Source organism: Chelmon rostratus, chromosome 1 (genome assembly GCF_017976325.1).
Source record: "Chelmon rostratus isolate fCheRos1 chromosome 1, fCheRos1.pri, whole genome shotgun sequence".
NCBI lineage: Eukaryota > Metazoa > Chordata > Actinopteri > Chaetodontiformes > Chaetodontidae > Chelmon > Chelmon rostratus.
In genome coordinates this window covers 31515058-31656726 of record NC_055658.1, presented here as the reverse complement: position 1 = coordinate 31656726, position 141669 = coordinate 31515058, and the positions used below count along the sequence as shown (strand labels likewise).

The following is a 141669-nucleotide window of genomic DNA, read 5'->3' as shown; positions in this document are numbered from 1 at the left end:
CTGCCGCCTCCCCCGCCGGGCCCTTCAGCCTCACTGATGGTGGGCATCACCTCGCACATCATCTACAACCGTCGTTTGGACAGAGCAGGGCCAAAGGAGGCAGCAGGACAAGAAACAGTTTGGAGTTAGAGACGAGAATCATGAGGGCAGCTGTCACAGACGTGGTGAACTGCAACATGTCTCTAATCAGACATCTGAACTGCATAGTCCTTTTTCACTGCAGACGTGTTAACTTATCATAGCCAGAAAGGCAGAGGTGGAATTAATGACATTAACAATGGCTCAATTCCATGAGGTGTGCCAGTGAGCTACTCAAGTGAACTAGCATGCACAATATGCAGGGCCTTAGAACTGGAAATCTAAATGGAAAGCAGTTGTTAATAAGGTCATTGGTCATTGATACGCCTGCATTTTTATTGTAAACCCAAAGACTTTTTGTCATTGACAGCTGGAATTTTGTGCTCAATAAACCGGAACATTTCCGACAAATCCCTTCTTTTGTAAGAGTCATTGCACAAATTAATTTGACTCTAAAATATAAGTCCTGTCCAAGGAGAGTTCAGTTTGTGTAATGTGGGATTCCCTAATGTCCACAACAGCCAGAAATTGGACATAGGTTTTCATTCATTATCCACCCCAAAAGCTATGCCAATGAAAATGTGCTTAACAATGGAGAACAAGTCATTACTATAACAAAATAATTTTTAGGACAAACCTGCATGAGAACAACGTTAATCATTCATGTCTCAAAAATTATAAATAAATGCTTATGTCTCAAAAATTATACATAAAATAAAGGCTTTGAATTATTTTATCATGCATTGTACTCTGTAAAGCAGAAACCCTTCAGACAGATTTGAAATTTAACAGAAAAAAGTGGGCAAATTTAAAAGTGCATCTCCGAAGGGACATAATTAGTGTACTTGGCAGACACCAAAGCACCGGCCATTGCAACAGCTTATTGACTGAGCATAAGGGAAAATCAGATAAACCTGCTTACTGATTGTTACTAATGGTTAAATAAAGGTGGAATAAACTTGCCCACAGAAAACATTCAAGTATACCTAGACTGGTGCAGAAAAGAACAGATCTTAAATCAATCACTGGCAACAAAAAAGCAGTGCTGTCTGGAGCATTTTGAGTAAATGTTGTATCTAACAACAGCTGGGCAGGAAGGTCGGGGGAATTAGAACCACTCTCCACACCAAGGAGCTTAGGTCCTGTAGACAGACTGTTAGACAAAAATCCAAGAATCATGTGAGCTGGATTTAACATACCTACAAGGAACAACAATTTACAAATTGGAAAAAGTCCAGTAGGAACTTCGTGGCAGTCAGAGTTGCCCCTTCATCTTATTCTTTGCATCGCCTGAGATGCCAAAAGCCATTTGCTTTCAGAAACCACCGTGTTCGGTTCAGTGCACCAACACTCAACTGTATCCTTCCAACAACCGTGTTCAAGAACTGGATGATACCTGTTATATGCAAATTAACCAGACAAAAAATGCTTAATTAACTCTACTAATTACAAATTTAATATTTCAGATTATAAGTACTATTTCTGGTGGAAGGAGCCAAACTTAACCTAATTTACCGGAAGAAAAATACAAAACCAACGCTTCATATTGAGGTCAAGCCACTCAGGCTCAACAATGTTTATGGGGGGGAGGGTCACTCAGCATCCATGAGAGGGAGTGACAGATGGTGGGTCCAGCGTAACTAAGCACAGACATCCCATACGTCAAAAAGTAAAGATGACAAACCACGGTGTGGAGGCAGGGCAAAGAGCAGTTCTGAACAGGCAGACTTAAAACCTCTTCAACCACGTTTTACATAGGAGCAATTTTCGAGTCCTTCACAGGAAACAAAGATCCAGAGGAGAAATCTGACATGCCAGAAGACTGAGGGCACCAGCACGTGACAGTTAAAATGTCACCTGTTTTGTGCAATTATAACTGCATTTGTTAGTACCAACCTACTCAAATTTTGACTTTACATATATTTGATCTTGTAATATTCAATACTTGTGGTGAGAACAGAGTACAAGTACTTGAACCTAAGCCAAAAACTCAAGTACAGTACAATCAGTGTTATCCACTACATGCAGTCACACACATCTGACACAAAACGTTAACTTATGCATAAAGTTGTCTTCACGTGCGTCTGTATCTCACCTTTGAAGCACACCGTTATTCCAAACACCGTTGTAATCCACGTTAGTTTACGATTTCCAAGTAAACGTCAACAAAGGCCAAGTAAGTTACTCCAATTTATGTGTCAAGCTTCACAAATATCCAGAGTCATCCAGAGGATCGAAATTCCATTCAGAGGCTGGGATGCATTAAGGCTGTGAAAAGTCTTATCGGTGAAAAAAAGGGATAATATCCTAAAGGCCTCAAAGCGAAACCCACATAAAGTGAGCAGGGGGCAGTATTCCAAGTTTGGCCGGCTAACTCAACGTTAGCAAGCTAGCATTAAGTAAGCTGGCGATTCGATGATTGCATATCTGGATTTGGAAGTAAAGTGTCTATCTTTGCTTATCAAAACAAACGGCCATCCTCGAAAATATAGTTCAACGCCTCGAACATAACATTACCTAACAGGTACATATGCGATGATATAGTTAGGTGACGTGGAAACAGTTGTAGCCTGGCTAGCATTAGCTAATTTGAAGCAGAGTTCTTTGGCTTGAAATCAGTTACGAGTCGACCGCTAGCCAACGTTAGCTTCTAGCCAGCTAGGCAGCTAACACTTGCTAGTTTCATATACTTAGCTAAGATAACGCCAAACAGTTATCTAAAGATAAGCTCTATTTCGTATAAAAGTAGACAACACGATACAACATGTCAAAACTGTTGAACTATCGAAAACACTTTAAAAAGTTTTTAAAATCCTGAAATAGGTCTGCAAAGCTCTGCTGAAATGATTAATCTATCAAGTAACGTTAGCGCATCGGCTAACATTAGCTTCCCGTCGATTCGGTGGAGTCGCGTCACCACATCCCTGCTCGACTCGAAAACTTCCAGCTAACATTGAACGTTAGCGAGATTTTAGTCCGTTTGGAAAATCCAAACCTCAAACAGAAATTTATATTCCCTTCGTTTTCGTCCGAGTTTATAGTGTTCTCTCGGTATTTCCAACAAAAGGTCCGTCGCTCCGGTCCTTCCCTGTCGCCACTGCCTGCCAGCCTCGGCAGTCGGGACAGCCAATGATGGGCTCTGAGTCGCTAGCACTTTTCATTAGCCTGGTAGTTGACGGGAAGAGAGCGCTTCACAGGTCGGCAACAGGAGGAAAAGGAACATCAGCAGCACTTTCAGTTCCTGTGAGGCTCCGCACAGGTACATCCACACAGCTAAAATTACCAACGGATATTTTATTCATTATGTATTTATTTTACATCCATTGTCTCAATACAGGCAATCAGTTATGTTGGTATATAATGTAGTCAATTACATATCGATAATTACAACGTATAAGAATGTCGTAAAGCATTGTACTCTGCATTCTAGACATCCTCCAACAAAACGTTTCTAACAAAACACAATAAAAATGAAGAAATGTAAATGTGTAATGTGACTGAAACAAAAGTAAACGTTTTAACGCTTTGGATGAATGTTGAAATAGCTGGAAATCCTTCTGAAATCGGCCTCATTAATCTAGAAATGACACGAAGCGAACTGTGTGTTATAACAAATAATATGTTGAGTTTATTAGCATTGTAAACATCTGACCTACATTCAGCTGTTGCAGTTGAAACTGCTGATAAAACAAAACGTTCTGACTCACGACAAAGAGAACAGTCGCGCCATCTTGTGGTGAATGAGCGCAACGCGTGACGTATTTATATCCTAATGCAGAATGTGAAATAACCTATCGTCTAAAAATAAAATGAAATTACACTTTTCACAGCTGAAATGACACAGTATCATCACAACATTTGATAGTTTTTATTCCAAAGCTTGGAATAAAGGTAGTCTAAATATAATTCAATGTCCTTCGATTTCACAGAAAATAATGAAATTATCAATTATAACGTTTGTTATTCGTGGGCTTTATTTTCCATCGTATGTAATGCATTCTGGGTTTTTTTTCATACTTATTGTCTCTTATTTTTTACTTTTATCTTTGAGTTGGTTTTATTCTCCATCTTATCTTGTATTATTTTTCTAGCCCCCTTTTCTATGTTCAGTCCATCTTTCTTTATTTGGGCATTTGGTACATGTAATTTCTTTGCTGTAAGACACTTTGCACTGCATTTATTATTATTATTATAAATGGCCTAAATCACTCCATCAACAGACTCTCCTCCGTGCTGCAGTCAGGGAGGCGTTAGCACTGTTTGAAGGCCAGAACAGAGAGGGTTTTTTTCCTCGGGCCACTCGGGTCCTGAAGCAGTGACTTTACACACCAGGCACAGGCACCGAAACACTTCACAGTACTTTGTACTGCATATTGATTTGATTTGATGTGATTTTTACATGTATGGATAATAAAAAATATAGAGAAAATGTGTTGTTTGTCTTTTTTTGAGAATTTTACAACTAAAACTTCTTTTATTTGCTCATTTCAGGATTTTTGGATATATAAATATCACATTTCAACCAAAAATAAATCAATAAATACAACAGAAATAAAGGATTCAGTATCTCTACGCTAAATGTTACTTCTGGACAGCGTGGAGACGACTTTGAAACATCTAGACCCCTCAAGTGGAAAATATAATTTAGTGAAAATTACACAGAATATAAGTGAACAGTTAACACGATGGAACCAATAAGAATAAATAAAAAGAAATAATAATCCAACTGTTTCTTAAATCCTGCCACAGACCTCAGTGATGGTTGTAGAATCAGAAGGCTACATGCTCGCAGCTTGACAGTTAACGAACCACTTTTAATAGTTTGAGTCTCAAGTTTACAAACTCACAAAGGCGACAGTGTTGTTGCATGCTTTTACATGCCTTGATAGGAAAAGGGTCATGCACGCCACGAGGAGGCACATGTGCACATATACACATTCGGGTACCGTGTAGCAGCACTTCTAATGGCATCACACTGTTCCACTCATCTACAGGTGGCAGTAATGCACCAAGACAGGGAGAAAGAAGACTGCTAGCCTGCAAACATGGATGTAAACAACACTGGATTTAAAATCCTTTAAAAATCTGCTTTACAAATGTTTTATGAGGAAGAAAACGCACTCGACACGTTTGTTCGACCTCAAGGATTCACACACTGTGTTGGTGAGAAACACTGGATGTGAACATGACCAGTGGTGGAACATGTGTTCAGATGCTTCAAGTCAAAGTGAAGAAGGTGTTGCTGGAGTGTGATCTTCAGGACGGAACCAGCGAATATTTCATCCAATCACCAGGCAGCATTAGGCGAAGTTTTGTCTGTAAATAACCAACCTCGCCTGCTGTTTGATGTGGGACTGACTGAGATCCTGTTTAGTGATGCTGTTACACTGTATGACTGTTCACCAGCAGCCTCCCCCTCGACATCAGCAGTAACTGCCACCAGCATCACTGAGTATTTACTACACTGTATTTAACGTGCCTCAGATCTCACAGTGAAAGCTTTGGTTATTCATATGTAGGTATTAAAAAAGAAGATACAGGTTTACAAACTTTACTCAGCTGTGGGGAGATTATCGGCCGTTTTAAAACACAAAGGTCAGGCATTTCAACGACGGAGCTCAGACAGACATTTCCCCTGAAGCATGACAATCCTGTGTGACGTTAACGACGCCAGCTACTTAAATCTTTTGTGTTCAGTTCACAGAACTTATAAAGGTTGAACTCAAATAAAGGGGATTTGCTTTTATCTAGTTTAAGATTTGGAAAATGCTACAGATGTTTGTCAAAAAATGATTGAATTAAATCATTGAGCAGAAAACGGTGTTATTTGTGGTTGTGCTGCGCTTTCTGATGATGTGAAACAGACACTATTGAAAAGCTTTTTTTTCCAATTTTCCAGAGAAAATCAGCTAATCTTGAAACATTCACTCATCAGAATATGTTTTTTTTCCATAATTTTTATTGGGATTTTTGTTTCCATTCAACAAAACAAAACAAACACGAGACAGGCGACAAAACAAATACGACAGCTCTCACATGAGAGACGAACATGTAGCATAATACACGATACAAGAGGTGGTGGATCAGTCTTTCAATGGATCAGTCTTTCAGAGCACAAATGTAGCTCATAGTAGTCCTTTTAATAGGATGGATGAAAGGTCTGGTCCGATGTAGTCCAAGAACGGACGCCACATTCTGTAGAACTGGTCCACACGATGATGTGTGACGTTGGTAAGATATTCTAAAGGGATCAGTTCAAAGTTATTTTGCGCCAGCCACAGACAGAAGGAAGCTTGTCACTGACACGGTGCAAAAGAACATTTTTCCTGGCTGCAAACGTAAGAATATTGTACAAAACTGCTGTTTTCAAATTGTCACTTGGAAGACCAAGAATCGAGGACAAGGGGTCCATTTCTATCTTAGTATGAAAAATTCTCTCCATTTCAACCCAATATCTCTGAAGTTTATGACAGGACCAGAAGCAATGTGTTAAAGTTCCCACATCAGTTTTACACCTGAGACCCAAAGAGGAGAGCAAGCGGTTGAAGAGATGTCTGCGCTGAGGGGATATGTGTAATCTGTGTGAAATCTTTAGTTGTATTGCTCTTGTTCGAGTGCAAATTGAAATCTTTTTTGCATGAGACCAAATGGTGTCCCATTTTATTCTTTATTCCATGGTCGCAGACAGCTCCTTCTCCCACACACATCTGACCCCCCGTGTATCAGTGGTAGAAAAACCATTAAGTACACGGTACAATGAGCCTAATTGCTGTTGAAACAGAATTTTCTCAACAGCCGATGTTTCAGGGTGATCAATAAGAGTTGTACTATGAATAACTAGTTTGTAACTGCTCGTAAACTGTCAGAATGACATTAGCTTGTCCTCTGAGAAAAGGTCACTGAGAGATTTAATATTCCTTTTAGACCATTGTCGAAAACCAGGGTCTGAAGAGCCTGGGGTAAAAATCAGAATATGTTTTTTATGTAAGAGGTCATACTGGGGGAGGGGGGGCTGTTGGGTTGGGACTGCTCGGTGTGCTTCTTCATGGGATGAATGCAATGATCACGAGGGCGGCGAGCAAACCGACAGTGAAACCCACAACCTTGAGCGCCTCCTTCTTCTGAAAATAACATTACCTCTCTTCAACCACAGGAGGGCGACATTCACCACATCAGCTCAACCTTTTTACCCCCTCGTTGCTCTTCCTAACATCTCCAGACTCATTCAAATGTTTGTTTCTGTCCTGTTTGTGGTAGAAGTCCATGTTTCCATTGTTGTTCCTGCACCCTGACGTTGTTTTCCTTCACCACATGTTGCACAGAGTCCATCCTTCACCTCAGCAGCTGAACGTATCGTCTTCGCTTTAGTTTCCATGTAATTAAAAAGAAGTATGTGTGTATGTGAAATATGTGAAATATGTGTCACATATTTGTGCGCTTCGCTGTCATCCTGTCGGGTTTATTTCTCCATAGGAACCTGCTCACTGGACATTATCCCTTACACATTATCTGCAACCTAGAGCGCATATATTTTGAATTTAATTATGAGCAACAGGAGACCATCTTACAGCCAGTAGAGGGTGTTCATGCTGTTGAAAGTCACCCATAATACACTGCATAAATCAAAGTCTTTCAAAATTAAATTAAATTAAATACAAACAAAGGTAGAGGAAGAGAACTATGGCTGACAGTCCCAAGTTTAACAGATTAAACCACTGAAAATAGGTCCAAGACAAGACAGATCTAACTGAGTTCACCTCGATTCACAGTCATTACGAGGTTGTGTTTGTGGAATTAACACCACCTTTTTGTTTGATCATTTTGACGTCTGTCTCACTCCCATGGAGGCTGTCCTTGTAATGACTCACGCCATGCACGTCGGTTTTTTGTTAAGTTTCCCATAGGGTGTTGTCTTTGCCTGGTTTTTGTCACATCCTGTTTTATTTTGAAGGTTCATGTCATGTGTCTTTGTGTTGCTTTACTTCCTGTGTTTTCCGTCCTTGTGATTGTCTGATTGTTTCCACCTGTGTGTCATTAGTCCCTCCTTGTGTATTGAAGTCTGTGTCTTCCCCCCTGTCCTTGTCGGGTTGTTGTCTGCGCTAGCTTGTTGTCTTGTCCCCTTGCCGTCTGCCACAGTCACAGTCATAGCCACACCCACAGTCACAGTCATAGCCATAGCCATAGCCCCCTTAGTAAGTGTTTTCCTTGTGTTGTCTTGTTCATGTCCATGCAATGTTCCCGGTGAGTGTTTCCTTGTATTGTCGCTAGTCCTGCCACATTTTGTGTTAGAGAGAGTTTCTTGTGTTGTCTTAGTCTTGTCCCCAGCTCCGTTCATGTGTGTTCATTCCCTGTGTTGTGTCATTGTTGTGTGACTCCTTTTCCCATAGTGTGTTGGTTGTTGGTAGTTGGTTTTTGTTGTATTAACTTTGTGTTTAATACATTTTTGAATCTACGTCCCCGTTGTGTCTGCATCTGGGTTCCCTCATAGTTTCCCTAAGTCTCCACTTCCTGGCCATCTTCACCATGCAGGTTGTTGACGTGGGATGGTGGTCGGCTCACCTGCATCAAAGCGGGCCCTTGCTTGGACTCCCCTCTTGTCACATCCTCTGAGAACGTTTCTGTCATTATTTATAAGGATTTGCAATCCACTGCTTATTCTTTAAATTTCCAATAGAAGGTTTCAGGTAACAAACCTGTACAAAATGCTCATTCAGTCTAAAGTTTCTCAAGCTAACTCTACAAGGAAGTAAATGCACACCACAGCGATTAGGCAAACCTTTTGCACGAATTGAAAGCTTTAAAACTTGAATGTGTGCAGGTATCTGGATACAAGTAGGGTGCGGTTAGGACGCGGTCCAGTTCACCTGAATGTCTTCTTTCACATCCTGACACTGAGAGTTCATTCTCATCTAACCATCAACGTCAAACCTCCTTTGAGAATCTTTTCCAAGAAGCAATGAAGCAGTCCTGGAGGCTGGTCGGGGTGGGGCGCCTCACTCTGACTGTTTATGTGGTTTGTCCTCGTATTTATCACCATCTCCAAATTCATCTGTTATCCAGGCCGGCTGGACTGTAACCGCAGAGCTGAATGTTTGGAATAATTCATTTTTATGAAAAGCCTTCGTTTGATCCAATCAGTTGCTTTCAGCTGCAGCATCCCTTCGTGGTGAAGGTTGAGTCACATGCTGAATGGAAAGTGAAACAGAAAGCTGCATCTGCCTTTACTGAGCACTCCGACCACTCTCTCCCATGACACCAGGGCCTCACAAATGAAATCCTGTTTGCATTAGAAAGGCGTCTTGGAATCTGTCTCGTTTCAGCTGATTTGGCTCTTCACAACCAAGATCCTCCTCAGGTGGGGCGGTTGGTGATGTTGGAGGCTCCCGCCCACATGTTGCGCTGCTGCTGTTCGTGCTGAGGAATACAGCTGTGCAGTGGGAGGAGATATTTCAGGCGCTTCTGGTTCCAGAAATAACAGTCCCATTCATTTTTCACCACAGACACATTACATGACTCACGGTTGGAGCTCTTCTACTGCTTCAGTCAGCATGAAAGTCTGCCGCTAACGCTAATGGTGCTAACTGCGTTAGAAAAGATCTGGTTCTTCTTTGATTAGAAGGTGCACGACTGTGTACATCAACACTTCAGAGGAGAACTAAACTACGACTCCCAAGGTGCATTTCAAGGTCTGGTGGTTACATTATCCAGGAGAGTCCTGTGTTTCTATAGGTCAGAAATAAATGGAAAATACTGAACACCTGCTCCCACTTCATAACAATAAACTGTCTATGTAAATGACTCAAAGCAGACATAAAAATATTCACAATCATGTTTTTAATTGTGCTGTGGGCTGCATTAACTGTGACATAACATATCTGTATCTATAAGGTGATTAACTGATGCTGATTGGTGCCTGACTCACTGACTGTAGATCACATGAGATCAAACAAATGATTTGAACTTCATGACTGCAACACATTTTTTAAACAGTCTGATTGACAAAAACACACAGAGCAAAAATGGGATCGTAGCGGCGGGTGTCTCCCAGTGATCCAACTGGTCAACAAACGGCTGCCTGGCCTCAGTCTGTCTCAGCACCTGGCAGCAGTTGGTATTTAGCTCTGGACCTGCTGGAGCGATAAACCAGCGCTACACATGCCAGCAGGCAGGTCGTAGTCAGCGTTAGGTTCACAGCCAGATTCAGACTTGGGCCGGACGCTGAAATGGAAATGCAAATAAAAATAGGTAAAAATAAAATGTGTCAGATCAGACAGGAGCTCAAATACAGACCAGACGTTCTCACAACGTGAAGTTATCTTCATTCATTTCTCTCATCTCAGGAGAAAATCACCTCGTTATCCTGAGGTTATCTTCAGATGATGACACCGCTGATGACGTGGATTTGCTTAATGTTTTGAGTTAATAAGGTGGGATCTGTCTTACTGATCAGTGCATCCATTAATCACCCAGGCAGAACCTGGATTGTGTGTTTTTGTTGGACATACTAATCAAAACACTTGCATCGGTGATAATTAAAGGCCTGTGGAGTTTTTGACCCCCTGTAGTCCGATGGAGCTGAGTTTCTAAGGGCGGGTACGGGTTTTATTTGTGACCCTGCAGGTCCACGAGGACACACATGCACATGTGGTGTCAGTTTTGTGGCATTCTGCTGATCACCAACAAAGGCTGAGAAGAAGAAGACTGCAAACAAACGTGGGCGTAAACTATGTAGGACTTAAAACATCAGCTTTAAGAAGGTTTAATGAGGAAGGACATGATTTCAACATGTTTGTTAGACCTTCAGGATACATGCAGTTTGGTTTGTGCAGCTGAAAATACACAGCAAACGTGTACATACAGGTACACACTGTGTGTGAACGCACACTCACCTTGGCTGTCAGAAGCTTCAACCAGGTGCAAAGGCCCCTGGGAGATGGAGCGACTGGAAGTCTGGGTCACAGCTCCTCTTCTGCTGCGATGGTTCCCTGAGCCGGACCTCATGCATCCCTGAGAGCACCTGGTTCCAGGAACGCCAGTCTGACACAGGATGACTGAGCAGGTGATGTACACCTGCAGACACACGGAGGTGGAGTCACTCTGCCTTTGATTAGCAGGCCACAGCTGAGTCATGTGATGACTCTGGTGACTCAGTTAAAACTGGACAGGCAGTGTGGACGGTGGCAGGATTGTTAATTTTTCTATTTTTGAGAGTGAGTGTGTGAATATCTCTGAATTATTTGTTAATGATTATGTAATATTTAAAACCAGTATTTGTTTTGTTCCACATTACCTCAGCGTAAGCACCAATGAATTCAAAAGCCTCCAATCCAAACCTGAACTGGGCCTTTGAGCCGGGGTAAGTTTGCACTGTGCTGTCCTTCACACACCTGTGACAATATGATGATGTCATAGTACTGCTGTCGATGTGATGCGTGACCAACTGGATGTGTTTTCACTGCGTACACCCACCCGTGTTCGATGATGGTGTAGGCGATGCGAGAGTTTGGGTTGTCATAGGGAGTGGCTCTGCAGGACTCCACAAACAGCTCTGTGTTGGGGATGGAGGTGGTGGCCTCGATCTGCATGAACATCATCTGTTTGAGGTTGACCTCCACCGGGTACGAGCCGGCATCCTTCTGCTTCCTGAAGCGCCGGCTCTCGTAGAACTCAAACTGGAAGGTGAAAGCGCCGAAGCCCTGCTCTGTGAAGGCATACGGGTTTTTGTGCGTGAACCCCAGGCTCAGGTTGGTCCGCTTGGGATAAACGCACGAGAAGACGATCTCGACGTCATGTCGCCTGGAAATGATTTCGTTTGGGTCAGCAGATGTGATCTCGTTCTTGAAGACGAGGTTATCTCCATCCTCCTGGATGTGAAAAATCAGAAAATGGACCATGATGCAAAGAACAAAGGTACGTTTAAAAGCTCTGCACAGTTTGCACCGGACACCTCAGATTCACTTTGAGCTGTAAGGATGACAGCTGAACCTCTTCTCGTTTGGGAAACATCTTTGTTGGTAAAAAGTAAACACAGATCCACGTTTGAATGCTGTAATGTGCTGTAACCAGTTAAAAGAGAATGACTGCACAGTGCACTTTATATTCTTTATATGTGTTTGCTTCTCTTTAATTTTGAAATTCCAGTTTTCCATATTGTAAGTTTATCATGTTGGTCTATTCTGTACAGATTACATCTACAACCCTGATTCAAAGAGAGTTGGGACGCCGAGTAAAACATAAATCAAACAGAATGTGATCACCTGCTGATCCTTTCTGACAAACTCAACTGAAAACAGCACGAAGACAATATGTTTATCCAACTAAAGACTGGGAAAGATGTGGAACGCTCCAAAAACACCTGTTTGGATCATTCCACAGGTAAACAGGTTGATTGGTAACAGGTGAGAGTATCATGATTGAAAGGCTCAGTGGTTCACAGCGAGGATGGAGCGAGGTTCAACACTTTGTCAACACGTGATTGGATGAAGCAGATTAATACCTGGACTCAGGAACACTTCAGGAAACATTCATTTCACTTAACATTTACCATTTTGCCTGTTTTCTCAAAACATTGTGACCTTTTCTAAGATTTTTTTTTTTTGAGAAATCTGATAATAATAATATTACAAATTAATTCTCCAGATGATTTCTTTCATAACGTTGCCTCCAGAACTCAGTGTGATGCACCAGATGAGATTTTTCCTCGTTCTTGGTTTTCTTACATTCTCACTTATTTTTTGAGCTGAATACACCAGAAATGACCATTTATACTGGAGCATAGATTATTAATGATTTTAACCTGTTAAAAATATTGATAATTATTTATTAATGGCTCAATGAACAACAATATAACATACACATGAACTGAAAGGCCCCAAACCTTTAGCTAACTGAGGCTGTCAGGACAATAGAACAGCTGACCAGAGGTATGTGTATCTTGTGTTACAGGTCAGCAGGTTGTACCTCCAGTGTGGTCCCACAGGTGTTCAGCGACGTGATGGCGACCAGGTGAGTGCTGTTGGAGTATTTTTTGAGGCTGCAGGCAGCATCGCTGAAGCCCTTCAGATGTAAGTTCTTCTCATTGCGTCTGATGAGGTAGGACTTCTCCACTTCCACTTTCATTGTGGTTGCACTGCAGTGAACGACGGTATCTAAACAGACACAAACACGCTGTAGCCTGATTTGATTTTAGCTTTCGTGTATGAAACAAATTAAAGGTGAACGGACCGTGGTGTCCGACATCAGCAACCACGCAGCGCAGCTCAGACTGATAGACTCTGTAGTGTCTGAAACAGAGCAAGAAGATGGTCAGTCAGCTAATTTACCCTCATCAGCATCAAATATGTGGAAATAAACATTATTTCTGAAGACATAACCAAAAAATGATAATAAAACATGAATATCAGACAAAGCTGAAGCCTAAGAGGAAGCTGAAATCAACGTCTGGTTTAACGTGTTGGAAAGAACTGGAGAGCCGATGCTCACCTGTCTCGTGCTTCAAAATAAAAGCAGAAGGGGAAATGGTCATTCACTTCATTTTCAGTGGGAGTCCATTTTATGGTATATTCATCTCTGGAGGTTTGGTGCTTTGTAGTACCTGCAGGTCCGCTAACAATGAGGCCATAGATGCTAAAAGTGGAATTAGAGTGTTTTCAGGAGCTTAAATCAAGACAGCAGCAATATTAAGCAAATCAAAGGTTCTAATCATAAACAATTATAACATTTTCTACATGGAAACATCAAAATTGCATCAGCATTTCAATATAAGCTTCCTTACGTGGTGTACTTTGCAGTGGCTCTGACTCCGATTTCAAGTGTGTGGTTGACAAACGCAGGTAGATTTACTCCGTTTCGTGGAGTCGGAGACAGAAAAATGGGGAAATAATCACCATCAAGGCAGGAACTGGCGTGATGTGTGTCAACTGGAGGTGAAGTGAGAAGGGAGGACATCGTGAATGAAACATTGATTCCATTAATAAGTCATCAATTATGGAAACAAGAAAGAAAGCAATCAAACCGTAAACTGAAAACTGTAGAGGGAGTTTGCTTAGTGGAGCAATTGATGGATGGTAGTGCCCAGAGGTGGGCTTCAGGACAGATGTTGTGGGCTGGGCTGTTGTTGTAGTTGCTGCAGCTGTCGTTGTTGTTGGTGGTGCAGCTGTGGCAACGGGTGCAGCTGCAGTTGTTGCAGCAGTTCCAGTGGATGCAGCTGTGGTGGATGCAGTTGTAGTTGTGGGTCCAGCTGTGGTTGCAGCTGTTGCAGTGGATGCAGCTGTGGTTGATGCAGCTGTTGTACTTGTGGTTGTTGTAGTTGTGTGTGGTGTAGCTGTGGATGTTGTTGGAGCTGTAGTTTGTTCCGTTGTGGTGGTTGTTGGTGCAGCTGTAATTGTTGTTGGTGCAGCTGTAGTTGTTGTTGGTGCAGCTGTAGTTGTTGTGGTGGTTGTTGGTGCAGCTGCAGTTGTTGTTGGTGCAGCTGCAGTTGTTGTGGTGGTTGTTGGTGCAGCTGTAGCTGTTGTTGGTGCAGCTGCAGTTGTTGTTGTTGGTGCAGCTGCAGTTGTGGTGGTTGTTGGTGCAGCTGTAGTTGTTGTTGGTGCAGCTGCAGTTGTTGTTGTTGGTGCAGCTGCAGTTGTCGTGGTGGTTGTTGGTGCAGCTGTAGCTGTTGTTGGTGCAGCTGCAGTTGTTGTTGTTGGTGCAGCTGCAGTTGTGGTGGTTGTTGGTGCAGCTGTAGTTGTTGTTGGTGCAGCTGCAGTTGTCGTGGTGGTTGTTGGTGCAGCTGCAGTTGTTGTTGTTGGTGCAGCTGCAGTTGTTGTTGTTGGTGCAGCTGTAGTTGGTGCAGCTGTAGTTGTCGTGGTGGTTGTTGGTGCAGCTGTAGCTGTTGTTTCGGTTGTGGTTGTTGCATCAGTAGGTGTTGGTGCAGCTCTGGTTGTTTTAGTCATACTTGTTGCTGCTGTGCTTGTTGTTGCGAGTGCAGTTGCGTTCAAGGACACCGTTGGAAGAGTCGTATTGGTAGCTACGTCACGTCTGTGCCTTCCACCTGCGAGGGGGCTTTTGAATGTGTAGGATCCATCTGAGTAGGAGACAGTAATGGGTTTTGTGGGAAAGTCCTCCACTATGAGCTCAAACGCACTGGTTCCAGTTCTACGAGTGTACGTGTATGACAACGTGCAGGAATCCTGGCAGAAAGAATACAGACCATTATTAGATCATCTATATTTTTCAAATGGCAGTAATGTCTCCGACGCTGTCTCTGCAACCTGAGTCTTTTCTTGACAGCAATAGTTTTTCAAAATAAGAGTTTTGCAAACAAAGCATATGAAGATCTTATAAAATATGGTGTTTTGAATTAATTGAATTACAGTAAAACAGTATATACAAGTACAGCTGAGATGATTAATCGATTAATTAAATCACTTTAGTCATTTTTCCTGAAAAAAACATTTGATGTTTCAGCTTTTCAGATGTTTGATTTTCTGTTTTTCCTTTGATTGATCTGAATGTGTTTGTAATAATGTGGAGCTTTGGACTGTTGGTCGGACTAAACAAACACTGTGAAGGCGTCACTTTGGCCTCGTCGTCACCACATTTCTCACTATCTTCACAATGTTTCCAAACCAAATGATCGATCGATTAATGGAGAAAATAATCAGCAGATTCTTCCAGAATGGAACAGAATCCTGCTTTTACATGAATGCATGAGTCATAATACTCTAATTATATGATATATGATAGTTTAGGGGACAGTTTTTTGCTTTCAGTACTTTTAACACTTCCCTGATTTTACTATTATACTGACATTCCTTCCTTCCTTCCTTAAGCAAAGTAAGCTTCACCTTTTTCAGATCATCAAACACTTTCACACTTATATTAATGTACATTACATGACAATAGGCATCATTAAACAGGTATTTAATTGCTATTACAGTGGGCCTGTAAAATGTCTCACCTGGTCTAAGGAGAAACCCTCAGGCTGGTAGCACAAACTACACTCTGACGCGGTGGATGTTCCAAACCTGCACCTGACGTGGTCTCCATCATGATCAAACACCGTCAAACTGTATCTCCTCGGACAGTTCTGGGTTATTCTATGAGTGAAGAACAAGCTGAGTCACTCATAACTCCTGTATTCTTGAACGCACCTCTGACCAGTAGGGCTGGGCCCTCGCTTTTTGTGGTTTAAGTGTCAATCAAAAAATGGCAAAAACACGTGTAAACATGACCTAATTAACATTATAAACCTTTAGGTTCTTATAAATTATACTAAAAAGCACCACAAAGGTAGATTGTGAGAGTCAAAATTCAGATTTAAGGTGTCGACTTCAGCTCAGAACACAAATGCATCGTATCGGTCATTACCGCAGAGGAGGCGTACTGGTAGTGGTGGGAGATCTGTTCGATTCACCGGTGTCGGATCGTGTTCCCAGGTCAATATGAACCGCCATAGTCCAACCAGCTCGTGCAGACTTCGTGTTCGAGATCCAGTATCCCTGTCCATACTGCCAGCCAACACTGGTGGGATATCTGTCAGGAAACACGTGTTTAAGGTGATGTTAGTGCTGCACAAAACTAATCATAACGTGTGCTCGTTGCATTTCTGTCTCACCTAATCTCAAAGGGCTGGTTGCCGGAGATTTTCCGCCGCATCGCGACCTCACGATGGCACCAGTTGTAACCGTAGGAATTCTGGGAAACCGTAGTGATGGTGCTTTTGGTTTGGGTGCCACAGTTCCCTCGATCACACCTGAAGTAATTCTGGGTGCAGTAATAAGTAGTCTGCTTGTTGCGAAGCTCCACCTGGAAGCAAACAGAATCAGAATATTTCAATATAATATTTTCAAATTTCATGTTCTTGTCGGCGAACAAGTTTCCAGTTTGACGGAGCCACACGAGTCATTTCATGTTACTTCCTTGAGGTGACATCGATACAGATCTTGTCATGAGCAATTTAAGATACGATTCCTTGACAAGCCTTCAGGCGCAGAGGTTCAGGACTCAAGAATGCAGACTCCATACACAAAAGGTCTTTACAAGGAAGTGGTTTATTAACAAAAGGCGCTCAGGATATCACAAGACAAACCTAGAAATGCAAGGCAAACAAAGTGACAAACAAAAGGCGCGAGGATGATGGCAAAAAGGAAACAAAACTCTCAAAAAGGGTCTCTTGGACTACTCACTTATCTTAATAATGCAAAAAAAAAAAAGGAATCAAGGCTCTTTCAGAGCTAGGCAGGTCAAGGCTGGTTCACAACAAGGCACAAGACCATCTGGCACAGGACAAAGGGGACTATATATATACACGAGGTAACAAGGAACAGGTGGAACCAATCAGGGTGGGGCAGACAATCAGACAGGTGGGAAGGACACCAGGAAGTCAAGGGTCTGAAACGAGAGGAGAGTTAGGGTTTCACAATAAAACAGGAAGTGCAAGACGAGACATTAAGCTAGTGAACAAAACATGACGAGACGTGACATTCCTTTGAGAAAACAGGCCATCCTTCTAAAGGCAACTTTCTTTTTATACACTTTTTGTATTCATACGTGTGTGTGTGTGTGTGTGTGTGTGTGTGTGTACTGTATATCGCTGATTTTATTTTGTATTCCTTTTTATGTTGTTCTTTTTTTACATCTCATTCTTCATTCTTGCTATTATTGCTGTCTGTACGCTGGTATGTAGTATGGTATCACTAAAGTTTTATCTTATCTTATCTCTCTTATCTTATCTTATACTCTGTAACAAAATGAATATGAATATTCAAATCTTATACAAATCTCACAGTACAGTAGAACATCTACAAGGTGTTCAAGGATTATTCCGACCTACAGTTTCAGTTTTATTCCATCACATACACTTTCTCATCAATATGTAATATAATCACTTATTCCCCAATATGTAGACGATTAATAAACTGACCTTAAATTTGCTCTGTCAGCAGGCAGCTAACCCCACAGCAGACGTCTTCGTCAGCCACATCTATTCTATAACATAATCTGCATGCTATCGTCGACAAAGCGAGGCAGGAATCAGAGGATTTGCATCCAGGGATAACTTGTCCTCACTTATATATGTATTCCCCCCGTCTTCAGAGTGCAGCTGAGCCCAAACAAAGATGAAGAACTGAACAAGTCTCAGCAGTTCTGGAGTCTCTGCACCGACTTGTGGTGTGTCAGAAAACAGAAAACTGCTGCTCGTGCACAAATGGTTTGGGACCAAGATGCACCGATAACTGTTTTTCACTAGATAAACCTCATCGAGGACTTTGACACATTTAAATCCATGTTGAATGTTCTCCATCACCTTTGACTGAGGGTTAATTCCTCTTCATTTTCCACTTTGCATCTATCTGCTTCCTGTTTGATTTTATGTCATTACGGAAACTTTGCACGCTCACACTTTTTGCCTCCTGGAAAACATGAAAACACCACATCTGTCCTCTCAGAGTCACATGACCTGCCACCTCAGTTAAACTTACCGCATATGTCCCGTCTGAATCCTGGCCTTTTGGGGTGAAGGTCACTGATCCACCATAATAATCATAATAGTGATACCATGCAGACACACTTGAGACCAGCAGCAGCAGTTGCAGCGGCAGCACGGGAGAGGCCATCGTCCTTTACGTCCTCCTGTCTGCTCCACATCGATAAGCAGTGGCTCTTATATACTTTATGACAAGGAAATAAGGTTTGGTGGGTAAAGTTACTGCAAGGCTATCACGAGCCAAGGAGGAGACAGACGTTTGCTTATTAAATTACATTACTTCCCAACAAGTCATGAAGAAATACAGAAATGCTGCACATCGTTGGTTCATTCGTTCATTGTGAGCAGGTAAAACTGATCAGATTGGCGACTGGTGAAAAGGATCTCTTAGTTATGTTGGCTTCTCACAATCCAGTATTACATTTCTAGACTGTGGTGGAAACAAGGTCATCATGTGTGGTGGACGTATCATCATCATTCATCACATGTAAAACTGGAAAAGTGACTCTGTCCCAAGAAAAGTACTGGAGGGAAATGAACTAAATTCATCTTACACGAAGCTTCTGAGTGCACACTTACTACAATATATTATACAACCTACAATAAACTTTTATAAGATCATGTAAGATGTAATGTCATCATTCCTACTTTGCGATATATCCTTCAAATCAAAGTAAAATGTGATATTCAACTCGCTCCCAGCAGCTAAATAAATAAACCAGCTGAAATCCTACCATAAAAACTTTAATCATGGTACAGTGGATGCTGGAGTGTGCATGTGAAACCTGTTGTCACTGAATGTTTTGCAGATTTGTTCTCTGTGAACATTTTGCAACTTCTTGCAGCATTTACAAGAAGTCTGCAGCCGAGCTAGCAGCTCTGAGCCTGTATGTAGGCACAGCAATGCTTCAATGCTGTGATCAGCATGCTAACATGCCTGCCAATGCATTTTCTGCACATCCATGGAGGCAGGAAGTCTATCCAAAATTAAATAAAATGTAACTCACTGAATTTTCAAGTGACTTTCAAGCAGTTCAATTTGCTACGAGTGCCACAAATGTTCTGTATTTATGATGCTGTCACGAAGAGAGCGGATCAGGCAGACGGGCTCAAAAAGACTGAACCGAAAACCAGACTTAAACACAAACTAAACTGACGAGGGGATGACGTGCAGGTGGAGAGATGGCTGCAGAAGCCAAGGAGGACAGGAGAAGACAAAAGGAGCTGATTGGCTGGGGGAAACAGAGCAGGGCTAACGAGGCTGATGCAAGGCAGGTGTTCAGGAGGAAATGTGGAGGGAAAAGCTGAGGACGAGCACAAGTGCGGCATCTACTGCATGACCTGCTCTCAATGACAATGCTAATGTACCCGCTAAACATGCTGATATAAACAGGTATAAGCTAAGATTTGCTAATTAGCACTAAACCCAGAGTGCAGCTGATGGGAACATCATTAGTTTTGCAGGTATTTGGTCATAAAGCAAAGAATTGGACAAATAAAAGACTTTAACTGATGATGATGAAAAATGAAGGGTTTCTCATTACAGTTCAACATAAAACAGGGCGAGACCGTCTGATCCAGCCTCATTCAGGACAAAGAAAAGCATAATCCGCTGATCCACACCCACATAGATCTTTTGTTCTCCCAGTGCTCGTTTTTTTATTTAGCATATTTGTGAGTGACACACCCAATATACCAACGAGACCACGGCGGTGAAACTTGCAAGCAGTTTACTGAAACACCAGCCGATGATCTCCAGTGCTTTTGCTGTCAAGTTCAGAGGCAAGTTATTAAAAAGAGCTGCAATATCACTTTACTGACAGCAATGAGCAGCACTTTAACAACCTTGTTTTTCCAGTCACGCAAATTGGTATGAATGACGGCTCCTACACTCGTCCTCCTCTTACTCTGTGATTATCAGTACCCTATGTGACATTCCTACCTGTAGCATTCTTGACACCTTGACTGACGTCTGCACAGTCTGGCACTGACGGATGCTCCCTAACCCTAACCTCGACACTATGGGTGAGTCACCCTTTCAGCCGCCATCAGCAGGCTGCAAATGACATGCAGACCGTATATGATGTGGCCCAAAACATGCTCATGCAGTCACATTGCTGTTCAAGTAGAGTCAAAGCAATATATCAATATATCCTGTTAATAAATGACCTTCTGCCAGTTCTGTTAAATATTCAGATCAGATCACAGATAATGGAGTATGTATTTTAGGTAAAACTATAGAAGGGGGGGTGAGAACAACTTGCTCCATTGTTGTTCATAGTTGTTTATTTTTGTAATTTAAGGTTTTGTAGCTGAATCAGTCTTTAAGTGTGCATGTGACTGAATTAAAATCAGCTTTCAGAAAAAAGCATTCGCAGGAAGAAAGAACAATTCATCATAAATAATTAATTTCAGATAATGTGCCGCTGTTAAATGATGCTAAATCACATCAGCAAATGCCAAAGTTCTCTGAGAAAAATCCTGATTGACTGATATTTTGCATATTAGGTAAGACAAAATAAAGGGTTTTCGTTTTGTGAAATGTATAATTATATTGTCTGTTGCAAGGACAGAGGTTAAAACTAACAGCTAATTAAATTGCTTGGCTCGCTCAACAGCCAAGATTCGTGCTGTCTGCTTCCCATCCAGTCTGTCAAACCCCGGAAAGATCATTCTAGTGCAAACTGAAAGCATGCAGAAGAGCAAGACGCTCATGTCGCTGTTAGACAAAGAAACGTTGTTCAGCCTCTTTCAAAAGCAAACTGTTGGCATGTAAAAAAAACATCACCACAGTAGTTGTTGTGCAGGAGAATCTGCACAGAGCATTCAGAAAAGTGATGCTTTGTTCCTGTACAAGCATGTGGAAGGAAAACCCGACAGCTGTGAGCTGAAACTGACATTTAAGCAATTCTTTATTAGCATTTATTCTGTTCTCCTTAAATATCTCAGAAACGAACTCAGTGCATTCATGTTCCCAGAGAATGAATCCATTTTATTTAAACTGAAATTTCTTAACAGGCATTGAATGGGTTTCCATGAAATATGATCAGATGTTCATGCTCCCCTGAGGATGAATTATCGTCTCTTTGAGGAGCTCTCAGCTGTTCATCGGGTCCAATTTTTATTCTGCCAAAATGTTGCTTTATGACCAAACACCTGCAAAACTAATGACTTTCCCGTCAGTCTCAGCTGCACTTTGGGTCTAGTGCTAATTAGTGTTACCAGCATGTTTAGCAGGTGCATTAGCTGTGGCTGCAGCCTGGCTGTGAGCACCACAAACCACATCTGATCTTTTCCATTCTGATTTGGGACACAGATATGTGGTCCTACAGCAGGTCTGACTTTTTTTTTGTTTGGATGTGAACGCAGCATCTTTCCACATCAGTGAAACAAGACAAGCAACTACAATGCCTCAGTACACTGCAGGACTCATAAACAGCTGTGGACAACCTGAGCTGTTTTTCATGATTCTGCACTCATAATGTAAAGCTATCCAACAATATGAGACAACCGAGGTGACACCAAATATGTTTTCCATGATATTGAACAACACAATGTGTTTTCACAATAAACTGGTTCATCACGTTTAAGATATTTTTTCAAGCATTGGTTTCAATTAACTCCAGATGTCCAAATCCATATTCTGGGTTGCACAGGCAGCCACGCAGAGAAGCTAACATGGGACAAATACTGATCTGCAATCATGATGACTGGGACGCAGTTTCCAAGAAGTGGAAAACTTTTAAATTATGTGTATAGATGGATGGATGGATAGTGTGAAGTGAACAAAATTTCGAGTGATTCCTGACTGAGATATGGCTTTCTAAACTTGTGTCGCTGTAGCACCACCTTCAAGCAAGCACCTTCTCCTGAGCTGAACCTGATTTTTCCAGCTGTATGTGATCCCTGCGCTGTTTGTCCCTTTTCCTCTCCTGTACTCTCTCGCTGTGCTGCAGCTGCTGAATGAGGGGAACCAGGCCTGGACCTGAAGTGCTCAAAGGCTCCTGTGCCAGGCTTCTGACATGGGGACTGCTGGTCCGGCTGCCCTCAGTCTGGGACTTAGTGCTGTTGGGCTGTTTGGATGTCTGCATATTGATAAATCTCTTGGATACTGGTGGTTTGAGGGTGGCAGATTTGGGTTGTGGTGGACTGTCGTTCACCTCATACAGCCACCTTAATGTGGGGCGCAACATCCATCTGTGCAGGTCACCAGTCCAAAACTGAGCTGGATCCCCTTCTCATTGCACATCCAAACAATCCTAATAATCAGCCCCAAATAACAATAACTGACTGCACGAGACAAACCATGCACACACACGTTTATTATGCGACTAAGACTAAAATAGAAAGTTACTATGATATACATTTTCCCTGTTGTTGTAAATAAAATTCCCACAAATGAATATACCGATATTACTCACCAGAACTGCCCGTCTTACTGCAATATGCTTGTAAGCTACAAATATTTAATATTTAATATTTATTTAAGGTTTTTTATTTTTAAAGGTAACTTGTCTCCACCGGCACATTTCAAAACGCAGGACTCTCACATTGTTTGACGCTGTTCAATGAATGGACTCAAGACAACAGCAGAATCTAAACTCAGAGGTTTAACAGGCCTTTCTGTATTTATGACTGGTGGACAAACAGACACACACACACATGGATACACCTGTGTTTTACATATGGTCTAAAATGACTGATTACATTCAAGTATCACTATACGTGTGACTAAGCAGACAAACGTTGAACACCTGCAGGTAATTGCTGGGAACCTGTTTACAAAAGTTTGACACAATGAGGACTGGCTGCACAAAAATCCTGCGAAACCAGACGGAGTGGATTGCTGTTTCCGTGCAACCGACAGTTACTGGCCTGACACTGAACTGAGCTTTGAGCTGCAGGGCCGTGGCTGGAACCACAACCAGGAATAGAGATCAAAACCAATGTCAGCGTGGTGTAATGCTTTAACGACGCACTTCATCTTAAGATTGCTTTCTAAGATTATTCTCGTGGCATGTGCTTTTATTTTACAGTTGACTGATAGTCAGACAGGAAACAAGTGCGGAAGATTACAGATGACGTGCGACTCCTGCCAAAATTAATCCACAAACGCATCAAGAGAAAGTCTTTAAACGACAGGTTCATAACTTTTCTCGTCTGTCTTAGTTCAGTAGTCAGATGTTGATCTGAATACAGAGACGGGTGCAATCATCCCTCCTGTTCATTCTGGCTATTAAGATCCTTTCTAACACCGACAAAGTCCTTCCAAAGTTTATCTGAGCTAATGGGAGGCTTCAGTTTGAGTTCATCAGGGCAAGTGACTAACTCTCAACCTCTTTTTATTCTCTTTATTAAACTTTGGAGTATATTTGTGCAAGAAAAAAAAAAGCAAAAAATAATTTCAATGCTCAAACAGTAGGACAGACTTTTAAAAGACGTGAAGCTTTTCCTTTCACAAAATAAACAAATATGTCGTACACACAGATTCCCGAGGTTGAATTCTCCCAGTCAGAAACTATAAGAGACTTGAGGTCTTCTGCTTTTCTCTTCCTGGTTAAGTAACCGACAACCACAGCCAGCGACGCCACCGGTGAAAGAATCACTGGACAGACAACAGTGCAGCAGTTTTTCCTTTTTTTACAGATAGATAGATAGATAGATAGATAGATGGATAGATAGATGGATAGATAGACGGGTGACATATTATCCTACAATAGACGTGTCACTGTCCAACACGACATAGTTGAAGGTATTTTCCACAGAAGCAAGGTGAACATCCTGTTTGGGAAACTGGAAAGGACCCTGGATGATCTGGCGGCTGGTCGTCTCCCGGCTCAACGATCGCTTGCGTCTGCGGGCCGCATCTGTCAGACATCCCTGAGCACATCTGGAAAAGGGACTCTCGGGCTCACACAGGATGACGGAGCAGGTGATGTACACCTGTTGGGCGGGAGGCAGGTAAGAGGTTTTAGTTGAGAGAAAATCAAGTAATCCATTCGTAGAAGGAAAACGTTCATGTCTGTTTGTGCAATTTGTGACTTGAGGCTGAGCTTTTGCTCCGATATCATCTGGTGATATCAGGAATGTCTCATCTGCACATTTATACTGTTTCGACCTGTTATACAGCACCATGGCTGCCAGATGTGCATTAAGCTTTCAGCAGCTGTAGAGTATAGACCTCCAGTGGGTGACACAGGGGTCTAATGTTCTAAACTAACAAGCCAGTAATAAAGCGTAGGTAAACAACAGTGAGACGACAGTTAAAGCCAAATAACTAAATAAATAATTACTCATTGAAAACGACCCAAATTGCATTTCAAACACTTTTTGAGTGAAACTTAATACCTGACAAGCAGACGAAGCAAGTTCTGCTTGTTTAAAGAGATTTAACACAAGTAAAAGCAAAGTGACTGTAAAAAAAAACAGATAAAGTAGGTCCCTTAAAATCGAAACAAGGAAATTTGTGCATTACTTTTTCAAAACGGGGGGAGCAGGTGGAGAAAAATGTTGCATGATGATGTTGTACGAACACCTTCAGGGTGTGCATTAAAAAGTCCTGCGAGGAATCGGATCTATCAGTCATCTATCGGTTATTTATTCCTGTGTGTGAACAGGTGTGGTTCACGGGAACATTTTCAAACCCACTACAAACTGCATGTTTCTAATGCACAGAAACATGCTTCCCCAAAGGAAAAGTTACGCACTGCTCTGCACAGGTGTGTGTGCCGCTTCACAGTCTAGCAGCTCGTATTACAACAGCAGATCACTGCAGAAAGGAATTAAAGCGACAGGAAAATGTCATGAAAGAATGAAGCTTCTCCGGATCTTGTTCAGCTTCTGGAACGATTATATGACATTTGCAACCTGAGCACCGCAAAGTGTGTTTCCTCCATCTTTCACACAGAGCTGTGTGAATAATATATAAATGATTTAATATTCAATATTACCTGATCATAGTCTCCACTAAATTTGAAGGATTGAACCTCAAAGTTGAACGAAGCGTCATCAGTTGTGTGGACTTTAAGTGTCTCGTCCTGCAGGCACCTGGGAGGAAAACGAATTACAACACGTCACACACACATATGATGAAGGGACTGTGTGTGAGAGATGACTGTTATCATCATCCCAGAGATCAACTCAAACATTTCAAGTTAAAAGAGAAAAGTGTTTTTGTGATGCGTTCGTGATCCCGGGAATCGTCGGCACTCACCCGTTCTTGATGAGGTCGTAGAAGATGCTGTTGTCGGGGTTGTCATCGGGGGTGGCTATGCACGACTCAACAAACAGCTTTACATTTGGGAGCTCTGATTCAGCTTCGATGCCCATATAAATCGTATCCAGCATCTTGATCTCCACCGGATAGGCGCTGGGCTCCACCTTACTCGTAAAGTTGCCATCGGTGAATATGTCAAAAGAGTAGCCGAAGCTGCCGAAGCTGGACTCGGTGAAAATGTAGTCAGAATCTTTAACCTTGTAGGTACTGGAGATGCTGATGGACTTTGGAAACTGGCAAGAGACGTCGATGTTCACGGTCCTCCTGCGGTTTATAACCTCAGCGGGCAGGTTAAAGGAGGAGATCACATTCTTGAAAGTAATAAATCCTCCTTTGTCCTGTATTCAAGACAAAAAAGAGTGGGATTAAACACATTAGTTGGACAGTTGCCATGTAAGCACCCAGTTTCCACTATAATCAACGATAATTTGATCAGTTAGACAGCACGCTGATGTCGACCACACCTCCAGTTTCGTGCCACAGGTGCTGAACGGTATCTTGCCGATGATGTGGGTGCTGTTGGAGGTGAGCGGGCACGATCGGTCCTTCAGCCTGAGGAAGTTCTCGTCGACGTCGGGAATGGACGCTTTCTCGATTGCCACCACCATCTTGCTGGCTAAGCAACGAATCCTGACCTTGCCTGTAAATCACGCTCCAGATTAAATGACTGTAATTCACACACACATTCTGCCTGTTTATGCTTTATATCCTCCGATATGAATGTTAGACCGTGCAGAGAGCGAAGCAAGTTTGGCTGAAATCAGGTTCAGAGGATCTGTGTCTCTCATTATTTAGATAAGACATCCACATACAGCTCACATGCTAATACCAGCTTTAAATGAGGTCATGCATACATCAGGGCTTTTGTCATTACCGTCCAAAATTTGTTTTTCAAGGTGCTTTTCAAATTCAGTTCTAGCTAACTGCTGGGGAGTCCCAGGTATTACATTGGAAAAACAAAAGACACCACTTCCTTGTGCACTTTAAGCTGAGGCAGAAGCTTGTCGACCCCAGGGACAAAATACCCAGACACAAGCAGAGCAATGTCATGTACACCGTCCGATGCAGAGAGGAATGCACAGGCTGCACACTGAGGAAGCAGAACAACCACTTCACAGCATGACACAACACAGGAGGGCCAACGCCTCAGGTCAGGACTCAGCGGTCCACCTTCATCTGAAGGACGAGGGACGCTCATTGGAGAACAATAACATATTTTGGACAAAGAAGACTGATGGTTCGAAGGAGGAGTGGAAGAAGCCATCCATGTCAAACTGGGACGACCATCACTGAACAAAAGAGGCGGTCTACGTCCTGTCAGCCCTGAGATCCCTCCCCAGGTGACCCAAACGACTCCCGAGGTTTGACTGATGAGCAGGAGGAGAAACACCTGGGACTCCCCGCCACTCAGTCAGAACTGAAGCCTCTTTGAGGGGAGGCGTAACGTGTGCTAAAACGTCAAGCAAGTCCAAATGCCTTTGTAAGCACGTAGAGGAACCATGACCTGGACAAATGACAATCCTCCAGAATGATTCACACGCTCGCCATCCTGATCTGAACCACGCCAGAGAGTGATTCATCCACATGTTACAATAGGTGGCGCAAGGCCTGGAAGCACACTGCTGATGTGAATCACTTTGCTCAGGTCAGATCTGAGGTGGACTGTAGTTTGTCCACTTTTTTCCAAAGCTACGCTGTGGCATCGCCACTCAGATGCACTACAGCAAGTGAACGCATCAAGCCCAGACAAGCAGCGCACATGAGGTTAATAGCTCACCAGCGTATTATTGATGACTGAGTTATGAGATAATGATGTTTTATGTGGTAGTTTAAAAGGCTTTTAACGAGGAAGTAACGTTGTGTGAATCGCAGCCGGCAGTGAGGAACTCCAGTGATTAAAGCCGCTGATTATCACGATGAGTTTTCACAGAGATCTGATTTACAACCTGGATGTCTCAGATAGACGTGTTACTACAACAGTCTTAACTGTAGCCAGTTTTTTTAAGAGATATGTGAATAACAAACCTTGGAGGATCGATGCTTCGGACACTGTGACAACAACACACCTCATATCTGATTGGCTGAATGACAAAACAAAGAAAATGGGTTTTAGTGCATATCGCAAAACGAAGAAGGACAACAACCAGTAATAATAATCATAATATCTGATGAGGCTACAAAAAACAGGCTAAAAGCTGGTTTTCACACATTACTTTTTTGAATATCTAGATTTAATGGAGAAGACATTTTAATGTTCACGAGACAAATAGACACACATTTCCTGAACATAAAACTACTCACGTTTCATTTGTGTCTGCAGTGAAGCACACCGGCACAGCTCTGTGCAGGTCGCTGTCCTCTGGAGTCCAGCTCAGAGTGACTTTAGCTTTTCCGTGCTCTTCATCAACGAACTCTTTGGTCATGCTCTTGGGGCCGCTGATCTGGAAGTCATTTATGCTTCAGGGAAACAGATAAACGGAAGAAACGTGAGATAATTATCCTTATTTGGCACACATGGTGTTATTTTTGGAGAGCAGAAATGATATTTCTTCGGCCAACATGGTTAACATCTTTAACAAGTGAACACCTGGCATGGTGAGCCTGTGCTTCAGCGCTGAGATGGAACGTCTGACCCACAAATGCTGATAGGACACTGCCATGCAAAGGGGTCGCAGGCAAGAACATGGGCAGCACATGACCGGGGTCACAGTCCGGTACTGGAGAGAGGACTGAAACACAGACACAGCACATTATCAGCACAGGAGGACAGCTCGTCAGTGGTCTGTCATCATCGCATATCTCTTCCTATTTTCAAGGCAGTTGTATTTAGGATAACAGGACAAAGGACTTTGTCTTAATATCCATCCAGTTAACCTAGCCTGTTTGTGTCTGCACACAGGCAGCAGGGAGGACAAACTGTGACTTGAGTGTGACTGAGAAATAAGTTCCTGGTAATTAACGGAAATAAAAAATGTCAAAGCAACAATAAATGAATAAATAAAAAGAGATACTGACAATAATGTCGCCATACTTTGACCAAGAATACAAGTCAGGAGTTTAAGAAAAACGTAATTTTGAGAGGAAAAAGTGATCATTGTGAGAAAAAAGTCATGATATAATGACAATGAAGGTGCAGCTTTGAGGAGGAAAAGTCGAGATGTGATGAACATAAAGTATTTGAGAGGAAGGTTGTTGCTTTACAGTGTCCTCGTGTCGTTATATCATTTCAGAAACATTTGACATAAGAATGACATATTTTTATCTTAAATTACAGCTTTATTTTCATTATGTTATGATGCTTTTCCTCATGAAATTACAGCTTGATTATTAAATGATATATCTTGTAAGACTGTGTGTGAAGAGGAGCCAGATAACGTTTGGGGAACTCTCTAACTTCTGTTTTATGGTCAGAGGGTCGAACGATTGGTCCACTTGTGTCATTCCATCAAATGCATGTTGTCTTTGAATCACTTACTGTCCAATGAAAACTGCAGGGTTAATTTGCAGAGAGATGCTGCCGCGCTGTCGGAGGCATCCCAAATCTCAGATGTTCCGTTTCTGTAGGTCAGATTGATGGTTTCGGTGGGATAGTCCTCCAGCATGATCTCAAACACGTGGACACCGACGGCGACTTCGCCCGTGCTTGTCAGCGTGCACGTGGTCTATGAGGAGTTAAAAGAAGGTGGTTTGTCTCTTTTCTCAACATCATTAGTCATCAACATGAGGGAGCAGCTGAGTTCTTGACTTTTGCTAACATGAGGAACAGTGACAACAGACATTGTGCATTTAGCATCTGCTAAATGCTAAGACACACATCTTATATCCTGGGAAATAATATAAGAAGCACAGGAACAAACCTGCATGAGTTAAAGAATCGGCTTTTAGCCACATTCTAAAAAAGATCTGTATGCTAAATGTAAATATATCCAACTCAGATTAAACGTGAGTTTCTGTTTCGCTGCGTCGTGTGGCTTGAAGTTTGATCGTGACAGCTTCTGTTAATGCTCTGTCATAATGTGTGTGTGCCAGCAGGAATGGATTACCTCATTCAGAGTAAAGTTTGAGGAAACGCTTGCTTCTGATGTGAAGTGGCATTTCACATGATCTCCCTCTGGATCGTGTGCAAGAAGCTGAAAACCCGAAAAACAGTTCTGAGGCGCCCTGCAAGAAAACAAAGTTTGATATTTGGGTTAAATATAGACTTAATTTATTAGTTCATGCATATATTTTTTTTACAGAAATCATGGCAGTTTTGTACGAATCTGGACCACTCAGCATCTTGATTTATTTTGTCTTTCCTTTGGCAAACATGAGATTTACCAAAGGAGACTTGCAGATCCTCCACATGCTGTTTCTCTCACGCTGTTTTTACAGTTTTATATTCAAAGAAAATGAAGAAAAGAAAAACCTCCTCCATCCAACCTCCCATCACAGTTCCCATCACATTCTGCTGTTACAAGACAGCACATGTGATCTGCTAGAATTGTAGTAATAGTGCTGTGGCACACATTTAAAGCACATTTTGATAAATGACATGGAGAAACAAACACATACACAGATAAACTGTCTGAATTGTTAACTTGAATAGGAGGTTATGTCACCTAACCGATAAGATGGAAAGAAAAAAAAATGTAGAAAATAAAATGACAGATTCTCTCACAGTTTAACATGAGAGAGAATCTGAATATAAAAAGGAAACAAGCATATAGCTTAAAACTGTGCTTCATGTGAGGTCTTGTATTGGGGGTGCTGTGTACTGACTACATGTCTCCATCCAGTCATCAGTCAGTGGAGCCTCCTGTACTTGTCATGACCCGTGCTGTGCACGCCTGATTTTTGTTGAAGATTCCCCTTGTGTGTTGTCGTTGTCTGGTTTTTGTCACATCCTGTTTTATTTTGAAGGCTCAAGTTATGTTTCTTTGTGTGCTTTACTTCCTGTGTTTTGTGATTGTCTGATTGTTTTCACCTGTGTGTCATTAGTGGTCCTGCCCTGTGTATATAAGTCCGTGTCTTCATTGTCTGCGTTACCTTGTTGTGTAAGATCCTTTGCCTTTTGCCTTTGTAAGTGTTCGTCCATCGTCTTTTAATGTCATCTGTGCCATGTTTCACGTCAAGCGTTTATCCTCCGTGTTCTGTGTTGACCATGTTCCCTAACCTAGCCACAGTCCCTGTAAGTTTGTTCTAGTCTTGTTTTTGTCTGTACCCACACCACAGCCTAAGTGCGTTTCTAGAGTTGTCTTTGTCTCAGTCGTGCCACGTTTTCTGTGAGTTTCTTGTGTTGTCTTACTCTTAACCCCTGCTCCGTTGTGTTTGTGTGTTGTCTTCGTTCTCTGTGTAAACCCATATTACCCTACTGTGTGTTTATTCATAGTTCCCTGAGTTTTGGATTTCTTTGTGTTGAATTAATTTGTATCTGCGCTCCCTGGTGTCTGCATTTAGGTTCAGCCTTAGCTCCCTTCAAACCCCGTTCCTGAGAGTACTCGCTGAACAGTTAAAGCATTTGATCAGTGAGATTGAAATGATTTCACAGACGTCGTGTCTACGTGTGCATCAGAAGTGAGATTTAGGATGTTTCCAGGTTTGTTTGTATGTTACCAATCTCTCCATTATCTCTACACTGCTGTTGTATGGTGGAAATGTTTTTGTCAAAACTGCACTGACTCTCTGCTAATATAGGATGGCTGCTCCTGGTGCGCAGACTGACTGAATAATATTTCTCACTGTTTGGAGTCCGCTTCACCTGCAGAACTCTGTCATGTGCTTTTAATATGTTAATCCCAGTTTGAAAGAGAAGGTTCGTACCGTAAAGAAGACACTGTCGTGGTTACGGGACAGTTGTTCAGGGCATGTGTGTCAGATCGAGTTCCCACGTCCAACTCTGCATGGGTCGTCCAGTTTGTTTTTCCGTTGACATTAGACACCCAGCAGCAGCCCGAGTCGCTGAAAGGAAGAAATGTAATGTGTTACCACTCATAAATACACTGATATACCCCGTCCACAGCCCACAGCCACGTCCCCCCACCATCTGAGGAGCCATAAAGATGGAGGACACACACACACAGTGATGGTCTGCACACACAGTCATGTTTCCATCATTTTTGGGGACATTACATAGACTTCCATTCATTTTCCTGGAGACTTACCTAAACCTAACCTTACCCTCACTTGAACCCAAGTCTTCACCTTAAAATTGAATGACTCAGTGCATTCACAGCACTTCACTTTTCCACATTTGATTACACATTATTATTCCAAAATGGATTTCCTCAAAATTCTACACACAACACCCCATAATGGCAACATGAACAAAGTTTATTTGAGATTTTTGTAAATGTATTAAATGTAAAAAGCTAAGAAATCACATGCACAAATGTATTTACAGCCTTTGGCATGAAGCTGAAAACTGAGCTCAGGTGCATCCTGTTTCCACTGATCATCCTTTGAGATGGAGTCCACCTGTGGTGAATTCAGTTGATTGGACGTGATTTGGGAAGGCACACACCTGTCACACCTGACAGCGCATGTCAGAGCACAAACCAAGCATGAAGTCAAAGGAATTGTTTGTAGAGCTCCGAGAAAGGATTGTCTGGAGACACAAATCTGGGGAAGGGTACAGAAAAATTTCTGCTGCTTTGAAGGTTCCAGTGAGCAACGTGGCCCCCATCATCCGTGATGGAGGAAGTTCAGAACCACCAGGACTCTTCCTCGAGCTGGTCGGCCGTCTAAACTGAGCAAATGGGGGAGAAGGGGCCAAGAAAGCCAAAATGCACCTGAAGGACTCTCAGACCATGAGAAACAAAATTCTCTGGTCCGATGAGACAAAGATTGAACTCTTTGGTGTGAACGCCAGGCGTCATGTTTGGAGGAAACCAGACGCCGCTAATCACCAGGCCAACACCATCCCTACAGTGAAGCCTGGCGGTGGCAGCGTCAGGCTGTGTGTACAGAGACATCCTGGATGAAAACCTGCTCCAGAGCGCTCTTGACCTGGGACTGGGGCGACGGTTTATGTTTCAGCAGGACAACGACCAACGACACAGCCAAGACATCAAAGGAGCGGCTTCGGCACAACTCTGTGAATGCCCTCGAGTGGCCCAGCCAGAGCCCAGACTTGAATCCAATCTGTGAAGAGATCTGAGAATGGCTGCACACCAAACGCTTCCCGTCCAACCTGATGGAGCCTGAGAGGCGCTGCAAAGAGGAGAAACTGCCCGAAGATTGGTGAGCCAAGCTCGTGGCTTCAAAAAGACGTGAGGCTGTAACTGCTGCCAACAAAGTGTTGAGCAAAGGCTGTGAACAATCATGTACATGTGATGAGTTTCTTTTTTAAAATAAATTTGCTAACGTTCAAAAACACTTTTTCCACGTTGTGAATGGGGGGTTGTGTGTTGAATTTTGAGGGGAAAAAAATAAATTTAGTCCATTTTGGAATTAGGCTGTAATTTAACAAAATGTGGAAAAAGTGAAGCGCTGTGAATACTTCACGGAGGCACTGTGTGAGTCCCCACACTGTGACTGTGTGAACAGATTTGAGTCCCCACAACATGAGCATGGCCAACACACACACACACACTCACAAACTCACAGAGTGTACCTATTCTAACCTTCTCTTAGTCATTGCCCCATATTGCACCTACATGTGTAATATACGTGGTGAAATGTAGAACATTTAATCAAGTATTGTACTGAATTTGATGTACTTATACTTTACTTGAGTATTTCCATCTTATGCAATTTTATTGTCGACTACATCTCAGAGGTAAATGTACTTTTTACTCCACTACATTTGTCTGAGAATTTAGTTACAATACAGGACTCGTCCCTGGAAAACACATCACTGCAGAATGTAAACTTCTCTTTATGTCACTAAAGCCCCAAAATTCCCCAAAATATTACTGAGCGTCCTCGACGTTACCTTCAGTCCTGACTGCATAAAATGTTCAGAGTTCCTTCAAATCTCCGTAAGTGTCTATTGTTTTGTTTTGTTCCTCGTCTCTTTTAAATTATTTTGGCCCATCTTCATGAATCATCTTTTCTCTCTATTATCTGCACTATTTCTGATGTTTTTGTATGTTTTTTTCTGACTGTGAAGCACTTTGTAAAGTGTTAACAAAAAAAGGTTATTGTTGTTATTATTATCAGATGTTATTAGCAGAGTTTTACTTGTTCTATGTTTTCATAAGTGGATCCCATTATGATTTTAAATCATGTTTTAAAAAAAAAAGCCCTCATGATCTTCTTTAAGTGTGTTTACAGCAACATGATCCTCCATGTTTCATGTTTTAATAACTGAGGGTTGGTTTGTTCAACATCGCTCTTCAAACACTGAAAGCAGCATGAGTATCAGCAGGGCTGGTTCCTTATTAGAGGAAAATAAAACGGAGGAGCTGGTTTCCTGTGAGCGGGCCTCACCTCACACTAAAGCTGGTTTCGTTAATTAAGCCGGTCGCTGTTGTGTGTCCTTCGGTCTGGCACCACCTGCCTTGGCCTGTGTCGTCCTCGTCCGTTTGAATTCCAATCGTCGTGATAAAGCTTGTGTGCATCCCGTCCTTCCATATGTAGGGTTCTTGATTCTCACAATCACTTCTGCCGTTCTGTCTGTGATGAAAGGTCACCTGCAGGGTTTGAGAAGAAAACAGCGTTTATACTGTGCAGAAATGTAAGTTTAAAGATGCCTGTTAATAAGAAAATGAGGTGAGAAAGAACATCCGTCAGGTTTTGTAAAGACGAGTCAGTAAATCCTCTGTGGATAACAGCCGGAGATGTGAATGACTATAGATGCAGGTGTTTGTGTGTACAAGCTGAGGAGCACTTCTTTAATGCCTCCTCTGTGGCTCAGTGGTTCCTTAAATCAGTGAAATTACTGATGCTGGACTCCATCCTTATGAAGGATGCATAGCTCCCAACGTTAAGATGAATTTTGCTGTTCTCTTTAGCAAAATATGAAAGATATGAAAACTAAAGAAGGTAATGATAAAAAAAACAGTGTACCTCAAATGTTCCATCCGTTTCCACATGTGGAGGCATGAAACTGATGCTGTCTCCATAAAAGTCTTCAGTTGAACCAAAAGCCAACAGTGCAGACAGCAGCAGGAGAGCTGCACCTGCCTCCATGATTTCTGACTGAATCTGTCCTCGCTAAAGCTTGTTCTGTCAGTTTCAATCTCAGTGATGTGAGAGGCGGCTCCCCTGGAATTCACTCAACAGGACAAACCAGATCTGTGCTGAGCGGTAGCGATGCATGCTGTAGAGAAAGAGGCATCCAACTGATCATATGTTAGGGGATATTTCACGTCACTTGTTTTCTACAGACTTCCAACCACTGGTTTTTATCAGGCCGAGACACGGCATCCAACAGGGCCTAAAGATCACTCTCAACACTTTGCACGCTTTTCTTTTGGAGGATTCTTCCCTCCCTCATTGAATGGATGGACACTGTGTGAAGTGATGATAGTCATGGTCAGTCTAGAATCAGATCAGTTTAGGACTCAGACTCAAAAAGGAGGTGACTCCTATTTGAGTAGATTAAATTATTAATTGGACATTGGTGACAGTTTTCCTGGTTGATTCTGTTATTTCTCATGAGGCCTCTCTGATCCTGTCCTTAAGGTGGACGATGAGAACTAGACAGTTTCATGCCAACCAGAACAAAATGGGTGAGATGAAAATGATCAACAGCAAATGTGGAACATTTATTTGTTCCAATATTCACATTAACAGACGTGGAAGGAAATGACAAAGACGCTGCACAAAAAAAGAAGACCCAACTGACTAATGAACAAAAAAAAAAGGGTTTTGAAGCCCATTAGAGCAATGAGTCCTTTACAAAAAGCACAGAAATATTATCAGTGAAGTGCACGTAAAATATTAGATATTTAAATACTTATTGTGCCAGCAAAGAGAGCCAATTCATTATAATAATTTAAGGGAAAAAACATTTTGATTATTTCCACATGACACATTTCTATTTTTGTGTTTTACTCTACTCTCAGTTCATTGCTCGATGTGGGCAGGGTTCATTTTGAAAACAATGGCGTCACAAATTTCTGTGAGCCAATCAGAATTCAGCACTATTTTAATAAAATGTGATGACAGGCTGAGTGCTCACGCCTGGGGGGAATATTAGTGTCACATCAACATACCACACCCACATACTCATGATGACGCAGATTCTCAAACCTGCAGACTCTGATTGATGCATTTACAGTCAGCGGCTCCGATACAACTTCACTCAGGAAATAGTCTGAAGAGTTCGGTCTTACAAGGATCTTATTCACTAACAAAAGATGTACCACAATGTCATCATCTAGGATGCCAAATAGTATATGCTGTAGTACCAGAATAGTATCAAATGTTCTGCACAAAATGTACTGCAAAAACGTCTCACAGACGGGACAGTACTGAAATTACAATTTAAGGAGATCTAACATAGAGAGCACAATTTATGTCAATATCTGTAGAAGATATATTAGCTGAGTAAAAAGTTTAAAAAGTATAAGTTAAAGTATATTTATAAAAAGTATATTTACTAAAGTAAAGTATAAGGAACTGTGCTAGTTAGTAGATGATGATTAGGTAAGAGCCAGTCCACAAAGCAAGTTGACATTATACATAACGATATAATGACATTTTTAATGGATTTAACAGGAATGCAGTCAAATAATAAATCCCCCCTGGAGTGTACACTGGGATAAAAAAAAAAAAAACCAAAACAAACCTAATTTTGCCTCATCTGCAGGCGTTACATGTAAATAAATCTCCATTAAACTACTAATCCACCAGTGTAATGTTGTTTTGGGGGATTGGTAGATTTGTGTTTATATAATCTCCTTATTTACTAGTTATTACTACACATAAAATATGTCAGAAATACTGCTTGGTGATGAAATACTGTAGCGGGATTTTGTTAATATTCTAATTGCACATAAGGACAAAATATACAAAGCCCAGCCATTTGGATACCTGAGACATGGACTTAACTAATCTTGCTCTTTGATCCTATTATGGGTTTAATGCTGCGATTTTGCGGTAGAACAGTCGCAGTGTTTTCTATTGCATTTATATTAGATATTATTGTATAAAAGTGCAAGTTGACAAAACTGTTTTAATAGAAAGACAAAGTATTGGCACCAATCATTTGATTTTAAGTCAGCTTTGTCAATTAGAGTTGTTACGTTTGCTTGCGTGAACAGCGAAGGTCAAAAACAGCTTTCGCTTTTACTGATTTGGGGCACATGAGGACCCGTACTGACGTCAGCTGATGGAAATTATCACAGTGGCAAGATGGCTACGGAACCAAATAAGACTGAAATCCTTACCATTTTCAAAAGATTAAGGTCTATTCCTACAAACAAGGTAACTTAATAAGCCGCCGCCGCTCAACGTGTATCGTGTTGTTACTGTGTCTTGTGTTAGAAGTTTGTCACTTAGCTTCACCTGCTCGGTCAGAATCCGTTAGCTGGTTGGCTAACTGTTTTCTAGCACGTAGCTAGGCCCAGCTACACGGTCAGACAGCAAAGAGGAGCTAGCGTCTGCTAGCATACCGGTAAAGCAGTCAAACATAAAGGCCACGTATACGATTTGTGTATGAAGCTAGCCTTTAGGCTACGCTACGTGTGGAAATGAGGGGAGGATGTGTTAACTGGTTAGACTAGACAGTAGATATATTCAAAATAAGGTACGCAGTTTCGTAAACATATTTACGATATCCATTTGAACCCGAAATGTTTGACAGTATTGGACCATATGACGGGAACAGTAACTGCATTACATTTGGCACGGTTTCTCCTGGCCTGTCAGCTCCATATGTTCAGTTCAATGTTCATTTACAGTGTCTCGCGTTTGATTTTACACTGTAAAACAAGATGGCTTCATTGAAAGCGTATGTTAAATGTCTTTCCACCGCTCCGGCACTGAACCCGTGCTAGGCCTGAGTTTCTAACGATTCTTTGGCTCAGTGTGAATCACACCGGCAGCTTTTGTTTTCTCATTGAAGCATTCATTTGGGACTCTGACTCTGAGAAATCTAGGCTTCACTTGTCCAGTTTTCAGTATCTTTTTGTTTTATAAATGGTTGACAAGGGCTGCAAGTAATAATTATTTGTTATTATCCATTTTTATGTAGATTAGTTTGTGTTCATCTTAACGAGTGTTTAGTCTATGAAATGTCCAAATATTGAAAAATGTCCAATGTGACGACTTGTCAGTGTGTAGTTTTGCCTGACCAACAGTCCAACACACAAAGATATCAAGTTTACAGCTATATCCAAAAGAGAAAAGCAGCAAATACTCACATTTGAGAAGGTGAAAAAGAAAATCGGACATTTTTGCTTGACAAATGACTGAAATGATTAATTAGTTATCAAAAGAGTTGATAATAGTTGGAGTTAATATATTTTTCACCTCTAGGCAAACCAATGTTAAAACATAGCTGAAAATCCAGTATGTCGCAACACCTCTCCATTTGTTGCTGTGAAATTAAGGTTGTTTAGCCTTTGGTCTGTCCCAGAAATATGAATACCAATTATGTTTGCCCTATTTCTTGTTGTCACATTTAGTACTTTCCACTGGTCTCGTTGCCAGATTTTTGTGTCTGCCCACAACTTGTTCTACCAGCTTATAGTTGCAATTGTAACGGACATTACTTTATCATCACAGTAATTATCTCTATTATCTGTTTTACTAATTGAAGGTCTCTGCGGTGCTCTACTCTGACACTTTGTGTTTTTTTTCCATTCACCATAATTGTCCTTTTGTGATTCACCTTTGCTTTAATGCTCACATATATTATATTTCTAAGATTTGCAGCAGGTGCCCTGAACAACCAAACTGGAGGGTGCGGGGTCATTCATAGTTGACATATGACCGGGCGAAAATGTTAAATGAACTACTAACTTTACCAAACCGTCCCCATAGCAGACATTCTGGCTTGTCAACTAATAAGATGATTAATTGCTGCATTGTGTTACATCGCTAAAGTAATGAGTTTCACACATGTGTGTCCTGCTTTGACAGGTCAGAATGTATGCTAGGAAAGGTGCATGAGAATGACTTGTATGCATGGTTAAGAAGCACATGTTTGGAAAGGCAACTGAAGTGATGCTGATTAAGTAAACATGTCAGTTAAATCCAAATTATGTCGAGGTCAATCTTGCTCTTGAGCTCACTGTCGATAGCAGGAGAGCTTTTTGTCTTTTGTGTGTAAAAACCTTTGAAGCCCTTTGAAGAAGGCACGACATAAAAAGTTTGAATATATTAAAAAAATGCTCTAGCCTCTAAAAAGTAAATATCTTTGTCTTTTGGACTGTGACCTCGGGCTTTAGAAGTTCATGATTGGCGTTTTATCAGTTTCTGAAAATGTCAGGTTAGACGGTGACTGTGTTGCTGCCAAACACTTTAATTACCATTCCGATGTTAATGATGTGTGCATGCTGTTTGTGTTCAGGTTTGTTTTGACTGTGCCGCCAAAAACCCCAGCTGGGCCAGTATCCCATATGGTGTGTTCTTGTGCATCGACTGCTCTGGCATCCACCGCTCTCTGGGAGTTCACCTCAGCTTCATCAGGTAAGCTTCAGAATACCACAGCAGCAATCACAGCCGTCACCAGTCATCACGGTGCATTCCTCTTTGACAGTTTTAGTGAGCTCTCGAACTCTCAGAGAGAGAAAAGCACGAGTGTCGGCACCACTTCAATTAACAGGTGCTGTTCATTCATTTAACCTTTATTTAAATGACGAACACTCATTGAGGGCACGCCGTCATTTCCAATGATGTCAAGAGAGGACAGTTAAGACAGAGTAAATACACGTAAAAATAATTAATGAGAAAAAACAACAGAACACAATTGAAAACAGTTACATGTAAGTGTGGGTGGTTTTAATTGACCTATTGGTTTGTGTTGAGTAGTAATGTGTGGTGTAAAATGTTCCAAATATGTGCGCCACGTTACTAAAAGCAGTTTTCCCAAATTCATTGTTCCCACGCTGGACTTCCAGCATTAGCCAATCAGAGAAACAGGTGAAATAATGACCAGTTCAATAAGGAAGTGATGTATGATGGCAGGTTACCGTTGAGGACTTAAACAGAAACCTGTCGTGTCTTCCTGTTAGAGACACTCACCTAATTACTTCATACAAGATGCAGTATTGAGCTGAATAACTGGCAGCAGTAATGCATCTCAGGGTGGAGTGATAAACTGAACCTAGAGGTTTAAGATGGAGGCAAGTCCAAGAAGTAAGCAATCATCCAGTTATTGTTCAGAAATAGCATATACAGTATTTAGCGAATGTGTAGCAAAGAATTTTGCCTTTTGATCGCAGATTGTGAGTGAATGAGAATGTTCACTGATACTTGGTGACCTGCAGTGCCATGATCAGGTGTACCTGACGTTCTGGAGGGCTGACTTCCCATAATCTTCCCTTTTTCCCCGCAGATCCACTGAGTTAGACTCCAACTGGAACTGGTTCCAGCTTAGATGTATGCAAGTTGGAGGCAATGCCAATGCGGTAAGTCAGACTGACCGCTCAAACAGAGGTTGGGCCTTAATTGAAACTAATTAAAAACAAGATGTTTAATAAGCTAGTGTTGTTAGCGCAGATTTCTGTGATGTGATTCAATAACTCGCTCTCTCCTTCTGCCTGAAGACGGCGTTCTTCCGCCAGCATGGCTGCTCCACAAATGACACCAACGCCAAGTATAACAGCCGTGCCGCCCAGATGTACAGAGAGAAGATCCGGCAGCAGGCCAATGCTGCGTTGTCCAAGTATGGCACAGATGTGAGTATCAAGTCATGTCTTGTAACCTGAATCATGACTGATTTTAACTTTAGTGCTGCCCAGCAGTACGCTGTCAGGCTGTATCCTTCACTTTGTTGATAAAGCTACGGTGCTGCTGCCTTTATTGATAACAATATGCACCAAACAGCACCAATCTGCACTTTCAGCTTTCGGTCTATGGCAGGGAAAGACCTCTCATTCCTCAGATGATTTTAATTCAGGCTGGAGGACACATCCCATCTGACAGAACAAGCTCGACTTTATTAATGCTAGCTCGTTAGTTTAGTGAAAACGATTTCAGGCAGAGCTCAAACTCACACTCGGCTGTGCCTGAATATTCAGTACAATCTGTGTGCAAACTGAGGTGCCTTTGTGTTTCATACACACACACATATCCCCTCTCAGCCTCGTGAAATATGAAACACACTGTGAACACATGTAATCATCAGAAGTGAGCAGCAAGTTGTCTGATCGAAGATGTTTAGTTAAATATTAATATTAATACGTATTTAGTTAATATGTGATTATCACATGACGTCTACCACAGGTACAACATTCACAGTCAAAAAACAGAAATTTGTCAGTGTCCTGTGGATCACCGACATATTACTGTGCACAGGAGTGGTCGTCTTAAGTAATTATCAGTGTCTGAGCTGTGGAAGCAGATCCAGTTCAGAGTCCACAGGGAGTCCACTGGTCACAGAATATGAAGATCACATCACAAGCAGTAAACCTCCTGCGGGAACATAATTACTGGAGCTGTCTGAGTTGTCGTCCTCTGCTCGTTGCAGCTGTGGATCGACTCTTCTGCTGGAGGCTCTCCTGCAGCTCCTGAGAAGAAAGAGACAGACTTCTTTGCGGAACATACGCTGGTTTGTTTTTTCAAAATCACGGTTCAATAAATAAGTTCTATGTGATTGAAAAAATGTTAGCCACACATCTGGGAATGTTTTATTTCTGTTCATAAATATATATTTGAGAGATATGAGAGTGTGATAAGATCAAATAAACCGGTCTGCCTACAGAGACCACTGACGTTTTGGTCAGTATGAATAAATGCTGTTGGCCTAAATATAAAATGATTAAAAAAGGAGCTGGTATATGAATTCACATGCGTTTGATTGAAATTATAAATCACCTGGATTTGTTTTTTACATTCCAGCCTGCCAATGACTGGAGTATGGCGCCGCCCTCTGAGGCAGAGCAGAATGGAGCTGCTGTCACCCCACAGCTGATGGACACAACCGCTAAAGGCCAGGACGACAACCGTCAGTCAAACAGTCGTCTCAGTTACTCATCTGTCTTACTCGATTACCTTACAGTGATGTCATCTGGGTTATCTTGGCCCGGTAACTGATAGACTGCGTTATAAACTGCAGATGTTGAGCGTGAGACAGATGGGCGATCACCAGGCAGCGTCTAATGCTGGAGTACTGCTTTAACGTTTGAGTGAAGTGAATTAGCCTCCACAGCCCAGGCTTTGATTAAGGAGGATTCTGCTGCATGTAACGACGATAGTCAGGAATATTTGCCTTACATGTTTTTCATCTGCCCCTTTCTAGAGCCAGAGGACGGACCCAGCATCGACGGTCTGAGCACGTCACCCAGAGCTTCCATCGGTGAGTCTGTTAGCTTGAATCAGCCTCCAGACTAAAGGCGCTGGCATTGCGCCGCTCTTACGTCACCTCAGCGGCATCATTGACGGTTTCCTGTTCCCGTTTGACTCCCGTATTATTCAGAGGGTGCATACTGTACTCGCCTCAGTCACTGTATGTTACTGCCATGTACATATGATAACAGGGTAATAATAACAATGATAGAGATAAAACATAGAACACGCAGCTCTCCAGATGAATCTGTGATTTTTGTTTTGGGAAAATTTCCCAGTTCGATTGTTCAGTTTTCTCTTTCTTCTCCAAGAACAACACACTCATCCTTCAGTTATGTTTGTTCCTGTTTGCAAGTACAAAGTAATAATTATCTGCACAATGACGAAAGAAATACCTGCACACACCTTGCTCATTTATAATTGTACTCTGAACTGTAGCCAAGGTCCTCTGAAGATTATTTTAGCAATGAATAAAAACGACAAATGATGCAACATATTTCGTACAAAAAGATGCAAAACAAAAGATGATAAATTACAAAAAACAGAACATTAAAAACACAGCAGAGACTTGTGATGAAAGTGATGAAAGCTAAGAGGGAAAAAGACATCGAACTGATAATGATAGAAAACTGAGAACAGCAGCAGTGATCACAGTTAGAAGCTTTGAATTACATTTATTGTGATCAACTCATTGATTAGGTGACTAATCTATACAGTCCTTCACACGTCATCAGCAGTGTTAGTGACCCAGAGCAACATGCAGTGTGTATTTAGTAGCCTCATCTGGGCTCAAGCCTTGTTGGTAAAGAGCATTATTCGACTGTTAAATCAGCTTCTTCTGTGTCTTGATTATGATTGTGGTGACTGATTTGTCCTGCCGTGTAGAGGACGCCATGCGTTTGTCATCACAGGAAGGACGAACACCTACAGGTGACTGGTGTGGGCGTAGCTGTGTGCGGTGGCTGGTTTATTGCTCAGACGCACGGCTGTGTTGCTTGACTGAAACGTCACCCAGTCTGCCGCCTTCCATTCTCTCTTCTCTGCTCATCACGTAATGGGAATAGTTCGCTGAGGAGAGCTCCAGATAGTTATGTCCTTTTCGTGGCGAGCGCCTCTTGTTAAACAAGTCGCTCCGAGACGAGCTTGTTCGAGTCAGCCAGAAAAAATCTGCCGTGGCTGCTGCGTTGGTTTGTTTGTCATCACCGAGATGTCCTACGTACCTGCAGGGGATCGCTGCGATGATGAATATTGTGTCAATGCCAATGTCACACTGACAAATGAGATCAAAGGAATGTAATAATAGTGTTCGTCACATTAGGGTGGGGGCTGAAAGCTGAATACTTCTCTAAAGTGTCTGTACTTAAGTTCATTTTCTCATGATGAGAGCGAACTAACAGCAGTGTTATGAGAGCTTGGCTGCTAACGTGGTAGAATCGGCGTCATGCTGCAGCGCCCTGGTTCACCTGCCCTCACTGAGCGCGAGCACTTCGCCATTAACAATAAAACCCACCGAGAATCTTCTTCTCGGGGCTGATTCTCTGCGATATGAGCTTGTTTTTCTGAGCCGGTGTGTTTTTCGTGCTTTGATTTCAGGTCGGCAATGTGAAAGTCACTCTCAGGTTGCCTACATGGCTTCAAATAGAACTATCTTGAAGTTTGTTGCAGTTTTTTGACAGATTGCCTCTTGTGTTACAGATGTGAAGCCTTCTATCATTGGAAAAAAGAAGCCCATGGCTGCCAAAAAAGGGGTGAGTCACATTTTCACCAAAGCACAAACCGTGTGTTTTAGGAGCTGCAATAAAAAGATGTAACTCCACCACGTCGGTACTTCCCAACACCTCAAACACGTCAAAGTGTGTCGGAGGATTTGAGAAGTACTACTGCGAATGTGAAAAAGTTGTATGAAGTCTTAAGCGTCTCCAGCAGGAGTCTCTTGAGTCAGATCCAGTCACTCATGTTTGACAATTTCAAAAAATATGTGACGGTGTGAAGTCAGAAAGACGTGAGCTTCCTGGACGTCTGTAGGCTCAAGGCTACATTAGCTGCTACCAGCTTAAGACATGAACGAGAGAGGGGGAGAAGAGTCCGTGCTATGAGGGAGCTGGAAGAACTGAATATCATATTCATTTATCCCCACCTGGCCCTGGACCATGGCCCCACCTCTTACTACGTATATGTATACATGTTGTCACAGTGATTAGACCCTCCCCTCTTTTCTCATGTGTGCCTTTTTGTTTTATGTTTTTTTTCTACACATATTGTAAAACAATCGATTCTAAAGTTAAAAAAAAGGAAAAAAGACATGAACAAGAGGATATCTTTGGCTCTGCTGCATCTATTTTGATCTTTTTCCCCCATCTATCAATAATCCAACAGCGTCACAGCCGTGCAGTGCTAAATTGATGGAATAGTAAATTAAATGTCCCCTTCAGACACACAAGTTAAATTAACTCGTCATGAATTCTTAGAATTACATCTCTCCCTCTTCCTCATTCAGAAACCCAGAATCTATGCATATGCACATTTTTTCTTCTGTGTCTCCTAAAAGTGTGTTTTCAGAACAGCACGGTGTAGTTTTGCATATTGGCCCGTGATTGGTGTCCAGTCTTGTTGTGATGTGAGAGTCCTGCTCACATGTGCACGTTAACCTGAGCACAGAGAAGCTTTCCTCCACTGTGAGCGTCAGACGCTGCTCTCAGCCCAGCGCCGCGGATGCACTTTAACCTTTCGTATCTAACCTGGACTCTGACCTGGAACTAATCTGTGAACCACATCTCCCACTGATGCAGCTCGGTGCAAAGAAAGGCCTCGGAGCCCAGAAGGTGAGCAGTAAGAGTTTCTCCGAGGTGGAGAAGCAGGCGCAAGTGGCCGAGAAGCTGAGGGAGGAGCAGGTTGCTGAAGCCAAGAAACAAGCCGAGGAGTCCATGTAAGGATACTTTATCATCATTTTCATTTGTGCAGGTCCCCTTATTTTTGTAATTTCTGTTTTACGTTTTCTAAAATAAGAGATGAAACACTAACTTTTAAAACTCAACTCCACATGACGTCACTTGTTGTGGCTTTTGCAGCGTGGCCTCGATGCGTTTGGCTTACAAAGAGCTGGAGATCGACAGGAAGGTGGAGGAGAAGAAGCTCCAGAACCTGGAAGGCAAGAAGAGAGAGCAGGCCGAGAGACTGGGCATGGGCTTCGGCAACAGGAGGTAACATCACAGTTTGGGGATCGTCCACACGAGGTTCCTCTGACCAGCTCTCATCTCCAGGAGCAGAAACTCTTCATGTGTTGAGGCCTGAGCGATGTGTGTGTGTGTTTCCTGTTTCAGTGCCGTGTCTCACTCAGTGATGTCAGAGATGCAGGTGATCGAGCAGGAAACTCCTGTGGGAGCCAAGTCCTCCTCTCGCTCCAAACTGGACATGTTCGACGAGCCGGGTTTCACCTCCGGACCCCCAAAGTACGTATGACACCTGTCAGTGTGAGTCCCAGGCCGGCGGGAGCTCGGACGCTAATCTTGTGCTCGATGTTTCAGATATAAGGACAACCCGTTTACAGTGGGAGACAGTTTCGGATCCCGGTGGGACACTGAGGGAGGGACCGCCTCCTTTACCACCTCCTGGGCTCTGGAGAAGGAGGACCCCAAAGAGGAGGTCACCATCTCTAGTATTCAACCAATTGGAGAGAGGTATCTACATTGATGTATCCACACACACACACACACACACACACACACACACACACACACACACAGGCTGAGTGTGTCTTTGGTCTTTATTCCTGAAGAGAATGAAAGCAGCAGCGTTCACAGGTCTGGGTGCAGCTCTGATGTGTGCTCTCCTCTTTTTTCCAGACTTCCCAGCAGAAGAAAAGCTGAGGTTTCGGCTCCGGTGTCCGAGTCGAGCGAGGCCAGACAGAAGTTTGCAAACGCAAAAGCGATCTCTTCGGACATGTTCTTTGGTCGGGAGAGCAGCGCAGAGGTGAGACAGCTCGTCTTCATTTCAGGTTACAGTAATAACTAAACTCCAGCACGGCTTCAGACTCCCGTCAGCTGTGGATTTACAGCAATAAATGCTCACCAGAGACACCGTTTCTCTGTGAAACTGTACTGTTATTACTGCGCCGTTGACTTCAGTGTCGTCTTCTCTCAGTATGATGCAAAGACAAGACTGGAGACCATGTCTGGAAGCACCTCCATCAGTTCAGCTGACCTGTTTGGGGATGGCGGTGACCACAAAGGTAAAACCAGTTTGTTTCGTATTTTCCTACATTTTTCTTATTGTCAGGAAATCAGTGTGAGAGTCCATGTCTGTGGTCCTCAGCCCGAAGCCCATTGGTTCCTCCTGTAGACATAAATCTACATATCAGTGAGCTGTTTGTCTTTAGTTTCCTAAAACAGCTGTTCACTGTAGTTATTAGCAAACCTTACTCAAACATGAGGAAATAGAGCATTTGTTTGGGACTATTTTCAGCGGTGGATGAATCCACATTTGTTGCTGTAGTGAGTGTTTGTGGCAGCAGGCCTGTGTGTGTGACTGACTCAGAATAAACCACAGTGTGTGTGTTCATGGTGATGAAGGAACAACAATGAGGCTCACTGATGTGTTTTAATGGAGCTTTATGACTCAGAGGAAGAACATCTATCAGACTTTTACTCATTAACACTTCCATACATTCAGTGTTCTGTACATAGACTGTAGAAACATGGACATGGTCTCTGTGACGTCACTCACTGGTTTCTGAAAACTGAATGTGAAGATCAGTGTCAGTGACTCCGGCCGTCTCTATCTTGTAGCGCCCGACTCCACCAAACTCCCAGCTATTCCAAAAATAGCCAAAGAGGTGGACTGTGGGTGGAGATGAATCAGGCGTGGCTGCTGAAAGCTGGCAGCTAGCTTTCACTCAGAGCGTCCACACCCATAATATTGCATAACTTTAAACCTCAATATAATTTTAACGAGTGAGTTATATAAAGATTATGTAAAGACACCCTCATACAGTTATCAGGCAATTAAAAATCCAGAACCAGAGAACAGAACTGTTCTTTGGATCAGGCTGTAAACATGTTTATTTCTGCTGTGAACTTGGTCATTGTAATGTGGAGGTCTATGGAGCCAGCCTCAAGTGGCCACTGGAGGAACTGCAGTTTTTGGCACTGGATGTTGATGCTTGGTTGCTCATATCCTTTACATATTGCACAATATTACATATTTTTGACTGTTTCTTATATTTTCTTCTGTGCAATAGTATAAACACTTTTTATTATTATTATTAATCTGAAGTCAGCATATATTTTGTACTCTCGTGGCAGCAGTATTCTCATACTCTTTGTATATAATGTACATATACACAGCTGTATATAGAGAAATATTTAATTTCTCTGGCGTGGGATTAATAAAGTTTTTTTATGTAGTTTGTAGCTATAAAAGTAAGCGTTTTAAAGGTTCCCCTCAGGCGGCGTGCTGAAATCTGAAACTCGTGTACGGCACTATTTTAAAATGAGTGACACTAATGCTGAAGATTTTTGTGCTACTTCCTGTGGTTCCTCTCAGGGAGGGCATCGGGCTTCGACAGCGTGCTCCCCTCCGGTCCCGACATCGCACAGTTCAAACAGGGAGTGAAGACCGTGGCGGGCAAGATGGCCGTCCTCGCCAACGGCGTGATGAATACAATCCAGGTGAGACATGGGTCGGTGCAGGAACTGGGGGAATTGATTCGGCTCTCTTCTGCCGCCTCATTTTTCTGCCTTTTTAAACGTCTCCTCAGGATCGTTACGGCTCGTACTGACCGGCCCGAGACACGAGCGGCGACCTGTGGGAAGACGTACCAACGCCCGCATAGAGCCGAGCAGCCTCCTCACCGACACGAGCATTTGGGCGCAGAGATGGAGCGAGAGCGAGACGGAGAGCGGAAAGGATTGCATGGGGAAAAGAAATCCTCGCCCACCTTCTTTTAGAGACGATTTTACAGGAGTGAGACAGTATTTTCTTCTCTCATTCTCATTTTCAGACTCTTGAGTTTTATTTTCATAAAGGAAACCATCGCAGGGTGTAATCTTTTCTAGACCGACGGTGATGTTGTCATTTATTGTCGAGAAGTTTTTTGGTCTTAGTTTTCAAAACGACGCCTGAGTTAATTCTGCTCTATTTTATTCCTTATACATAAATCAAAGTGTTGTTTTTGATTCATATTATCACTTCTTGCTTAAGTCTTTTTTTTTTGTTTTGTTTTATTGTGATATTAAAAAAGGTGCCGTATATATTTTCAACTTCCAGAGTTAATTTGAAGAGGGATCCACAATGTTTGCGTTCAGTGTTCGATCCGCAGCCGTCTGTTCACACACTGACATCGAGCACTGACAGTCAGCTGTCTTTACAACTTCTGACGATTTGTGAGCTTGGACTTGAGCACTTCTGTCTGCTTGGAGCGTCACATAGTTAACATCCTAGCTCTTATTGTTGTTAATGATCTATCTTTTAAAAAACGGTTAAATCCAGTGAGCACAGCTGCAGAGACGAACACCTCCGGCTCATGCAAACGCTGCAGGGGATTTTTAAACCTGAACGGTAGTTGTATAAATAGACGCAGATCCGGGCTGGATACAGACGTCAGAACACGCTCAGTCCAAGCTCATAAAACAACGACGCTGTTTTTGACTATGCATCTCCATTTGAAGGAGCTTGGTTGGATGTGTCGCTGGTTGAATCTGAAGTCTGCCTCCATGTGCAACTCAACAAAAAATAAGACATTTTGACGTTGTGCTGCCTTTCGTTTTCTCCGCGGTTTGAACTTAATGTTGGAAGGCTGACCGCCTTCAGTTTACATTTTTATCTGCTCATCTTCAGACCCGGTGGCTCACGAAAACATTTCTTACGTACAAGGTGGAAACCACATCCCGATGGTAGGGTTAGGGGTTAGGGCAGCAGATGATGATGAGACTAAATGATTCAATGCTGCTGCAGGTAGCATCAAGTGAGGACCTCAGTAATAAAAACAGCTGGCACGTATCACACCCTCACACCCACCAGGCTGTGATGCAGATCTTGTGTCCACACCCTGTGTTCCCGGCAGACTTGACATTCAACAAGTCGCTGAAAGGCTGTCGAAGTAGAAGAGAGGTCTGGAAACCGGTTTGTAACCTCTGATGGATGCGAGTGTCATATTTTTCCTAGCGTGGCCATGCCTGTGTATGTCCCACCCATGATAAACTCTCCAAAAAGTAACACACGTGGACTGAAATGATGAAACTATTTATTTGTAGGCTACAAAAAGAAAATTATTCCGTATGTTAATAAAGATTGAAAACATTGCTTCTTCCTGCTCATTGACTCCAACACAGACACGACCGTAAACCGGTTTTGGCTGACTCACGAGTTTTCACGATGTTTCGTCTGCCTCTGCTGGTGTTTCTCGGTTGTTTGCGTGCCCTCGTCTTCGTGAAAACTGGCTAACGGCGAATCGAGCAGCAGAACTTCGCGCCCGAGGTGTCGAGATTTCTTCAATCGCCTTTTATGTGATTCTCAGTCGTGGCTGTTTAGTTTTATATCCTCATTAAAAGATTTCTGCTCTGCAGTGAACTGCTGACTTCCACAGCTCAGGCATCACTACAACATCTTCAACATGAATCATACGATCTGTCAACACGGATAAACATCGCTGTACGGAGAGTGGCATAAATCATCAAGCCAAAGAATGAGATTCTCCAACCCTGACGCATGTGGTGCCAGACTCGAGGTGATAAAACCTGTTTGCTGATTAATGAAAATAGTCTCAAGATAATCCTTTCTGGAATAATCAGTGTGTCCCTCAGAGGGTCCTCGCATCATTTTAGCAGATTATTGGGGGATTAGTGTCTCTTTTCCTGACCGTCCTTCCTCGCCGTCGTCCTTTTTTGACTCGCAGACATCAAAGATCAGAGCACGTCCAGCAGGTCTTACCCCCAGTTGTAGAAGTAGATCTTCTGCCAGGTGGGGAGGTAATCCATCAGAGGCCCTGAACAGACGGACGACACGATCAAAACGAGAGCCGATCCGCTCAGAGCTGAAGAACACTGAATGCTGCTGCTGATGGCAAAACGCCGTTATTTCTGTTAACGCACGCATTACTCAGTATACTGTCCATGACAACAGAGAGTCAACGTGACGGTGGAACATCTCATTCAAAATTACAGACATTTACTAACGAGTAAAAAGTGAAAAGGTTTAGAAGAAACTAAACTATGCTGATTATTAAATATGCCACGCTGGTCAGGTCTGCAGTGTTTTAGCTGATGAACACATGACTCTGTGTGTCGGTCTGTTGGTCTGAAGGACTATGGGATGGACTGCTATAAAATAAATTCTGCAGAGATGTGCGTGGCTGCAGAGGATGAACCGACTCAGGTGACCACAAGCAGGAAACAACAAACGCTAACACACCTGTTAAATGCTATAATGTGGCGTCACAGGTGGAGCCATATGGTCAGCAGACTCACCAATGCATGTAACAACATCAGATCTAACACCAACATATCCAATATAACTCCTGAGCGAATGAATTTAACAAATGAGCTTTTTATTGTTCATGAATTCAGTTTTTCTGTATTTGAGGTTTGTGCTTCTTCTTTCTTTCGTCACTTTAAGGAAACGTTTACCATCATCTTCTCTGAACTTGGAACTGACAACAGAACACGCTAACCTTAATTTCCTCTGCCAGAATGACATAGTTTGGTACTAATTACAGTAATCTGATCTGAAACCACACCCTGACACGCTGTCCTGACGGAGGAGAGTTTCTGAGGTCAAACTTTGTTTGATGGATATTTAATGCTGCAGACGTGACAGCGGTACTTACGCGCCACGAGGCCGATTCCTGGAATATGATCAGCCAGGAGTCTGAGCAGGAAGAGGATCTTCTCCCTGCAGACGAGGACACAGACGCAGCTGAGAAAACACACTTAAAGCGCAACGACTGTCCCTTTTCTGTGATTTCACAAATATCTAAAACTGCTGTCATCATTTCAGTCATTTTTTTAAGCAGAAGTGCCAACAATCTGTGGTTCCAGCTTCTGTTTCATATCAGTGTGAACACAAGACGTCACCTTGGACTGTGGGAAACTGAGATACTTACTCTGAGAATTTGTCATAGAAGGGCGAACGCAGAAGGTAGTACAGGAAAAGGAAGGTTCTCCTCCTCAGCTCGGCCCTCTCCCAGCGGTTTTCAAATTTTGTGTCACTGAGCACAGCAAAGCTAAAGGAAGAACACAAATAACTGAAAACATTCTCTTACTGTGATTTCATAAAGGCACAGAAGAGAAGAATGAGCCCCCGAGGTGACACTCTTTTCCATAAATCAGCACTTACTCGTCAGGTCTGATAGACATCTGAAAGGAGGAATGTGTAACATTTCTGCCGAACTAAAAACAGCTCGATCTGTGTTTGTTCCTGTTTTATCTTAAATGTTTCCAACGATGTTCAAACCCAGAGAAATCTATCATTTTATTTAAGGTAACAGTACGTCTCATCTGGTCACCTTTACCCCGTTTACCTACGTTATCTGTTGTTCTTGTGACTGAGAGACCCCTGGTGGCAGAAATGAGACACTGCGTGTTTAAAACGAATGAGACCCGGAATGACGGCAGGGCTGGAGTTTCAGACGTCACACCTGGTGACAGAGTGGCCGAACACGTCCACAAAACCTGACACTTTGAAATGATTCAGCGTCGTCCAACATTCACAATGAATGATTTCCTTTCTTTGTTTTTGCTAATTTAACAATCCTTCAGTTTATTTCATATTTCACCCCGCAGGGAAAATCCAAACGGTACCCACACCTGAACCAAAACTTCCACACTGATCCACACATTAACAATATTTGTTTCCTCCAAAACACAAAGGAAAACATAATATTAGGTTGTTGCATGATGAGTAAAAACCCTCAGAGGAAAAATATTCAGCAGATAAATCTAAAAATGCACAAAACTCTTCATGAAAACTGACCACTTTGTGTGATGACTTAACTTAAAATGACAACAGATCCACAGACAGCTTAATATATTTCTTAGTAAAATAATGAAACATAATTTGTATTCTGAAGACAAAGATCAGGCATGCTGTTTGAAGAATTTGTAATTAGATGCGAACAACTTGCAAAGGAGGAGCTTGTTTACCTGGAAAGTTCGAGGACTCCAGAGATGAGCCACGGCTTCCAGGACTGTTTTCCACAGACTCCGAGGCAGAGTACTGCAGTCAGGAAGGTTTGCTTTAAGGGAAAACTGTTTCAGAAAGCTACAAACTACAGCACAATAAAAAAAAACAAAGAATCTAACACCTAACAGTGGCTCTTTTCCTCACTTTGCATTTAAAAGAAAGCTGGTTTGGGCTACAGCTAATTATGGTGCTGTTTTGGGTAATTTGTGTAAATGTGGAAAAGAGCATTAAACATTGGTCCATCTCTATTTTACTCTCACTGCTCATACACACACACACACACACAGCTTCATATTTAGAGACATCAGTCTCTTCCTGCAGAGTGACACACAGCTCTTACAGTAGTTCGCCATCTAGAGGTCAAAACAGTTAATGCAGGACAACGTCACAATCCTCAGTCAGCGCAGTTCAGCAGATTTTACTTCTATAGAACTATTTAATAAAACAAGGACAACAAACATAAAGGAAAGTCAATCAGAATTAAAAGAAGGCAAGATAAAATAATTGATAGATAAAAACACACAAATGATAAGAAGATGTGTCTGAGGGTTTCATGTCCCATAAACCTTCAGTGTGTTCAGGTTCATCAGATAGAAACATCTGTTCTGAAGACATATTATCACAGACTGCTTTCGTTGACTTTTGGCTGAACTGTGCCGTTCTGCCCTGAAAGATGATTACAGATTTGTCCCCCCATCGAAACTGGATGACAATTAACATGAAAAACACAGATGCACAGCTGCACAGGACAGATAGTTATTAAAAAAAACTATTCTGGTTTGTTTGTCTGCTTATTTGTTGGTTAACGTACCCCAAAATATGCTAAAATGTGGTGTAAATTTAGTAAATCTAAGCCATACACCACAGAACAAGAGATCAGATTTTGGTAGGGCTGCAGAAATTTGTCTAAAAACACCTTTTTTCCTTGTGAACTACTGCATTTACTTTACCACATGAATCCCAGAATTGCCTTTACTGTGTTTTTGATGATTTTTTGATGATGAGGACCAGAACCAGATAAAGATTATAAGTTTAAAACATTTTCTATGAACACTGGAGTGACAGTCAGGGGAGGATACAGTGCACGAGTGGCCGTCCGATGTACACAGACTCTGCGATGGTCTCCTGAAGGCTCAGGTGTGTTGGTTTGCTGTCGAGCTTCTGCCCATTCAAGCTCCTCCTCCTCTTCCTCTGAGTGGGCGGCGCCCACGGCCGAGCCTGCAGGGAGCGAGCTGGAACACCAGAGATTCCCAAGATTAGGCTGCTTTTCATTTGGTCGCCTGTCAGTGGCGCCGCAGGAGAAACCAGATGATACTTCAGAAAGTGACGAAGAAGAGACTAAATATGAATAAAACTTTCACAAACGACCTCGTACTGCCTGAGTCGCATCAGATAGATTTTCATTGGCAACGGAGGTTCAACAGTGAATGAACTCCCATGATCCCATGAGACTATACGACCTCATCAAGCAACATTTTTGGATAGAGAGACCCCTAGTGGCAGAAATTACACACTGCGCCTTTAAGAGACTTTCTGTGTTTAGAGGGAAATCGGATAAAACCGAAGTTGTCTCACCGCCGCCCAGTGGTCGAATGACCCGCCCTGACCTCTGACCCACAAAGCAGGGGTCATCTTGCTGCTCCGTGTCGTCATCTGTGGGGAAGAGGAGGCGAACACAGTACAATCTGAGTCACGCCTCATTCAAACATCACTTATTTAATGAGTTTGAATTGTGGACTCAGTCCTCATGTAACCTGCTCTACTTTCCTTTCCTGTAGGACAAACATGTTGCACTGTTCTCTAAGAAGAAGTGATAACAGCTGGTGAGACAGAGAACAACTGACCTTCGCCAACTAGCTCTGCACCTCTGTCCAGAGGGATTATGGGAGGTGAAGTCTGGATGCCGGATTTGTACCACAGAAGAAGAATGAAGCGAAAAACTGCCCTGGAGATCAACGCGAGAGGAAAAGTGGTCAGAGCCGGAGGGTCGACACAGAATGTGATCATGCCACATGTGAGTTTTTCTTCTCTGTGTTATTACACAGGAGCCTGGATATGACAACATCTGGAATTTCTACTAAAACATTAACTAATAAAGAACATCAAACAGAGCACATGCTGAGCACTGGGGTACTCAGTGAGTTTAAAATGAGTCCAAGTTTGTAGACACATTGCCAAAAATATGTGGACAGTCAAACATTCAACCCATGTGCTTTGTTTGGTAATCATGGGCATTAACGTAGCAGGGGTGTCTGATCTTAGATAAAGTCAAATTAAGAAACACAACAAGTTGAGTTCAGTCGATTAAAAACAATATTTAACATTAAAAAAAAATCTTCCAATCTCTCATTTTAAACAATGAAAATAATAAATAAATAAATAAAATTCAAACCCACGAGAAAAAGAAACCATACTTAAAAATCTGAACGAGTCCGATCACCAGCCAGCGGCCGACGTCTCCCCACAGCTTGCAGGCTCCCATCTCCAGAAAGACCTCCACGTACTCCAACACAGACAGCCAGGTGAGGAGCCTCTGCTGAGAGAGAGACTGAACACAACACAACACTCGAGTCAGCGCTCTCACGTTCAGCCTGCAGCTTCCTGTGTATTCCCCCAGCTGGAACGCCTGCAGCCTGCAGCTGCACGCCCTCATCACCATCAACAGGACGACAGTGGAGAAGAAGCAGGATCCTCCGTATTCACATCAGCGAGCGAGCCTGGGGAGTCCAGGTCAGGTCCACCACAAAAACAGTGAGACAACAGCTCTTCTTCCTCTGGAGGCTGCGGACACTCAGGGTGGAGTCCAGGTGCAGCTTCTACAGGTGCACCATTAGGAGTATCCTGAGTGGCTGCAGCACCACCTACTGCTCTACCTGCTGCACCCCCCCACCCCCACCCCCATCAGCAGAGTCAGGGACCCGTTCACCCCACAGACCATAAGACTGCAGCTCATTACTATCACTTTACTGGCATATTTTATCTTATGAGTGTGTGTTTGTGTATGCATATACAAATACTTATACTACAGTTTTGAATGGTGTTGGGTTTGGATGTTGCACGGTGCTAAAAAATGATGAGAATCAGTCCAGAGATTAAGCTCATCGTTTAACTGCGGCCCCAGTTTGTGTCTCTCTGGACTGTTGCAACTCAGCTTGAACGTTGCATCAGCTTGAACAGGTTAGAACGGTTGTCCTCACATCTGGCCAGATGTTATTCTACATGCAGTGAATATTTCCAGAGGACATTAAAGGAACTACTGAGGCTGTCATTCATTTGTGGAACGATAGATTTTGTTCAATTATATATATTTAATTTCAGTGCTTTTATTTTGTGTAACTGCCTTACTCAGTTGCATCTAGTTTGATCTGTCACTTTCACTTCACACTTTCATGTCTACATGAATTTTATTGAAGAAGCCAAATGTCCTGAGACCCTCTTGGAATTGCTTGTATTTATTTATTATTATTTTACCATACCATACTGATCACTTTCTGAAAAGTGACACCTTCTTTCAGCTGGCACGTTGTGCTTGGACCTCACTAATCCACATCGGTGTCTATACTTTGTGGTTTTATGAGGCGGTTTTGTTTTGACTTTGTTTCACTTTCAGTCTGAGTTTTTCAAGCATCCTGTGTGGATGGAAAAAAACCTTTAAGTTTCTGTCTGACCTCTTCTTTGTGTCCATTTCACTTTCACTCTTCGTCGTCATTTCTGTGAACGCTGTGTTTTACGATAGAAAAGAGGATGTTTTGCATGGATGGACAATCATTAATTGAAAGGGCAGAGCTGATTCCTGATCAAGATTAATTGACATTTTGAACTTTGTACATTAGTTTAGTAATTTATCATTACGTTCCTTTCATCTGATTATCTGTGTTTGTCATGTTCTCAAACCCTGCAGTGAGCCTTTTTATCAAATGCAGCACATCTCAGCATCACGGCCAGAGACGATGTTAACTCTGCTCGACCGTGTCGGGTTACACACGTCTATAAAATATTGTGTTTGCCCTCATTGCTGTTGTTGGACTCTTGTTGCAACATCCAACATCTGTCCAGTCATTACAACAGCTCTTCTTCTCCTTTCACTCACTCATGGGTGCAGTATTACACCTGTCTTCAGCACACGAACATCCAGAAAATCTGCTCTTCTCTGAGGTTGAAACATGTAAGAAAAGTCTGAAGGATTACATTTCGTGTATCCTGCCATGTCGAAGGAGCCTGTGTGATGCCAATATTTCCAGAGGACATTAAAGGAACTACTGAGGCTGTCATTCATTTGTTGTATGATAGATTTTGTTAAAATATATATAGAATTTCAGTGTTTGCTTTTAATTTATGTAACTGCCTTACTCACTTGCATCTAGTTTGATCTGTCACTTTCACTTTCACTCATCTCTACATGAATTTTATTTAAGAAGCCAAATGTCCTGAGGCCCTCTTGGAATTGCTTGTATTTATTTATTACTATTATTATAATTATTATCAATGTAATTCTTCTTCTTCTTCTTCTTCTTCTTATTATTATTATTACAACATTATTAACAGACAGCCTATGAAAACAAATAGCTTTTAGCTAGCTAACTGGCATACTGATCGCCTGTACAACACTTTATGATGGATGTTTTACAGGTAATTTGTTAAGATCTGTGTTGAAGTCAATAACTCAGACTGTGACTGTAACTCAGACGACGTTTGTTGTCTTTGTTGCTCATAAAATAAAAACTGTTACACCTGTTGTGCCAAAAAGCGATCTCTAAAGAGACACATACCTAAAGAACATGTGAGGTTGGTTTGTCTTCAGACACATGTAATGTAGAACATACTGTATGTATATAGAAATATGTATACAGTACTACCTGTTTATACCTCCACACGCTGCAGAATTCACTACATGTATATTTATTTTACTGCTGTTTACAAACTATGGCAGTGTGTGCTTTAATGTGCTTTACCTGTTCATCTCTACTGCACACCAGCCTGCCTCAGTACAAAACTCTAAATAATATTTTATTTCATTCTTATTGTTTTTAACTCATGTCTGTAAATTCTAAGACCACTTTATTCAGACATCTTTGATATGTGACTGTTTACTGTCTGTCATTGTGGTGTAAAATGTATAAAAGGGATTGAGAAAGAGTGTAATGTATAAGATGGGTGGAACTGAACACATTAAAAAAGGCCAGTTAACCAGAGACGCCTCTGCTCAGCACAGAGCTCCAACATTCATCTTTTTTAAATTTAACTCAGGTTCTTGCAGTGTTTTTGTTTGACGGGTTACAAAACTCATATCCAGCTTTAGTCTCTGGCATCATCTCTTTCATCCTGTATAATCCAAGCCAGCCTTAGTCCTATATCAAAATGCAGCAAACATTTATTTCTCTGTGAATGAAGTCTGAGATTATGAAGCAGCTGCTCACCACAGGGAGGGCACATCTCAGCCCTTTGCGCAGAATACTGTCATTGAACAGCACCAGGAGATTGGACGCCGAGTACACTGAAAGAGACGAACACCATATATCACGATGTACCATCCGCTGTATATGACTGTAATCATATAATGGACTCATGATGTGTAAATAACATGATATATACTTCACATTCACAAAAACACAATTTATCTGGATGTAATACTGAGGATTTTTTCTGTTATCGTGTCAAACATTCACAGCTAACAAAACTACAAATGATGTGTTTATGAGGGAAGGAAAATGAGACAGCCTGGTTATCATGATCAATTAATCATTTTTCTGATTCATAACAATCTTTAAAATGTAGGTGACATCCTCAAATATCTTGTTTCATCTGATAATCAAAAGCCAAATATATTAAATATTCAATAATCAATGACCAATGATCACAAGTGAGAAGTTTGAAACTGACATTTTTGTTCGATAACTTCAGATTATCAAATCGTTGATTATTTTTCTGTTAATCGACCAATTAATTCATCTACTAATAGTTCCAGCACAAATCAATACTTTTTAAATTTTTAGGACTTAACCAAAAAAAAACAACTCATAATGGATCATCTGCTGATTTTTATTTATTTATTACCTGAAATATCTCAGATGAAAAACCATGTTGTAAAAAAAAAAAAAAAACCTTTAATGTTTTTTAAAGAGTTTTTGATATGAGTGAGACATTTTACATCTGTTTGACATTTTATAGATATATAAGACGATGGTGACTATGATCAGATCACATACATATCAGGCTGGTGGATTTATGGGATTAACAGTAATTATTGCTTGGTGTGAAGAAGAGAGGAGTGGCCTCAGAAAAAGCAGCTGTATTGACTCTTCACATGTACTCACCTAGTTCTGAGATTTCATGGGAATCTGCAAATCGCCCTGCAAACCAACAGTCATAACAATCAGTGCGTGCTGAGGACAGTAAAACCAGGGTCATGTTTTTATTAACTACAATGAAGCTGCTCTGCACCAAAGTTCAGACCTGAAGCTGAGCTCTCACACAGCCTCTCGGCGGTGTCACATTTTAATCTGCATCACTAGTCGAAGTAAGAGCCAGCTGTCACTGACCTGCGATCAGGTAGGAGAGTGTCCGCACCGTGCTCTCCAGCTGTGCTGTGGCAGCTGGGTTCCTCCGCACATACTCCGTGTAGCGCTCATAAAGACGAGTCAGTCTGTCGATGTGCTCTTTCATGTGCGACATTTCTGCGTTTACTTACTGCACACTGAAACATACACTCTTCATTTAGCCGCTTTGGTCACAATATGCCAGCTACACGGACAAGTTTCGTAGTTTGGAATACATGAGACTTCTCACAGGCGATCTTAAAATCCAAACTTCCGCTCGATGAACCGTCAGTCATTTCCGTCCCCCTCGCTCTCGGGTTCAAACACTTTGGTTCCTGTTCCCACTGCTAGTATTTAGTGCACGGGTTCTCCTTCCGGACACGTTATTGTTGCATCAGCATCCAACCATCCAGCACTGTGGACATGTCGACCTCAGGAGGTGGGTAAATTTTCTTATTCAACTTACAGACAAAAACAATGACAGCACGATTTAATGTGTTTTGACGAACTGTCACAGCCAGCAAGCTGACGTTAACTTCGTGAGCTACCTAAAGCTGTGCTAAAGCTTTCAGGCGAGCCGCTTAGCTGCAGGTAACCAGTCAGTGACTGACAAGCCGAACCCCCCTTTAAAAATCAGTCTGTTTACACTCATAGATAATGGAGCGGATCGTACCGGCAGAGACACGCAGGGCAACAAATGCGAGTTAACAGCTTTACCGAATTAAAACGAGACTCTCTCCAATTCGACATAGATTCCATATGAAGTATTTTAATTAGACAGCGAAAATTTCAAGTACTATAAGTGGTTAAGAGTTTTGAATGGTGTTTGGTTTGGCGTGTGCAGAGAAACACAACATGTGGCACAGCACGGTGCTGTAGACTCAACATCTCTGGACTGATGAGAATTAGCTGTAGCTCGTCATTTAACAGTGGCCCCAGTTTGTGTCTGTCTGGTATTATGAGCATAAAATGCAACCGGACATACCGTGCTCATGTACCCACAGAGCAGTCATCTATGACTAAAATACTAGAATAAATACTAAATCTTTATTCCGTTTATTTCACTTCGTCGTTGCATCAGCTTGAACAGGTTAGAACGGTTGTCCTCACATCTGGCCAGATGTTATTCTACATGCAGTGAATATTTCCAGAGGACATTAAAGGAATTACTGAGGCTGTCATATATTTGTTAAATGATAGATTTTGTTCAATTATATATATTTAATTTCAGTGCTTCCATTTATTTTGTGTAACTGCCTTACTCAGTTGCATCTAGTTTGATCTGTCACTTTCACTTCACACTTTCATGTCTACATGAATTTTATTTAAGAAGCCAAATGTCCCTCTTGGAATTGCTTGTATTTATTATTCTTATTATTAGTAGTAGTATTACTATTAGTATTATTTACATTATTATGAGACAACCTATTAAAACAAATAGCTTCACCATACCATACCGCTCACCTGTACAACACTTTATGATCAATGTTTTATTGGTAGTTTGTTCAGATCTGTATTGAAGTCAATAACTCATACTGTGACTGTAACTCAGGTAAGATTTGGTGTCTTTGTTTCTCGTAAAACAGAAACTGTTACACCTGTTGTGCCAAAAAGTAATCGTCCGGCAAAATGTCTGTTTTAAAGATATTTAATCTGGTAAAAAATACTGCATTTTAGCAAAACTGCAATGAAGATTTTTCTCTTTTTATTTTATGTATAATCCATCCATAAATCATGTTCAGTACAGTCTAGTTTCCAAATATATATATGTGTCATGCCTGGTTACAGTATAAACATCAAACACTGCTTTGATTTGATTATTCTGTTACAAGAAACTTTCACACATACCTTTGCTATCACCCCGGACAAAGTGACGTATATTTGCACGTTCGGACAGTTTGATCCAGATAAAAGCAGCTGCAGACGAATAAAAGTCAGTCAGTTTTTGGCAGACAATCACTTTTTGGCCCCACACCCCCCACCTCTGAGCCCCAGGTGTCACTCTGACTCGGGACCTTTGTTGCATTTCTGCCCATTTCACTCCGTGTTCACACATGTTGATGAGACTTTGCTTTAAAAGCTGCATGGATGCCCAACAACTACGTTCGTTTCTATTTTACGTTTCCAGGTTTTGTTGTTTTGCAGCATTTTCTTTCAGGATCATCAAAGTTGTGCAAAAACTCCCTTTTCTCCATCCCTTCTTTCAGCTGGCACGTTGTGCTTGGACCTCACTAATCCACATCGGTGTCTATACTTTGTGGTTTTATGAGGCGGTTTTGTTTTGACTTTGTTTCACTTTCAGTCTGAGTTTTTCAAGCATCCTGTGTGGATGGAAAAAAACCTTTAAGTTTCTGTCTCACCTCTTCTTTGTGTCCATTTCACTTTCACTCTTCGTCGTCATTTCTGTGAACGCTGTGTTTTACGATAGAAAAGAGGATGTTTTTCTGTCAGTGCATGGATGGACAATCATTAATTGAAAGGGCAGAGCTGATCCCTGATCAAGATTGATTGACATTTTGAACTTTTTACATTAGTTGAGTTATTTATCATTTCGTTCCTTTCATCTGATTATCTGTGTTTGTCATGTTCTCAAACCCTGCATTGAGCCTTTTTATCAAATGCAGCACATCTGAGCATCACGGCCAGAGACGATGTTAACTCTGCTCGACCGTGTCGGGTTACACACGTCTATAAAATATTGTGTTAGCCCTCATTGCTGTTGTTGGACTCTTGTTGCAACATTCAACATCTGTCCAGTCATTACAACAGCTCTTCTTCTCCTTTCACTCACTCATGGGTGCAGTATTACACCTGTCTTCAGCACACGAACATCCAGAAAATCTGCTCTTCTCTGAGGTTGAAACATGTACGAAAAGTCTGAAGGATTACATTTCGTGTATCCTGTGTGATGTTTTGGGACAGCAGGGTTTGTGTCATTTAATCAGTAGTAATCAGTTTTAACCTTAATTCATATTGTTTCATACTTGGACGTGTGCTGTCTCAGGTCTCGGCTGTGAGTCTGGTCGTGCTGGTTATCCCACTGTTCAGCGTCCAGGCCCTTGTTGTGCTGTTGTCTGTGTTTTCTCAGGCTGTTGCAGCCAGGTCGGTAATTCTTTGTGAATGTTTGCCCTCTTGTTTCTGCAGCCTTTGATTATGGCTTCTTGCTACACATAAATGAGGAGGCCGCGCTGGCAGTGGCCCTGAATGACTACCTAACCTCACGCAGCTACCTGGCTGGGTTCAGCCCCTCCCAGGCCGACCAGAAAGCCTTTAAGCTCCTCCGCAGGCCCCCAGATCCGCAGCATGTTCACGCTCTGCGCTGGTACAGGCACATAGCAGCTCTGCAGCAGGACCGCAGCCCTGAGAGCAGCAGTGAGTAGACAGATGCAGGCATGAACAGGCTAGACGTGCTCGTGGTCCCTTCTGTCGCAGCCTGTGTGAGGTCCCAAAGGCGGGAAACCGAAAGCAGCTCTAACCTGCACCTCTGCAGACACTCACATGCATGAACCCACAACTCTTTTGCAGGCATTTGAATGAATCCAGCTTCCACTTGTCTTGTCAGTCATAGCAGCTGTCAGCTGGGACAAATCACACCCCCTGGTGGACATGTTGCTCTAAAGAGACACCTACCTAAAGAACGTGTGACGCTGAATTGTCTTAAAGACACGTAAGAACACACAGGAGTGTAAACTGAAGGAAATTGGAGTCAGTTTCCTGCATGTGTTGAAGAAACATTTGAACGTATTGTGTGCAGTCCCCTCTGGGTGTTTGAGCATGCTATGTGAGGCTTCAACAACTGATTTTCTCCCGGCTTTGAAATACACAGTCTGCTCCTTACCTGAAAATGAATGGCCACATTCCTTTAGCAGAGGTTTTGCTGGAAACTGGAGCTCAGTAAATAAGTGTACGGATAAAAACTGGGGCACTGTCCTAATTAAATTTGGAAAATAGAAACTGAAGGACCAGAAGAAGCTGATTTTTCTCTTGTTCAGTGATGTGTTTACTTTGGAGAAGAATCAATTTGAATGTTTTTGTGATAAATAAAAACCTCTAGAAAGCAGATATTACTTTAATTTCCTCTGAATATTCTGTCTCTGGCTCAAATTAATTTTTTAATAATTCATGTGAAGGAGAATAATAACCTGTGGGTGAATTCTCCTGTCGGTTTCTTTTTCTGTCTGCTGCGCACATACGTATGGATTTGTCATTTGCCTCAGTGTCAGGAAAGCACCGAACATAAAATACTCACAGCAGAAGTGAAACATTTAGTCCATTCATCCATCAGTCAAATGGCAGAAAAAGATCTGCAACGATTTCAGCTTTTCCACCTGATTTCATTTGTTTCAGCTTCTTGAATCTGAATATTTGGAGCTTTTCTTTGTTTTCTGTGATCGTGAACAATTGAAATACATCAGCTTGCCTTCTGCGAAACTGCAGCGGGCATTGATCGCTATGATGTGATGTTTTACTGACCAAAATATTAATTGATAATGAAAATATGTTAAGGTGCAACCATGAATCACAGTAATGTATTACTGATGCAAGGGAGTAAAAAGTCAGACCAATATGAATCTTCCCTCCAGTGTTTCTTCTCTGTTCTGCACAAGGCAAACTAATGTGTATTGATTACATCTATTGAATTTAAAGCCCCTGTGTGGAGATCATTCAGTTTCATTGTTAGTGTTAAGTTTTCAATCCCAATAACAGCTTCAGTGTCTGTCAGATATTTTAAAATCCTGCACAGAGTGGCTTTAAAGCATGACCGATGGAAGAAAACATGTGTGAAAAGTGTCCGTTTGGATCGAGCGTCTCTAATCATTTCAATGTTTGTAATTTCAGTGAAAGGAAAGCGGGTTCAGCCCCCCTGGTCTCCACCAGCAGGAACAGATGTTCCCCAGCTGCGACTCTACAACAGCCTGACGAGAGCAAAGGTAGGCCAGAGGCAGACATCGGATCCTCGTCGAGGTCTGCGAGGAAAACGATCGTCATGAACTGTCTGGGAAAAAATCCATGTCCAGACAGAGAAGCGCCTGAAATTTAAAGATGGAAACGATGCAGACTGTTTGTTTGGCCTTTCCATCCATTTTACTTACTAATACTGCAACTTTAAATTTAGGCTCTTTATGTGCCGCCTGCACAGCGTTGTCTTCTCCGGAAGTCGATTGTCAGCTGTTTGGAACTGTAGTAGAAGATAGAAAATTATTTGCAATCTATCACTCAGTTCAGCCTCCTGTCAACGATCAGATTCCTTGTAAGGTGGCAGTCAAGTTCCCTGCAGCAGCAGGAAACTCTGCACCCGTGCACCTCCATGCCTGCAGCAGGACGCAGATGATAAAGGTTTCCTGTCGCTCGATTGATTCTCTGATCAGCTCGTTAATGTTTCAGGAGCTGTTCGTTCCTCAGGATGGGAACAAAGTAACGTGGTACTGCTGCGGACCTACAGTGTACGATGCCTCACACATGGGCCATGCCAGGTGAACAGACCATAGTAAACAGTATTCACTGTGCACAGTTACTCTTCCTGTCAGCGTTTTCTCTGGTTTCTCTCGGATCTGTTTGTGTAATCTGTGTCTTTGCACAGGTCCTACATATCTTTTGATATTCTGCGAAGGATATTGAGGGACTACTTCAAGTATGACGTCCTGTACTGCATGAACATCACAGACATCGATGACAAAGTAAGTGTGATTAGAAGAAAGGCTTCGTCTTCACTGGTTTGTACTTTTTTTTTTAATTAGATGCATTAATAACCTTGACCTAACTTTTCTAGATCTGGACTCAGTAGATTTCATTTTCTCTTCTAATCAGGACAAACACTCTCTGAAGTATTCTGAAGTACAAGTTTTCTTGTTTGTCGGCACATGCTGAATGTAATAGAATAGAATTTATCAGTTAGGGGTGGGACTTTTGATTCACTTAAGTGTCATGATTCTTTTTGTTTTGGTTCCTGAATCGATGTTACACATATTTAACTACGTAGTGCTAGCATTACACTTCACATGTTTAACATTAAACGTGTGCTCATATTTAGAGGCATGTGCTTTCTTCTTCACATGGCTAGCTCAGTCTGCTGCCTGCTACAGCAACCTGATAGGGTCAAAACTCAAACCCAAAATCCCCACTGGGTTTAAAAGTTTAACCACCACTGGATGGATGTCACGTCAGGAGAGGACAGCACATACAGTTTATTATTCTGACAGCATCAGCTTATATGCAGTGAAGTGATGAAACAAAACTCTGAATGACTGACTGACAAGTGATGTGCTTTGTTTTTGGACTCATGATGAACCGTCTCTAGAAGTGTATGATGTTAGAAAAGCAAAGAAATATCACCGTAAATCAGAATATTGAACAGCAATACTTGTAGAATCACAATAGTTAAGAATTGCAATACGTATCAAAGTATTGTCACAGTATTGAATCAGGAAACGAGCTTTGTAGTTATTATTAAAACTAAATCTGAACGGAAACTATATCATAAATAAATGATATTGATAGTATATATATAGATAGATAGATAGATATACTTTATTTATCCCAAGCTGGGAAATTGCAGTGCAGCAGCAGCATTACACACAGTGAAATAAGTGAAAAATTGTGAAATAAGACTATATAATATAATATAATATAATATAATATAATTAGTTATAGTGCAGTTCAGTGGTTACTTGGAGGCTAATTCACACATCACATGATATAAATCCTGAACAAATGGAAGACCTCACCAGAGAAATATCCAGGTGATTCCCACTCTGTTATGGAGTAATAATAATGATGTTCCAGGTATATTTATGATGATAATGATTCAGGCTTCAGTTTCAAACAGCGTCTCATGAGTCAGTATGTTTATGGCATTTATGGGCTGTATGTCGGTATTTGTGTCTTTCAGATCATTAAAAGGGCTCGACAGAACTACCTGCTGGATCAGTACAAGGAGAAGCAGCCGCAAGCTGCTCAAATACTGCAGGATGTCCTGAGTGCCAGAGGGGTGAGACCGCACCCTTTAATACACCGATGCATGTTCAGCAGCCAAGCTGCTGCGCTTTGTGTTGTTTTTGTGCATCTTTAAAAGGACTTTAAGAAAACAAGATCACCACATCATGCTTTGTCCAGTGTTGATAACAAACAGAAAATGTGCTTCCACAACTGAGCCTTGTAGACGAGTTTCCCTCTGGGTATCAGATCTACCATAACAGAGACAGATTAACCACAACATGCTTCAAACAGCTGGCTGTGATTGGTCAGACACCAGATCAGACAAACTCTGAACATCACTTTCTTCTGATGAAGCTTAAGTGTAGAAGCCTTAAATCACGATAGCCGTGATTATACTGTTTGATGGCCTGAAGGTTTCTGTGCTCTCAGGTGAATCCTCATGTGCTCGTCTTGCTGTTTTCAGCCCTTTCAGGCCCACTTGGCTTCCACGACAGACCCAGATAAGAAGCAGATGCTGGAGAGACTGGATGCTAGTGTTACAGCCGCTCTGCAGCCCCTGCAGGCGGCGATGGAGGGCAAAGCAGCAGATGGGGTCGTTCAACCTCTGGCCCAGGTGAGACCACAGTTATAAAGGAGTCCATCACTTGTTCTGCATAGTAATCAATAAAAATGAGCCGTTTCCAGGCTTTAATTTTTCCCTTCCTTCCTTCCTGTCAAGGCGCTGTTGGAGAATTCCAAGGACTTGCTTGCTGATTGGTTGGACAAGCAGTTTGGAAGTCAGGTGACCGAGAATTCGATCTTCTCCATTCTGCCGAAGTACTGGGAGGGCGAGTATCATAAAGACATGGACGCCCTGAATGTGAGTACAACAGGAGGAAGACGAGGTGAACGATTTGCTGCAGTGATCGAGGCGCCATCATCTTTGTGTGAACCGGGCCTCGTGCAGTAAACCAGCAGATATTATACTTTAAAAATATGTTTCTTATAAACACTTTGATTCTATGCTTTGTGTTTGTTTATACTGTAACTGTAATAAATTAACCATCCGAATCTGATTTGGTCTTATTTTTAACATGACGTCGCTGTTATATTCACGCTATGTGAATGTATGATACTTTCCTTCGTATTATACTTCCAGTAGTTTACATGCAAAATGATATAGGCCCTAAAAATATGCCAAAATGTGAACATAATCTGTGTCGAATGCAGTTTTCCAGGGTTTAAAACAAACATCTCTGATTCTTTTTACAACTTAAGAAACATACACAATGTGGCCACAAGTATGTGGACACCCCTGAGATACTTTTGGCCATGTAGTGCATCATTGTTTTTGTGCATAAATTGTCTTTATGGTCTTCAGGTTCTTCCTCCAGACGTCCTCACTCGAGTCAGTGAATACGTGCCCGAGATTGTGGAGTTTGTGAAGAAGATCGTGTCAAACGGTTACGGGTGAGGAAGAAGCTGCCTGTGTTTACAGCTCGTATTACACCCGCCCTGTCAGTTATAGCAGTATAGCTGTAATTATTTGGTTTTCTGATGTTTGCAGATATGAATCAAACGGTTCTGTGTACTTTGACACCTCGAAGTTTGATGCCAGTCCGCAGCACTCGTATGCCAAGCTGGTGCCAGAGGCGGTCGGGGACCAGAAAGCCTTACAAGAGGGAGAAGGTACGTTTCAGCTGCCCCTTTTTCGCCTGGTTTTACATGATTACAGCAGCAGAAAATGAAACACTTTCTGTGAGAGCTGATGAATTGGTTGTGCACTGTGTTGCATCTTCCATTACCACCAGGGGTCGCCAAAGTCAGAAATGTTCAAACCTCGCTCACGGGGCCTTTAACGTTTTTGGACCTTTTCTGTACCTCACTGTCCCTGCAGGTGACCTGAGCATCTCTGCTGAGAGATTAAGTGAGAAAAGGTCCCCCAATGACTTTGCCTTGTGGAAAGCCTCCAAGCCCGGAGAGCCTTCCTGGGACTCTCCATGGGGGAAGGTGAGACATCATTCTTCATGTGGTGTGTTGTTAAACTGACATCCTGCAGGATGATAGACTGACTTTCACTCAAGAAAGTAGAAAATGAGGAACTTTTTGGCGGGGTTGATGCACTATTGATTGTTTGTGTTCCTTTGAACGTCAATCCAGGGAAGGCCCGGCTGGCATATTGAATGTTCGGCCATGGCTGGCTCTATCCTGGGAGAGTCCATGGACATCCACGGTGGGGGGTTTGATCTTCGATTCCCTCATCATGACAACGAGTTGGCTCAGTCTGAGGTACCAAAGCAAAGTGCAGAGTACAGGGTGCACAGAAAGCATTCAAACGTTAGTTAGAGATGATTACCTGTGGTGTGTTTAAAGATACTAGCAGTCAACGAGTAGAAGGGTCCTGATCACCATTGGTTATTTTCCTCACAGGCCTTCTTCGAGAATGATTACTGGGTCAGGTACTTCCTGCACACCGGACACCTGACGATCGCAGGCTGCAAGATGTCAAAATCTCTGAAGAATTTCATCACTATTAAGGACGCCTTGGAAAAGAACACAGGTGACTCATCCAGTTGCGTTGGAAGTCATTCATGTGTCGTTGTAGACACGTGAAATAATTCTCTGTACAGTCTAAACTGCAGGTTATTCGGTCAAACTGAATAAATAACTACACTCTTACACATAAAGCACACATGTCCCAGCAGTGTTGCACATTACAAAGTGTTTGCACAGCTGTGGACTATTGATCTTTTCACATCTCACTTGAAGTGGAGTGACACTGGGAGCTAGTTCCACTGTTAAATGCTGTCAGTCACTTACATTACCAGGTTGAAGTTCAAATGCTGCTAAAATGAAGCTACTAAAAGTTATATTGTTAAGCATTTAATAGAAGATATTAAAGGTTTGTCCAAAAAACAAGTCGACATTTAATTTTACAGTAAATAAATAAGTCACGTGATGAAAAGTTTTGAGCGTGACTTAACATTTAATATTAAAATTTAATTAAGCATGAACAGACTGTTCTTTTTTTATTTTTTTTTGGTAAATGTTTCATGTTGACTTTTCACATTATGGGGTGTATTTATTTCCGTCCTTTATTCAGGCACCAAACTGTCAAATTTCATTATTTACTCGATGACGGGTAAAATTTACAGATCAGAAGTATCGACGTATGTGTCAGAGCTTCATGCTGATCAGCAGAGAGCAACAGCAGCTCTTCAGCTCTCTTCTCACACATCACCCATCAATAATTTCATCGAAATCTAGAATCGAGACGAGTTTGTTTTAACTGTCGTCTTTTCGGCGTCCTGCAGCCCGCCAGCTCCGTCTGGCCTTCTTGATGCATTCCTGGAAAGACACCCTGGACTACTCTTCCAACACCATGGAGTCAGCTGTCCAGTATGAGAAGTTCATGAATGTAAGTGATGAGATGAGGGATGGATGGATGGACGGATGGACGGATGGACGGATGGATGGATGGATGGACGGATGGACGGATGGATGGACGGATGGACGGATGGACGGGCGGATGGACGGACGGATGGATGGACGGACGGATGGATGGATGGATGGATGGATGGATGGATGGGCCTTTTAGTTCAGTTTGCTGTAAATCTTGATGTTTGTCTTGCATATGACAGGAATTCTTCCTGAATGTGAAAGACATACTGCGCTCTCCTACTGACATCACCGGCCGGTTTGAGAAGTGGGAGGCTGAAGAGGTGGAGCTCAACAACAGGTAATATAGCAAAGATGGGAGTGATGCATTAGACATTGAGTTGTAGAAGATAAACCTCATGAAATTTTCCAGAACGGGTCATTTAACATGATAATACATTTAAAAAACACAAGTTCAAGACATCTAAAGGTCTTAATTTGTTTTATAAAAAAAGGCCGACCTGCCGCTCACTGCTGAGCACCAGAGTGTGCCAGTGACTCGTCTGCACATTTAAACCAGTTAAAACAGACAAGTTGTCACCAATGGTTCCTCGTGTTGTGCAGTTTCTATGACAGGAAGTCTGCCATCCATGTGGCTCTGTGTGACAACGTGGACACTCGCACCGCCATGGAGGAGATGCGAATGCTGGTCACCCAGAGCAACAGCTACATCGCTAGCAGGAAGAACGCCAAGCTGAGGCCCAACCGCATGCTGGTGGAAAGCATCGCTGCGTATCTCACCAACATGCTGAAGGTGAGCACGTTCTTACTGCTTTCATCATCCAGGTGATCGTTACAGCCAGTTTCTCGTTCTGGTAACTATGACACTGACCAGTGTACAGTGAAAGGTTCAAGTTAGCTGCACTTCGTACCTCACCCCACACATTTATTGGTTGTACATTAAACAGTAATGACGTTGAGCTGATAACCAAACAGCAGCAGCAATAATTGATAAAGATAACAGAAATAAGTGAAGGGTAATATTACATGTCTGTACTGTCTGTGTCCAACCAATGAAACGTCATTGCAGCCAAACAGTGATCTCATGTTCTAACAGTTTTGACATGTTACGTGCGTGCACAGTCCCTCTTTTACATCAACATATGAGATACGTGTTATAGTCTTTATTGTTGACCGTACTGGGAGCAGATCATGTAGCAGCCACTAGATGGCAGTATAAGTTGGACCAGTAGGCCACGTGTAGGTACTCTTAGAAATTCTAAAAAATGAAATAAATAGAATTTAATGGCCTGATGTTATAGATGGTAGAATAAAGACGAATAATTTGTTCATTTAAACACACTTTCACTGATTAAATTGACTGCCTAAAGACGCCCTTAAAGATGCTCTTTTCTGGTAAACAAACAGCAATTTATTCATTCAGCAACATAATCTATAAACTATTTAAATTACATGTTCAGACAATGCAGGAAGCATTGTTGATATTTGAATCATGTCAATTTAGCTTTAATATAATAATTAGGATGATACTGTCATAGAGTTGAAATATGTGCAACTGATTCAGCTGTGAATATCACTGACCTTCAGTTTTTCCTGGTGACCTGAGCCATAAATTAATTACTTATTTCATCCCGTTTCCTCGAGTATGGATCCGATTTCTTGTACTGTGTTATATAGGTAGTGAAAGCATAATGCATTAAACCCACTGACCTGTCTCTTGTCATTTAGATATTTGGTGCCATTGAAGATTCGGCGTGCATTGGTTTCCCGATAGGAGGACAGAGTCAGAACAATGATGTAAGTTCAGAGACACTTTTCTGGGTTTTCACTGTTTCTGTCGTTAGGCTCACTTTGCCTCATGTCAAACACATATTTACATTCCCGACATCGCAAACTAAGTCAGTCCAGTCAGTTCTTTGGTGTTATTTGAAATCAAAAACCCTAACATCTTGTTTGTCTCACTCAGATTTTTAGGATTTCCCTCTACTCAGTGACTAAATATCTGTTGTTTAAATTTGAGATAATGTTTGTCAAAGCAAATTGCCCTAAAGCAGAAATTGTAGTAACAGACACAGAGTAGTTCATGCTTAGATTTATGTTTTTAATCTTCAGTATTTAAATCACACACAGTAAAATGTTGTTGCTGCTTTGTTTGCCAGCTGGAGAGCACAGTGATGCCGTACCTCATGGTGCTGTCCGAGTTCAGGGAGGGTGTCCGAAAAATTGCCCGAGAGGAGAAGGGTAGGAACCTGTGTTTTTATTAGTCTGTTCAAAAGATGCTGATCATCCTGTTCTTCTTACCTCTGTTTAAAATATTGTGTTGGTGATGGATCAGAGAAGGCGGAAACGTTTGTTGTAATATTGTATTTAGAGTTCGTCTTCAGGTCTGATCGTCCTGTTTTTCACATTATACAGTGACAGAGTTGCTGCGACTGTGTGATCTTGTCCGTGATGAGACGTTGCCGGAGCTGGGAGTCCGACTGGAAGATCATGAAGGTAACGGAGCTTAAAACTAAATATCCTGCCCTCTGTTACAAAAATAAGCTGTTTTTTGTTGCTGTTTTTGTTTTTAAGTAAAAGAACGTTAGCTTTGTCTGTTCCAGCTGTGTTTTCATGCATATCACTTCAGTGTTTTGTAGCAGGTTTGGTGGCATAAACACATGCGGGTCATTTTGTTCAAGCACAGTAACTCTTTTTGTAATACCGTATATCCAAATAGAAACCTGTAGTCAAATAAAAGCTGGGTCTCTAATTGAGGCCGGGGGAAAAATGAGGGTGGATTAACTCCTGATAGCTGTCATATTATTTATGCCAACTAAGCATAATGTATATTTCCATTGCCTTGATTTAATTAATCCAACAATATAATCATAGTATAATGATCAGCCAAACTGGATTTGGTAGTAATGTGAAAGCACCACAAGATGGCAGTAGCTACTTATCAAGTTCCAATCGGGAACCTTGCAAGTCAGTAAGTTTACCACAACACTTTCCTGCAAATGTTTCACAATAACAGCCTTGTGAAGAAATGAAGGTAAAAATGCTTTTAATTTGAAACGGATATTGGAAGTGTTGAGTTTGTGTTAAGGGCAAAGGGGAGTGAATTAATCAAGGTTTTGTACTAAAACACGATCAATTCTAGTTATCAGATAGAGGGAATTAGAAATAAAGGCCTGCCTTTAACACAAGCCTGCTTCAAATAAAGACCTCTTACCTTCTGCACTTGAAATAAATAAAGGCCCCGGCCACTATTTGAGGAAATAATAATTGTAAAGAAGTAAAAAACCCTGGTTTGGAAGGACAGGTAATAAATCTGCTCCTGTGACTGTGTTACAGGCTTGCCTACTGTGATGAAGCTGGTGGACAAGGACACATTACTGAAGGAGCGAGAAGAGAAGAAGAAGGTGAGGGGGGAGTGGAAATGCTGTCATCTGTATCTTTATTAAAATTACAGAAACTGGAAACCAGTAACTGTCCAGTAAACAAGCTATGTGTTGGTCTGTGTGACAGAAGGGATGCATCAACATCCCAGCTGGTTGCTCAAGAAGGGATTTCCTTTCATATTAGATGGGAGCTGAGCAGTAAATGTTGAGTGTCTGAGCTGAACGTGAATCATTTGTCATATAAACATTATCCGTGAACTCTTGTTCTCTTCGTTCTCAGGCGGAAGAAGAGAAGATAAAGAAGAAGGAAGAAGCTGCCAGGAAGAAACAAGAACAAGAGGTCACTCAGATGATTCCGCATAGAGAAGTTTAGTCCTCTTTTGATTCGCTGACAATGAACACGTTCACTTACTCACTTCTTTTCCTGTTTCAGATGGCTAAACTCGCAAAGATGAAGCTCCCACCAAGTGAAATGTTTCGCTCAGAAACCGACAAGTATTCCAGATTTGATGAAACAGTAAATCGTTTACTCTTCTCTCTAAATTTCATAAGAAATGTTTAAAGCTTTTTTTGTTGCTCTTTCCAACCAAAACATGCATTAATTTGATTTGTCTTTTATCAATTTGACCAATCAGAATTTGCTTAAAATTAGTTTTTTTTTGTTCTTGTTGCTGTCATCAGGGTTTCCCCACTCATGACGCTGAAGGGAAGGAGCTCAGCAAAGGACAAGCCAAGAAGCTGCGCAAGCTCTACGAGGCTCAGGAGAAATTACACAACGAGTATCTACAGATGAACCAAAATGGCAACTGATTCTGTTTACAGACTGCCCAAGCCATCCACTCCACACAATGCCTCCAGAATAAATGTCAAGGCCAGAGATGCTGGCTCATAGTTTGTCTCCTGATTCTCAGTTTCAGATCAGAAATCAACACACACAAAAAAAACTCAGAGTGATTATTATTTTTCTCAGTGAATTTCAGAATGAAGGTTAAAATTGACGCCTCTAAACCAAATTTCATGCATTATTTTTCAAAATGGGGAGGCGGGGGGGGTCCTCTCATATGGATTCTCAGACTCTCTGAACTCTACTGGAGGGATGAACCCCATCTTTGCAAAAGGTGTTCCCTCATTTGTTGTTTTGGGTCGAGATGTGACTGAAGGCCACAACATGTGGTCCACTTCATTGTCATACGCATGTACGGAAACATCTGCATTTGCTCTTTTTCTCCACTCATTCCTTCAGGTTTTTCCTTTAATTTGTCATCTGTCTGTAACTAAATTAAATTGGCTGAAGTTACTGGGGCCACAACTAACGATTGTTTCTATTATAGATTAATCTGCCAGCTGTTTTCTCGGTTAATGAATTAATCGTCTGTCTATAAAATTGAAGAAAAGAGTGAAAAATGCTCATTAGAATTTCTAACAGCCCAAAGAGATATATTCAGATTGCTCGTTTTATTCGACCAACAGTCTAAAACCCAAAGATATTCAGTTTAATATACTCTAATGAGTAGCTGGAACCAGCAAATAATTGGCACTTAGGCTTGAAAAACAACTAAAATGATTAATTGATTGTCAGAATAGCAACAAATTTTTTTTGTCAATTGAGTAATCGACTAATTGATGCAGCTCTAGAAGGCACCTTTTAAAAACAAATCACTTTTGGATAAATACTGTTTTACTGCTGTAGCTTCACCCACTGTGGACTCTGTGGACTTTTTTTTTTTTTTTTTTAGAAATATGTCATTTTATACAACCATTAAATCAGCTACTGAATAAAATGTATCATGAACTTTTTCTAAAATCCACCTTCAGTTAGGTTAACCTGTTGTTGCTCCTTCATTTTTACAAAGACCTTTGCAAAATGCTGATTCTTATCAGTGGACGTGAGTAGAAAAAGTAACTGGTATTGGTCATTAAAAAATAAAAAAATATCCTCAGTCACATCAAGGTGATTCTCAGATATTTGCTGCATTGCACAGATAAAGAGTATAACACCTGTGTTCATCTACAGAGGGCACAGCACCTTTACCAAGAGACCAGTTTTGTAAATTGCTGTAATTTGGCAGAGTTTCATAGGCTGAATTTGATGGATATGACATCACTCTTCGGTCTAGTTGACAAATACTGAAGAAGCTGCCAAAAAAATTCTGTTTCATTCCACTGATATTTACCAGCTATTGTATGATGGGTTATATGTACCAAGAATATTTTTGCTGATTCTGGACTTTTTTCCACACATTTAGCTTAACTTTAAGTATTTTCAGCTCATTTCTAATTTATGTTGCATATTACTTCACTGGATTTGTACAGTCTTAAAGGCTGAGGCTGCTGATATTCTAGATTTTTGTTGTTGTTGTCATCCAATCCCATGAAAAGACAAAAACCAGCAATGTGTTAGTTCATCATTGATTCTTGCAGAAGATGCAAAAAGAAGAAGAAGAAAACACCTCCCAGATGTATAGTTTCATTTTCAAAAAGATGAACTACAACTGCTCACTGTGGTTTTTATCAGATGTTAATCAACCAGGAGGAAATGGTGCATTTGTTTGGGACTATTTTAGTGGCGGATTAATACACATTCCCTCCAGTGAGTGAACAAGAGGGATAAGATATATCGGACAGTTCTTCTCTGTAGGATCAGGTCATTGTTGGTTTTGTTTTTTTTGTTTTTTTTTTGTGGGATTTGTTGACATTAAGAAATGATTAGAATATCAGCAGATTCATCATTTAAACCTGCAGCTGTTTTCTCATCATACTTACAACAGCTTAAACCCTCTGTTAATGTGCTCACTCATGGCTGAAGTGAAACCACATGAAGAGGAGCTTTTTATTATTCAACCGTCCATTAGGCTCATGTATTTTTGAATTGTTTTTGTGTTGCATTTTCTTGGTTAAATGAAGGCATAGCTGGAGTCTCGTTTTCAGATAGGAAGATGCTCAAATAAAGAGGCGGGGAGCACCACTGATTTTCTCCCAAGAAATAAAATTGATCATCCTTGATCCATCCCCTTGAGAGTTCAGGGATGGTGACAGTGATCCTAAACCACCTATTGGAAAGATAAAGTCGTCACTGCAGTGGCTGAAATACGATGTTGTTCTTTTTTAAAAGGCACAGGTGAATACATGGATGAATGTTAATTTGCCCGAATAACAGACATTCAGGCTGTGACAGAATGAGACATGAAATTTGATGACAATTACAAGTGGAAACAACACATGCCTTTCACGATGACGAAATTCTGTACATCTGTTGTCCAAATGGAAGGTATGGATTTATACTGCTGCAACCATTTAATGATTTTACTGCTCAATCTCAATAAATGCTGAAACAGGGGCAGGCAGATGTGTTTTTCCTGTTATTTCAGATGATCTTATGAATTCTGTATTTTTTAATGACCCGTGTTCCCTCTAAGAAAATATAAAACAGTAAGCTGGGTTTTAATGTCTGGTTAATGGAAAACCTGCAGTATATCTGCATGTATATATGAAACTTCCACAAATCCACAGCACAGCTTGAATGTTGGTAGCTAGTTTTATATATATTTTAAAACAGTGCCAATTGTAGATGTTGGCTTATCATGTGATGACAGTAATGCAACACAGATGAAGAAACAGGTGTTAAGACAGATTGGAAATGAATGAGTGTCCTTGAAAAGACCTGATTCAGTTTTTATGAAATAAAGCACAAACTGAGAGAGCTCTTTGAACCAGTCAGAATACCCACATGATTTCATCAGGATCCCATGGCTTATTAAAATAAAATTTTAGGGCTATGTCTAATTTTGATCAGACTTTCTTCAAAAACATGACAATTTTGAGCTCTTACATTTCACCCATGAAGAAGTTCAAAAGTGTCTGAAACAGCCTTGAATTTTCTGTCTGAGGGTCAGACCCCTGCATCAGGTCTGCACAGCTACCCACCTGTTAGCAGGTGTGAAACACCATCACCAGGCCTGCAGGAATCTGTTTGATGATTTTATTTGATGTTTAATCGATCTGATGGATTGAACTGGAGAGGATCTAATGAGCCACATTTGATGATGACTCTTCACATTAACTCAGTTTTCAAAAGAGATTCATAACCGATCTACATGAATGTTACTATGCTAAAAGATGGAATACAGTGCATTTTGTGTTGGTTTTTCTGAAGTTTGTTGGGGTCAAATGGGATAGCTTCAGGGTTCTGAATCCTGGATTTAAAGACACAGTATCAGGTTAAATCAGGTGTGAGGAACTTTCACAATTGATAAATAATAAAATCTTCGTCCTTGAACCGCATCTTTAACCCCCGTTCTGTCAGCCAATCAGAAACTTCCCACCAAGCTTCTATCCAATCAGATTTGACGGAGCGCTATTTGAAAGCTGCTCGTCGTTGTGTTGTTTACCTGCAGAAATCGGTGTTCTCGGATCTTGTCGGTAAATTGTGTTGGTCGGTACTAAAATAAAACTCTGTTAGTTGAAGTCGCAGTTTGTTCTCGTTGCTGCCCACGTTAAACATGTCGTCTCTGGAAGTTCTTGCTGTGGTGAGTAAACTGAAATCATTTCTCTTTCACGGTGTTTAGCTGTTAGCGACGCGGCTACAGTTAGCTTCGCTAGCTAGCATCGTTAGCTAACATTTCCGCCTGCGTCCTGCTTGGCCTTCTGTTCGTCTGTGCTTTCATGAAGAAACTTTACTCTGGGCAGCATTTCTGAAGCTTCTCGTATGTTCTTGAGTTTTCTATCCTTCTCTTTTATCAGCCTCCAGCCGCAGAAAACCCAGTGAAGATGGGTAAAACCACGGCAGCAGGCCAGAGGAGAGCTGCTCTTGGAGAGATTACCAACTTTCCTGGAGCAGCAGTCAACACAAAGGTAACATTACGGAGGAACAATGCATGTGTTTTCACTTGAAATTAACGCTGTGAATCCCATAATAATCCAAGACACACTTGAACACAAGCTACAGTATCTGGCCAAAAGTATATGGACTCCCTCGTCCACAAAGCCAGGATCCTGTGGACAGCCTTCCCAGAAGAGTGGAGGCTGTCGAGGCTGCAGATTAATGCTCATGTTTTTGGAAAGACAACCACAGGTGTGGTGTTTGGGTGTTAACATGCCTCTGGCCTTGTCCTGTACACTTTAGGAGGATTTCTGCAGTTTGACTAAAGTAACTCAGTTTGTTTTCTCGTATCTAACAAGCCTCACAGCCCAAAGTACAGATTTCTGAGTAAGCGCCCTGTTTCCTCAGAGAACAGCACGAGCCAAAGCACCAGCCAAACCATCCTGTGCCCAAAAAGCTAAACCCACCGCGGTCCAGGTTGTGCATCCAGTAGACCAGGTCCAAGCACCCGCAGTTCCTCTCCCTCCAGCCTCAGAGGAGTCGGCCGACGTGTCCATGAAGGAGGAGGAAGAGGAGCAGCTGTGCCAGGCTTTCTCTGAGGCGCTGCTCACTGTGCAGGACGTCGACGAGGAGGACGGAGACCTGCCGCAGCTCTGCTCACAATATGTCAAAGATATCTACAACTATCTGCACGTCCTGGAGGTAATTCATCCCCTCCGTCGTTAAACTCTCACCCTGCGCCGGTTTTGCGCTCATCGCTGTGTTTCCACAGGTGCAGCAGGCGGTACGAGCAAACTACATGCAGGGTTATGAAATCACCGAGCGCATGCGAGCTCTTCTGATCGACTGGCTGGTCCAGGTTCACTCCAGGTTCCAGCTGCTGCAGGAGACTCTCTACCTCACTGTCGCCGTCCTGGACCGTTTTCTCCAGGTAAGAACAGTTTGGATGGTCTTCCTCCTCGTTGGGTTTTGTGAGCTGAGTGAAAACCTTCCTCGCTGTGCTGCAGGTCCAGCCGGTCTCTCGCAGAAAGCTGCAGCTTGTCGGTGTGACCGCCATGCTGGTGGCCTGTAAATATGAGGAGATGTACGCTCCGGAGGTCGGAGACTTTGCCTACATCACAGACAACGCGTATACCAAGTCTCAGATTCTGGAGATGGAGCAGGTGGTTTTGAAGAGCCTCAATTTTCAGCTTGGACGTCCTCTTCCCTTACACTTCCTCAGGCGGGCCTCCAAGGTGGCCAGTGTGAGTTTCTGCATGTGTTTACTTTTGTCCTCAGAGTTACTCATAAGCATGCATACATGTTCATATACGATAAGTCAAGAGATCTGTAGGCCACTTACTGACAGTAATAATGGGTCGAGGTTTTACGTGAAGTATCCTGCTTGTGACGTCCTTCAGTAAAGCTGGCAGGTTGTTCAGAGTTGTTTTTGGGAGTTTGTTAAATAACAGAGCAGGAGTGGCAGTTTTGTGTGACCACATGATTTAATTTATCTGTAATTCACCGGGGCTGCACAGACTGAAGTGACACATGTTTCACTGGTGTTGTGTTAAAGTGATCATTGGCAAGAATTCATAGTGTTTGTCAGTGGACTGGATGTTGTTTCTGTCTCAGTCTGACGTAGAGAGACACACGCTGGCCAAGTATCTGATGGAGCTGACCCTCATCGACTACGACATGGTGCACTATCGGCCGTCTGAGATCGCTGCTGCTTCGCTGTGTCTCTCCCAGCTGCTGCTCGACGGGCTGCCGTGGGTGAGTTCGGTGGACGTCGAGCGGTTTGATGGCTGTAATTTGCCTCTCTGGTAAAGTTGTTTAATTGGTCTCCCTCTCGTCTCAGTCTGCTACACAGCAGCACTACTCGACTTACGACGAGGCGCACCTGAAGCCCATCATGCAGCACATCGCCAAAAACGTTGTGATGGTAAACGACGGGAAAACCAAGTTCCAGGTGAGCTGGCTGACAGAGCACAAGAACTTCTGATGCTGAGCACAAATGAAACTTGATACTTTGTTCCTCTGCAGGCTGTGAAGAACAAGTACTCGAGCAGCAAGCTGATGAAGATCAGCCTCATCCCTCAGCTGAAGTCGTCCACCGTCAAACACTTGGCGGCTGCTCTGCTCAACAATCCCTGAGGCCGACTTCTACATTTCATCAGGACGCATTGCTTGCACTTTATTTTAGATTGATCACTGTGGAGAAACCTCACTAGTTTTAATAAACTGTTTTTTATATTTTTTGATCCAAGCTTCATAGTTTTTTCAGAATTTGTCATTAGTTTTTGCTTTTATCAGATTTTCCTCCGATGCACCTTGAACTGCACTGTGTCAATCAAGCCTGAGCTGAGACGTCGCACAGCTTCCAGTCAGAGGTTGTTTGCAACGAATTTCTACAAAGGAGTTTTCCGAAAGTGGATTTTAGTATTTTTTTAAATCTCTTGTAGATTTATGAACTGGTTTATCTGAGCTTTAGTCTACCTCACCGGTGCCTTATTTGTGTTTTTTCTGAAACATTTGGCAGGAAATGTTACCTGTGCTTTAGCTGGGTGTCTTATTCTTCATGTGTCCAGGTATTGTGCAGCTGTGGGATACACACAGTTTGGACTTTGTATCTACTTTGTTCATAAAGCTAAATAAAATGTTTTAGATAGCTTAGCTTGAAGTTTTGCAAATTTTTTTTTTTTGATTCAATCTTTCTGCGAACGTCTTATTTTGGGATCTGGATTTTGTATTTAGTAATAACTAACCTAAGTAGGAACTTGTTTGTGTTGAACGCTACCCTGTTTGACTTTAATGCACAAGTCTCCACTGATTGTTATAAACAGGCTGGTTTTGAACTTGCAAAGCTCTGGTAAAACCAATTATCCCAATATTGAACCCAAACAATTGAAACTTTCCATAAATAAGAAGCGAACAGAAGAAAAATGCAAGCGTTTGTCTTTTTACAGTTTATTACTAAAATAGGTGTTGTCCGTGTAAAGCTGACAGGTTTCGTGTGTGTGGCGGTGGAAGTCCTGCTGACGGGACCCACATCAGACGGCGTTGGTGTTCAGTTGAAGCGGACTCTGCGCATAGAGCCCACAGTGCTGTTCTGGCTGCCCCAGTCAGAGAAGTTGTTGTAGTCACGTTTCTCCAGGATGTAATGAGGCCCTCTGTAGTTCGGCTCCTGGTACACGGCCCACCTGTGCACACACAGGGAGGAGGGTGAGATCAGCTTCCTGTCATCTGCAGGGAGAAGCGTTAACTGGAAACTAAATGTTCCACCGGCTGCAGGTCTCTGATCAGCGTGACGTCTGCTCTGATGAATCCTGAACCCTTAGCAGTTTCATTACTGACTGAAAACTTTTCTCTGCAGCAGAGGGAAAGTTTCACTGCTTTAACTGAATCCTGCAGTTCAGACTCGAGTCACAACAACCAGGCAACCAACCAATCGTTGCACATCAGGTACCTGCAACGGTTGGTTGGTTGAAATTATTTTGATAACTAATTGTTTCAATCATTTTTCATACAAAAATGCCAAAATTCTCAAATCTCACTGTGATAAAGATATTTTAAAATGTCACTTTTGGTTCCAGTATATTGCAATGACCATTTCAGTATTTAGAATCGAGTATTTCATATTTTAGAGACTAAACGATTGAGAAAATAATTAATTAGATTAATTGATTCGTTTCTACTCTGTAAATCCTGGATCGATAAGAACAAACGGAGAGACGTGGGATGTCTGATCATCGGGACTATGTCAGATAATTCACATGTTTCATTTTAATGCTCAGCTGACCTGCAAAGCTCATTCTTAACCTTGAAACTGAGAAGGATCTGACCACGAGGTTCATTTAGCAGCTGTTCTGGAGCTTTCAGTCATATCTCAGACTTCATCAGCAGAAGGAGGTACACTGACTGCACTCATCTTCTGAGGAAGCTCATGTGATATGATGGAAAACTCCACAACAGCTACTGCGTAGACCTCGAGGGCAGATTATTAATGAGAACTTGAAACTTGCACCGAAGGTTTAAAAACTGCTCTCAACCCATGAACGCATGCTGGATCACAGGACACAAGTGATCCTGATGGATTCTGGACCGACAGGCTGACGGAGAACAGGAGGGACGCCGCACTTACGCTCCTCCGAGCACGCGGATGGAGGCGACTCTGTTGAGGCTGTAGCGGCTCATCAGGTTGGGGATGTCGTCCTGGATCTCCATCTTCTTACCGGAGAAGCCGGCTCGCTCGAACAGCTGAGCTCTGGCAGGGTTGTTGTCCTGGCAGTGAGAGAAACATACAGAAAACTGCTGCTGAGTGCACGTCGTGTAGTTTGCAGGCTTTAAAACCTTCGTCTTTGTGTGACAGATGTTACACATCAACCTGTTTTTCTGTAAAATGTCAGATTTAACAACCGTCTGCCAGGTTAGTAGATTTAAAGGTTATTTTTTACACGTTTGGACCCCTGGCTGTTTTATGGCAGCATGTTCCTGCAGCTGGGACTCCTCCAGTGACAGTCTGTGCTGTAACTCGTGTGTTTTTGCAGCTTCACCTGTTTAACAGCGCGGACGGAGGACACGTGGTCCACCTGGGCGCACCACTTGTCGTAGCAGTTGTACTCCCCACGCTCGGACATGTCCCACAGGTACTGACGGCCCCGGAAGTTCTCGTGCTCATAACCCACCCATCTGTAAAGGAGAGGAGAGTCAAAGACTGGAGCACACAGCAGCAGGGAAGAAAACAACAAGTGGAAGCTGAATTGATTGTTGAGTTATTATTGATTTGGTTATTGGGGTTTTGTTGATCTGTGTTTGAGTAGAATTAAATTTAAACTTATTTCCATGAAGTTTGGTGGACAGAAGAAATTGCTGTGATTCAACACTTGAATCTCCACAAGTAGACAATTCTAAGTCTCAAATAAGTGACTCCAAACCTGCTCCTGATTTGTTGAGCTGTGGCAGAGAAGAACAACTACATGTCGAATTCAGTGCAGTTATTTCAGCTTAGGACAGTGTTTACCTGTGTGTGTGTGTGTGTGTGTGTGTCATTTTGTACTATTGTTTTCTGTGGAATGGTCCCTTTAATTTTTCTCTCTTTTTCTCTTTTTTTCTCTCCTTGACCCTTGACTTTCATGTAGTTTTGGTTTCACCTGCAGGTCCCCTGACTAGATGCTGGCTCTGGATTCATTTCTTTGGCAGACTAATTGTCTTATTGGGGAATTCTCAGTTTTGCATCATCAGGCTCATCTGTCCACCAGGCCTCATGGGGAAACGAGTCTGATGACAGAACAGCACTGAAGCGACAGGTCATGAGACGGCTGCGGATGCTCTGCTGTTGACTTCGTCTACTTTGTGTCTTCTCCAGCGTTTGCTGCAGTGACCCGTCCTCTACTTTAGGTGGTGGTGTAGACTTACGCTCCGCTCTCCACCTGCACAGAGTTACATCTCTCTGGGAAGTTCTTGTCACTGAGCCTGACGCAGTCAGAACTCAGGTCCAGACGCCTGCCGGCGAAGTTCCGCTGCTCGAAAAGGGTCACCTGAGGGCAGAGGTACGACGGGAAATGATGAATATAAAGAGCCTGCTGTGATTCAATGGCTGAATCAGACCAACTTCATGTATTCACATTTGTTGTGATACTGGTATAAGTTTAAGTTGTTTGAGCAGGTCCAGTCTGTTGCAGCGGGCTCCAGCCTCTCATGACTGACAAACACCGTGAGGCTGTCAGGTACAGTATATGCAAATCGATGGAGGATTTCAAATATCTGGACTGTTTTGCTCACAGTAAACTGGTTTTACTGGGAGGAAATATTTCTTTATGTGAGCTGAAAGCAGTGACTTCCTGGAAACTGAGGCCGGTGGTCCTCTGGGTATAAACGATCCAGTGTTAATTAGAGGTGTCAGTAGCTGTGTCTTTTGACTCAGGACAGAGCCAGATGACATGTTTCTACCTACTCTCAGTCTCAGTGCTAAGCTAAGCTAAGCTAATCAGCATCAGGCTCTAGATAATTGAGAGAAGTATCGTTCTGGTCACACGTCTCTTTCTCCAGTGTCACTAATTCTGTTAAAAGAGTCCGTTTATCACTACGAGTCTGTCCAGAGTCCACAGTCTGTCCAGAGTCTGTCAACAGTCTGTCCATAGTTTGTCCAGAGTCTGTCCACAGTCTGTCGGAGTCCAGAGTCTGTCCAGAGTCCAGAGTCTGTCCAGTCTGTCTACAGTCTGTCCAGAGTCCAGAGTCTGCCCACAGTCCATCCAGTCTGTCCAGAGTCTGTCCAGTCTGTCTACAGTCTGTCCACGGTTTGTCCAGAGTCTGTCCACAGTCTGTCCAGAGTCCAGAGTCTGTCCAGTCTGTCCACAGTCTGTCCACAGTCCATAGTCTATCCACAGTTTGTCCAGAGTCCAGAGTCTTTCCTGAGTCTGTCCAGTCTGTCCATAGTCCAGAGTCTGTCCACAGTCCAGAGTCTGTCCACAGTCTGTCCACAGTCCATAGTCTATCCACAGTTTGTCCAGAGTCTGTCCACAGTCTGTCCACAGTCCATATCCTATCCACAGTTTGTCCAGAGTCCAGAGTCTGTCCACAGTCCATAGTCTATCCACAGTTTGTCCAGAGTCCAGAGTCTGTCCAGAGTCCAGAGTCTGTCCAGTCTGTCTACAGTCTGTCCAGAGTCCAGAGTCTGCCCACAGTCCATCCAGTCTGTCCAGAGTCCAGAGTCTGTCCACGGTTTGTCCAGAGTCTGTCCACAGTCTGTCCAGAGTCCAGAGTCTGTCCAGTCTGTCCACAGTCTGTCCACAGTCCATAGTCTATCCACAGTTTGTCCAGAGTCCAGAGTCTCTCCAGTCTGTCCACATTTTTTAATGTATTTTTTCAGTGCTAACAAACAGCCAAAGCATCTGCATGGCTTGATGCCACTAGGAAAACACATTTGTTATGATCTGGGTGAAATGACCCTTTTAATTTAATTTTTTCCTTCTACACTCAGAATTAACCTCTGAAGCCACGAGTCCAACCCAGAGAGACGAAGGAAAAGCTTCTTTCGTCGGGCCGCCTGGAGGCTGAACTCTGACCTCTGACCTGTGGCTGCTCTGCATTTCTCTGCACATTCAGACAAAGTTTGGATTGTTTAGCTGTCTTACGTCACTTGTTTCCGTCTTTGTGTCCTTTATATTTCTTCTGATTCACATGTTTTACAGCAGCCACTCTGCATTCACTACACAGACTTTCTTCGTGTTAAATGTTAAAATCTCATAGAAACTACATTTACACATCACTAATTTGCTTTGTTAATTTACATTTTGCTGGGAAATGACTGCTGCCTGGATATGGTTCATTTCTAGGAGACTTGAGACTACCCACTGGACCAGCTCCTCAAAACGGCCAACATCCACCCTGGATGGAGGAACTGGAAATATTCTACATTTGCCAAGATGTCCCCACAGGAAAGAAGCATTATAGTATCACAGCAAAAACAGTGAACAAGTATGTTAAAATATAACCACAGTTCAGTGACAGAGTCGACACACAATCAGCACGTTTACAAGCAGTGACCTGATCAGTGCAGAGAAACACGCTTTAACAATGTAACTCCACATAATGGTTTGACTCACCCTCCCACTGGACCCGTAGAAGGCACGTTGGAGCACAGACCCCAGCTTGCTGTAGATACAGAAGCATTTTTAATGAATAATTATATCCCAAACACATAACAACGGAGCAGTCACAGAGAAACTCCAGAGACGAATGACGGTGTGTGGAAGTGGAAATGAAAACCTGACTCCCTGAAAGTGTCTGACTGTCTGTCGTTTTCATTTCTGTTCAAACTTTACAGATTATGAACCGAGGTATTGTCATGCTTCAGTCTTTCAGATTAAAACCATCAGCTTGCACCTAAAATACTGAGTATGTGTGCGTGTCTCCTATCACTCTTCAGGTGATTTTGGGAAACTGGTGTTGGAGGCGTCACAGAGAGCAGAGCGTGAGAAGAGCAGGAGGTGGGATGCGGAGCCACCGGGGTCCCACCCACCTCGACGCCTCTGACCGGGGGGTCTGACTCTGCGGGCCCCGGCTGGTGCGCGGCACTCTCGACATACCTGGTTTGTTGGGCTAATCCTGGGACCTTAGTAAAGATGTTCATGTCAGCTCTGCGAGGCAACAAGAAAGCCCCTTAAATACAGCAAGGTGAGGTGAGCCGACAGGTACTAGAAAGCTCAGAGTGGTTCTGCAGCAGTCATCGGGGCCCTGGCGCCATTGATATGCTAAACACACGACCACGCTCATGTTGTCTTCTCTGCCCACACACACACACATCATGAGCTGCAAACACTGCAACCGCATGCAGAGCACAAAAAAAAACCCAACATACAAACACGCACATGCAATTGAAATAGATGTGTGCATGCAGATATCCAAACACAACGAGCAGAGAGAACAGAGCTTCGGTGCGCACACACAAACCGCACACTGACATGTAAATGTGAGAGTGCAGTGCCAACACTTTCCGCTTTGAACAATTCAGCATTTCTTACAACAATGCCGTGTAAACAATGCACCTTATGATAATGGTTGTATTCATGCTTTGTGCGGGGCCAGCTCCAGCTCACTGTATTCACTGAAGAGGTCGTGACCCTGGGGGGGGGGGGGGGGGGGGGGGGGGGGGCAGCGCTGAAAACCCCTCACTGTCAGAAAAAGTGTCATCAGATAAGTAACAGAGGCAACAGCAAAGGGAGAGGTAGCAGGAGGATTACTCTCAAACAATTCTCGACCACATCGTCTAATCTGCACAACTAAAAAGGACAAAGATCATAGAAATCTATTACATATGTATAATTAGATAATATTATGGTCTACATTTTATTGTTATTTGTTAAATAACTTGTGCTGTTTCCTTTGTCTTCATCTACTTAGAAGTAGTTTCTGTTATAATCTCTTTAATTTATTATTATATATATTATGTTATTGATTTTGGAAGAACAGGACCAACAACACTTCAGTCACCACTGATGGTGTTTAGTTTGAAAACACACATAAAAATTATCTTTTACTTAGATGCCTGAAGGAGTTTGGTGTGGAAGTATTGAAAAGGTCTTCACAGGAAGTTTAAAGTGCATTTTGGTAACCTGGCGTCCAAAATAACAGGCAGCAATCAGCCACACCTGGATGAGGTATATGATGTAGGTGCAGGAAAAGAACACTGATCCAGACCATAATATTCTCTGCTTCTACTGGGCAGCATTATAGCATCATGGCACACACCAGTCATGTTAATGACAGCTGCTACTGCAGGCAGTAAAACGTTTCTGCCTTTCTTTATTGGTTTATTAAACAGTGACGGTGCACATTAATAAACTTTGCGTGTACCGAGTCGACAGTTCTGATATCAGACAGAGTCTCTAAAAACACAATACAAGATTAAACGTTCTTAAAAGTTATTTATAATCCCAATAATAAAAGGAGAATATTCATAGTAGTAAATAAAGACATCATAGAGGACCATTGGAGTTCACTGTCAGGTGCTATTTAACACATTGAGGCACATGATACAAGACATAGAAATGAAAATGACAGCGGACACTAACCCCCTTCCTGTTTATCTCAGTGTTTTAATTATTGTCTTTATACTGTATGTAACTGTGCACGCTGACTGGAGAGCAGTCTCGTCTGTCTCTGTGTGGAAATGCACAGCAGAGTCCTGTTATATCATATTACTGGACTTACGTTATGTAAGTCACCGTCTCCCGCTGAGTTCAGTGCACGTTGATTCTTTTTTAAAGAAGCGTCATCACACACATCACATGTGGGTGCAGGAACTGACTCACAAATGTATTTTTGAATAAATGATTTTGACTCAGTGTGAAGGAAATGTCACTTTTATTTAATTCGATTTTTTAGGAGTTTAAATGTAGTAATTTTGGCCAAAAAGACAGAAACTTTCTACAATAATATAAGTCAGTGCATCATTGCAGTCATCTAAACTCCTCTCTGACTCATTTATTAAGAAAGAAATCTACTTTTTAAACTTGACAAATGTAGTGTATCTTTGCAGGGTCATTGTGCTGGATTATGTGATGCTGTATAGATGTTTCTGTTATTGTGTCCACCCTATGCATGTGGACAGAATATATGAAATGATGGTTTCTGTGGCTCCTCTCCTGCTGTACACGCTCCAGCTGTGCGCCTCCAGCGACAGTGTGATGGATCAGACTCACTAACATTAACTTTGCTTACAGTGACAAACTCCCTTCTTTTTCCAAAAGATCTGTTTGCCCCAGCAAATTTACGCTCACACTTCACTGACTTCAAATGGGGCGGCATTCAGAGTGCGTGTGCAGGGGGGGGGGGCGCGGCTGTTGCTGCATGCGGGCTGATGAATAGCAGAAAATGTCCTGGATGCTTCACTCTGTTTTGTTTGTGTAACGCTGGCACTGAAGCTGCTGGTGACACTGGGAGCATTAACTGGGTCCAGAAGCTTGGGGACGTTTCTTGTACTTTGGAGCAGTTTCCAGCGGAGACAAATGCAGCAGGTCAGACATCTATATGTGGTTCTGAGTGAGGCGGCCGGGGCTGAGGCAGATGTAGGGAGGGAGGCAGCACGGGCTTTGGCAGGAGGACCACCGGTTATCTTTTGCAGCACTGAAGAGACACAGCAGCTTGAAATGTCGCTCATCCTCACGGTGCTGGACAAGCTGGCTTACTTTCTGTCTCTGATTGCGTTTTGTGTCAGCGTGTCCTACAGCTGGCTGAAATGAAACTACATACTTTTTACCTTTTTATCCATGAGGTCTGATAATGACTGGCTGTGTTTTCACTGGATGATGCTGAGGTTTGGGGTTTGAGGTAGGATGGTGGACACCTGACACCTCTGTGTGTGTTTCTCAATCTTTGTTTTCCTTGAACATGTCTATTCTGTGATCTGACCTCAGCTTCTCCAGCTCAGGGCAGACTAACAGACGGGGCCTTGCAGCTGCTGTGACGGGTTTTGGATGCCGACATGTTACCATTAACGCCACCGTATCTGTGACATCAGCAATCAAACTGTCTGGTTATTGTCCTGCAGGTGTAACTGAAGACAGTGAGCTCCTCGCCAAAGATCACGATGCTGCAGCGGTGCATCCTGAGGCTGTGCCATGTGCTCACGCTGGCGCTGTGCGTGTCAGCCACTGACGACTTTGACTGGACGAAGAACGAAAGAACGTCTTTCTACTACGGCACCTTCCCAACTGGTATGAGTCCACATCAAACACAGAACATCCAACAAGCTGCCGCAGTCATCACCAGATTAAAACTTTATTAATCTGCGCAGCATTGACACGCCTCGTCTGCTTTGCTTCCCCTGCAGGTTTCTCCTGGGGAGCCGGCAGCTCTGCCTATCAGACTGAGGGGGCCTGGAACATTGATGGCAAAGGAATGAGCATCTGGGATGCATTTGCTCACACGAAGGGGAAAATATTCTTAAATGACACGGGAGACTTCTCGTGTGAGGGCTACTACAAATTCAAGGTGATTCATTCAACAGAGAATCCTGCACAGAAAGAAGAGGCTGATAACTGCTGATAAAGTCCTGACATGGATGAAACATTCAAAGACAGAATTGATTGTGTCAGAAAAATCCTCTTATTCTGACTGTACGTTGCAGAAGTCTTTGAAGCTATATGATATTTACAGCCAGAGAAATATTCAAATCCTAGTTTTTAATGGCTACACCATCCCAACAAATGGATTAATGTAGGTGCGATGTGCATTTTAAGAGGAACAACATGGGAAATACACTGACTCCATTTCTTACCTCTTCTTAGCTTAGCATAAAGACTGGAAACTGGGCAACCAGCTGACTGTCCAAAAGCAGAACAAATACACCTGCCAGAACCTCTCAAGCAAACTAAAACAAACAAGATATAACATGTTAATTAGTGAACTTTAGAGGTGCTGCTATCCAGATTTTTCCCTGTTTTCAGTCTTTGTGCTAAGCTAGCTAAGCTAAGGTATCAAAGTTCTCATCTGACTCTCGGCAATAAAGCCAACAAGCATATTTCTCTAAATGTTGAACTTGAATGTTTTGCTGCTGACCGCCGCCTCTGAATGTTCCTGCACTTTAACGAGATCAGCTGATCTTTTCCGTTTCGTCTTTGTTACCGACTGGAAGGATTTTCAAAAAGTCTCTGCTGTTTGTTTTCCAGGACGACGTCACCTTGATGAAGGACATGAAGTTGAATCATTATCGTTTCTCCATCTCCTGGCCGAGGATTTTACCAAGCGGACTGAAAAGTAACCACATTTCGCATCATTTCACTGGTGGAATGTCATTTTCTGCCAGACTGTTTTATCTTTATTATACATTTTTCTTGTTTAACTGGTTATTAAATCAGTGCTGAAGCTGATAGTCACTCACCAGAAAATGGATCAACATTCATTTAATTTTTTAAAACTGCTTTTTAGATGATAGTGAATATTGAAATGAATTCCATCCTCCACCTTCTTCTCTGTCAGGTGAACACATCAACGAGAAAGGAATCAAATATTATGATGACCTGATCAACATGCTGCTGGACAACCAGATCACACCCATTGTGACGCTGTACCACTGGGATCTACCGCAGGTGAGCACTGACCTCACTGAACCTAAACCCGGTTTGGAGTTTCCCCTCGCTGACAGGAAGCTGCGGTGTGGATAACGCCACGTGTCACTCTGCAGGTGCTGCAGGAGAAGTACGGCGGCTGGCAGAACGTCAGCATGGTGAACTACTTCAACGACTTCGCCAACCTGTGCTTTGAGAGGTTTGGAAACAAAGTGAAGTACTGGATCACGTTCAACAATCCGTGGGTATGTCAGGATGAGGAGGAACGATGCGTTCGCTGTCTCATGAAGAGACGTCACGTTTGAGTCGTGGTTTAGAGAGTGTGCTCTTGTGCTTTCAGTCTATCGCTGTGGAGGGATATGAAACAGGGGAACATGCACCCGGACTGAAGCTGAAGGGAACAGGAGCTTATAAAGCCGCCCACCACATCATCAAGGTAAGCAAACAATCTCACCATGGTGAGGTCCATTTAGTGTCTGGAGCTTTCAACTGCATCACACAATCATCCTCAGCAGAAACCACAACTCCAGTATGAGCACCTGAAGGACTGAGAAGAAGCTCAATTACTGAACCGTTATTTTATTGTCTACTTATCAAACTGATGCATTGATCAGTCGTTTAAGTCAGTGGTCCCCAACCTTTTCTGTACCATGGCCCAGTTTAATGTCTGACAATATTTTCAAGGCCCAGTCTAAAGGTGTAGCAGATAAAAACAAAATAAAACGATAAGATCAGCATTAAAGACTGTGGTATTTTCTCTTTAATAATAATAATAACAATAATAATGAACGTAAATCCACTTTTTAATCATGTCAAGAGGACCTGGCTGCAGACTGGCACTGTCAGGCACCACCTGTTTTTCAAATTATGTGAAAAAACAAAAAAATGGTAATTATTTTTTCTTTCTGTGCGGCCCAGTACCAAATGACCCACGGCCCACGGGTTGGGGATCAATGGTTTAAGTCATTCATCACACAGAAATGCCATCATTTCTATCTTCTGTCTTTTTAAATGTGACGCTTTGCTGCTTTTCTCTGTTTTACATCAGCATACATTGAATATTTTGGACTTTATTTTGAAGTGTTGTTTTCATAAAATTTGCAGAGGGCTCCTGATGAGCATTTCTCATTTTTTAAAATATTCATATTAGATTAATCTTTCATTGACAAACAAATCAAGTAGAAAGGAATCAAATATTGTAATGACCTGATTAACACGAACTTGAAGGCAACAGGCCCAACCATGTCTTCTAATTATGTTAATATACTACAGTTATATTAAATTTATTCACTTGGCAGACACTTCCTTCTGTCAGAGCAGATCACGGAGGAGTCTGCGGTAATAAAAGCCTCTACGCTCAGGTCATGTTCCACCTGACACGAGAGCCGCAAGGTGCAAATGATAAATGTGCTTTCTTTTCTGGACAGAGAGGAAGGCGAGTAATGTGTTGAGTGACGTCTCTCAGAAGACATCAGGCTTCAAGAGATTCATGGTAGAAAGAGACTCTGCAGACTGAATCGAGGGCCAGTGACGCTGCCAGAAAAACATTTTTATCATCTGAAACGTCAAAACGTCTGTTTCTGCAAAACATTAACATTAACTGGGTTTCATTGATTTCTCTACAATGTCTCTATGACAACTAAAGCATAATTAAAGCGCTTGGTTAAGATCAGGGAAAGACAGTGGTCTCACTGGTTACCACAGACTCGAAGCATGAGACAAGATATGTCTTGTCTTAGTCTTTATTAACATTTAACTGAATCCACTAACAAGCTACGTATCAGTGCTTTGCACGTGTGGTGGCAGCAGCTGGAATAAAATATAAACTGCATTAAAATATTAAAATCACAGTTTAAAAAGAAGGTCAAATTATGGTTTATGGGAAAATTGGAAGTGTAATTTAGCCTCGTTCTGACGTAAAGTGTTTACTACGTCAGTTTTGTGCATCATTATATTACAACAGGTTACACCTCACAATCTCATTCTGACATTAGATTAGTTCGATTAGAAATATTTACACCCACTCACTGCCAGCTGTCGCTGTTGTGTAGCTAACTGAACCACCTGGCAACGCTAAAGCTAGCATGCTAACATCTGACCAGAAAAGAGGTGATGTGGAGTGCAGACGACCTGAAAACTGATTAACACATTTCACAAAAACAACACAACAAACCTGAAATTACATATTTCATTATTTCATTCAATACTTCATGTCATGTTTGGATGCTATGCTAGCTTGTGATGCTATAGTGACTTCCTGTTTACATAATTGACAACCGTACAGATGTTTCCTAGCAATCAATTTACACATTTTTAATGTCTTTACTTAATAAGACAAGTTTTAATGTGATTTAGTAAATGATTAAAGTAAAACCAGCAGGTAGTTACTAAGAGCTTAGGAAGGACGTCCAACCTTCTGGATTTATAAATGGTTGCCGCCACCTGGTCCTGGACTCCTGACGTTTTTAATGAAGTCCTTCTTCTAATAATGTCAACAGATGACACTGCCTTTCTGTCCTTGAAACAGGCTCATGCCAAAGTCTGGCACACGTATGACATGCAGTGGCGAAGCAAACAAAAAGGTAAAAACAAACAGGTTTTCTTTTGTGATTGAAGTCAGAGACAAACTTCTGCCATGCTGGACAGTTAAGTTTCTGTGCGTCCAGGTCTGGTTGGGATCTCGCTGACGGCTGACTGGGGGGAACCGGTGGACATCACCAACCAGAGGGACATCGAAGCGGCAGAGAGATACATCCAGTTCTACATGGGATGGTTCGCTACTCCCATCTTCAATGGAGACTACCCCCAGGTCATGAAAGATTACATCGGTAGGTCACGGGCGAACATTTGAGTGATGTGAAAGATGTGAGACTGTCCTCGTCAGTAATGTCACTATCTGTCATTTGGTTAAGAAAGTGCTTATTGGCTCGATGAACAACTGGTTTCCATTAGTGGTTTTCTTGCCTGCAGGTCGGGGCCCCTCAAGGGTCACAAGTCAATAAACATGATAGGAAAGCAGAAAACAAATATTCATGCTACACAAAATGTATTCCTTCAGAAGTTAATCTAACCTTTGGTTTGTGGATTCCTGTGAATCTTTGGACCACCTTATGGGTATGAAAAACCAACAGCTGCCATCTTTATGCACCGTAATGTGTCAGCTGACATATTAGTTCGACCATTAAATGCACCGAACTTTGACCTTTAGGCAGGAAGAGTGGCCAGCAGGGCCTGGGAGCTTCACGGCTGCCCGTCTTCTCGCCTCAGGAGAAGAGTTACATCAAGGGAACCTGCGACTTCTTGGGCCTCGGACATTTCACGACCCGCTACGTCACCCTGAAGAATTACCCGTCAGGCCTTGGAGACAGCTACTTCGCAGATCGTGACCTTGCAGAGCTGGTTGACCCGCAATGGCCTGATCCTGGTTCTGAATGGCTCTATTCTGTTCCCTGGGGCTTCCGACGCTTGTTGAACTTTGTCAAGGTACAAAACACAAATCTGAATACAATCCAGCTGCAAAAGATCTTTTAAATATAGAAGGATAATGTTTAGGTTTGTGTTGGGAAAACTAAGACAACATGAACAAATTAGATTAGAAGTTTCTAATAATACGAGCGTATCTGTATGCATACCATCAATCCTGAATGCAGTTTCTCATCTCCATAACAGACTCAGTATGGGAACCCCATGATATACGTGACAGAAAACGGCGTGTCAGAGAAAATGCTCTGCACCGACCTCTGTGACGACTGGAGGATGAAGTACTTCAAAGAGTACATCAACGAAATGCTCAAAGGTGAAGCAACATCTGAACACAAAGATAACACCACAACAGAAAGTTTCGACTGTCTGGTCCAGATTTAGTTTTTCAGATTTCACACGAGTAACAAAGCTGCAACGATCCTGCGATAAAAACACGTTTGTTCTCTGATTTCGTGGTTCGACCTGCAGCGATGAAGGACGGCGTGAATGTGAAGGGTTACACAGCCTGGTCTCTGCTCGACAACTTCGAGTGGGACGAAGGATACTCGGAGAGGTTCGGCCTCTACTACGTGGACTTCAGGAACAAAAATAAACCACGCTACCCGAAGGCCTCGGTCCAGTTCTACAAACGCATCATCAGCTCGAACGGCTTTCCCAATCAGAGAGAGGTAAACTAACAGCACGCTCCACCTCCAGATGCCCTCTGCGGCAGGATGAGCTGTTTAACTGTCGAGAACTTGTCGGATCTTTTCAGGTGGAAAGCTGGAAGAGGAAAGCCATCGAGACTTGCTCCTCCAGTAACCAGCTCCTCGCTGCAGGTTAGTACAACAGTGCTTTAAAGTGCAGGCTGTGATAAGCTAGGTGGGGCCAAACAAAGGAAAATTCTGCCTCAAGCTTGTTATTTTGCGATCTAACAGGGTTTTTCTTTGTTTTGCCCCTCCAGCTAGAAGAAAATCCCAGGGAAATCAGGAACATGCAGGAATGCAAAAGGCTTGGCCAGTTCATGATGAAGTTTAGGTACAAAAAGTTGAGACGTTTCTGAGTGAGCTCAACGTTATCTTCCCAATGTGCTGATTTATACTTCTACTCATTTCAGAGGCAAAGGATTTACGGTTTACTATGTTTCACTGACTGAACACATGATGATCTTTAAACTCTGACACATTATTTTAGCACAACAGTAAAGAAACTTGTTCCACATCAGCTACATCTTGAGCAACAACAGCATTAAAATGCCACTTTCCACCACAGTCTTTTCAATGTAAAACACTTTGTAAAAACAAGAACTTTGAGCTGCAACTCCTGCATGAAAGGTGCTACACAAGTAAAGTTTGTTTTTATTATACGTTACATGGTTTATGAATTATAACAAAAAACTTTGGGGGGCAGCCGTGGCCTAGAGGTTGGAGAAGCGGCTTGTGATCGGAAGGTCGCCGGTTCCACCGGACCGGCAGAAAAATTTGGGTAGGGTGGAGTATTCCCTCCCCCTCCATTAGCCGGCTGATGTGCCATTGAGCAAGGCACTTAACCCCCCCAATATGCTCCCCGGGCACTTGATTGCAGCCCGCTGCTCCTGTGTGTGTGGGTTAGGGTTAGGGTTAGGGTTATGTGTGTGGGTTAAATGCAGAGAAGAATCTCCCAGTCTTGGGATCAATAAAGTAAATTTAAAAAAACAAAAACAAACTTGGAACTATCCCCATCACATGTCCCACTTACTTGGTTTTCTGAAGCTTTCGGGTCCATCTCTTGGTCTTCCTCAGCAAATGTAGTTTGCCAAGCTCACATGGAGATGGTTTAGTTGAGATCACATGATCTTTTAATGGAATAACATCAATATATTTAAAATATTGATAACAAGTAATGACAACTGAGCTGATGAATTTGAAATAGATCTATAAGATGCCTTGATTTTCCTCTATGTTTGAAAAGTCTACGGGAGCCTTTCAGAGTGATCTGAAGTCTGGACTGTAAACGGAGACATTTACACACATTTACTTATTTTCCATTTGTGGCTTTCAGATCCGTTGATAGGCCACATGGAGATGGTGACAGAGATCGTGGTTCCCACAGTGTGCACGCTCTGCATCCTCCTCAGCGCAGTCTTCCTCATGTTCTTGCTGCGTGGACGCCTCTGAAAGCACACACACACACACACACACACACACACACACACAGCCTCTGTCAGTGGCCTTGCAGCTGAAGAAATTAATCTGAGAGTAACTTCAAAGCTGTAAAACTTCATCCTGTCGAGAACATTTTGTCGATTTAACTGTCCTGCTGTTCTGTTTTGGATCGACACTTTTTCAGGTTGTTACTACGAAGTCAACAAAGCCGTCACAACTCTGGAGGAATGAATTCAAGCTTGGTCTATTACTTTTTTACTTTTTAACAAACTGGTCTTGTGTGGTTTTTCAAGAAGCTAAGTTTTATAGGTTATCAAGCTAACTGCAGAGAGGACATGGTTTACTGTCAAGTTTGTAAAATTTAGAAAAAAGAGTGGAAAAAAGTGTTGTACTTTCTGTGGATCATAAATTTCAATTAAATACATTTTTAAGACTTAAATGTGTCGATTATTGAGTGAGCGTTACACAAAATTCACACACACACTTTTTCCTGTACATCGTTTTACCCTTCATAATAAAATCCCAGGAACTGGATGCTAAAGACAATGGGAAAATACTAAATCACACGTTAGTTATTTTTTTTGTTCAATAAACTACCTCCACAAATGTTAAATATATAAAGATCGACAATGAGGCTCATTTGAAACAGTTTTACGTGTCACCCACGTCAACAAACACCATTTTTCCCTCCTCTAAAGTAATGCCAAAATTGATTAGATTTGTTTAAAATTCTTATGTTGCTCTTCAAAAATATATTTCCATTTGTTTTATTTGTATTTCCCCATACTTCCACAGTCATCAATTCGAATCATCAGGCTAAATTGGACTTTATTTTGAAAAGCCAAGCTTCGTACCGGACGTTGATGTCGCTAGCTTTGCGCTGCCTGTTGCTTCGCCACCGGACAGCTCGTCTCAGGTAACTCATGATAACAAGTGTCGTTTTAACTAGCGTCGTGTTTTATAGGCTGGTATCTGTTGGTGACTTGTAGTGTAACGTTAAGATGACTTGTTGTGTTTGACCATTTCGCTGACAGCAGCTAGCTTAACCTTCCTGATAGCTAAGTTAACCTCAGGTAGTTAGCTTAACAGCGCGGTGTTTACTCTTCTCTTCACCTCAAACGTGACCCAGACATAAAGTTACATTCAGCCATCATTCGGACAAAGACGTGACTGTCCTGTTCACCCAGCGTGGCCGGCTACCCCGGCCTCGCTGACGGCGGAACATAGAGAACCGTCAGGCTTTTCTTCCTTTATGTTAGCCATGATTGAGTTTACCGCCTTCTGCCGCTGACGCTGTGCTCGACCGATAGCTGTTCCTCCATGGCCGATACCGATACAGGCGCTAACATTGAGACCGATAATTGTTATAGTGGCCGATATTCCCACTTAATGTTAAAAACTGGCAGACAACATTTCCAACAACACTACATTTAACACGAAGCAACTGACATATGGAAATGCTGCTACATGCTTATGATATGGCCAGTGGTGGATGCAGCATTCAGAAAAAAATTAGCAGTACAACTGTGTAAAAATACTTAACATAGCATATAAGTAGCATTTTTAATGTAGCTGACTGAAGTGAAGCCACGATTAACAACTTAGTATACTGTTGGCAAGTTAATTACATTCAGATGCACTGTTATACAGTTATATTTTTAATTAAAATATTACTTTAGTATAAATGGGTTGAGCCTATCAGACATATACTGATGCAGATTTTTAAAACAAAATAAATCATGTTTTCATAACTGTGCGACAGTAAATGTTAGGAAAAACTAAAGTGCTACTTCTGTTAGCAGCCTCTGTATTAATGTTACCTTGGTGCTTTTAATGCTGATATTGGCTGATACAGGTTGTTCCTTTCCTCCAGCAGTTACCCACCATGCTTGACCCGATGGAGAACGGCCTGTATAACATTCCTGACTACGATGGCATGGAGGATGAAGCTTTCCCTCCCCTCCCGCCACCTCACTCCCCGGGCCAAGGAGGACCAGATGAGGACGACCCTTTTGCAAATGGTGAGACGCTGTTTGTCTGTTAACATCCAACAGCGAGAGAATATTCAGCACTTTAAGACAGTTTATACCAAGCATTGTGGGATTCTGAGAAGTTCTTTGGACAGGAGTGAGTACTGACATAACAGAGACCTGCAGATGGTAATCAAGTCCTGATTCGCTCCTAATCTGCCCCGCTGAAGGTTTTCTGTTGTGTAACTGTCAGCAGAGTGATGCTGACCACCTGTCCTGTTGTCATGTGCTGTGTTAATGCAGGGGAGGAAGACGGCGATGTGTCCAAGCTGGCTGACGTCCCTGTGGCGAAGAGGAAAGGCATGAAAAGGCCACAACCCAAGCTGGACTCTCACAGGTGAGTCACCCATCAGAGCTTTTATGTGATGGAGGATTTCAGTTTCAGTTTGTTAAAATGCAGAATAAAAAAGTGCTTTCATGTCAGGAAGTGTTGACACCAGAACGCCTCATATCATTTAATTGCAGCTCTGCTTGAGGTTTTGAGGATCATTTTTACTCTTACAGTAACTCGTTTCACATTGTGAGAATCAGTGAATAATTTAAATGCCACAAAGTTTCCTGCTGACCTGCAAGTTTCAAATATTATCCCATTTTATTGTAAAGAAACATGAGGCTGCAGATGAGTTTGCATCAGAAACACAACTGCAGATTCAGTAATTTTTAGCTGAATTAGTTTCAGCCGAGTTTTATTACCTTCCACAACATCTTATCTTAAAAACTGCCGTGATCAATACCTTCTATATAAACATTGGACCAGATGACTGTGAGTAATGAGAAGGGGGTTGTTCATTGTGAATAATCCTCACCTTACTCTACAGTTCAGCCCGACAGCGTTTTTAGCTCTTTCAGCTCATTCTTTACTGTTTCGGTTCACTGTCACGACGCTCATTCGCTTTATTTTCAGCAGCTTTCGGCTTTAAACTGTGAAGACTGACTGGACTGTCCACTACCTGCTCAGCACACAGCAGCAGACACACAGTTAGCGTCAACATGGTGGAACATTTAGCTGATAAAGAGCCAGATGTCTTTCTCAGGAGCTGGTGGAGACCAAAAACAGAGCTAAAATAGAGTGAAGGTTGGACTTAGATTCATCAAGTCAACAGAAACGTCCAAATGAATGATAATCTGTCTCTCCTGGAAGCGTAAACAGGAAACTGTTCGCTAACAGGTTCGCTCTCACTATTTTAGAAGCTGATATTATGTCTGATGTTCACATCTTGTTCCATTGCCTCCAAACATATCAATGAATGCTGATTTCATCTGTGATACTTCAAACTTTTTCCTTCAGGCTGATCTCAGAAAGAGGACTTCCTGCTCTGCGAACGCTGTTCGATAACGTCCACTTCAAAGGCAAAGGACATGAGGTGAGAGCGGACGACATGTTCACAAAGCCGAGTGGCTCACATTCACTTCTTCATCACTCGGAGTGTAACGGTCCATCGGTTGATCCAAATCTTCATCTTTTATTTTTATATATATATATTCCCGACAATAAATAAGGAGTTTTATGCAGGCTTATACTCTGTCGCTGTATCGTATTTTTACTGCAGCCTCTGGTAGATCTGTGCTGCTGCTGCTGCCAACGAGCCAGAGTTCATCTCAGCTGCGTCAACAAAAGTCTGCAGTTAAATCTCACAGCAGATCGACTGTGAGTCAGAACAAAGCTTGAGAGAGTGAAGGTTGACTTCCATTGACAGCTCTGTTGTTGGACCTGACTGTCTGTCTTCACCCTCCTCCCTCCTTTCCCTCACTACCTGCTGTTCAGACCTGTTAGTCAAACGACTCTTTCACTCTGGCTGTATGACACCGAGCAGAGACGTCTGAACTGAATCAAACTGAAATCGTCCATATGATACGATATCGTGATGATACTTGTGATTTACACTCCTGTTCATCATATCATGCATTAGCCAACGTTTCAGGGTGTTTGTTGTGTTTAATCTGTCCAGGCTGAGGACCTGCAGCTGCTGATGCAGAAGATGGAGAACTGGGCCCACAGGTTGTACCCTAAACTGCAGTTTGAAGACTTCATCGACAGAGTGGAAGCGCTGGGCAAGAAGAAGGAAGTGCAGGTGGGGAGAAGGTGCTGAATATTTCCTCGAGTGATTTTCCACAGTGCAGCGTTTGTAATCCTTTGCCTCTCTTCCTGCGGCAGACCTGCCTCAAACGGATCCGGCTGGACATGCCTCTGACACACGACGATTACCGGGGTCAAGACGGTAAGAGAAGGAAACACTCACTGTGTGTGACGACAGGGAAAAATGCTGCATTCAGAGCTGATCTGAAACACAGAATATTTACACCATATCAGCAAAATGCTGGGAAAAGTTTACTTAAGGTAAACTTTTAAACGTAACACTCGGTTTCTTGAGTTTTATTCACTGCATTCACTGATTTGCTAGTGAATGACCACCAAGTGACACCTGGAAGCTCCCCAAACCAGAAACACCTGTGAGAGCGAAAAAGTGTTCTTTTAGCTGGAGTGTGATTTATTTTGTGAGGCAGGTTGTGAGTTTGAAGCCACACATGAAACAATAACTGTGAGAGTGAGAGCGGTTCAGATTCACCCTCTGAATCCTGTCAAACATTGTGTTTTGGTTCAGGTGAAGAGGAGGCAGCTCCCACGTCTCATGTTTTCGGGGACTCAGATCCGTTTATTAGCTTCCCTAATGACCCGCAGGAGCTGGTCCAGTCTACCCCGGCTCCAGCCGCCCCGCCCGCTGCCTCTCCACCCGCTCCCTCTCTGACCGAGGAGCAGCGTGAACGCATGGAGCTGAACAGACGGCGAGCCCTGGAGAGGAAGCTCGCCCGGCAGCAGCAGCAGACAGGTGAGAGGCTCGTCATCAGCTCAGTGATGGAAAAAATGAGATTCATCCCAAAAAGAAATCATTATCAGACATTCAAGACAGCAAAATATAGATATAATCAAACAATATCATCCTCTGCAAATGATGCAGGAAAATCTCAACCAGTGAGGAAGAAGATGCATGAAGATGAAGCAAAAATCTCCAGTGGTGTAGCTTCCAAAAGTGCTAATGTGCTATGATACATTCTGCCCTGTCAGTGATGTCTAGAGTACTTTTGACTGTGTTGAAAGGAGCTTAGTTGATTGAATGTTGATGAAAACTGTTTGTACAACATTTAATCACTGAGTGACTCCTGCTGCTCAGCAGATCCTTCACACTCCCAGACTGTGGACTCGTCAGCCGACGAACCCACATCTGCCTCCTCTGCAAATGTCCTCGACCGCTCTGAAGATCAGGAGGAGGAGGAGGAGTTAGACCTGGAGCCAGCCAGCAGCAGCACACAGCAGCCCGGCCAGCATCCGCACAAAGACTCTGAACCTTCTGCTGCATCACCTCAGCGGGAGCCAGAGGAGGAGAGCAGCGTCAGCCGCGTCCAGCAGCCCAGCAGCAGCTGTGAGGACGGACATTAACGCTCAGGTGCAGCAGACAAACACAATCCTGTTCCTCACTCCTGCCTGAAATATACTGATCCCACATCTGCTGTGGCAGCAGCAGCATTAAGTGAATATCCAACCGACAGGATTCTGTTTGGTTTCACCAGTTCCAGTTATTCCTGAGTTGCACCAGGTGTTACCTGTTACCTGCCTGCAGTGAAGAGTTCCACGTTATCGTTCATGTAGTAACAAAACCAGAGCGCCATGAGAAGGTCGCTGCAGCAGCATCCGTGAACCCTCCGTGTTCTTCAGCTGTTTCACTGTTGATTAATCAGGAAATAATCACTGTTCTTACCAGTTTTTTAAATGGCAACAATAATAAAGACTTCACTGAATCTTTAAAAGCTTTCAGCTCTGATTGGCTGACAGCTTCTCTGGTTTCAGATATTTACTCGTTTTTCAGGTTTTGAATGTCGGCAGGTTTATATCTTCTAATAACGATGTACCACTACTGACATTGATTCATCCAGAAACGTTTTAATTACAAACCACAAAGTCAAATTATCAACCATGTTACAAAAATAGATTCTGTGAAAACACTTCAGCTAATGTACGAGTCAATTAGTGTCAACGCTAATTACAAGTCAGTCATTATTGAAGCACCGACTCAATTGATGTGGAAGAAAAATGAGAAAATTACAGTCGGGTTGGAGTGTTTGGTCGGACACTAATCGGTCAACTGGAGAAACATCTGCTTTGTTTCTAAATTCATAAATCTGTTTGAAATTGGCAGCAGTTTTCAGAAAGTCAGAGTTTGATGAACTTTTGGTGAAGTGAAATAATTTTATATTACATTCATACTGTATACTTTCTATTATTAGTATAGAATTGAGACCATGTTTGATATATTTGTAATAATAATAATAAATGATTTATTATTGTTGGATTATCTAACTGAAGTATTGATGCTGGTATGAGGCTCTACTTGCTGTACACTGATACACAGTGAAGTACTGTGTTATCAATAGGTTTGAATGTACATAAATCAGTTTATCATTATTTCTATTCTGCTTATTTGTATCAGCAGCTACTTATTTAGTTAAAATGTCCTTTTATGTGTCGGTCTGTAACGTCTTCACCAAACACTGACTCATAACATGAACAATAATTAATTATCAGTTTCACCTACAGTTCTTCTCTGTTTGCACGGACCAGAGTGTGTTTGCTTCTCTTTGGACCAACAGGAGGAAAATATTTCTCCTCTCATTCAGTTTCAAGCATCTCATGTACACCTTTTTCCTTTAGGTTATCAGATAATAAATAACTATGAATGTCCTGATTGAAAAACAGCTGATGAAACGAACACTGCTGATTTGTTGTGAAGCAGCTTCTGGTTGCTGCTCTGATGCAGATTCAGCTTATTTCTTCCTGCATGTTTGCTGCACTCGTCGATGATATTTAAAAACACAAATCAGGCTTTTCGCTTCACGAACAGCTGATTCCACGTCGCAGCTGCTCTACGCGGTCGTCGCACAGACCCGTGCAGCCCCGTCCAGGTCCATGAGAGCCAGCTCTCTGACCTCCTCCAGGAGAGAGTACAGATTGGGAGTTTTACTCTGGCTGAACTCTCTCTCCTCCTTGGAGAGTTTGGGCCTCCGGGCCGCCTTCTCCTGGGCCTGCTGGTACGCCTCCTCGGCCAGGCGCACCACCTCCTGGACCAGCTGGCTGCGGCCCTGGGAGTGGGCCTGCTGGGGCTCTGCGCTGCGGTGGGGCTTGTTGCTGATGACCTCGAGGTTTAGACTGTCTGCGTGGCAAGGTGTCGAGTGGACGGAGAGACGCACCTGAACAGAGGAGGGAATTATTAATATTCCTCAATATTATCAGATCAAAAACACAGAGAAACCACAGTATAATAAAATATTTGTACAGTGTTGATACATCACACATACAGGCATGTGTGAAACGATCAAACCTTCAACAGCTCACTTTGATAGTTGTTGATTAGAATTTAATTATGCTTGCAGTTACTTGGTATCTTCATGGTTCTCACATTATGACTCATACCCTCGCCTCCTCCCTGTACAGTAAATGTTACCACAGACACCACCTCCACTAAATAAGGATATGAGGAGTGAAAACAAAGGAATATAAAAAGGAGCCGTGTGCCTCCACATGCTGCTTTGCTTCAAGCAGGTTCAGCGTCATGAATCATCACAGTGGAGGAAAAGCCCGTCAGTGTGAGTTTTTGACCACTGGAGGCGCTGTGGAGCAAAGATTTAAAGACTGGGTCCCTGTTTTATGCTGCTAGTTGGTGGCTGTGAGTGTAACAATGATCCTGCAAAAGCGGTGAAGGAGACTAACAAGCACACAAGGATGTAAACAATGCAGGATTCAAGATACTGAAAAAATGATCAGATGAGGGAGATTTTACGAGGGAAATGGATCAGATACGTTTGTTAGACCTCAGGGATGCTCACATGCGAGTGTGAACATAACTTCTGTTTCTTTACTGCACAGATCACCTTTGATATAAACTGCTGAATGTGGTTAATTAAACAATTCGATTGCAGCAGTCAACAACATTACTGTCCTAAAATAATAAGGTGCGTTGACTCACAGTGATGTGGTCGAACAGTCTGAAGGTGGAGGTGCCGCAGCTGGAGGTGGTGGTGATGTGGTCTGAATATTGTCGTATAGCGCCGCTCTGCCACTCACAGCTGCCGTCCTGGCCTGCAGACACCACCTGGCCCTCGCGATTCTTCAGGTACACCGGCCCTTTCACGCCGTACCTGCGGAGAGAACAGGTGTGGTCAGGACCGCTGGACTGGAAGACGTCATTACACCGCCAGCTGTTAGACTGAGAGTGACACGTCCGACAGGAAGGGCTGAGAGGACAGACCAACACAGAATCTGAAGACCTTCGGTCAGTCTCTTACTCTGGGACAAACACCAACATGCCGTTGTTTCGGATGGAGTAGACGACGGCGTCTGCCACGCAGCGCTGGTCCGTCTGCGGGTCTCGCTCTTTGAAGTAGAGACACTGGAACAGAAGTGTGGACAACTTCTGGGCCTGCTGGGCTGCCTGGAACCATCACACAGAGGTCAGTTCATTCTACATGCCAACAGACCACAGAGGATCACAGACCACACAATCCCAGAACTGCACCCACCCTGTTCTTGTTGTTTATATGTTGAGCCATTTCTTCCAGTTCTTTGTTATTGGCTAACGCTCTACCGGGGCCCGCCCCCCTGTCCATGTCGATGGCTGCGGTGAGAAGGCGGTGGACCACGATGTCGGCATAGCGACGGATGGGTGAGGTAAAGTGTGTGTAACGATCCAGAGCCAGACCTGAGAAAAGAAAAACAGACTTGAGCACAAATAAGAAAATCATAGAAATGAGATGATAAGACACGATGTAGGTACTGTGTCCATACCGTAATGGTAGTACTGGTCTTGGGACTCCAGACCAGTGGAGAAGTACAGCGCCTGTGACATGGCTGTGGTGGCCATCATTCTCAGCAGCCTGTTCACCAGCGGGTCCTGAGGGTCCACAGCCTGATCCAGAGACTCCGCCAGAGCCTTGTTGGTCCTGCGGGAACAGAACCACCTGTTCAGATACGAGCCTCTCTTTTCAGCAGCCGCGTGCTGACAGCTACAGTTATCATATGGTGGCAAACCGCGCTGCAGGAAAAATAAATCACGATTCGACAGCGAGGGAAACACATTTCAACTGATTGTGCAATGAAGTGTAACAAATGATCTCGGTCGTGTAATTGCCGTGTGACTGAGTGCAACGCAGTTTTCGTACACTGACGAGCTCTGCCTCTAATCTGCGTTCAGACGTAGATTCTCACAGGCAGACAGCCTACACACAATGCGGACCTCCTCAGCTTCCACACAGGACACTCAGTCACCTGGTATCCACGGTGAATCCCCTCGCCGAGGCGACGTCCACCAGCTGGCTGAAGAACTCCTGCCGGGGTGGCGGGTGACGCCTCAGCAGGGCCTGATGAGGGAAGGTCTCCTGGATCTTGCGCGCCACCCAGTAGTTGGCATAAATCATGCACTCGGCCACAGTCTCGTGGACCTCCAGAGGCTGCCGGGGGACCAGAGCCGTGATGTTCCTCTCCTCGTCCAGCTGGGCACGCACCTGAGGACAGGTGGAGAAACAGCTTGGTTCAAAAACGTGAAAGGGTGTGAAAGTGTTCAACACGTGTGCTCAGGGGACTTTCATGTGCTGTAGATCAGTCAGGACCGCCATCGTTTATCCTGGTTGTCAGGAAACATTTAGTTTTGACCCGACATTCTCTGTTACTCCAGGAAGGAGATGCTCTGATTCCAGCAGGTTAAATAAATAATGCTCATTTTGTGCTGCCTGCAGTATTTGACACAAAATAGCACCATTTATACCATGGTCTGGGTGGATACTCGATTCTGATTGGCTGCAGGGTGTCCCTTAAAAAGTGTTATAGGACACCTCTAAAAGAAGTTCCGGTCAAATAGCCTGATTGTTCTAAATTATTGCGCTGGCTCAAACACTAGTTGGTAACCGTGGCAACAGAAACTCAGAACATACGTTAACATACGTTATTTCACAGACAGACAAAACATGAGTGATTTAACCTTTAACCTATTTGGTAAAAACGATTTAGGAAACTTTCTGTGGACTTTGATTCTTTGAAACAAATTTTCGCATCATCCTCTGGACAAACACGAGCGGTAAGAGGTGCACTTGTCCTCTGAAATGATACTTTGTAACGTAACATAACGTTAATCAATCATCTCACTTCCCTCCACTGATCAGGCCTAATATAAGAGCTGCGGCCGACTGAGCTGCAGGTTCTGTGGCCAGAGCTGGTTACCTTGGCAACGCGTCACAACGAGAGATATTAAAAAAACAACATTGAGGTATTCATAATTGATTTAATATTTATTCTTTTCGTAAGTGACCATGGTATAAGCGGGATAATGCCCTTCGAGGTGTCCATTATCAGAAATTAATGGACTTCGCGGAAGCAACCGTCCTCCGCGTCGTCCATTCATTTCTGATAATGGACACCTCGTCGGGCATTATCTCTTACGTAATCATGTAATTCCATGATGACATCTGCTGTAATACAACTCCACCACACACATGTAAATATGGTGAGTTTGTTGGAAAGCATCTTATCGATGAACAGCAGTCAGCTGTTACTACAACATTCACACTGAAATCACTTTATGAGCCTGTGTGAGATTAACACCTTTCTACTGGCCCGGACGTCGGATTTAAAAAATAATTCCATCATCGCGGTCCTTGGTACAACTTCTCTTCAGACCGAAAGGCCGATGCTGTGTTTACTGTGTGTGATGGAACTCTTTCATTATTAGGCCGATGCCTCGTTCTGTGCTGAGCTAACACGTCTGTCAAAGAGGAAAGTCAATTTAAATTCATGTCCGCTTGTGTAATTCTACAATCTAATGACAGACTGGAACTGGCAGCACATGATGGGGCTGAGGTCAAGACACAGTCTCTTTATAGAGCTGGCTTTGTGCACAGGGACAGTGGTAGCATTAAGCCATTATTACTCACACAAACCTTCACTGTACTGAACCTGCCTGGACTCCCAGCATCCACCAAACCCAGACCTGTCCATGATTTTAAATGAAATCTGGTGACAGATTTGTGTTACTTTGTCACTAAATCCTAAATGAACTGGTCTTATAAAGAGCTTCGACATGTGGACGGGAGGAGCCGGGTATCAAACCGCCAGCCCAGAGGTCAGTGAATGACCCCCTTTACCTCCTGAGCAACAGCCCCATCATCCACGACATCTTGGAAACAAGATGAACAGGATAAAGACGGGATGTGTAAGGAGAAGAAGGCAGTTATGGTTGATAAATCAAATGCATTTCGTTTAATATTGTCCTTTATATTGTGATCTAAGGGAGAGGTTAGTCAGAAGAAGCCAAAGACGGCTTTTTGTTGGAAGATGCTGAAGAACGTTTGCATCGTCAGAGTATCTGGACGACACATTGATGTCATCACAGCTTTGATGACAGCGTGTTTCTGTTGAAGAATGCTTCACTTTCTCTTCTTTAGGATCCATCTACAGTCATGCGGTCTGCATGCAGCAGTTATTTGTTTTCTTTAGAAACTGAATGAACTTCCTGAAGGCTTTACTTATACACAGTGTGCAGAATTATTAGATGAGTATTTTGACCACCATCTTTTTTATGCATGTTGTCCTACTCCAAGCTGTATAGGGTTGAAAGCCTACTACCAACTAAGTATATCAGGTGATGTGCATCTGTGTGATGAGAAGGGGTGTGGTCTAATGACATCAACACCCTATATCAGGTGTGCATAATTATTAGGAAACTTCCTTTCCTTTGGCAAAATGGGTCACAAGAGAGATTTGACGGACTCTGAAAAGTTTAAAATTGTGAGATGTCTTGCAGAGGGATGCAGCAGTCTTGAAATTAGCAAGCTATTGAGGCGCGATCACAGAACAATCAAGCATTTCATGGCAAATAGCCAACAGGGTCGCAAGAAGCGCGTTGAACTAAAAAGGCGCAAAATAACTGCCCGTGAATTGAGGAAAATCAAGTGTGAAGCTGCAAAGATGCATATTCCATATTTCAGAGCTGCAACATTACTGGAGTGTCAAAAAGCACAAGGTGTGCAATACTGAGGGACATGGCCAAGGTAAGGACTGCTGAAAAACGACCACCATTGAACAAGAAACACAAGATAAAACATCAAGACTGGGCCAAGAAATATCTTAAGACTGATTTTTCTAAGGTTTTATGGTCTGATGAAATGAGAGTGAGTCTTGATGGGCCAGATGGATGGGCCCGTGGCTGGATCAGTAAAGGGCAGAGAACTCCACTCCGACTTAGACGCCAGCAAGGTGGAGGTGGGGTACTGGTATGGGCTGGTATCGTTAAAGATGAGCTTGTGGGACCTTTTCGGGTTGAGGATGGAGTCAAACTCACCTCCCAGTCCTACTGCCAGTTTCTGGAAGACACCTTCTTCAAGCAGTGGTACAGGAAGAAGTCGGCATCTTTCAAGAAGACCATGATTTTCATGCAGGACAAAGCTCCATCACATGCACCCAAATACACCACAGTAAAGGTCTAAAAGAAGAAAAATTAATGACATGGCCCCCTTGTTCACCTGATCTGAACCCCATAGAGAACCTGTGGTCCCTCATAAAACGTGAGATTTACAGGGAGGGAAAACAGTGCACCTCTCTGAACAGTGTCTGGGAGGCTGTGGTTGCAGCTGCGCGCAATGTTGATCATGAACAGATCAAGAAATTGACAGAATCTATGGATGGAAGGCTTTTGAGTGTCCTCGTAAAGAAAGGTGGCTATATTGGTCACTGAATTGATTTTGTTTTGTTTTTTGAATGTCAGAAATGTTTATTTGTATATTTTCAGTTGTTATATTGGTTTACCTGGTGAAAATAAATAAGTGAGATGGGTATATATTTGGTTTTTATTAAGTTGCCTATTAATTCTGCACAGTAAAAGTTACCTGCACACACACTAAGCCTCCTAAGATAGCCCAAACTAAAAAAGCTCCTCTCCAACTTCCAGAAATATTCAGCTTTGATATTATGCGTCTTTTGGGTTGATTGAGAACATAGCTGTTGTTCAATAAAAAAATTAATCTTCAAAAATACAACTTGCCTAATAATTCGAACCGTCTGAGATTCTGTTCATACCTCCACCCCTTCCAGCTCCAGCGCCCCTCCTCTGTCCCTCTGTGCCCGGAGGTGTCTGGCCACATGTGTCAGCATCTCCAGAGCCCGGGTGAGCTGAGCCAGCTTCGCGTCCTTCTCCTCGGACCCGAGCCGGGCCAGCTCGGGCACCTCGGCCCGCTCTCCGTTGAGGAGCGCCTGGGCCAGCTCATAGTGGAGCTGGTAGGAGGAGCGGATGAGTGTGCGACCGTACCACACCTTGTTGACGGCGAGGGAGTGCGCATCGAGCTCCCACAGCACGCTCATGGCATACCTGGATTTGAGTGAACACATTAACAGATGGTGTGTTTTACTGGGTTCACCACTATAAGCTAATTAACTAAACGCCTTCTTAACCAAATAACGAGGAGTTTACGGACCTGTCGACTCCTCCCAGCAGGGAGCAGAGGTCTGCGCTGAGAACAGCAGGTAACATGTCGTACCTGCGGTCCGCCAGGTAGTAGGTCGTAGCCCTGAGGAGACAGAAGAAGAATAAAGTTGAGGACAAAGAAAGGACAAAGCAGTGACACATGCATGGCGTTCATCAGTCATTAATGATGTGAAATAAACAACTAGTTTTCACACATAAACAAATGTTCTTTTCTGCCTTGTGAGAAGTTTAAAAGCACACTTGAAAATCTAAAAACTCTTCTTTAAACATAAGGAAAAAAAGAAGTAAGTAGACACGGAGCTTCAAGGGTGAGGGCTGAATACGATAATATGAAATACAACAAGAATTTCAGGGAAGGCCAAACACAGAGAAATAAAATACAAAGAGCAGAAAACCGCTGATGTAAAAGGTCATAAAAGATCTTTTTAAAACGTGGCCCTCAGACTCCGAGGATGTGATGCAGTTTGTTCCACCGTGCGCTAAGACAGTAAAAGCTCGATCCGCCTCGTCTTGAGCTGGATCGTGGCGGCCTTGATGCGGGACGAGGAGCTAAAAGATGATAAAAGAAGTATGCAATGAAAAAGAGTCTTGAACTGGATTCTGAGACGAGCGGGGAGCCAATGAGATCGAGGCGGCTCTGAAAACATGTCGTCAGTGTCTGTCAGGAGCTTTGCAGCTGATTCTGCAGTCCTAGATTGTCAAATATGTTCTGTATGCTTTATCCAAGGGCTGGACAGAATAATAGACGCTCTGCAACACAGTGCTGAGCCTGTCAGAGGTTTTCTGCAGGCCTTTTCACTGTCAGCTCGGTGTTCTTTGTTGCTTCCTTTCTGTGTGAGCAGCAGACGTTCAGGCAGCAGCTTTCTGGGCTCTCTCTGGAAACTTCCTGTTTGTCTCTTGCGTTCTGCTCTAAGGTGTTTCTGGTATTTCTTCTATATTCAGGCTGCTCACCTCGAACGTGCTTCCAAGTCAGTGAGCGAGCCCTCTGTGACAAAGTGGGTGACGTCGGCGATGTGGACCCCGAGCTCCAGCAGCGCCCCGCCGGCGAGGCCGCGCAACGACAGCGCGTCGTCCACGTCCTCGCAGCCTCGCGGGTCGATGCTGAACACCAGGTGAGTCTCCCTGAGGTCCCGCCGCTCCGCCACCTGGGCGGGATCCATCCGCCAAGGCTTCTCGGGGGAGTTGACCGGCATCTCTCTCAGCTGAGGACAGACGGGCGCAGACACAAGGAGAAAACACGAGGTTACGTAAGGTCTGGAAAATGTCACAAAGGCGGCTGTGCAACACTAGAACCAAGCGAGGGGACTTGTATGAATAATTTATTTTGCGTGAGCTTGGGGCTGAGAAGAGACCATCAGATGTCGTGTGCTGGGCTGAGACTCTTCTCTCCAAAAGAAAATGAGCAGAGTGAATCTGAGCAGAAAGACAAGGTCCTTGGTTTTTATCAAGTCCTTGGGCTGTTATGTGAAAGAAGAAACAGGTAAGCATGTAGTTTCAACAAGTCTGTTCCATTCCTCTGAGCACGGCGCACTATTCATCGCCGTGTCCTTATCGGGTAAATATCCTTTTCAAAGAAAGAGAGGGACCTATAAACTCTCACGAACTCCGCTGTTTGAAAAAAAACACTCGAGTGCTGGAGAAGACGGTCTGAGGGCACGCCACACGTTAGCTCTGCATCAGCCTTCACGGGTTTAGTTCAGCGGAGAACAGTTGGGATGTGCTGGGTTTGAAACGCAGGACACAGAAAGTGATGTTTACAATCAGCATTTCTCAGCAAGACAAACTGGTCTTTGCACGAGTTACGTATCTACCACAGAAAAATCTTTAGATTATATACCGTATTTTATTTTATTAGGTGCATAGACAGAAACTACCGTACTGCGGTGTCTGGGTTGCGTTATGCATCCACTAGATCAGGGGTCGGCAACCCGCGGCTCTTTCATCCCTCTGATGCGGCTCTTGAAAATAATGAATGAGCATTTATTTAAAATATATTTTATTTTAGTTTGTTCGTTTTGAAACAAACACCACTCGCTCACAGGTGACAGCTGATCCTGCGTAAAGATGCAGGTGACGGCACAGCGCTGATGTGCAGACGCTGTGCGCTGAGGTTCAGGAGCAGAAATCACATTAACCACGTTTGATTCATATTTTAATTGCCTATTATTCAGCATATATTCATATTTTTTCTTTGTTCAGTGAAATAGTCATTTTATTATTCAGGTTGACAGCTGACTGCACGCGCCAGTAAAAGGATGACGGCACACAGAGAGTGGAATACCGCTGTTACTTTGGCCACGCACCCTGACCACGATAGCCATAATTAACCAATATTGATCCATATAAAAGGCGTATCGGATTATAAGGCGCACTGTCGGTTTTTGAGAAAATTAAAGGCTTTTAGGTGCGCCTTGTAGTGCGGAAAATACGGTAATTGCTTTTTAAGTCAAATATTAATATAAAAAATAATACTCATGCATTTTATTTGTAAAGCAAATAAATCACAAGTGTTTCACATAAAAAAAAACATAAAATTTGTGTAGAAATGAATGAAGAATAAAACTCCCTTGATAATAACAACAAAATAAAGATAAAACTGGATGAAAACAGAAGCACCAAAGGTCTCCAAACTCTCTTATTCCTTTAATACAGCGTCAGTCAGCAATTTGAGACTTAAGAGGCGAGAACTCAGAGAGTATCTCCAAGTATTTTGAAGCAAACAAGCATAACAGAGTCTCCCAAATTCCTGATGGACGCGGATTCACCACCACTCTTCATTAACCATAATAAGCCTATTTCAGCCAACCCCAGAATGTCTTCCCACGGGTTTAACCTCACTGTGAGTATTATCTGTGTCGGGCACTTTATCTTTATCTTTAATAAAGAGAATGAACAACACGAGATAGAAAATTCAACCCACTAAATGTCTAAAGTGAAGAGACCAGTGAAGATACACTGAATTTAAACTTGTCAGGTGTCTGTTGTCGCTCCTCAATGTGTAAGAAGGCAACTGTTTTCTGGGATGTCAGCCATAGCAACTAATATGTCAACTCCAATATGTCAGAAGTTGTATTATTCAGCTTGTTGTGGAGTTTGTTGCCTCCAAATATCTAAAAAAACAAAACAAAACAGTGTTTTAATCCAATCTTCCTTTCTGACCTGTGCATCTGAGAAGGGGGACACGTGGATGCAGTTCTCTATGAGGATGGTCTGGACCTCCGTCTCCAGCTCTCCAGCCCGACCCAGCACCCGCACGCTGTGGCCGTTAGGATAGAGCGACGTGCTTTCCCAAGAATCGATGCGCACCACCACTCTGTGGTCCTGAGCGAAGATGGGAACCAGAGCTTAGATCAGTCATCACAACTTTCTGACTGAGTGTATAATTCAGTCGCCACGTGAAGGCAAACCAGACCTGCAGAGCATCGGCCTGCTGAGTACTGATGCGGATCTTGGGGATGCGACGGTCCCAGGGCACGGCCAGGATGCGCTGGGAGTTCCTGCTCTGGGCTTGAGTCCCGTCTCTGGGGGGGAAAGTGACCACATAGTCCCTCCAATTCCTCTGCAGGATCCCCACAACACGGCCTGTGGATTTTAATATCAGACTTCAGTAGAGACACTTGAGTTGTAATGTTACTGTTCATGTAAAACTAACTTCAGTACAGCTGTCAGTTAATGCAGGTTTTTCAAACAGGCATTTGAAATATTAACATTTCATAGTGTCTATCTTGCCCAAAGTGATGTTTGCATATTATCATCTTAGTAAATACTGAAACAAAATCAATGAATGTAAACAGTATTAACATTCTGTATGTATGCAACAAAACTGCCTCAAAGGTCCACTGAAACCCACTCGAAGCATTCACTGATGTCTGAGTTCTGTTACTTTGTTCCACACACTGCTACCAAAAGTTAAAGGATAACTCTCGTTTTTTACAACCTGGACTTTATTTCTAGCATTAAATACGCCCATTTACTCACCCAGACAACTTTGGTGGCGTTTGGAGTCGTTTTGAAGAAATTAGCCCCAGAGGAGCGGCGCGTATATCCGTATAATGCGAGTACTCGGGGCATCCATGCGCAGCCTCTATATAACGCATAATCTGCAGAAACTCGTTCATATTCCAATATTTTGTTATGATATGCTGGTGCTATTCCCCTCTGAGCCCGTGGTGGCATGTTATCAACATCCGGCATCTCTAGGCAACTACCTCTGACGTGGATGATGTCATTACCGAACACGGCTGACTCTGCGGCGGTCGGCTACGAATACGCAATAACCAACCATAGCTGTGCCAAACAACAGCTAAACTAGCCGACCACGGGCTCAGAGGTGATTAGCACCAACATATCATAACAAAATATTGGAATATGAACGCCGCAGATTATGCATTATATAGAGGCTGCACATGGATGCCCCGAGTACTCGCATTATACGGATATACGCGCCGCTCCTCTGGGGCTAATTTCTTCAAAACGACTCCAAATGCCACCAAAGTTGTCTGGGTGAGTAAATGGTCGTATTTAACGCTAGAAATAAGGTCCAGGTTGAAAAAAACGAAAGTTATCCTTTAGCATGGATGTAAACGATGTGGGTAACAAAACCTCATGTGGCACCTTTAACACAACCCTGACTCCAACAAAGTCTGGATTCTGTGTTAAACCTAAATAAAACCAGAATCAATTATTAACAGAGAAACAGTTTCCTGAAGTGTTCCTGAGTCCAGGTATTAATCGCTTCATCCAATCATGTGTTCACAAAGAGGTGAACCTCCATCCTCGCTGTGAACCACTGAGCCTTTCCAGGATGATTCATACCCAATCATGATACTTTACTATGTACTATGACTATATATGAGAGAAACGGAGTGCTTTATCACGTCCACGTGGTCATCTACTCCAAAACTAGATGTTTCAGACCGAAGACATAACAGCATCAGTGGAGTTAAGTTGAGTCACTTTGGACGGTCCCACCTGTCGGCATAGGTTTGCTCTCGTTTTCCTCTCCGCCCTTCTCCTCCCCCTGGCCCTCGGCCAGAGCCGTGACCTTCCCTCTCCACTCGCTCTTCGGCAACAGCTCCACCACGACCGCGTCGCCGTGCACGGCTCTGTTTCGATTCTTATTGCCGGACACCAGCACGCCCCAGCTCAGATCTGATGAGGGACAGGAAAGGAGACGGACGGCAGAGTGAGATGTCTGTTGGTGTGTAGTGAAGGCAGCTGAACGTGTCCGGTCTGTCTGCGGTCAGTTTGCACCTGTGTTCTTGTTGGACAAACCCTCCGTCCTGATGAAAGCTTCATTGTGGTGCTTGTTGATATTCAGAGTTCCCTGATAAAAAAGGAAAGAAACCTATGATTTATTTTGAATTTAGGAACATTAACTACTTTAATTTGGGAAGTTAAGATGTACTCAGCTGACATGACTGAGCGTAACCAATACTGTTCTTAAACTGGCCAATGAAATATTCCTCCTTTCTTTTGCTTCCCACTCTAAAATGTTTCTGCACCGTGCACAGTGTACGACTTCTTAGTTAATTTAAACACAAGATACTTGTGCTCAAAAAGAGGATTCATTCTCAGTGAAGAACCTCGGAGCTCTAATCTGCCTCTATACCTGCCAAAGAGCAGTGATTCCTAACACGTCTCTGGGGGTCATCAGGTGGAAACCTCCCTTCAACGGTGTTTCGCCTACTTAGTCCCACTACACCTCCAGGAGGCTAGGCGGTGAACTCCGGCGTCCCAGAGTCACCCCCCCTAGTGCCAGTTCACACTGCTCCCACACAATCCAAACAGCACCGCCACGTTCAACTGACCCAGAGATGCTCCAGGTAGTGGCCAGTACCGATGCTACCATTTAGCTAATGCTAATGCTAACCGCTAAGAAGACAATACAGTTCCGATGCTACCATTTCACTAATGCTAATGCTAATGCTAAATGCTAATCACTACCTGCTAAGAGGAACAGAAGAAGACAATAAAGTTAAATTCACCTATGCTGTTAATGCTAACTGCTAGATGCCAATGCTAACTGCTAAGATACTATCATACTACCACCGCTTTAGCTATTGTTAGCTGCTACAATGCTACCACAGGCCTAGATGCCACATGTAACTGCCAATTGCCATACTACCATCATCTACCCCTGCCTCTCACCAACTGCACCAAGAAAAGCGGGGTGGGAATACAAACCCTGGTTCGGGTAGGGGGTAGAAAATAAAGAGGGTGCTGAAGGTGGAGGCCTAATCCACAGACTAGATTTAATACTCTACTCTATAATACTCTAATACTTATCTCATTTAAAGTAGTTGATTTTCACCTGTGAAGTTTTACTTGATATTTAGTTTTTTCCGGAAACATTTCAAGTCCAACGTCGTAGCTGTTGTCCAAATGAAAGACTCACTACACGTGAACCGGGTAGGTGGACTTGTACCGTACCTTAATGTAACGTCCAGACTTGATTCCGGCCTCCAGGACCTCAGCGGGCAGATGCTCGGCGAACTCTCTCTGTGAGCCCTCGCTCTCTTTCTCTTGCAGCGCCTGGGAAATGGAGCCGTACAGATCGTGAGCTGCCTGCAGCTCCGGCCAGAAGTTCTGCAAAAAATCCTGGAAAATAAAGAGACGCCGTTCAGGAGCAGATAGAACAATAACTGGCATTATCATACTCATGCGGTGACAATTTTGATGCAGCTTCATACACAGGGTTAATTTAAAGTAAACGACTGGGTTTGACCTCCCTAGTTTAATGACGAGCGAGCATTTTTATTCATTCTTGGTCCTTTTGCACTCCAGTTCAGTTGAATCAGTGATGGGTTGCAGAGTAGTAGCCTGCAGTTATGTTTTCCGTTTCAAAATTCCCATTTCCAAGTTTCTTTTAATGATATCCTAAACGCCTTTTAACACAGAACTGCAGCACCATGCGTCTCCTATATATATATATATATATATATATATGTATATATATATATATGTATATGTATATGTATATATATATATATATATATATATATATATATATATATATATGTATATGTATATGTATATATATATATGTATATGTATATGTATATATATATAAATAATATGTTTTTTTTTTTTTACTTTGGTTTTTATTGAGAATTTTTCCTTTACAAAGGTGGATCAAAAAAATACAAAAACAAGTAAAAAATACACAGAAAACACATGGGAGACACTTTCAAAGCAATCTGTCCACATTCCATTTTCTTTTCCTCAATCAAGTTTTTTGTTTTGTCGTTGTTTAGTCATAAATATTGTCCATTTCATCCATTTCTCTTTGAACTGAGCTTCCTGTAGCTTTAAGCGGTGTGTCATTTTCTCCATTGTGTAGATTTCCTCTACCAGGTGAGTCCATTGTTCTTGTGTAGGGGTGTCTTCCCTTCCCCATTTCTTCGTGATAGCTTTCTTAGCTGCTATTAGTAGTATTTTTACCAGGTATCTGTCCTTCGTTCTTATATTTTCTTCACATAGGTTACACAAATACAACACCGTTAAAGACACTGGAATCTTATATCCAAGTATTTTCAGCAATGCATCGTGTAACATTTTCCAGAACCATCTGATTTTATCACATTTCCATAAAATGTGCGAGTGATCCACATTTATTATTCCACAGTCTCTCCAACAAGGCACATTTTCATTCGACTGTTTCCTCTTGACCTTGGGTGAAATAAAAAAACGTATCAGGTTTTTCCAGGAGACCTCGAACTAGTGGACGTGTGGTGTATTTTCCACATGTTTAGCCACTCTTCATCCGTGATTTTTATCTTAAATTCTGATTCCCATTTTTCTTTTATGTGTTTAGTTGAGTGTTTATTTGATATTATTTTTTTTTATATAACTCAGATACAATTCTAACTTTGCTTTCTTTGTATGTATTGATTATGAGTTGGATCACACCATTCACTTCTCTGGAGGGGTCCATCCTGATCTCATTCAGAAAGAAATCTCTAAGTTGTAGGTATCTATAGAATTCCTGTTTATCCAAATCAAATTTTTCTTTTATCTTTTGGAACGTCTCCTTTATATTTTAATGATAGTAAGAGTTCATGTTAAGGCCGCTTTTAATTATTTCCTGAGAAGTCATGTTGTTCCCCTGTCAGATCTGAATGGTGACGAGTTCTTAATACAGTGATCCCTCGCTATAACGTGGTTTACTTTTCACGGTTTCGCAACTTCACAGATTTGCATCGTGCATTGTGTTCTGCATTCTGATTGGCTAAAAAGTCACTCCGCTTCTTCTCTACCTGTGCGTCAATAACGTTGCAGTTTAATATGTACACGTACGTAAAACAGCTTGCCAAATTTACATTACGTACGTGCAAATTCTCTTGCAATTTGGAGTTTTGCCTGTCACTGTGTTCTTCTCCCGAACAAACACACCTGCACCGCGGGCTTCAGAAGAAGAAAACACTGCAGAGCGGAGTCAGGATGCAGCGGCTCAGTCTGAAGAGCAGTGAAATACACCTGAGTCACTATTTGTCTGACTGAACTTCGTATTTTTTTCATAATCATTTTTAATTTTCTCCCGTTTAATCCAATTACTCGGGTCGCGGTGGGCGGTGCTAATCTCCGCAATTTGAAGCCTTCTGTTCACATCGATGATTAAAATTATTATTTGACAGTACAGTACAGAAGTTATTTGTTAAAAAAAAAAAAAGTTTCTAAAGTACTTTTATTTGTGAAACAAATGCTTGAGCCTGTAAAATGGTTTGTTCTTTCTTTTCAATGTATAATAGAGTATTTAATTGTACAATAATTGTAAAAAAAATAAAATAAAGGTTTCTACTTCACGGATTTTGCCTATCACGGGTTCTTTTTGGAACATAACCCCCGCGAAAAACAAGGGTATACTGTACTACAACACCCATCAGCCTCAGCTGCTGTTCCTATGGAGCCAGTTAGAGGCAGGAATCACAGCTGCAGCTAATTCAGATCACAAATAACAAATCATTGCTTGACAGCCGTTAACGAGAAAACAGGACGGATAAATTTCTGTTCTTTTTGTGAGAATAAGCTGTTTCTGTGAGGATACCTGTGATTCATCACAGCTCCTCATGCGGCGCTCCACTGAGTCATACTGCAGCCACTTCATCAAAACTTTAAACCAGCCTCGACACTTTACTCTTTCAGACGTTTTTTTTTTCGTCACCACTCCAAAACCATATTAGTTGTCAAGTAGCTCGATGGAGCGACGTGGATGGAGCACATACGGGGCACAGCAATGCAGGACGAGATGTTTTTCAGTCAGTTGTAGCTGCTTTGTAGAGCGAAGACTCGTTTAACTTCATCCTCTATATAAGTTCTGACGCCTTAGTGAGCTTTATAATAATTCAGTGTTCAAATTCAAATGTAATCAAACTTTATCGACTTTCAGAGAAATCATATTGTAGTAAAACTATAATTTGTATATAATTCCAGTTTATTATTTTCACAGTTTTGGGCAGCAGTTTACTTGGTGATCACAGAGGCATCATTATTATTGAGACGTGGAAACACTGTGACATCGCTGACAAGAAGTCTGACAGAGCAAAGCTGTGAAACAACAGAGCGACTTCCTGATTCAACTGTGACCCACTGTACCTACTGTAGCTGTGCGCACATGATTATTTTTTAGGATTATTTCCAATAATCGGTTTAATCTCCAAATAAAGTGGTTCAGATAACTGTGGCTAAACTGTTGGCTTATTTCCAAACTGTTTGTTTGTCTGCCGATCGTGTTTCTTGACCCGTCGGACATGTTTTAGGTCCGCTGGCAACAGTTTGGTAAGCACAATGCCACCAGACAGGAGAGAAACAGTGGCCAAATATAGGAAAGTAAGTCCTGGGTTCTGGTACAGTAGAATTTAAAAATTAAAAGTCTTTGGTTTGGTGTGACTCTCGTGATATGAGGCTCAAAGTTCATTCATTGACTCTGGAAACATCGGGTGAGACAACAATCTCACTACAAGATCCATTTAGTTGCTTTTCTGACAGCCCATAAATTCAGGTGAGACTGATTCCTCATATATGATTCAATGTCCATATATTAATGGACTGCACTGTGCTGACAGACATGAGCCTGACGTGGTGTGGATGGAAGGGTGCAGGTGTGTCCTGTACCTGGACGGAGATGACGTACACTCCAGAGTTGAGGCTGCTGTACTGAGCTACGGCGTCCTGGTCCTCTGTGATCATCACGACATCCATCATACCTGCCAGGTGGTTGTGGTACCATACTGCTGCAGAATACACACACCTATGCACACACACACACACACAGTTAATTCACAAAGATAGGATGCACGCTGACAGCTTGCTTGTTAAAACCCTAAACTTTGGTATTTTGTATAAACACTACCTGTAATTGAAAGTGGTGGTTCAACAGTATAAAGAACATCATTTACGGCTGTTTACTGTGTTGTTGATGTAATAAACTCGTTTCACGAGCGCAGATTGCACCTCCAGCCTTTCGCCTTTAAAAGAAAACTAAAAAGTTTGGAGACGACATAATGCAGAACAGTGGCGGACCACATCGAGAGGCACACCATCACCACTAAGTCTTTATTAAAGGAGAAATGATGGCGGTAAGCAGCACTTTTACTGTGCCCAGTAATCCTTCTGTGTTACAGGTGACGTTCTGCTCAAACAGGGAGCAGCTGGTGACTGAACCTGTTCATCTTCCTCCCTGAACGTTTATACGACAGCTGTGAGAATGACTGGTTGGTTATTCAATGCCGGTCTGATTTCTTTGTGGCGCTCTAACGCTGGAGACGTCCTCATACACAAGAAACCAAGAGTAATCCACAGAGTCTGTAATAAAGTCTATGCTGCGTATCTGTCATTCAGGAGCTCCTGCTGTTTTATTAGTGCGCTCGTTTTCTCACTGGTGAGGAGGAAAAACATCTTTGGAAACACTGCAGCTGCCCCTTCAGAGTGGAGACCAGCCACTGTAAACGTCTGATTGGCATCTTAGGCACCACCAGCCTCTGTCGTACGAGATGAACTAAAGTTTAAATAATTCAGCGTTTATGCATGACTGAACTGCATTTTTAAACTTTCATCTAAAATCTACTGAAGGACTCAGAGGAACAGATACATCACAACAACTTTACAATGGAAATTAGTGACTGTTGTCACTTCTCAAAGTTAAGAATCAGAATTCTTCCTCAGAGTTAGCAGCCAGGAGCAGTGACTTCCTGAAGTCTCTGTTGGAAACAGTGCAACACATAACCCCACATAAAATAATACTAAATAAATAATACTAATTATACCATGGTCTGGGTGAATACTCGATTCTGATTGGCTGCAAGGTGTCCGTTACAAAGTGTTATAGGACACCTATAAAAGAAGTTCCGGTCAAATAGCCTGATTGTTCTAAATTATTGAGCTGGCTCAAACGCTAGTTGGTAACCGTGGCAACAGAAACTCAGAACATACGTTAACATACGTTATTTCACAGTTTATTTATCACAACGGCGAGACAGGAGACAAAACATGAGTGATTTTATAGTTTCATTTAACCTATGCCAAACAAATGCCACCATGATGGACAGGCCAGTACCTCTGTCAACTTCACGATCAACGGCAATGTTGCATTTCATTTTAAACAGTTCGTCGCCATTCTGTCTTCTGTCTGTCTGTCTGTGTTTACCTTACTTACTTACTTACTTGCTTGATCCACATTTAATGATCAGAATGAATGGTGGATAATATTTATAAAAACGATTGACTTACTTGCTTGATACTCATTTAATGATCAGAGTGAGGCTATTTCTTGCAATAAAAACGATTTAGGAAACTTTCTGTGGACTTGGAAACAAATTTTCACATCATCCTCTGGACAAACACGAGCGGTAAGAGGTGCACTTGTCCTCTGAAATGATACTTTGTAACGTAACATAATGTTAATCAATCATCTCACTTCCCTCCACTGATCAGGCCTAATATAAGAGCTGCGGCCGACTGAGCTGCAGGTTCTGTTGCCAGAGCTGGTTACCTTGGCAACGCGTCACAACGAGAGATATTAAATAGTCCGCTCAGCCGCTTCTTGTCAAAAACTTTTAACGCTAAAAAACAACATTAAGGTATTCATAGTTGATTTAATATTTATTCTTTTCGTAAGTGACCATGGTATAAGCGGGATAATGCCCTTCCAGGTGTCCATTATCAGAAATTAATGGACTTCGCAGAAGCGACGGTTCACGCCTCCGCGTCGTCCATTCATTTCTGATAATGGACACCTAATCGGGCATTATCCCCTACATGAATAATACTAATAATACTTTTTACTTACATTTGTATATATAAAATAAATGACATAAATTAGATCTAGAGTAGGTATTCTAGAAGCGTTTTTTTTTTTTTACATTTGTTCAATTCTCTTTACACCCCAGCAACAATCAACAAATCAAACGTCTGGTTTATGTTAGGTCTTTCACTTGTTTCAAGATTTTTTTGTCCTTAATAAGACACAACTTCTTACTGAGATTTTATTACTGGTTGTGAGAAACTAGCAAACTAGAATTTCCAGAACTGTAAAGCTGTTTGATCGACACTGACCACTGACACACTTTTCTCCATGTATGCAGGCATGAATAAAATAATGATTTCTTTCTTGGAAATCACTTTGAAGCTGCAATTCCTGTAAGAAAGGTGCAATGCAAATAACATCCATCATTATATCATTATTAAAACAAAGCAAAATCTACATTTCACTCATTTTTGTAAGTTTACGTTGCTGACTGCTCTTTCTGGAGTGCTGCACACGTTTGCTCATGGACACGCTGCGTCCACATTTCTTAAGTTTTAATGGTGCAGAACGGTTTATGAAATCACTGGTTTGAAACTAGCGAGTAGTTACAAAGACTTTGGGAAGGACTTTACGTTCTAACTTACTAATAGATTTATGAATAGCTTGTGCAACCCAACCCTGTCCCCTCAGTATTTGGATCAAGTAGCTTGACAAAAATAAGGTGTGCCAAGTTTAGCACTCTAAAGCAGATTCCACTGTGTCAGATACACATTTAATTGACATTTAAGTAGAAATGGGACAGAAATCTTGATCTGAACATTCCTGCTGTACACCTGTAGTCTCTCTGACTACATGGCCCTGATCCCAGCTATGAACCCGAGCTGCTGGTCCCGATGGCAGCTCGGTGCGCCCCTCTGAGCAGTTCAGTGACGCTGTGGGGAAAATAACGAGCACTGACCTGGTCTGCCACTTCTCCTGGCTCTCCCCCTTCTCTCGCGGACAGTAGGAATACTCTTGAAACTCATTGGCAAACAGCACACAGTCATGTCGAGGGTCTTTGAGCAGGTTTCGCAGACGGTTGTACTGCCTGCACAGACACAGGAGAACCACTAGAGATCTCGACAACAATGAATGCAGCAGATTAAAGGAACGCTTTGAAATACTTCAAAGCTACCACATCTGACTGATACAGACTCTCGTGTCTGTAAATATGAAGTCACTGCCACCAGCCAGGTAGTTTAACGTAGCACAAAGACTGGAAACAGGGAAACGGTTAGCCTTCCTTTGTCCAAAGATAACAAAACACAGCCTGCCAGCACCTCAACACCAGAACATCTGGTTGTATCTGAATCTGAATTAAATAAATATAACGTATTCACTGGTGAGCGGCCCTGCTGGTAGTTGGATTTTGTTAATGTTAGGATGAAGCGAAGCTAGCTGTTAGCTGTTCCCTCCAGTTTACAGTCTTTATGCTAAGTTAAGATAAGATAAGATAAAACTTTATTTATCCTCAGCCAGGGAAATTTGGGCATTACAGCAGCATGATCGATCGATCGATAGATCGGGTCGATCGATCGATAGATCGATAGATAGATAGATAGATAGATATACTTTATTTATCCCAAGCTGGGAAATTGCAGTGCAGCAGCAGCATTACACACAGTGAAATAAGTGAAAATAAGACTATAAAGAACAAACTATACATAATAAAAATATAAAAATAGCGAGCAGTAAAAAGATTATATACATAATAAAAAATAATAATAAAATAGCAAAATAGCAAACAGTAGTAATGAGCAAGTATTGCACAAAAAAGAATATCTACAGCAAATGGCAGTGTGTAGAAAATAAAGTGTACCGTGTAGTGTAGTGTGTGTAGCAGAGGGAAGAAAAATAGCAGCAGAAGTAGAGAACATTTGAAAAAAACAAAATAAAAAGTAGATGATATATACGTACATATTATACAAACAAAAAGAAATTTGACTATATAAAAGAAAAATAAGTTATGTAGAAAAAAATATATATATATGTAAAAAGCATTTATTGCCCCAGTAGCTGTGGAAAAAGAACAACGTAAGCTGCCTTCAGATTAAAAATAATAATAAATAGTTACTACTATTGCACAGAAAACAAAAATATACAAAAACAGTAAATGATGTGTAATATTGCACAAAATGTAAACGGAAACTTTAATATTGCACAAATAGTAATTGTCAAACAACATCAGCACAGTCTCATGTTAAGTGGAAAGATGCCCGGCCGGTGGCAGAAACTTCATATTTATACTCAATCTCATCTAACTCTCATCTAACAAGAGTATTTCACAAAATGATGTTGAACTACTCCTTTAATTTAGAAAGTCTCTGATCCAATAACAACTTTAAAATCACTGAAATACAATATTCAATATTCTTTCACCAGAGTTCAGAATTATCCACTTACACAGTGGTGAGGAGCACAAGACTGGATGTTTTCTTTGAATGCATGAGATGAGAATAAGATGACTATAAAAAAACTAAGTTGCAAAGAAACACACATGCACGCACACACACACTTAATGCGCTCCCTGCTGTGTGTGAGTGGAAAACTGCAATTACTGACACAGTATGGCATCAGCGTACGCTCTAGCAGCAATGTCTACCTGACATTATGAAAAGTGAAGCTTCGTCAGATTAATGATGCAACATTTTAGAATGGCAGCGTAAGCAGAAATCAAAACCAGAGGTCATGCGGGACTCCTTATTTACACTGTTCATCAAGTTTGTCAAAAGCACTCCAGCGTGTCGGTGTGGGAGAGATATTTCGAGTCACAGGCTGGACCTCATTGAGCTTCGTCAGCAGAGTTTCGATGTAATGAGGTTGACCCCCGCCTCCTCTCTACACACTTCTGCAGGTAGGCTGTCATTAGAGGCTTAATTCAAAAGAAGGAATTAAAGGTCTTGACCCGTCCTGTTGCCTTCAGGATGCCTGAAGCTGAAATTTGTATATTTTCAAGTGGAAAAATAAGACGAACACACAGACTGATAGCACGCTTGTTTTGATATGTGATAAAAACACAACTAAGTGCAAAGCTAAAAGGACTCATGACGACTTCCCATACAATAACAACCCCCCATTAATCAATGCATCGTGCACCTGTTTGGCTTGTTGGTGTGAGCATACCTGCGTCCTTTGCTGTGCTGCACAGCCTGGCAGGCGGTCTGGGTGAAGACGATGCCCTGCAGCTCTCTGAACTCCAAGATCTCCAGATAGTCGACCACCACTCCGACATCAGGCACCACATAGTGGGTCAGATCTCCTGGCAGCAGCTTGCCATCTGTTTGGGGAGTAAGCAGGGATGTGTGACAATGTGATTTTTGCCATTCTGAACATCTGATTACTGGTGAAAACATGTAACTGGCATTTGCATCAATATGACAACTTTTACTGGGATTAGGAAAGACAGCATATGCAATGTTTATCCCTCAGATGATGATTTCTGAGCACGATATGACGACAAACATTAATTCCACTGCGGGTTATGTCCTATATCTTACTTCCTCATCAAACATTTTCAATAAATCACCGTGGATTTTACTGTTTTAATGGCTGATGAACACCTGGTGAAAACAGCCTGGCTAGCTTTGGCATGTTCGGCTTTATTAAGCATCATCGTTGTAAAAATGACGGATTGAAATTAGCTAGTTTAGCGTCAAAGCCACTGCCTCTTAGCTGAGATGTTAGCCACAGTGTCCATGTGCTCGGGAAGTGATTGTAACTGAAAATAAAAGGCTGTTCAGTGAGTGTCAGCCGGTGTGTGCCTTTGTTTTGAGCTGACTTTACCGTTCACGCAGTCCGCCTGACACAGAGAGCTGTAGCAGGGAACCTGCTCTCTCAGATAATGTTCCCGGACCACACGGACCTTCCGGCCCCGGCAGCTCTTCAAATGCAGAATCTTCTCGGTCTTAATCATCTTTAGGACTCAGGAAAGCGCCATGTGAAGCCTTCTGTTCTATTTATCCAGCTGTTTTATTGTACCGCGGGAAACGACACTTGTAAACATGTACGGTGAACTTCAGGGAAGTGCGCGAGAGTAGACCGCTGACGTCATGACGCCCAAGCAAGTCCCTCTCTTGCTGCGTTCAAGTGCTGTTAGAGAAATTACGCACTCTCATGTATGCTCTGACAAAGTGGGAAAGACCGAAAATTTACTAATCACTAATGTACCGTTATGTTTTATCTAAGAGAACAAAAAAAGCTTATGTTTTCATGTGAAACACATCTTCGAGTATCACGTAGGCCATATACAGTCCAGGACCACCATGAGTATCACAATATTGCGCTATCTGAGTGAACCCAAACATGGCAAGTCATCAGTGATTTTATAGTTTATTAACGGACGCCCGGAAAAAAAATGGGGTGAACTTCTCAAGGTCGGTGTCAAACTGTTGCACAGAAAAAAATAAAATGAAAATAAAAACAACTTCATCAAATTTAGTGCCTGTGAGTTGAGTTAAAATCGATAAAAGGATGTAAAACCCAAGATGGCGCATTTGTTTGCTCACCAACTGGATTGCCTAGCGCTGCCCCTTGTGGTCGGGGCGTTATATCAGTGCTGACTGAATCAGGTTTATATTTAAAGCTGTAAATCCAGTGAATCCAAAACAACACTACTTTGTTGAAAACTGTCACCTCAGCAGCTAATACAAGCTAACCATATACACTCTCATGAATACAAAATGGCCGACAGCTAATACAGACTGGTGAAAAAGAGTTTAACTTAACATTGAACCTAGCTAGCAAGCCAAAATGACACAGGGCCCTGTTATCTCAGCAGTTGGCGCACCCAACAACTGAATATCGGACTTCAACTCGACAGGTGGCCGAAAACAAAGGGAAGACAATGCTGCTCTACTGAGTGTGTAAGTACTTTTTTGCTAGCATGCTAGCCATGATAAGATAATAAGGAAAATGCTCATTCAGCTTATTTGTTTTGTCTGTCGCCCATTGGTCAAATGGTCTTCAAATGTCAAGTATGAAATTTATATTTGTAGTTTATTTGTTTTTCATGCAGTACTGAAGTGAAATGCAAATAGTTAAACCTCCGTCAAAAACCGCAAAGCCGCAGCGTGTTTTCCATAAGCGAAGGAGGCGGTGAGGTGGGGTCAGTCCTCTCGCTGCCTCTGCTGCTCTTTGGCTGCGCTCTGGAGAGACGCTGCTGCAGAGCACCAGCAGAGAGGAGAGACTGAGCTCAAGTTGGCAACTACACCGACACGGATGCTCAGGACTTTCCTCATGTTTCTACATCGACTGTATTTGCAACGTTTGTTTTTCCAGAATCATTTCTTCTCGTCGCTCCTCTAATAGCACATTTATTTCCATTTAATCAACGACGGTGAACTTTATTTGGGACGCATCTGCTCTGCAGGTAAGCTGTTAAGCTATTATTGTTGACCCTTTCCCTGTTTTTAATTACTTATTTTACGCACACAGATGATTAGTTCAGCCCTGAATGATCTCAGACGACAAATGATAATGTCACACAAAGGAAGAGTGTCTTTAGTTTATCATATGACTCTTATGTAGGCTATTTTTTATTCTTCCTGTATTCTTTATAACCCGCACTGCTGTGGTGTCAGCTCTGTTGTAGACTATCCTGCTGAAGTTGGTTGTAGGATTGTAATTAAAATTCTTTGCAAAGACTGGTTGATGTGCACCAGATGGATAAGTCCTTGTACCTTGTGTGATATTTTTTTGCCTTAAATAACCTGCATGTCTTGAAAATCCTGCTGCATTATTACTTCAGTTTTTTTTTCAAAAAAATTAAATTAGCTTAAGAAGAGTAAATATTAATTGGCATTTATTCTCAAGAAGGATTTGCAGTTCGAACATTACATTATCTGATTAATTTGGCAGATTTTTTGTCAGCTCTAATTAGCCCCCTCTCATGTGTTTACATTGTCCCTGTTGTCACTGTCTGTGTGAGGGATCAGTATGAGGCTGGCTTGCCTAAAAAGTTTGTCTCCCGAGTCTCCTTTTTGTTTTTTCACCGTGTGTTTTCTTACCGGGCAGTCACTTCGAGGTTTTTACCTTATTTACCGCAAGTTGACTTGTTTTCAATCTCTTCACTTTATTGTGCAGCCCTCGGGTCCCACAGCTCTGCTAGTTTTTATTCCAGTCATCTAATCAGGATGTAGTCGACCTTGGCCACTTGGTGAACGCAATTAACTGTAATCAAGTAGCTGGTAGGACAGAAAAAAGCCAAATAAAGCCAAATAAACTAAACCTGCAGTCACTCTGGGTGCTGAGGACTGGAAGACACCGGTGTCCTGTGAGACAGTTTTCCAGTTAGAAGTCTGGACTCGACTGTGATCAAAAGGTTTTGATGTTAATTAGATGGGTCAGGATGATCATTGCTGTTGTAGTATTTCCATTGATTCCCCTGAGGCATCGCTGCAGGCGGACTTGACGCAGGGAGTAAGCCGGCACTAGATGGCGATCTTGAGCAAGGCACATGTCAGCCAACAGCTGGTTTGTGTTGCTGATTTCTCAAACACACACGTGTGAAGGTTTTAGGTCATGTCTCCTCCAAGATTATATTCAGCAGTTCAGTTGAGTTAAATATGAAGAATATTTGTGTTCAGTGACCTGAGCATGGAAAGCTAAACCATTACACACACACACACACACACACACACACACACACACACACACACAGAGAGAGCTGGCAAGTGCTTGTGAGAAGAGCTATTCGATTTCTGTTTTGTGTTCTCTCCTCAAGTAGCTCCATTTACTGTGCTGCTGTAGTCAGAGAGTGTGCTGTGCAATATGTCACGGAGACATTTGTCACAAACGTGCCCTTGCAATAATAGTAATGCAGCTTTTGACGACTCCTGAGCTCTTACCTTAATTAAATGTGTTTTACTTTTTAAGATGATGCTGTGTGTGTGTGGGTGGTGGTGGTGGTGGTGGTGGGGGTCAACAGTTCAGTTGAAGAATCATTCCAGGGACCATAAGTTGCCAGGAGTGTGTGCAGGAGAGGTGCTGCACAAGTGCTGCTTTGTAGGAAGTGCAAAACAAAACAGCTGCATTTATCTCAGAGTAAAACAAAGTAAATGAGACCGATGGCAGACGGCTGCAGACCTGCTCTGAGGATCGCTGCAGCACGTGGCTTGTGTTATTGAGGCAGTGCCTGATTGGAAGAAGACTGCTGTGTGATCTGTAAATGTTCCCTCTTGTCAGCCAGGTGAATATAGTTTTAGTTGGAAATATGATTTTAATAACCACTCTCATAAAGCTATGTTACAAAAGGTGAAAATGTAAGTTTGGCAGACATTTAAATACATTTCGTGCAGGTTTTGAGCAACTTAAATGCATACTTTAAGTCTGAATGCACATTTAAGGTACTTAATGTCACTGCTGCTGTACCAAGCTCTTTATGAGCCATAAAAGCGTAAAGTTGAGGTGGTTTCCTGATGACGTGACTAGAGGCTGTTGGAGAAAATGACTGAAAATCAAAATGTTCAGCCATTCTTTGGAAAAATATTGAATATGAATTAATTATAGTTAAGAGAGCCTTCAGTATTCTAGCTAATTATTTGTGGCTGCACTACTAGGAGTCATTAAATGAGAATTTATCCTCGAGTCCATATGAAAACACTTCGACTACTCTGTGGGCCACGTCTTAATAACTGTTCCGTCCACCCTCCTGCAGGTGTGCTTTAGCCTTTTAGTGGTAAACATAATTCCAATCACTGTTTAAAGAATAACAGGCTGGTGATGGCAGAGTATTGAAGTGTGTCGCCAGCAGAAAATAGTTCCTCCAGGCCAGCTGCCCTCCCATGCATACAAACCGAACAGTCCGCTGCTCCTTGCACCCACAAAGCCATTAAACACCTGATTTGGTGCAGAATACAGAAGGAATACTGAGGCGGCCGGTGCAACTGTTCCTCTGGGCTTTTGTGAAGCATGTGGAAGTGTTTTTGTCCCTGAAATTCAATGATGTTTGTGCAGGCGGTTGGAAGTTCTGTTTGGCAGTCTCAACGCATTAAACCAGACTTTCCATTTCCATTCCCATTTCATTCCAAAATGCTCTTCATATTCAGGCTTATTCTGGAGAAACAAAATGCTGCCTGGAGCACGTCAGACAATATTTGCAAATGATAAACGATTCTGAGCACAAAAAAACAAAAAGATAGAATAAAATGTTTGTGTCTTTAATGGAAATTCAAACTAAGCTGTCATGTGCTTTGCCTTAGTGTGAGAGAGGGGGTCTCATCTTTTATTGTTTTGCTTTGTATATTGGGAGTTTGTGCTGGGATCTGTCACAGAACTGTTGCATATTTTTGTTTTATTATCTCATGAACATGAAAACCCCTTATGAGGAACATGTAACATGACAGCAAGTTATTATTGCATATTTAGCTGCTAATAGAGATCTGGCATAATGCTGTTTAACGTTGGCCTCGTCTATCAGCTGATGGCAGATGGATGTTGGCGTGTGAGAGTCTGACAGAGTTCAGTCTGGATCCTCTGCAGCAGCAGCAGCAGCAGCAGCCAGCGTGTTTCCAGTCTGCTGAACCCTTTCAACTGGGAATCCTCCGTGTTCTGTCAGATCAATACATGTAATCAGTGTTGATAAATGGGAGAACGCTGGCTGTTGTTTCTCAAGGACATGTTATATTGGAGTTCCAGTGCCTGTGGGTGGCTGCCTTTGCTCAGCCTGAACCTCTTATGCGGCATTATTGCACATGAAACGGGAAAACCAAGCAGCTTCAGTGCGTAAAGAAGGGAATTGTCGTGATGCAGTGTAATCTTTAGGAGTTCCTTGTTTTAAAAGATGCTTCGTGGGTTTTGTTTTTCGAACCAGACTCGACTTGTCTGTGTGCATTTGTTTTGCTCATCACATTAGAAATGGAGATGAAAATCTAGCACGGTATTTTTGGTGTTCCACAGCATAACTGTGTGTGTGTGTGTGTGTGTGAGACAGAAGTTATGAATTATGTAGAGACTTTGTCAAGAAGTTTGAGCCCCGTTCTTTCATTCTCAGGATGAGGCAATGGCAAAACATCAGTCATGAAATTCAAATAGCTCATAAGGTGGAGGTAAAAGGGAGAGACCATTAAGGGCAGCAGCCCATCGGCTCTCAGCGTCTTATTCATGCTGCAACAAAGGCAGAGCGGAGGAGGGAGGAAAAAAGAAGAAGAAGCAACATAAAAGACTTTTAAGTGGTTCTGCCTGGTGGGTACTTTGGAGTGGACAGGAGGGAGGGTGATGGGGCTGACCATTACAAAACATCATGAATGCTCTCCTCAGGGCAAATGGATGAGTACCACATTATACACAAAACAGACAGGGGCGTCCACATGTTGGAGAGAGGGAGGGGGGAGAGAGAGAGAGAGGGAGGGAGTGGGAGGGAGAGGGTCACATGTTGTTTATTTCAAATAAGTTTGTGGTTGAGAGCTACACCCACAATTCAAGCTTTGATCATTGTGGGCTGACAGTGATTTATGGACGAAAAACGTGTAGCGCTGAAACAATTAGTCGATTAATTGATAAGTCTGTTGACAGAAGTCTGATAAGCGATTAATCATCATTTTCTAAAGCAGAATGGTGAAGCTTCACTGGGTCCGGCTTCTCAAACGTGAATGTTTGCTGCTTTTCTTACTCTAAAATGCTAAATCTAATGAATGAATGAATTATTTTTTTTTAACTGGAGAAATAAGATCTTTGAAGAACTTCTTCACTGTTATAAACCAAATGATTAGTCGAGAAAATACTCAAGACAATAATGAACGGGTGATGGATCAGTGATTAGCTGCAGATTTAAAGAGTCGTCCCTTCAGACATCATCGTGAAGCCCTTCTTCACCTTCGCCTGTTGGAGGTTTTTGTTGCAGCTGTCCTCACCATAAAAGCATTGGTTGAACGTAGGGCTTCAATTAATTAACCAATCACTGTCCAGATTAATTAATTGACAGAAAATTCATCCCCAGATGCAGTAATTTGTTCGTACGAAAACGAAAGACGTCACATTTTTGATCACGAGACAAAGAAAAGCAGCAAATCCTCCACAACGAAGACGATGGGAGAAGGAATTACTGCCTGTTCATCAACTGATTGATTAGTGGACGGCTCTAGTTGATTGTTCAGATATCTAAAACAACCCATGAAGTGGCGTGATGATGTCACAGCGCCTCAAAATCTCTTAAGGTGTGTCCAGACAGTAAGTGGTCAGCAGGGCAAATGGATGTCAAACAATAGCATCTTTACTGCTGCTGCAGGATGCTGCAGATCGCGCCCCCACCTCTTAGGATGCTTCAGGCTACCGAGAGCTGTCCCATGGAGCTTTGCAATACCACTACAAGCCGTACCAGACGGTCTAACCCTGTACCACCACATCAGCAGGTAAAAAAAACAGTTGAATGGGACCTGATGTGCTGGTCCAGCTAAGTCAACTCTGGGCCAGCCCCCCCCCCTCCAGTAGTCTGGGTCTGTACTCTGTGTTTGGTAGTATCTTTTTGGCCTCAGATTATTATATATTAATATTATTATGTATTATATTATGATGCATATTACAGATTTCTGCCGTTGTGTGGCCTCCAGATGCAGCGTTCACTGAAGAGTAATGGCGTCCCATGCATCCTGGTTTTTTATTATTTTATAGTCACTGCTGACGCTGCTAAATAGGACAGCTTGTTTGCTTTTCACTTTATGCAGCAGTACCTCCACTTCAGAAATACTGAAGTCTTTCTTGTGTTTGGATTCTGGTGCTCCACCAGATGCTCAACTTCTCTCTCAACTTTTTGTTTTGTGAGATTTTTTTTGCCTTAATTTGATAGTGCAGCTGGAGGGAGACAGGAAGGGGGGAAGCGAGCAGGGATGACATGCAGCAAAGAAAGAGTTTCAGGTTGGAATCAAACGCAGCCTTACTACACGTGGTTTGTCGCTCTCCCCGGTGAGCTTCCCCCTCTCTCAGCTTGTCTGTCTGTGTGCATGGCTCTGCAGTCTCACGCCCTCTTGGAGGCGTTGGCCGGGCGTTCACTTATATGAATTTGGAACAACTGGCACGCACTTTCAATTTACAAAGACAGTGGGATTCATCATTATAAGAGCACAGGTGTGCACAATGCCGCTGTTCACATGGACTTTTTAAGGACTTTTCATATTGGTGAACGAGGCTCATCGTCCTGTTTGGCTCGGAGGATTTGTTGTGGCTGCTTCTGAACTTCAGCGTTTCACAGTTATCAACCAAAATCAATTTTTCTGAATACATTTGAGGTGGGAAATAGGCCACGCAGTCGCAGATGATTGGCTCACCCAAATTACACCAAACCGTATAACCTGTGATAGTATCCATGGGACAGTTTCTTTGGTAGAAAGTCGTTCAGAATGGGGATCATCCAGAGTAACAAGGACACTGGTCCTGGAAAGAGATGTTATTCTTTACTTTTTTAATTGTATTTTTTTAAATGCTGTGAGAACCATGAATAAAACACAGCTTTTAGAGAAAAACCATTAAAACCAAACCATTTATGTGGCTACATACCGCTAGTGAACAAACCCCTGACATCTACAGCGTCTCACGTGGATGTTTCTGGACCTGGAGCTGAAATCTATAATGTTATTTATTGCTGGTATATCATTATATGAATCTGAACAAGGCTCCGTCGATACTCCTCTGATGAGACACGTTAAAGGTCGTCAGTTCTCTCCTGTCTGGTTGATGGTGTCACTGCCATCTAAGTTTCATTATTACAGTAAATAATACACTCGTGGTCACATTAGGGTCTGTTGATTGACATTTTCGCTGTGTATCATCATGTTGAAATGACTTGACATGCAGTGCTCGGAGACACTCGTGGAACATAGTGTGACAAAGCAGCTGTGAGGCTCATATAAAAGCTGTCAAATTCAGGTGTCTGTGGGGACATGAGTTGTAAAATAATAAGACGTTTTAATCCTGGAATCTGTTTTTGTCCTGTTTTTCTCTCAGTTCAACAAACCCCTTTCAGTTGCTAAGCAGTGAGCACTGCTGTGTCAGAAAATACACACTGTGTGTATTTCTGGATTTCTGGAATATTTAAGATCAATTTCTGTTCAACAAATCAACTTAGGCAGCGAGGAAGTCAGAGGTTTTCCTACATCTTTTCTCGTCTACGTCATCTCTTAAGTCTTTTCTTCACTGACACCTGCTCGGTTCAGTGTCCTCTCCAGCGTAATGCTGCAGTATTTTGATGGGATTTAATTGAAAGGGTCTGCATACTAGGTTTATGTCAGTGCATGTACTGTCCTAAAAATAATAAGATAAAAACCAAAATTGTAATTCTGGCTACTGCTGCACTTTTAACTGCAGTTATAAGAAGTAAAAAGTTGTGTTTTAGTGTTTCGCGCTCTGACAGCCTCCTAACAGGGGGGACTTGACAGGGTCTCTGCACTGCAAATCAAGTTGCATATCTGAGCAGTTCAGTAATCACAGTAACCAAAAAGCCTGAAATGATTCCAGCAGGGAGTTTGTGTGAGATTTCTTTGTGGCGTTTCCCACAGCTTTCATTAAACATGAGAGCCCAGAGACGGACAATCCGACTCATTATGTTCCTTGTAATAAGTAATGACCTTGCCTGCTCTGGGAGACGAGTGGAACCAAATTATAGCAGAGAACGCCCTGTGACACTGCACAGCTGCTGGTACTGAGCGGGGGAAGAATTTAATTCTGCTGTTGCGTTTATTTTGACTGTACCCGAACATGCAGAGAGCACTTGTCAGCATCCTCTGAAAGAAAACACAAGTTTGATTAGAGGAGCGCTCGCCGGCTGAATGGCCTCTCCATCTTTTTCTCCCCGGTCTTCAGATGAAGCCGTCGACTTCAAGCTAACCAGCTTTGACAGCTTCCCTCATAGAACACCCCGAGAGCTGGAAGCATTATAGTGGATTATACTAAGTCCAGCAGAGCGCAGCAAGACTCGCTGGTTGTAAAGCGATCCTCCTTCTTTTCTGACAATCAACAGTCTGTGAAGAGTCTCTGTGGGGTTAGTTACTGACCACGCTCTGACAGCTGCCAACCAAACACAAGAAGATGCACGGGCATTGTGCTGCTTATGGAGGTTTTGATGAAGCAGTATGAACTGAATCAAAGCCTGATGTTACCCAGGTACCCAGGTGTTTCAGTCTGAAGGAGGAAAGTTCCTTTTTTGTCTGTTTGTTCACAAGGTAGACTAAAACATCAACGACAGCCTTTCAGATGTAGATAGAATCAAAACAGGATTAACCCACTAAGGGGTCCTGGGGCAAAATGAGCTGTGAAGCCCCTATGAGCCCCCACCACCCGCATATGTTCCCTAAATCTAAATTTTGAGTCCCAGAAACCAATCAGTATTTCTGCACTGGAATACTTCCCTTCCTCAGGTTTGCTTTAAGTCAGTTAGTCTGTGATAATTTCATTAAACACAAATCTGTGTCAGGATAGAAACTATTAAAGGTAGATTTTGACACGGGGCCTCAAGGTTAGGAAAGCCCCCTGAGAGCCCCTTACCATTTTTCAGCTTTTAATTGTGCTGCAGTGGCACAAATTTGTAAGTGATCAAATTAGAGCAAAGTAAGGGCATCCCGATGTGTGTGTGTGTATCCCCCTCTCACTTCCTGTCATCTCTCTACTTTAAACGATCAGAAGTGATTGTTGCTTAGATAACCTGGGCATTCCTGAGTCACAGGGCCCGCTGAATGGTTATAATCCAACTTTGTAAATGGTCTGGACAAATATTGTCTATCTCATGAAGATTTTAACAGCATTTGGTGAGCTGGAAAACATTAGCAACTCATTAGTCATTAATTTGAGTCTGAATACTCTGAATGAGTGATTTTTCAACAGAATTATTAACTGCAGAGAGTTTCTTCCGAAACCCAAAGCTGCTGTTGCTGCACCTTATTTCAGCTGAGGATCTGCTGAAGCATTTTCATGTGAGCTACAACACTACAGATGACCTTCAGTCTACTAATGAAGGAAAGTGCTGATTGCCGTGTGCTGCTGCGCATTGGAAACACCTTCATGTGCTCTGATGTGAATTCTAAAGCAAATATCTGAAGGAACTTCGGAGATAAATTTGCTTTCTTTTGCTTTAATGTCAGCGGCAGAGCTGCAACAACATACTAATTATGACTGACAATCCTCAGAGGTTTAAAGCGCTGATGCATTTGGCCACGCGTGTGTTTAATAAGGAGACAGATGATAAAGCAGTGTTAGCGTTAAAGGTTTGAGAGTAAATTTTAACGCATCCATAAATGTGACGCGTCCTGCATTTGTGTTGATTTTCATCCAACGTCTGCACATGATGTATTTAATGTAAAAGCAGCAGAAAATGTGATCTGGAATCACTTTTTTCTGACTCTATATCCTTGTATTGTATAAAGCACCTTAAGTTACTCAAAGTATCAAATAACTAAAGTTTTTTCTGACTTCTATTGTGCAAGTCTAGAGTGTAGTGTAGTGTTTTTGCATGCAAGTGAAATCAAGAAGAACATGTGAATGATGGAAATGACCTCAAGGCATCATGCAATGACAGAACCACCTGGAGTCGGTTGCTATGGCAACATATGACTGACAGTATTGATACATCTGAGAAATGAGATCCAGTTTCTGCTACAAAGCAAGTTCTAAATTTCACTTTCTTTTGTGTGTGTTTGAAGGACAGGAAGTGATTTACATGTGCGATCAAAGCTACAGCTGTAACAGTACGTGTAACAAACGTGACACCTTTCACTGCACGAACGCTAAGTCCACAACTGTGCCAGCAGTTCTGTGAGACAAATACAAATCTTGGCCTGATAATGACACTAGATTAAAAGTTATTAGGTTTCATCATCTGGGAACCATGAATACCTTCACCAAAATATGTGCCAACTCATTCAGCAGATATTTCACTGATTAATTTAAAATCTCGACCTCCTCGTTACTCCAGATGAAAAGTCAGGGCATCAGTGAAGTCAGTTTGTGTCATCCTCTGGTGACCGTGCATGTCTGTGACCTGAACCCCACAGAAGTTCAGAAGCTGCTTTCATTTTGAATATGTTGCTCAGAACTTTCATGGTGAAATTGCAAAATATGCAGATTTGTCTTCTAAAGGCCTTTCAACAAGGATCAACACGACACTGAGGCTGCCAGTTCGCCATTCTCTCAACTCTAACCAGCTGACTCTTAATCTGTCAGTCATGAATCCAAAGTGATGCAGTGGGATGAGCAGCATCCCTCACTTGTTTTCCTCTTTAATAAAACCGTTGAGATCTGAGCATTTAAACCAGAAAATAAAGATGGCAAAGTTAAAGCAAACAGTAGCACCTCACAAATTCACACTTTCACTCTCCTGTAGCTTGAATGGACTCACCGCTGATTGAAGAGGGACATTCTTCAATCAGACAGCAAACGTGTCAAAGAACTCGAATCAGTGCATCTAGCTTTTTGTTAATGTCCTTTGAGGCGGAGAGAATGTTCATTTTCTGTTCTGCTATTGAAATCAGTTCAGTTTAGCTTAGCTTCAGATAGTTGGCCAGTTCTTTATTTTGACGGTGGTTCAGTGGTGTCAGGTGTAAATCTCACTACATTAAGAGCGCTCGTTACCGAAACGTGTTTCAAACAAACAATGGCCAAATGGATGTTTTTATCAATGTTGCCCTCCAGTTTTAGATCATTTCAGCCCAAGTGAACACCACGTGCTTTGGCAGCACATGCATTCGTCCAGTTTGAGATTGAGATAGAATTGAAAAGCCTGCAGCTACCATGAGAATACATTTTGAGATATGGGAATTATTATGCAGCGAGCGCATTTCCCATTAAAGAAATCCCACAATCTAGCTGAGCTAAACCTAACTCTTGTCTTTCCATCACAGGACACACACACACACACACAGACACACAAAATAACTTAAGGGTTTACTTTAACCCCACTGCCCTCCCTTCATTTCTGTGGAGATCAATTATTAGCCAGTTTATCTCAATGACAAGTGGGCGTCCTCTGCGGGGCTGTGTGTGACTTTTTACAAATAGTGCTGATATGTCTTCTTATGTGTGCCAGCTCACCCAGGGGAATATCACCACTAACCCGCAGCCTCCTGGCTTAACTCCTCTTACTGTCTGTCAATTGGCACGGGGGAGCGGGCCGCCTTCAGAGGCTGAACTTTACAGCTCGGCTCCGGGCGGGTTGCAGACAGAGCTGCGAGGAATTATAGCTTCAGTAGTTTGAAGTCGCATATATTCCATTTAGGTGTTAAACATGCAGTGCTTTCGTGACTTAAAGCTGCGCTAATCAATATTCTCATATTAACAATGGGTCAAATGTGCAATATTAAAGGTGTCGATCATAGTGACAAAGCCAAACTCTGCAGTTCCTCTCAGCGCCACAGAGAGTTTTAGCTCATTGTTTTGGTTTTATGGTCCACATTGCTCCTGTTTAGGTTCCCTCTTTGCTCCCGTCAGTATTTTTCAGCTGTTTGCAGTGAAAAAGCTCTGACAAAGCCCACATGCCTGCTCAGCACCGAATGGCACACGAGGTCAGCACCTCGCTAGAGAACATAGTGGAGCATTTAGCAGTGAAGGAGTCAGATAGTTTTCTGACTTGTCTCATCAGATGGACAGAAGTGGGACTCTAAATGCATGTGGGTGTTTCCACTTGTCATGCTGGAGATGTAATATCCAGCAACTAATTGCTAACATTGCTAGACTTGGTGCCTAAACATAACCAGACTGTGATCGTCACCTGAAATGTTTTTCAGCAAGCTTTATTTTGAAAGTCTAACAGTTGACATTTAATACTTATTATTGTTATCTTGTCCACAGACAGAGAACATCTTGGATTCAGGCCTCTGTGAGACACAGCATGACTCTGTGGGTTTATACACACTTTGGTGTTAGACCGTGTTGCTCCTTCATAGCTGCCGTTGTTTCTTGGGGGCCCCCCTAACTCACCAGCTCCCCTCGCACACAGACTCACAGTTTCTGAGGACGGCCTGCTCGAGGCAGATTTACAGCTTTGACATATTCTTTACATTTTTATGGTAGGCTTTACTGCTCTCTGAGGACTATTTTGTGCCTAGGAACTTTTTCTATCCGTCCTCTGATTGATACTTTTCCATAACCTCGATGCGTATTTGTTTTGAATGTCTCCAGGAAACTTTTTAAACTACAAATTACTTGTGATCACCATTGTGTCACACTGTGGTGAGGTTTGTCTCGTCTTGGGTTTTTGTCTCGTTATTTCCTGTTTTATTTTGAAAGCCTAACTCTCCTCTCGTTTCAGACCACTTGCCCTTCCTCCTGTGTCATCGGTGCGTCCGTCCTGATTACCCTCCATGTGTTAGATATTCTGCTTCTCCCTTGTTTTGTGCCAGTGTGTCTTAGTCCGAGAGACTATTCACCGGTGCCTGTCTTTGTCCCGTTCCCATAGTCACAGTATCTCGTCCATCTAGTCATTTTGCTTTTGTCTTTGCTAAGCCGTTTTATAGTCTGTAGCTTGTGTTTTTCCTCCCTTGGGAGCGATTTCTGTTTGTAGAGTTTCATAGTGTTCAGTTACTTAGATCTTATCCTCCGTCAGAGTGTCTTCTGTTGTTTCTTTTCCTTACTTAGATATTTCCCTATTATTGTGTATATAGTTAATATTATATATATCTGAGGTAATTTCATAGCCCTCGATTACTTTGCTCATTGAAGAGGTCTGGGGTTACGTGCTCAGTAAAAGCTGTGTTTCGATAAAGTCTCTGCATCTGAGTCCTACTGTGCACCAGCCTGACACATTGATCTCTATTCAGTTTACTGTGCTACTGTAGGATGCACCACTGATGATTTGCAGATGTCACAGTAAATGGGGTGACGTGGCTATAATACAAGGCAGACAACCCTCGATCTGTGTGTTAGTGCTGTTGAAGTGAAAATAGCAACTGCAGAAATTCTGCTTTGTTCTGCAAATAAGATAACAATCATCTTAGATCAGTTATCACGTTGACTTCCTTTTAACCCCAGAGTGTTCGCAATCATGATTTTAAAAAAAAGAAGAAAGTATGTTGCAATGAATCAATTTTTTTTTCATGTGTTCATTATTTTTTGAGAGCATCGTAGCAATACAGACACATCGTTGGTAATAACAACAACCACTCTCATAATTAAATGAAATGTAAAAACTACAAAAGTGTATTACATTGTAGAAAAAAGGAACATGCACTTCTGGACTAAACAGATTAGTCTTTACCCTGAAGAAGTTTCAGCACAGGGATAGATGAAATTTGTTTGCCACTTCTCTCAACCACAAATCACACCAGATTCCATTTTACACACTCGCAACACTCACTTTTTTTGCATTCACACTCAAAACAAAGCAGACGTTTTTCATACTTATCGGCAAAAGATAAGGAGCTTGTTGCTCAAAGAACGGCTGTGAGTGGAAACGCTCCCGAAGGCCTCCGAGAAGCAATGAAAGATGCTTCTCCAATACGTATAAAGTTCACTGCTGGACAGAAAAAATGTGTTATTGACCATTGACTTACATTGATTACAAACTGGTGAAACATCAGTAAAAAAGCTGTCTGACATCGACCGAACAATCATACTCTTTAAACATTCATCCCAGATCTCACCTTCTAGTTCTACGTTCACCTCGTCGGCCCACACCTGTTCAAGTCCTGCTGTGTTATGTAGGCTCTGATGAAAGAGGGAAGCCGCCCCGCAGGTAACACCATCAAAGTTATTTATCGCCTACAAGGACTCATCCAAGATTTCAGACTTCAGCATATACTTCCTGACATAGTCTTAAATTTGTAAATATCTGAAAGGACTTGATGCAGAGATGCTGTCAGCAGCTCAAATGATGAAAATATCCCCTTAATATCTACATCACCTATATTACATGTGCCTCTCTGTTTCTAGGTGGAAAAAATAAATCACTCCAGTCACCTCTGAGTGTCCACATAGATTTTTGGAGCCTTAATGTATAGTTTTATCTGCTTTGAGATATTTATAGTACTCACAACTGCAAAGCTGTTACTAAAATATGACTTATTATCTGTAGCGGGGATATTGAGAGCGGGCAAGGAAACATCTTTGCAAGGCAGTTGTCCTCTGTGTAGTCATGCTGGGAGTCTGTGGTAGGAAGGATGAGATCTGCAAACTGTGTAATTCTATAGACTTTTTGGCAGTATATTTTTATGGCAGTTTTTCTTATTGTTCTTTGTGGCAATATGTAGTCCTTTTGTATAAAATGAACATATATATAGTCAGCTTTTATTTTGTATTTTGGACTTCTCTATTTCTGTTGCCATTTTTATCCAACTGCCATTACCTGCTGCCTGTAAAACCCAAATTTCTCCGGCTGGGGATTAATAAAGTCTTATCTTATCTCATCTTATCTTATCTTATGTGGTCCTGGATGCAGGGCTCAGGTCAGATTCGGGTCCTGCCTGGTTTCTACACCCTCTGGTTTGGACAGAAAATCCAGCTGCACTCCAGCCGGAGATCATCTGGATTTCTTTGTTATAATCACGACGAGATATGAAGAATTATTCTCGTCTTTTTTCAACAAGAATCGACTGTAAATAAATCACGTTAACCACTGTAGAAAATGGTTTTAATTCACTCCTGTCCCATGATAGAAAATCCTGAGAGACTGATAAAGTTATTAATTAGTGTGTTGTGGTGAATCTTTTAAACTAGGTCAAAGAGATGAGACACCAACCTTCAGAACTGAGCTGGTGACAGTTGTGGTCTTTCACAGTTAGAGATGTTGTCTCCTAATGATGCTGCTGCCACTTTTTTTTCTTCAAATAAAAAATAGACGGATCCAAGTACAGTATTTTCAGAATGAAATACATATTGGATGGATTGGAAATATGGACCTTGCATCGTGCGTGCAGAAACGTTTTGAGTTGTATCATTTCATTCTCACTTTTTTAAGTCTGACTGTGACCACCGTGCTTCTTATGTAAACCCTGCTGTGTGTTGTGTGCGTGCTCGGATGCGTATAAGCTAGAAACCCACCAGTTTACATCAATCACTCCCAAATCATACAACCCGTTTAGACCAGAGACTCCTGCTGGGCGCGGATAAAAGATAAACCCAGCTGAGAGAACGAGCCAAGTTGTACAGTTTGTTATTTTACGCTGCGTCCGCAGTAGAGGGGTGTCTGCGTATGAAGCCGGATTAGAGAAGCTAGACCAGCCCCATACACGCATCCATAAAACAGAAAAAACTAAACAGAAAATTGAGGAAAAGACCAACTAACTACAGCAAAAAAAGCACAAATCTACAATCAAATAAAGCTGACATCTATAAAA

At 42.4% G+C, this 141669-nt stretch overlaps 10 protein-coding genes across 19 annotated transcripts in view; 5 read left to right on the top strand and 5 right to left on the bottom strand.

The window, feature by feature from the left end:
* ppfia1 (PTPRF interacting protein alpha 1) overlaps positions 1-3193 on the bottom strand; it is a 39855-nt gene extending 36662 nt beyond the window's left edge. For all 6 annotated transcript variants that reach the window (XM_041943894.1, XM_041943858.1, XM_041943869.1 and 3 more), the window contains exons 1-2: positions 2174-3193; positions 1-62 (exon numbers count right to left, since the gene is read on the bottom strand). The exon at positions 1-62 is cut by the window's left edge and continues 208 nt beyond it. In XM_041943894.1, coding sequence (XP_041799828.1) covers positions 1-62 — 62 coding nt within the window. In that variant the 5' untranslated portion in view covers positions 2174-3193. The remainder of the gene's footprint in view (positions 63-2173) is intronic.
* A 19656-nt stretch (positions 3194-22849) lies between these two features.
* LOC121607196 lies at positions 22850-34955 on the bottom strand. The gene is made up of 12 exons (XM_041937911.1): positions 34815-34955; positions 34236-34438; positions 31626-31763; positions 29867-29984; positions 29299-29485; positions 28411-28552; positions 28125-28280; positions 27849-27904; positions 26288-26463; positions 25761-26161; positions 25498-25594; positions 22850-24490 (listed from the first exon to the last, which is right to left on the bottom strand). Exons 1-12 carry the CDS (start codon positions 34935-34937, stop codon positions 24254-24256), a joined length of 2034 nt encoding a protein of 677 aa, XP_041793845.1. The 5' UTR covers positions 34938-34955; the 3' UTR covers positions 22850-24253.
* Positions 34956-37062: 2107 nt separating this feature from the next.
* On the top strand, positions 37063-49509 carry arfgap2 (ADP-ribosylation factor GTPase activating protein 2). 2 transcript variants are annotated; one of them, XM_041933753.1, is made up of 17 exons: positions 37063-37178; positions 39268-39386; positions 40255-40327; positions 40466-40597; positions 41389-41469; positions 41760-41865; positions 42160-42216; positions 43092-43136; positions 43902-43954; positions 44996-45132; positions 45275-45406; positions 45527-45655; positions 45731-45883; positions 46049-46175; positions 46347-46434; positions 47748-47872; positions 47962-49509. In XM_041933753.1, exons 1-17 carry the CDS (start codon positions 37107-37109, stop codon positions 47980-47982), a joined length of 1650 nt encoding a protein of 549 aa, XP_041789687.1. In that variant the 5' UTR covers positions 37063-37106; the 3' UTR covers positions 47983-49509. The 2 variants fall into 2 exon arrangements, with proteins under 2 accessions (XP_041789687.1, XP_041789693.1); XM_041933759.1 differs by lacking the exon at positions 43092-43136.
* On the bottom strand, positions 49434-60296 carry pex16 (peroxisomal biogenesis factor 16). The gene is made up of 11 exons (XM_041933780.1): positions 58922-60296; positions 58697-58732; positions 57800-57876; positions 54797-54930; positions 54227-54327; positions 53958-54035; positions 53462-53614; positions 52343-52415; positions 51304-51423; positions 51028-51092; positions 49434-50187 (listed from the first exon to the last, which is right to left on the bottom strand). Exons 1-11 carry the CDS (start codon positions 59052-59054, stop codon positions 50129-50131), a joined length of 1029 nt encoding a protein of 342 aa, XP_041789714.1. The 5' UTR covers positions 59055-60296; the 3' UTR covers positions 49434-50128.
* cars1 (cysteinyl-tRNA synthetase 1) lies at positions 59184-75952 on the top strand. The gene is given in 24 exon segments (XM_041933743.1): positions 59184-59268; positions 59271-59357; positions 62063-62290; positions 63758-63849; positions 64304-64392; positions 64500-64596; positions 65808-65906; positions 66318-66467; positions 66573-66713; positions 67215-67303; positions 67401-67522; positions 67731-67843; positions 67994-68122; positions 68264-68393; positions 69148-69251; positions 69475-69572; positions 69836-70025; positions 70961-71029; positions 71392-71473; positions 71648-71728; positions 72569-72636; positions 72896-72955; positions 73049-73132; positions 73297-75952. Coding segments are annotated over 24 exon segments (2601 nt in total). The 5' UTR covers positions 59184-59198; the 3' UTR covers positions 73426-75952.
* A 1054-nt stretch (positions 75953-77006) lies between these two features.
* Positions 77007-79682, top strand: LOC121604288 (G2/mitotic-specific cyclin-B2-like). Its single transcript, XM_041933769.1, has 8 exons — positions 77007-77141; positions 77356-77466; positions 77843-78136; positions 78207-78365; positions 78442-78678; positions 79049-79189; positions 79275-79385; positions 79460-79682. Exons 1-8 carry the CDS (start codon positions 77115-77117, stop codon positions 79568-79570), a joined length of 1191 nt encoding a protein of 396 aa, XP_041789703.1. The 5' UTR covers positions 77007-77114; the 3' UTR covers positions 79571-79682.
* An 801-nt stretch (positions 79683-80483) lies between these two features.
* Positions 80484-85547, bottom strand: crybgx (crystallin beta gamma X). Its single transcript, XM_041943017.1, has 6 exons — positions 85504-85547; positions 85021-85069; positions 82832-82953; positions 81970-82105; positions 81558-81697; positions 80484-80616 (listed from the first exon to the last, which is right to left on the bottom strand). The coding sequence occupies exons 1-6, from the start codon at positions 85545-85547 to the stop codon at positions 80484-80486; spliced, it is 624 nt and encodes a 207-aa protein (XP_041798951.1).
* A 2958-nt stretch (positions 85548-88505) lies between these two features.
* On the top strand, positions 88506-95603 carry lctla (lactase-like a). The gene is made up of 13 exons (XM_041941031.1): positions 88506-88632; positions 88749-88909; positions 89587-89674; positions 89897-90006; positions 90102-90230; positions 90326-90421; positions 92513-92567; positions 92652-92813; positions 93194-93468; positions 93655-93781; positions 93937-94136; positions 94223-94286; positions 95488-95603. Exons 1-13 carry the CDS (start codon positions 88506-88508, stop codon positions 95601-95603), a joined length of 1710 nt encoding a protein of 569 aa, XP_041796965.1.
* An 853-nt stretch (positions 95604-96456) lies between these two features.
* tipin (timeless interacting protein) lies at positions 96457-102306 on the top strand. Of its 4 annotated transcripts, XM_041940015.1 has the most exons (9): positions 96457-96507; positions 97465-97612; positions 97865-97958; positions 98910-98985; positions 99571-99693; positions 99777-99840; positions 100225-100449; positions 100792-101064; positions 101189-102306. In XM_041940015.1, the coding sequence occupies exons 2-8, from the start codon at positions 97477-97479 to the stop codon at positions 101055-101057; spliced, it is 984 nt and encodes a 327-aa protein (XP_041795949.1). In that variant the 5' UTR covers positions 96457-96507; positions 97465-97476; the 3' UTR covers positions 101058-101064; positions 101189-102306. The 4 variants fall into 4 exon arrangements, with proteins under 4 accessions (XP_041795949.1, XP_041795957.1, XP_041795931.1 ...); XM_041940023.1 differs by having other exon boundaries at positions 100795-102306; XM_041939997.1 differs by having other exon boundaries at positions 100792-102306.
* Positions 101540-125431, bottom strand: dis3l (DIS3 like exosome 3'-5' exoribonuclease). The gene is made up of 18 exons (XM_041939983.1): positions 125207-125431; positions 124547-124700; positions 122343-122471; positions 119254-119389; positions 115573-115740; positions 114394-114466; positions 114112-114291; positions 112553-112722; positions 112300-112461; positions 110092-110342; positions 109130-109222; positions 108735-109023; positions 104937-105172; positions 104457-104611; positions 104192-104370; positions 103958-104103; positions 103639-103810; positions 101540-102862 (listed from the first exon to the last, which is right to left on the bottom strand). The coding sequence occupies exons 1-18, from the start codon at positions 125334-125336 to the stop codon at positions 102539-102541; spliced, it is 3147 nt and encodes a 1048-aa protein (XP_041795917.1). The 5' UTR covers positions 125337-125431; the 3' UTR covers positions 101540-102538.
* Positions 125432-141669: the final 16238 nt, after the last annotated feature.

What these genes read in the sequence shown, in the direction of transcription:
- arfgap2 (XM_041933753.1), top strand. Translation starts at nt 37,107, where the DNA reads ATGGCTACGGAACCAAATAAGACTGAAATCCTTACCATTTTCAAAAGA. An exon ending in GTTCACCTCAGCTTCATCAG is followed by an intron (nt 39,387 to 40,254) that starts GTAAGCTTCAGA and finishes TTTTCCCCGCAG; the next exon opens with ATCCACTGAGTTAGACTCCA. An exon ending in TGTCCAAGTATGGCACAGAT is followed by an intron (nt 40,598 to 41,388) that starts GTGAGTATCAAG and finishes TGCTCGTTGCAG; the next exon opens with CTGTGGATCGACTCTTCTGC.
- tipin (XM_041940015.1), top strand. Translation starts at nt 97,477, where the DNA reads ATGCTTGACCCGATGGAGAACGGCCTGTATAACATTCCTGACTACGAT. An exon ending in GCAAGAAGAAGGAAGTGCAG is followed by an intron (nt 99,694 to 99,776) that starts GTGGGGAGAAGG and finishes TTCCTGCGGCAG; the next exon opens with ACCTGCCTCAAACGGATCCG. An exon ending in CGATTACCGGGGTCAAGACG is followed by an intron (nt 99,841 to 100,224) that starts GTAAGAGAAGGA and finishes GTTTTGGTTCAG; the next exon opens with GTGAAGAGGAGGCAGCTCCC.
- pex16 (XM_041933780.1), bottom strand. Translation starts at nt 59,054, where the DNA reads ATGTCGCACATGAAAGAGCACATCGACAGACTGACTCGTCTTTATGAG. An exon ending in TGAGATGTGCCCTCCCTGTG is followed by an intron (nt 54,931 to 57,799) that starts GTGAGCAGCTGC and finishes TGTTGTGTTCAG; the next exon opens with TCTCTCTCTCAGCAGAGGCT. An exon ending in TTCTATGACAAATTCTCAGA is followed by an intron (nt 51,093 to 51,303) that starts GTAAGTATCTCA and finishes CCTCGTCTGCAG; the next exon opens with GGAGAAGATCCTCTTCCTGC.
- crybgx (XM_041943017.1), bottom strand. Translation starts at nt 85,547, where the DNA reads ATGAACATCTTTACTAAGGTCCCAGGATTAGCCCAACAAACCAG. An exon ending in TCTACGGGTCCAGTGGGAGG is followed by an intron (nt 82,954 to 85,020) that starts GTGAGTCAAACC and finishes CTCTGCCCTCAG; the next exon opens with GTGACCCTTTTCGAGCAGCG. An exon ending in GTGCAGGTGGAGAGCGGAGC is followed by an intron (nt 82,106 to 82,831) that starts GTAAGTCTACAC and finishes TCTCCTTTACAG; the next exon opens with ATGGGTGGGTTATGAGCACG.
- LOC121607196 (XM_041937911.1), bottom strand. Translation starts at nt 34,937, where the DNA reads ATGGAGGCAGGTGCAGCTCTCCTGCTGCTGTCTGCACTGTTGGCTTTT. An exon ending in GAAACCAGCTTTAGTGTGAG is followed by an intron (nt 31,764 to 34,235) that starts GTGAGGCCCGCT and finishes TCTTCCTTTCAG; the next exon opens with CGACTCGGGCTGCTGCTGGG. An exon ending in ACTGCAGACACAAATGAAAC is followed by an intron (nt 27,905 to 28,124) that starts GTGAGTAGTTTT and finishes TTTGTCATTCAG; the next exon opens with CCAATCAGATATGAGGTGTG.
- lctla (XM_041941031.1), top strand. Translation starts at nt 88,506, where the DNA reads ATGCTGCAGCGGTGCATCCTGAGGCTGTGCCATGTGCTCACGCTGGCG. An exon ending in GTGGCGAAGCAAACAAAAAG is followed by an intron (nt 92,568 to 92,651) that starts GTAAAAACAAAC and finishes CTGTGCGTCCAG; the next exon opens with GTCTGGTTGGGATCTCGCTG. An exon ending in TAACCAGCTCCTCGCTGCAG is followed by an intron (nt 94,287 to 95,487) that starts GTTAGTACAACA and finishes TGTGGCTTTCAG; the next exon opens with ATCCGTTGATAGGCCACATG.
- dis3l (XM_041939983.1), bottom strand. Translation starts at nt 125,336, where the DNA reads ATGATTAAGACCGAGAAGATTCTGCATTTGAAGAGCTGCCGGGGCCGG. An exon ending in TCAGGCGGACTGCGTGAACG is followed by an intron (nt 124,701 to 125,206) that starts GTAAAGTCAGCT and finishes CTCCCCAAACAG; the next exon opens with ATGGCAAGCTGCTGCCAGGA. An exon ending in CAGGAGAAGTGGCAGACCAG is followed by an intron (nt 119,390 to 122,342) that starts GTCAGTGCTCGT and finishes GTGTGTGCATAG; the next exon opens with GTGTGTGTATTCTGCAGCAG.
- LOC121604288 (XM_041933769.1), top strand. Translation starts at nt 77,115, where the DNA reads ATGTCGTCTCTGGAAGTTCTTGCTGTG. An exon ending in ACTATCTGCACGTCCTGGAG is followed by an intron (nt 78,137 to 78,206) that starts GTAATTCATCCC and finishes GTGTTTCCACAG; the next exon opens with GTGCAGCAGGCGGTACGAGC. An exon ending in TCCTGGACCGTTTTCTCCAG is followed by an intron (nt 78,366 to 78,441) that starts GTAAGAACAGTT and finishes GCTGTGCTGCAG; the next exon opens with GTCCAGCCGGTCTCTCGCAG.